This window comes from Mytilus edulis, chromosome 4, assembly GCF_963676685.1.
Source record: "Mytilus edulis chromosome 4, xbMytEdul2.2, whole genome shotgun sequence".
Lineage (NCBI taxonomy): Eukaryota > Metazoa > Mollusca > Bivalvia > Mytilida > Mytilidae > Mytilus > Mytilus edulis.
The window spans coordinates 16,497,515-16,635,060 of NC_092347.1; the positions used below are offsets into that span (position 1 = coordinate 16,497,515).

At 31.8% G+C, this 137,546-nt stretch overlaps 7 protein-coding genes across 9 annotated transcripts in view; 4 read left to right on the top strand and 3 right to left on the bottom strand.

Moving 5' to 3' along the window:
• Positions 1–25,191: 25,191 nt before the first annotated feature.
• Positions 25,192–41,291, bottom strand: LOC139521724 (sialin-like). Its single transcript, XM_071315286.1, has 10 exons — positions 41,108–41,291; positions 38,881–39,098; positions 38,450–38,689; positions 33,952–34,039; positions 33,204–33,299; positions 32,542–32,681; positions 31,270–31,419; positions 30,501–30,633; positions 29,455–29,696; positions 25,192–26,878 (listed from the first exon to the last, which is right to left on the bottom strand). Exons 1-10 carry the CDS (start codon positions 41,157–41,159, stop codon positions 26,675–26,677), a joined length of 1,563 nt encoding a protein of 520 aa, XP_071171387.1. The 5' UTR covers positions 41,160–41,291; the 3' UTR covers positions 25,192–26,674.
• A 3,629-nt stretch (positions 41,292–44,920) lies between these two features.
• On the top strand, positions 44,921–49,506 carry LOC139521729 (uncharacterized). Of its 2 annotated transcripts, none has more exons than XM_071315291.1 (3): positions 44,921–45,033; positions 45,275–46,497; positions 49,355–49,506. In XM_071315291.1, the coding sequence occupies exons 2-3, from the start codon at positions 45,294–45,296 to the stop codon at positions 49,375–49,377; spliced, it is 1,227 nt and encodes a 408-aa protein (XP_071171392.1). In that variant the 5' UTR covers positions 44,921–45,033; positions 45,275–45,293; the 3' UTR covers positions 49,378–49,506. The 2 variants fall into 2 exon arrangements, with proteins under 2 accessions (XP_071171392.1, XP_071171393.1); XM_071315292.1 differs by having other exon boundaries at positions 45,275–46,401.
• A 7,502-nt stretch (positions 49,507–57,008) lies between these two features.
• Positions 57,009–78,554, top strand: LOC139521722 (uncharacterized). Its single transcript, XM_071315284.1, has 6 exons — positions 57,009–57,151; positions 60,227–61,689; positions 62,345–62,459; positions 70,517–70,618; positions 71,713–71,869; positions 72,849–78,554. Exons 2-6 carry the CDS (start codon positions 60,235–60,237, stop codon positions 72,910–72,912), a joined length of 1,893 nt encoding a protein of 630 aa, XP_071171385.1. The 5' UTR covers positions 57,009–57,151; positions 60,227–60,234; the 3' UTR covers positions 72,913–78,554.
• Positions 78,555–82,111: 3,557 nt separating this feature from the next.
• On the bottom strand, positions 82,112–105,472 carry LOC139521721 (ATP-dependent RNA helicase SUV3 homolog, mitochondrial-like). The gene is made up of 15 exons (XM_071315283.1): positions 105,086–105,472; positions 100,522–100,599; positions 99,586–99,693; positions 98,833–98,947; positions 95,477–95,645; positions 93,208–93,319; positions 88,470–88,639; positions 87,437–87,488; positions 87,003–87,131; positions 86,595–86,688; positions 85,700–85,919; positions 85,211–85,291; positions 83,675–83,854; positions 82,931–83,076; positions 82,112–82,563 (listed from the first exon to the last, which is right to left on the bottom strand). Exons 1-15 carry the CDS (start codon positions 105,360–105,362, stop codon positions 82,140–82,142), a joined length of 2,355 nt encoding a protein of 784 aa, XP_071171384.1. The 5' UTR covers positions 105,363–105,472; the 3' UTR covers positions 82,112–82,139.
• On the top strand, positions 105,468–121,640 carry LOC139521726 (proprotein convertase subtilisin/kexin type 5-like). Its single transcript, XM_071315289.1, has 9 exons — positions 105,468–105,616; positions 111,149–111,268; positions 111,998–112,136; positions 113,328–113,837; positions 114,520–114,729; positions 115,831–115,919; positions 116,611–116,735; positions 117,234–117,393; positions 118,220–121,640. Exons 1-9 carry the CDS (start codon positions 105,586–105,588, stop codon positions 118,339–118,341), a joined length of 1,506 nt encoding a protein of 501 aa, XP_071171390.1. The 5' UTR covers positions 105,468–105,585; the 3' UTR covers positions 118,342–121,640.
• A 6,329-nt stretch (positions 121,641–127,969) lies between these two features.
• On the top strand, positions 127,970–130,595 carry LOC139518388 (uncharacterized). Its single transcript, XM_071309940.1, has 2 exons — positions 127,970–128,067; positions 128,835–130,595. The coding sequence occupies exons 1-2, from the start codon at positions 128,048–128,050 to the stop codon at positions 129,826–129,828; spliced, it is 1,014 nt and encodes a 337-aa protein (XP_071166041.1). The 5' UTR covers positions 127,970–128,047; the 3' UTR covers positions 129,829–130,595.
• A 1,797-nt stretch (positions 130,596–132,392) lies between these two features.
• The window catches only part of LOC139521725 (deoxyribonuclease TATDN1-like), an 8,191-nt gene continuing 3,037 nt past the window's right edge, over positions 132,393–137,546 (bottom strand). For both annotated transcript variants that reach the window (XM_071315287.1, XM_071315288.1), the window contains exons 3-7: positions 137,405–137,546; positions 136,812–136,913; positions 135,731–135,918; positions 134,054–134,237; positions 132,393–133,414 (exon numbers count right to left, since the gene is read on the bottom strand). The exon at positions 137,405–137,546 is cut by the window's right edge and continues 100 nt beyond it. In XM_071315287.1, the coding sequence (XP_071171388.1) occupies positions 133,047–133,414; positions 134,054–134,237; positions 135,731–135,918; positions 136,812–136,913; positions 137,405–137,546 (984 nt within the window). In that variant the 3' untranslated portion in view covers positions 132,393–133,046. The remainder of the gene's footprint in view (positions 133,415–134,053; positions 134,238–135,730; positions 135,919–136,811; positions 136,914–137,404) is intronic.

Genomic DNA, 137,546 nt, shown 5'->3' on the forward strand with positions numbered 1-137,546 from the left:
TGATACAGGTGCTTCCTTATGTAGAAAATGGTTAATAAAACCTGGTTTCATAGCTAGATAAACCTCTTACTAGTATGACAGTCGGATACATATTTTCTATTATATTGACAACAACGTATTAGCAAAACAAACAGAAATAAAGGTAAGATAAAAAAAAAAGTGGCATTTAGCAGTCAGCATTGTCTTATAATCTGAATCACTAGAAAACAGACAACTATGCATTACATCTAACAAACACACAGACTCAAAATGACATGGTACTTATACATTCAAACAAAAACAGAAGACAATAAATTCAGACCTGAAAGTAAAAGTAGTCGCAGTAACTAATAGCTAGCTAAAAGCAAATAACAACTAATTAAATATTATGCATGTAAGGCTAAAATATCAAAAAATCAATGGATTTAGTTTAAAGACGTCATCAACACTCAATGAAAAACATGATCGTGTGCAATTACGAGATACAGGTATGGATAGACTGTAGCGTTATGAATATGCATATACACAATAGAAATACAAAAAAATGAGCGATAGAAGAAATATTGCTTTAAATTTGTAATTATGTATTCCAAAATAGAAATGTATACTCACTTGAAGGTGGGTATAATATTTTCATTTGTGTCATATTCATAATTCTTTTGTTGAATAGCGAGTCAATGATAGTTCAATTTCGTCTGAGGGTCGATTCCAAAGAAGACGGATGAAAATGAGTATCAAAACATTTTCTAACTGCCTTTGGAGACATGCGGATTATCAAATGAGCCAAACGCAAGAAGTTACTCTCTTGTTTTGTCAATACAGATACGGTTGAAGTCATCCTGAAATACATAATCAGTCCTTGATCGAGTAAAATCTTATATAGTAATCAAAATGATTATTTTTGTCGGATATGTTAAATCAAAGGAACAGCAAACAGTACATGTATGACATTTTATGCTTTATTTCATGTTTACATATAAGAATTTCATTTTTACATTTCAATACAAAAAAATGCTTTGTCTGAAAGAAAAATGATATAATATTCACTAATTGAATCTGGAAGTAAAATTGATTGATATACTGAACATGCTGAAGTGTGAATGAACTTTGCTAATTGGTTGAAGTGATATGTATGGCACGCGAGAACCACACAAATGAGATAGTCACAGTTATCGGGGATCATGATGATAGATTATCAGTCGATCATGATAGATGTTTGCCGTAAATTAACCTTAGTTGTAGTTATCAGTCGTAAATGCATTCACGAAATTATTGTAGACAATCTATCATTATCAATCATGAATGCATTAATGGTCACAATATTTAACAAAGGAACGCGGGCACCACATTATTGATAAAAAAAAAAACAGTTTTACGGGCGATTCGAAAAATTCGTAAATGCATGTTACGCCTTGTTTTCACTAGCAATGCATGTGTACCCAATCACAATGGGTTATCGACCATGCAAAATAATTTTAAAAGTGGCATTTAGCAGTCAGCATTGTCTTATAATCTGAATCACTAGAAAACAAAGAACTATGTATAACATCTAACAAACACAAAGACTGGACGTAACATGGTACCTATACTTCCCAACACAAACAAAAGATAATAATTTCAGATCTGAAAGTACTTGCAGTTCCTGACAGCCAGTTCAAAGTCAATAACAACTAATACAAACATCATGCATCTATGATTAATGTATCAAACATTAAATGGATTTAGTGTAAGGACGTTCTTGCGATCTGTAGATCTGATTAAATTTGAAATCCTGTCCGATAATAATACTACCGTTTTGATATGATCTGTTTTACCGATACACAGGAGGCATTTTAAGAGACATATTATTTGTCGTGTGAGTTAGCCTTTTACTTATATAATTGTTTTTACATTACAGATTCTGTAAAATTTCAATACGTAATCTGTGGCATTATTCACTAAGAATCGGTTAACGAGGATCAAAAGGGAACCTTAAGTTCTGATTGAATATTGAGCCTTATTTGATTTAGTTTTTGGCAGAAACTTTCGCAACCATTCAATTTGCCAAATTGGCTGGATACTAGGAAGGCTTCACGCAGTTTTAGAATAAATATTTCCATCTTGCAAAATCCCTGATTAACTTTTGCTTGTTTTTCCGTTTCATTAAAGTGGCTGCAATGAAGTCGTGGTTTAGTTGAAGTGGATGATATGGTTCTTGGGTAAGTTGAAATGGATGCTATGAATTTGAAATATTTGTCAAAATTCAATATTTAATCTTCAAATAGATTAATATAGATTTTCGCTGGAACTTTCTTTCTTATCTTGTTATTTGGAATATCTAACTGTTGCCCTTTTTTGCAACAGGTACGATTGAACATTCAGGATTTATTTTTTTCATTAGGGCAATTTTGTTTAATTTGGTGATTATTCAGTTGTTCGAATTGTTATGTTCATGTAACTGTATATTTAACTGACACTATTTCTAGTTTCATGTATTGCACCCTCCAACAAAGACACATTCATGTTTGTCATTTTAACTGATAGAGTGAATAAACGATGCAAGATCATAAAAATATTACTACAAAGGTCTAATAATGTTACAGTAAAACCACCAGCCATTTATAATTAGAAGATAATAACCTAGTTCACGGTTGCCATTAGGTTTATCGAGAAATATGATCGTGAAAGAATGATCAAGCATTACGATAGGATCGTGAAAGATCTGGTATCGGATCTTTTATGTAATTCATTCTAATTCTATTTAAAATGTGTGAAAAATCTTCTGTGTTATCAAAACGTGGAATAAATATAAAAAAAAAGAAAAAAGGGGGAATACGCCTGTCTAAATAATTCAACTTTCTTGACTATACACTGCAATCGGATAAAGACAAAATGCAGTACTTTATGAGAAAACACAAAGGCGCAACACACGTTTAGGTGATTCATAAAAAAATATGCCTATAATCGCCACAATCCGATATTATATGTTATTCAGGTCTCACACAGGGAATATACTGTGACCTTCCCGGCTTAGAGTTTATATAGAGGGATATAAGCCCTAAGCCGGATATGTCACATTATATACCCTGTCTGAGACCTAAATTACACATATATTACGGGTTACCCGTGACTTAATGTTATTTTCCAGTGCAGGTATTTTTTGAACATTCACAATGCAGCATGTATATTCATTACATGTTTATCGTTTCTTTAATATTTTGAATAATCCATTTAAATGCACATTTTTTATCTTTACAATTTTTTTCCCGTTAAAAAACAGTTTCAATAAATTTTTTATATATCATATTTTGTGTTTGTATGGATGTGCATGTGGCTTTGGTTTTTTTACACATATACAGACCGCCAAAAGTTAAGCAACACCTATTTTTATTGCATCGATTTTTTATCATTCAAAAACATCAGTTTTAATATCCTCGGAAAATAGAAAATATTCATGTAGCAATATTTGTAACATATACCATAACAAACCATAAACTGTTTAGTCACTTATGCAGATTCTATGCATTCGAATTTTGCGTTCATAAAAATTGTGAAAATTACACAAATCAGAAACGCAATTTAAGTTTCACTGTTATTTATTTTTTTTACATTAATTAATCACCCAATATCATTAAAAGTCTCTACAATTAATCTTTGTTATGTTCGTCGTTACAGAAACCGATTCTCTTTTAACCAATGCCCTTGTTTAGCTAATCATGTTCCAGCGTCGATCATACGGTGCCTGGCTGTTAGGGCAGGTCCCTTTGTCAACACGACGGTCTCTTATGTCGATTCTATGAAGTCGTCAGAACCATGTTCGAACACTAACACGACCACCTTGAGATCTATGGTGTCTAAGCTGTGGAGCAGAAGTAAATGGGTTGGCCTTATCACGACCAATAAGCATTATGTCATCGCGATCGGTAATTAAACGGGGTCTTCTGGACCTTAGTCTATCATTTACAGTTCCTGTGTCAACATGACGTTGTAAAAATCTGACAATGACGGTGATGGTGTGATTAACATTTAAATGGTTACCTATGTTCCTAGTGCTCCTACCGACATTTGACATGTAATTGCTTGTCAACGTTCAGTCACAGGTAACTTACGCCTTACCATATAACACAATGACTTGGTGAGGATCAAATTTCACCTGTACGCGCGACAGTAGGAAGATGATTTAAAACGAAACAGTGTATTCGAATAAGTGCAGATGACCCTTAATAAAAAGTTGCTTTGCGTGTTTATCCTAGTTTAAAGTTTTTGGTCGTAATAAATTTTCTTAGTAAATTATAGGCAATTCTTAACACCAAACATATATATTTTTTTTGCAATAGTTTTGATGATCCGTTTTCAAATTTCATAAATTCAAATGTGACGTAATTTTCGTGCTTTTTCACCATCGTATGTGACGTCATTATTATGATTTATTGCGTTGAAACCTGGACTGAGTCGGGTGTGTCTATTGTGTTGGTCTTTGCATTATGTATTCGTGTTTGTTTTCTGTAATTAGTTAACACTTCAGTTTTATTATGTATATCTATTATATTCATTTAATAAAATTTACTGTTTGCAATAGCATTAATTGTTCTAAATGATAAGGATGTTCTTATCCCAAGCTTAAAAACATAGCCGTATTTGACACAACCTTTTTCAACTTTTGATCTTCAGTGCTGTACAACTTTGTACTTTTTTTCACTTTCGATCTTTTATATCTGGGCGTCACTAGTGAGTCTTGTGTGGACGAGGCGCGTTTTTGGCGTATTGAATTTTAAACCTGATGCTTTTTGTTATCCATTAATCATGTGTTTCTTTGTCTAACACGTTTTCCTATTTATTTGTATTGTAGTCCTGTAATATTATGTTGTCATTTCAATGTTATATTTAACATTGCCATTAAAGTGCGAGGTTTGGCATACCACAAAACCAGGTTCAACCCACCTTTTTTTCCTTTAAAATGTCCTGTACCAAGTCAGGAATATGGCCATTGTTATATAATAGTTCGTTTCTGTGTGTGTTACATTTTAACGTTGCGTCGTTTGTTTTCTCTTATTTTTGAGTGTAAATTCACATTGACGTGTTACGGTACTGGTCTATCCCATATTCATGTATTTGGTTTTGATGTTACATTTGTTATTCTCGTGGGATTTTATCTGATGCTTGGTCCGTTTCTGTGTGTGTGTTACATTGTAGTGTTGTGTCGTTGTTCACCTCTTATGTTTGGTGCGTTTCCCTCAGTTCTAGTTTGTTACCCCGATTTTGTTTTTTGTCCATGGATTTAGGAGTTTGAACAGCGGTATACTACTGTTGCCTTTATTTTGCAAATATTGCTATTTATATTTAGGTGGTGATTAACTTTTGGCGGACTGTATATATTGAAAAACCCAACCTGATATGTTCGGCATACGTGAAGGATTTTCTTATTTGCTGTGAACATAATTTTATCGTGTATGTAACAATTTGTAATAACACTTAAAACATCAAATTTAAGGTGGTACCTAACACTACATTGAGATAACTCTGTAAAGTCAGCTAAATGTTTTAATTACGAAATGTGATACAAAAGGTAACAAAGCTGTAAATAAAATTGCTATGGATGTATTATATGATCATTTCAAAAATCTTAATGCTCTTGATGAGCAGGATGATAACGATATTGTATTACCTAATAATATTACTGATTATAATATTGAATTAAATCGAGATATTACAGAAGACGAAGTATTATATGCTGTCAAATCATTGAAAAATAATAAAGCATGTGGCGGTGATCTTATATTGAATGAATTTTTGAAATATGGTACAGTAAAGTTGATGTCTGTTTTTGTAAGAATATTTAATATTGTATTTCATAGTGGTATTATACCTGATAGTTGGTCAGAAGGTTATATATGTCCAATATTTTTAGAATAAAGGTAATCCAAATGAAGTGGATAATTATCGTGGTATTACTATTTTAAGTTGTTATGGTAAATTATTTACTTGCATTTTGAATAATAGGCTTCATACATATTTGGAAAATTCTGGTTTATTGTGTGAAGAACAAGCAGGGTTCAGAAAAGGTTATAGTACGACAGATCATATTTTTAATTTGAAATGCTTGATTGATTTATACTTACATAGAGGTAGAAAATTGTATTGTGTATTTGTTGACTATCGAAAAGCTTTTGACTCTGTCAGAAGAGTATATTTATGGCAAAAATTGTTAAAATGTACCATTGATGGCAAAATGTTTAAGATTATAAACAGTATGTATAACAATGCAAAGTCTTGTGTGAGACAAGGCAACTCTTGTTCAAACTTTTTTAAATCCAATGTTGGTGTACGCCAAGGAGAAAATTTATCTCCTGTATTGTTTGCCATTTTCTTAAATGACTTGGTCGAATTTATGTCACATTCATATAATGGTTTAGTTGATATGAGTATTGTAGCACGTCTTCTTGATACTGATGAAGTCGCTGTATATTTTCGTTTATATTTGTTATTGTATGCAGATGATACTGTAATTTTAGCCGAATCGGCAGCAGAGTTACAAGCCTCATTAAATGCCATGTATTTATATTGTCAAACTTGGAAAATGCAAGTAAACATATCTAAGACAAAAGTTGTAATATTTTCAAGATCTAGACTTAACACAGATAATATTAACTTTAAATATAGTGGTGAAAGCCTTAATATTGTTACAAATTTTCAATACCTTGGTATTATATTTTCATGTAAGGGTAAATTTAATGACGCCAAAGCACATCTTGTACAGCAAGCAAGAAAAGCCATGTTTATAGTCATAAGAAAGGCTAGGAAGTTGAATTTACCAATTGATATGCAATTAGAGCTATTTGATACAATGGTTGTACCTATTTTGTTATATGGTGCAGAAGTATGGGGTTTTGAAAATTGTAATATTATAGAAAACTTGCATATGCAATTTTGTAAAATAATTTTGAAGGTAAAAAAAAGTACTGCTCATTGTATGATTTATGGAGAATTGGGTAGAATACCATTACATATTCTTATTAAAGCTAGAATGGTTGGTTTCTGGCAACGTATCATGTGTGGTAAAAGAGAAAAAAAATCATATACACTGTATTCTATATTGTATCAGCTTAGTAAAAGGGGTATCTACCACTCTAAATGGTTGTTAGAAATTAAAAATACTTTATATGAATGTGGATTTAATTTGATGTGGGATGATCAAATAACTGTTAAATCTGATAATATTAGTAAGAGCGCATTTGTTTCTAACCTAAACGATGTAAACGATTACGCGCGTAGTCGTTTAATCCATTTGTTTCTTACATTTTTTGGTCAACGTTGACATCGTTCATAAAAACGATGTACGCGCAAAATAATCGCGTAGTCGTTGATCGTGTATCGTTGAGACGTGTAAACGATAAAGGAGTAGGTCCGGTAAGGACCGATTTTGGCCTCAAATTTCAGGTTCATCTGTTGAAAGATTTTGACCACTTTTTAAACACTTAAGTGTCTATTTTATTTGAATTAATTAGTTTATGTGAAAGATTTTAACAGATTTAGTCATTAAAAACGATCCGATTCAAGCTCAAATATGAAAAATCTACCCAATATGCCGAAAAATGTCACTTTTCAGATGGTTTTTGGTAAAAATGAAAGTGGCCGCATCCGTGTTCATCCTCAACCTTTATATATGTTATGTATTATCATAAAATACAACTTACATTTCAATATTAAGGATGAACACGAATGCGGCCCCTTTCGTTTTACACGAAAACCGTCTAAAATCTAACTAAAATGCTAGAATTATGAGGATTTCAGTAATTTAGCATGACTTAATGGTGCTAGTACCGGATATATGTGCATTGTATTCAATTTGTCAAAAACAGGCCATATTTATGTAGCAGAAGCATTCTACTGTCCAATAAATAACTAAAGGTTTACATTTTAACAATTTTGTAAAACTGCTATATTTTTGGGCCAAAAAGGGGTCTTACTGAACCTACTCCTTTGTTTCTGCATCTGACGTTTAAATAATTACGAGCACGTGTTGTTTTCGCAAAGTCCTGGTTATTTATTTCCCGCACTTTTACCTGTTTGTTTACAGTGCGTGAGTGTAATCTATTTCTGTCTGACTACGCGGGGTCGATAAAGTTTATTAAACGATGTATTTGTTTCTAGCAGCTTAACGTTTACTAAACGATAGTCATCGATGACAAAATTTCGGGTTAGAAACAAATGCACTCTAAGAATGTCAAGAAATGTTTAAGTGATAAATTTATGTTGAACTGGAGTAATAATGTTATGAATTCTGCAAAATGTTTTAATTACAGAATATACATGTCTGATTTTTGTTTTTGAGAAATATTTATCGGTGTTACCATCTGAGCTAAGAATGTATTTATGTAAATATAACCGGGCGTTTTCCGTGTTATAGTGATTCAAAGACGGAATACCAATACTTTAAACTTTATTAGCAAGGTCCGGACAGTACCAGACCTAAGACCTACACTGACTACAAAATGACATACAAAAGCATATATAAAAACAGTTACTATAGAAAAGGATTAGTGTCCAACGGATTAACTTGTCATCGTCAGAGTGCTTTCCATCACGACAAACACATATCTAACAATAGAATTAATTAGACACAAAGAAATGTAAAAGGTTTGATAAACAGATTAACAAATTGTCACTTTAGCACTTAAAATTTATTGTCTGAACTTGATTTATATCTAATCGCAAATAGTCCAAATCTTCCTGGTTATATTCGCCACTACTCCACCTAAACTCGGTCTCCGAGTTGGCCGAATGAATTTTGTTATCGTCGTGGGTATCCTCCTCCACGCCGATGATGTTGCTGCGAATTGCCGCGCGAGCAAATTACAAGGGTCGAACGCACACCTCGGTTTGAATGTTTTATATCTAGATGTTGAATCTCGTGTCTACTGTTTACGTTCTCTTCCCTCAGTCTCTGAATTTCGCCTTCCATATCATTTAAGATGCGATTGTAGTGCATGTCAGTATTTTTAAACTCCATTGTTAAGCGTTGTCTGGCGTTGGTTAAATTTAGGTTTTCTTCTTTCAAACGCACTATTTCCTTCTCAAAATTTTCAGTTCTACTTGCATGTTCGGCTAACTCGTGTTCGATCTTTTGAATTATCCGGCCATGTTCTAAACGTTCCAAATTTACTTTGTCCAAATTGTTCCTTAATATCACATCATCTTTCACTACGGTATCCAATTTTGAATTTTCACACTTGAGTATACTGATTTCTTTTATGAAGTTTCGGTTAGACTCTTTCAACTTGTTTAGGTGTTGTTTCACGGATTCGTCCTGTACGGAGCACGTAAATGAAGAGATTTCCTTGTCCTCAAGTCCTTGAAACGGAAATTAAGACATTTGTTTCTTCTCAATAAACGTTCTCATTCGATCGCTGTCTCTTTGGATTTTGGATTTCGACTTTTTCTTCGGTTTTCGGATTTCACATGACTTAACGTGAAAATTGCACATACGGGCAAAATGTCCATGGTGTCTGCACTTGTAACAATAAGCGTTAACTGCATAACACCGATGGTAGGTGAAAACATTCAATGTCTTACCGCAATATTTGCACAGAAAGCCCAAACAGGTATCGGCTTTTCTCAACGGAAACGGATGTCCATTTCTGCAAGGCTGGTAATTCCAAGGTCCTTCCATATTTTTGCTTCTGAAGGGATTTATTTTCTAGTTTGGGGGAACTAGCTCGGATCGTGCCGCGGGTACCTCAACCAATATATAACCGGGCGTTTTCCGTGTTATTTTGATTCAAAGACGGAATACCAATACTTTAAACTTTATTAGCAAGGTCCGGACAGTACCAGACCTAAGACCTCTACTGACTACAAAATAACATGCAAAAGCATATATAAAAACAGTTACTATAGAAAAGGATTAGTGTCCAACGGATTAACTTGTCATCGTCAGAGTGCTTTCCATCACGACAAACATATATTTAACAATAGAATTAATTAGACACAAAGAAATGTAAAAAGTTTGATAAACAGATTAACAAATTGTCACTTTAGCACTTAAAATTTATTGTCTGAACTTGATTTATATCTAATCGCCAATAGTCCAAATCTTCCTGGTTATATAAATTCCGTTGCCTTAGTAATAAATTGCCCATTGAAACGGGCAGATTTTTTAATATTGATAGCTCTGAAAGACATTGTAATCTTTGTAATGCTAATGAACTTGGTGATGAGTTTCATTACTTATTCAAATGTACCTTTTTCAACAATGTAAGAGCTAAATTTTTACCTTTAAATATATGTAAAAACCCAAATGTTTTAAAATTTAAAGAATTGATGAATACATCAGATTTATTTACACTTACTGGAATAGCAAAATTTTGCAAAAGTGTTATTAAAACCTTTTAATACATGTGCTTAATCATGTTACTATAATTTGTACTTCCTGTCAAATATTTGTATTAATTATATATATACTATTATTGCACCTTTGTTAACCATGTTGTTCTAATGTAAATATGTTCACACTTTTATTGTTTGTTAAAAAATGTTGAACTAACATACCCCATGTGGGGGCTTTAGTGAAATAAAATGTCTTATGTCTTATGTCTTATGTTGTGTTGTAAAAGGAATATTAAGCTTATCAATGATCATAATTGGTGTTTGTCAATTTGCTATATAACCAGTGTAATTTTTCTGACAAAACGGTTGGTTAAAAAAAAAATTAATTTTTATATTTTTGTTAAAGTCTCAAAGTAAATACTTTGACAAAATTTTTATGAAATTTAAACGAGCCAAATTGATTTTAGTAAAAGTGTTGGGTACCACCTTAAGTATTGAAAGTATAATTGCGTGATCTTGTATTAAAAATGTATTATTGACTGACGCATGTCATTTTTCCTCCTCTGTGAGCCTCTGACATTCCTTAGTGTTCTGTATAGCGTTTGACTACGTCACATAGTAACAAGTGTTATGATGATGTTTTTGAGGTTCCAATTGGGGATTAAAATGTCGTATATACCCCGGCAGTTCCCTAAATATATAGAGAATAATACATGGCAAAATCCGTGTCATATGCCGTATCATCCCGAAATACCAATATCAGCTAGAGGGCCTTTAGTCGAGTGCCATGTTGTATACGCTTTATCATATATTTCAACAGGAGAGTATACATGGACTGCTTTCTGATCCCTAGCATCTGGGTTACCTTCAGTTCTACTTTTGTCTTGTTTTAGAAGCTTTTAAAGAACTGCCCAATTACTCATCCGAAGCATCTGGGTTATCTTAACATTTGCGTGCTGTTGTTTTAAAGATATTTGGTTTATTGTATTTTTGTGTGTGTTTTGTATGGTATTTCATTGAGTTTTTTTTATAACTGCATTTTGTTTGTCAGAAATATGAAAACTCGAAACAAAATTGGGGTGCGATAAAGGGCAAGGTGTGATAAAGAGAATGATAAAGAGTGCGCATAAAAAATGCGCGATATGGATTAAACAGCATGCTATTTATCAAATACTCAAATATACTACTAAAGTATGATAAATACTGATATCTCTGTGTTGTTATCCAATCACAAACCTCGACACATTTGTAATCCGTAATATTATATGTTATTCAGGTCTCAGACAGGGTATATACTGTGACATTCCCGGCTTAGAGTTTATATCCCCTGAGACCTGAATTACACATATATTACGGATTACCCCTGACTTAATGTTATTTTCCAGTGCAGGTATTTGTTGACAACACATATATATTGAAAAACCCAACCTGATATGTTCGGCATACGTGAAGGATTTTCTAATTTGCTGTGAACATAATTTTATCGTGTATGTAATAATTTATAATAACACTTTTAACATTAAATTTAAGTATTAAAAGTGTAAAATGCGTGATTTTGTATCAAAAATGTATTATTGACTGAAGCACGTCATTATTTTCCCTCTGTGAGCCTCTGACAGTCTGATAGCTTTTGACTACGTCACATAGTAACCGGTGTTATGATGACGTTTTTGAGGTTCCAATTGGGGATAAAAACGTCGTATATACCCCGGCAGTTTCCTGAATATATACTGACATCTATGTGTTGTTATCCAATCACAAACCTCGACACATTTGTAATCCGTAATATATAATGATATATATGTTGAAACTGTTGGTGTGTTAGATAGTACAGTAACCTAATTGATTCTTTTCTCTTGAACCCATTCAATTTGTTTTAAAAAATATTAAATTTTGTTGATTTTTCACCAAGATATGTTTTAGATCGAGAAACACATTATCGATCATTATTTTGATCGTATAAGACAAGGCGTGACCAGATTGATATAGGCCGATTGCTCTTTTTTACCTGAATAACTAAAGAACAACAGCGATTCAAACACTATGGACATTTGTGCTTTAAATTTTGATACTTCTGAACACAATTGACAATATTTATACCATTGAAAACAATACAAAGATAGGATAACATTGTTGAATTTGTAACCTTTCAAAATAGGTTTATTTAAAGAATTGTTAACATGATCGTATCTAAAGTTCGGGCTCGGTAATTAACAACATCGTAAAATTTAGTATGTGCAATTCCGTTTGAAATAAGTTTTCTACAGGTACAGCCAACCTTAAAAACCAAGTCTTTAAAACTATATAAAAAAAATTACTAAAGATTTGAAGTAATTTTGTGATAGCAAAATCCCTGACTTAACAATTTACCAGTAATACATAGATTACATAGATTAAGCTCATTGAAATCCAAAACGATACTACAGACACGGAAATAGAGAACAAGTTTGTATATATAAACACGGTGCATAAGGAACATCAGAGTCCAAAAAAGGAAAATAAACACTTGGAAAGAAAAACCGTTCTTTTGTATAAAGTTTCGTTGTAAAATTTAAATATCTAAATCTAGAAAGAACATTCATTGCTGGTATTTTTTGATTTATTCACCGAAAGTCGTTTAGTCGTATATTTAGAGAATTCTGTCGATAAGCTTTATTGTTGAAGCGTACAATAAATGTTGCCAAGGAGAAAAACTAACGGCTTTAATCATCTCATAACACCTCCAGGAACATGTTATATGACAAAAAATACCGAACTCTTTAAGTAACATTAAAAACAAAATGACCCTTATCAAATTGCAAAATCAAAAGCTTGTTTTATATATAAAATAGATGAACACTATTTAGTGCAGCCATGTTGTGGTTCGTGTTGCCTTATCTTTAGTTTTCTCTATATTGTTTATAGCTATGTTGTTTGTCTATATTAAACTCGCTTTGGCAAGGGAACGATCATTTAGCTTCCAAGGGGGATATGGGTTTTTTTCTAAAAAAGTATTCTGACTCCCGATTTGATGAAAAAAATATTCTGGCCAAGCAGGCGACCAAAACAATATTCTGAATGACAATTCCCCCCTTATCTTATAGTGTTAAATTTATAAAAAAAAATGATCAGATTGATTAATTCGAAAAACTAAATATTTTTGTTCTGACTGAGAAGAAAACCATAGAACTCCACCCACACCCCACCCCACCCCTTGAAGTGAATTGGTTGCATTCTTATTTGGTGATTTATTTTCGTTTTTAATATTTTGCCCCCTGTGGTATATTTGACATCTTTCAAATGGCAAATGTGTATCAGAGTAATTTCGATTTTTGCCTCAAGTTTAATCGAATCCCTATCTGTCAAATGTGTACATATATCATTCAGCAAATCTAATGAAAATCATACGTCTTTCATCTCATTTTTTTGTAAAATTGCGTCAAAAACTATGAAAATACGGATTATCAAACAGAAAACAGCCCATAAAACATGTAAAAATAATCTTGATGCTCATATAAACCATCTTTGAAGGCTAAATTAGCACTCAGCTGTCTAAAAATGAATTTTATTACACAAAAACTTTCCTATTTTTAAAATCCACAGGGGCCAAAATGCGAAACTAAACTCCTAACTGTGTATTGCTACCTAAGCCACACGACGGGTGCCACATGTGGAGCAGGTTCTGCTTACCCTTCCGGAGCACCTGAGATCACCCCTAGTTTTTGGTGAGGTTCGTGCTGTTTATTCTTTAGTTTTCTATGTTGTGTCATGTGTACTATTGTTTGTCTGTTTGTCTTTTTCATTTTTAGCCATGGCGTTGTCAGTTTATTTTAGATTTATGAGTTTGACTGTCCCTTTGGTATTTTTCGTCTCTCTTTTAGACATGTTCAACGTGAAGTGAACCTTTATTATACTACTTATAACCTTTTTAGGGAATTGTAAATCGAAACATACGTACGATGTAATAAACCTCTATTTAACGATTGATGGAAAGTTGTCTCATTAGCAATCATACCACATCCTATTAATACAAAATTTGCTATGATCAAATAATTACGAATCTTTAAATAGTTTTTTCCTTAAAACTACTGAAGTCGCGACCGGTTACTTTTTAGAGTAAACAAACCATTTCTCAATATTGAAATGGGTCCAAGAAAGTCTCATTGGCCCTAAAATTGAACTTTGAAATATCATTTGCAAAACCTATAATTGTAGATAAACTCGACCCAATTAGGCTCCGTTTAACAACTTCACGGGAATTATATTTCACAGGACTTTTACCAAATTCACGGTATAGCAGTGGATGGTTGTCGGCTCCCACCGAAGTTGAGTCTGAACTAAACATTTATTATTAACACCTTTATCATGTTTATTTATAATAGTATCCCACACACACAGTTTTTCCATTCACCTGATTCTATATATGTTTTTGTAACAAACAAACATTTAAATGTCCTTACCTTATAAGTTACCTTTATTCTTCTTCTGTGACGTTTTGTGTTCTATGTAGGACACTTGTGATTGATAACATTATCCAATACATTGTTTGCAAATAAGAACTTAGGCGTATTTCTGTTAATCGTTTATGTCGATATTTCGGTTATAAACAATTGAAACGGTTACTCTTTTGTGGCACTTTTATCAATATGGGACTTTTCTTATTATAGACATTACTCGTATTTGATCCATTTCAAGGAAATATCTGAATGTTCTTCCTATAGTTTTGAATACATGGCTTTTATCTTTTCCATGTCAACAAATTAAGCCTCTTTATATACATATATATATATATATACCTATGTCTTGTTGGCCATTGATCCTATATGTTACATATGAATGAATATTAGGTAACTTTTATTTTATTGTCTGTTTGTGGTTTAACGTTTTCAAATTTCTAAATACCACCTTATTATGCATATTTGAAAGTACAGAAAGTTGAAGTTAACAATTCAGGCGACAGTAGTTTGCCAATGTTCAAATCTCCAAAATCGAGTAGAGGCAAATCATGGTAGTAAAACAAATAAACAGCTGCGCCATGAGCGCATGATACGCCCTTTGTCTCGTGTGAGAAGTTTTATGCAATAATCATAAATAGTTTCTGAGATACGGCGCGACATGTGAAAAAAAACCTTTTTTTTTACAAAAAATTCAATAACTCCAAAATAAAATTTTGAATCATCACCAAAAGGTATACAGATCTTTAGATTAATATGGCTAAGAAGTGTGTAAAGTTTTAAGCAATATTCATTAATCGTTTACTGAAAAGTGTGTAAAGTTTTAAGCAATAATCATTAATGGTTTTTAAGATACGATGCCACATGTTAAAAAAAACCTCTTTTTTACAAAAAACTCAATAACTCCAAAAAATTTTAATCATCAGCAAAAAGTATACAGATCTTTAAATTAATATAACTAAGAAGTGTGAAAAGTTTTAAGCAATAATCATAAATCGTTTATGAGATATGGCGCGACATGTGAACCCCCCCCCCTTTTTTTACAAAAAAAACTCAATAACTCTAAAATAACATTTTGAATCATCACCAAAAAGTATACAGATCTAAAGATTAGTAGAATTAAGAAGTGTGTGAAGTTTAAAGCAATAATCAGAAATCGTTTTTGAGATACAGCGCGACATGTGAAAAATACACACCCCTGTTTTAGTTATAAAGTCCCTTAACTCAAAAAGTTTAAATCCTATTTTCATCAAAAAGTATACAGATCGTTTGACCATCATAAGAAGCAACTATTTCAAGTTTCATGAAATTTGTATAAGCGGTTCTCAAGTTACGGTGCGACGTGTGGACGCCGGACAGACAGACGGACAGACAGACGGACACCGGACATTTGTATACCATAATACCTCGCGTCAAAATCTTGACGGGCGTAAAAAAAACTGAGGTAACCTCACGAAGGAGCGAAATCGGGTTCTTCGACATGGTAGGCTACACATGTATCACCCGTCATGCGAATCCATACTCAGTCAAATTGTCACAATAATGAATATGACACACACATTTATTTGGAGCAATGTATTTGAGTTTTAGTAACATAAATCACATTTACTATATATTATTAAAACGCAATGTACAACAAAAAGTCGTTAGTTAAGGCATAAAAAGTGCATTCAATTTAGCTTTGTGGGACATATGAAACGAAGTTGTAGAATTTGAAGTACCACTCGCCATCTACATCTTACAAAATGCTCTATTGTAATTAAAAAGTTTTTTACGTGGAATTTATTTATATATATACATGATCGGCTATGCCATAATGGAATAAAAAAAACTTTGATGATTCTAAAGAAATGATTGTATAAAATTTAGAATGGAAAAATGGCGATTAAACACCATCTTCAGATATGTTGAGTTTTGATACATATCATTCCAAATAAAGTCCGCATAAAGATTTATTTTCATCTTATCATCTATAAACAAATGAAACAATAAATTGTGTGCGTACTAATTCATACTCACAACTTTACAAAAGTGTTTATGATGGTGTTACTTTTCGGGTTTTTATACACAGCCCACAGAAATTCAGCCTTAGTGCCCTTTCAGAATTTCTTAACATAATTGAAGGGTTTTGATTGGCAAAAAGATTTGTCTTAGTTGCATAATGATTTTATCTTTATCTTTTATAGTTGATGATCTCGTTTACCTTACTTAATTTACATATTTGATAAAAAAAATATTAAACAGCTAGCTTTCGATATGCCATTGCAGAATTTTAAAAAAAATCTTTTATGTAAATACATTCAAGCACATTCACACGGAGTACATGAAAAAGACACTTGATAAATTGTTTATGTTCGAAGCGCTCCTCTTGATTTACATTTACAAGAAACGCTCTCAAGTATATTCCAATAAAATAGAATTTCTCGACTTGCTTTAACAGACTATTAACAACTAGATTTGTAATTGCTAGCAATAACGGAAGGCACCCCTTCCCCCTATTACCAGGTGAGCGACAGCCATTTTGACAATTCCAAAGTCAAGGATATTAAAAATCAAATAAGTAACGAATAGGTAACGAATAGGGAACGAATAGGGAATAGGGAATAGGTAACGAATAGGGAATAGGGAATAGGTAACCAACTTGACGCCCATGGAATATGTAACGAATAGGTAACGAATAGGGAATAGGGAATAGGTAACGAATAGGGAATAGGGAATAGGTAACGAATAGGAGGAAAAATAATTAAAACGTGATTATTTTTCATCATTTTTATTTTATTTTTTACAATTGTCTGTAGTAACATCAGATTCGCCGCTTGAGAAAAGGAAAGTAAGAGCTTACATGAAAGCAAAATTCATCAACGACTCCAAGGACTGGACACGTTAAGAAAAAACAAAAAGCAGAAATACAGAGAGAAATTAGAACAGCACAGCGTGCATTTTTAAAAACATCAATAAACGACTACTTCAAAACCAACCAAAAACGCTTTTGGTCCTATGTAAAGAGTAAGAAACAAGAACCAGCTGGAATATCACCTCTTTGGAATAAAAATGGATTTTGACACAGCAACAGTCATACCAAAGCTGAAGTCCTGAACGAACAATTTCAGTCTGTGTACACAAAAGAAGACTTGACCACAATGCCAGATAAAGGACCAACCTCATTTGAAAGCACGAATGACATCCAGATAAACGAAATTACCTTCATCAAGCTATTGAATGGACTTAACCAATACAAAAAGTCTGATCCAGACCAAATACCAACCTGGTTCCTGAACATGTGCCGCTGAGATCTCACCAGCACTCACCCTACTATTCCAGTATTCCATCAACTCGGGGACTGTAGCACCAGACTGGAGAGAGGCTCTTATTACACCGCTTTTAAGAAAGGAGGGTGCAATGTTCCATCAAATTACCAGCCAGTGTCCTTCACATCAGTTGTCAGCAAAGATCTTGAACATGTCATCCATTCAACCATCATGAGACATCTAGATAGCTTCAAGATTCTGACACATTGCAAACATGGATTCTGCACCAAAAGATCATACGAATCACAGCTGATTTCAACAATTTAAGGAATAGTAGAAAAACAGAAGACACGAAGAGATCAGGTTGATATAATACTTTTGAATTTTGACAAAGCTTTCGACACAGTACCACCTACATGACAACCAACTCGAAGTTGTGGACAGCAGCAACTATCTTAATAGGCGTCACTCACAGCGAAGATCTTACTTGAAAAAGCACAAAGAGATAATTCCCGCAAAAGCCACAAAAACTCTAGGATTCTTGTGTCTTTATTTCAGCGATTGTAGCAGAACAGTCCGAGAAACAAAATACAGATCCTTGGTCCGACCAACATTGGATTACGCATCTGCTGTATGGGACCAATACAAAGTCAAAGACATAAACTGCCTCGACAAATTACACAGAAGGGGACTCTGTTATGTTCAGTTTGGGGAAATTTATTACAAAAAGATTCAGATAGAATCATAAAACTTCAAAAAAGAGTAGCAAGAATTATACTGGAATGCGATATTTCTATTCCATCTAATTTCATGTTTTCTTCTTTAAAATGGCTATCTTTTACCAAAAGAATAAAATACCAACAATCAATTCTAATGTATAAAATTGTAAATGGGCTAACATCTGATTACTTAGCAATACTAAATATTGATGATGTGCAACGCCACAACTTACGATCTGTCTCTAATAATGATCTTTTTGTTCCAAGACCAAATACAAATTTTTATAAAAAATCTTTTCATTATTCTGCAACCAAAGTATGGAATAATTTACCACTCGAAATAAAAAAATGTCCTAATGTGGAATTATTCAAGAAACATAGTTATAATCATTTTCTTGAAAATTATATGCAAGTCAACTAATTTGTTTTCCTCTAACAAAACTATATCAAATATTGTCATTTATTACCCTTTGTATATTTCAATGATTGAATTGTGTATATACTAGTAATATATATTGTAAATTAATGTATGAATGTATGAATGTTAACTGTATGCATGTATTTTGTTTGAGGGCCTCAATGAAAATTAGACTATTTCTAATTGAGTTACCCTCTTTAAATAAAGAATTTATTATTATTATTATTATTATTATTATTATTATTATTATTATTATTATGTCTTAAAAGGGCATACGATACAGTTACAGAGAAGGTAATGACGTTGCTAACGTAAAATGTTATTTTCGCGACGTCAAACTATGACATATCGGGGAAAGATGCATTTTTCGACTATTTTTTATCATTCAAACTGATTTAATTTGAAAACGAGTACATGGACCCCTATTTTTTAAAACGACATTTTGTTTCATTTTGCAGGGAGATTATGTGGACCATATTTTATTAAACTGTAAATAGAGGATTTTTTTTAATTTTGATAAATATACAGCAAAAAAATACGATTTTTTCTTAATTCATGACCATTTGATAAATATGAGCTATTTCTGAATAAAAAAATGCATAATTTTTTAGGATACTTATAAAATACAAAAATTACAAATTATCTAACAAAAAACAATTTGTGTTTATCTTTTAACACAAAAAAGTTATGGCTTTCTTTCGAAAGGGGAAATACGGCAACAAATCCGAATTTTGAGCAAATATACAAAATTTCGACCTCATTTAACTTAAAAAGTAGCACATGAAGGTATATTTTTTATTACATATTTGATTTAAGCAGGCAAAAACTAGCCTATATGGAAATTTTCATCAAACTGTAAATACAGGATCAAAACTGTATCGTATGCCCTTAAGTAACTAAATGACTACTAAGACCAGCCTCCATGCAGCTGCATAAACCACCATTTGTAAAAAAAAAAAAATGGTGGTAGGGGTAAGAAAGCTATCACATTAATAATGCATTATTACTTCTTTAGTTTTATTTACCACATTGTTGAATTGTAGCATTAGCAAAAAGACATTCTAATTCGTGTACATCCTTCCATTAAAATAAAGTGAATGTTGTTTTATTTGTCCAATGAACCGCATTTAAGGGGTATTGGCTGTAAAATTCATGCTCACCCATTTGACTCGAATCATCATATTTAATTTAGAACATACTGAAACTATGTACAACTAATAAAACGTAAAAAAAATAAACAATTGACAATGCATGGACTTGATAATTTACATCGGTAGTTGTGTGTATTTCAGTGTATACGTAATCTAATTAACCACCAATTGACACCTGAAGAATGCAGACTTTCATATAACCAGTTATAACCATAAACCGTGTATAAACAGATAGCCCCACTTGCATTCTGATTTTTCTAGGTCTGTTTGATTTCTTTCTATAGGTTAAAAAGATAAGTAAATCATCATTATAAGAATCATTTGATTGTGGATCGAATCAGTCAATGAAATAGTTCACCGATGATTCACCTTTATGTTAACATTCTTTTCCTCTTAATAGCTGAACACGCCTAGTACATGCGTTACACATATCCAGTAAAGGGGTTAAATTTAAGTTCAAATGAATACAGACTCCCACCAGGTCCTTTTGAGCACACTGTGACAAACATTAACCACATTGCAACAAACGTTTAACAAAATATTAGTATAATATTCTGTTTTTATCAATACTTGAAACAAAAAGATTGGTATTTTAAATTTTTGTCTAAATCGTAGCTAATACTCTTTCAAAATCTTTTGAAAAGTAGATAAATTTCTGGTATCACGACCTCTGACCGACTGAAATTTTTCCTTATCTGCATGTTTGTAACCAAGCGATATTTGGCCTTTTTGATCTTTTTTTTTCAATGACCTTCAATTTCGTTATTTTTTTATTTAAGTGTCATTGCGATTCCTTTTGGAAATAAAACGCATGTCTGGCCTAAACATTTCATCCCAGGTATCCCAGGTATCTTAATGAGTTTATTTGAACAGCGATATAATACTCTTTTCTTTATGTATTCCCTTCTGTAGTCATAGCATTTACTAAGAAATTCATTTCCTGGTATATGAACTCAACTGCCTGCAATATGATTTGTGAACCATGAACCATTTTAAATCAACACAGCTCTCAAACTCTTTAAAATTATAAAACAAACAATGTGTTGTCAATATTTATTCAGAGCATCAAATCCTGAACTAAATGAAATTATCACATGTATGATCTGTATAAAAATAAATTACTTGTAGATTATTTCAAGTTAGTGTTATTATCACAGACAATTCAAATGCAATCTGATTAAAATAAAGATTCTGTATCCTTGCTTTTACCTGTCTGAAAATAGTGGAAGATGTATATCATTACAACAAAACCAGAGGATCTTGAAAGGTCTTGAACAGATATAAAATGCTAAGATCCTTGTGAGTAAAGCATAGACACGGAATATGCTGTAATATCAGATTGATATGAATGTCTTGTCTGATGCAAAATCATCATCAAGTGTATTGTAATTAGTTATCAAAAGTACCAGGATAACAATTTAAAAATGCCAGTGTCTACATAAGACTAGTCAGTGACACACACTGGATCACTCAGATCAAAATAGTTATTGAGTTAAACAAATACGAAGTTGACGAGCATTGAGGACATAAAACTTCAAAATGTAGTACTAAATAAGGTAATCTATGCGTAGAATAAGAAAATCTTTAGTATTTTGAAAAAATCATACTTTTTATAACCTATAATCTATGCGTAGAATAAGAAAATCTTTAGTATTTTGAAAAAATCATACTTTTTGTAACACCTATTCTGTAATGCTTTATTGAAAGTGCAGAATATTATTAATAAATTTTCACCCTATAAATAAAAACAAAATGTTATACTATATACAAAACTACCATTTCTGATCTGAAAAATGTACCACTGGATTGACTACTCTAAGAAAATTTAGCATGCTATAAAAATAAATATATATATTTTTCTTGCTAGATTGATTACTTTGAGAAAATTATTGAATATTATTCCAAAATCTTAAATCTTATTTTCATTATAACAAAATTACAATTAAGATTTATTTTAAAGACATTAAGATCTGTCGACTCCCATAAATAAAAATATTAATATTATCAAAACATACACACTTGCTCATTTAAGGTTTCTTTAGCCAATAGAAGCTGTAGAAGCTGGAGGGCAAAGAGTCACATGATGATGGTTTAAACATTTTCTAATGTCATAATAAATAAAACGTAATCTATACAATTAAACTGCTTAAAATTTTACTGGTAAAAAAATACATGTAAATGTTAAATGGATTTTTGTCACTGTAAACAAATTTCAGAAATAACATGCAAGTTTCATAAACACTTTTCCAAGTAAATTTTAAATGAAAAAAATTACAAGATAACTATATTCACATCATTTGTTTTCCTACATCATAATGCTGGAACTCAAGAAAAACTGATTGACCACCTGACCATTTTATAGATTGTAATCATTTTAACACTTTCAATTCAAAACTTTTTAAATCTGTAATATGTTTTCACCAAACGTTAGAAAGCTGAGTTGTGTTGGTAATACATTAAATAACAACAAGAATGTGTCCATAGTACAAGGACGCCCAAATCACACTATCATTTTCTATGTTCAGAGGACCTTGAAATTGGGGTAAAAACTCTAATTTGGCATTCAAATTAGAAAAATCATGTCATAAGGAACATGTGTACTACGTTTCAAGTTGATAGGACTTCAACTTCATCAAAAAATACCTTGACCAAAAATTTTAACCTGAAGCAGGCCAGACAGATGGACGGAGAAAGAGACAAATAGACGCACAGACCAGAAACATGATGCCCATAAATGGGACATAATAAATGTTTCATTTTTTTCTACAACATTTTTACATATATGCCATAGAAGGGGCATGATGAGTCCCTTAAATCGGGAAAATTGAAAATTGTCAAAATAATATTAATCTTACATCTGAAAAAAAAGTATTGCATTTCATTAATTAATCATAAATTAAAACTAGTAAAACTAATTTCAATGATTAAATGTATAAAATGCTTCCTTCATTACAAGTTTAATTCATTTCATGTGTGAAGGATTTCTGGTATAGATACAAACTAACATGGTTCATCAGTTGCATAATTTCAAAATATGCATTCTACATCTTGATTTTTCAGAAAACTGTCATAAATTATGAAAAATTCTGAAACAAATCAAGATATTTTAGATGCAAAACTATTGGACATTTTAGCATATGTTTTCTTCAAATTTTGACCACATTTTGATAGAGAAAAAATTTCAGAATTTTTGGGCCAAAATTCTGAGTTAGTGAACCAACTCCTTCCAGCAGAGTATTCAACTTTTTCAAGTGAGTTTATTTAAGTTTATAATTTTTTTTCACATGGAATGAATTTTATGCATTATTTGTAGATACATTTATATCATGAATACATTTATCAACATAAAGGTCTGCGCTTCTTTTGCATGGACAAAGATTGACGGATCCATAGGAGATATGAAGTTCACAAAACCCATGGAAACATTACAGGTTAAGTCATCAACTATCATTTTATAATACTTGTTTTAAATTTTTCTCTCATTAAAGTCATTGGTTAACAGAATTGTATGCATCTTTTAACACTATGAAAACACAGAAATTTGTCATTTTTAGGTAGTCAAATAACTTGGATAACAAAAATCAAGGAAAAAAACTCATAAAAATAGTAGAAGTCCCCTTTGCATAGAACATTTAAGAATAACAAGAAAAATATTTACATCTGGCATTAAATTTACAGATGCCATAAATGAGTATATAACAATAAAACTACCAGGATAAGTAAAAAGCATGCCTGCAGCCCCAAATAATTAGCAAGGCTATAACAATTAAAATATTATCAAAAACATGTCAATAAACCGAAACAAAATCAAATCAAAGAATAAAACAGCAAACTTCTATAATTATCTAATCAAAATGTACAGAAAATATGATTAACAAAAATATGTGTCCCTTAGACACAGTATTAACCCTGCTCAAATTAATACATTTCTATGTTCATTGAACAGTAAAATCTAGGTAAACCTGAATTTTGCATATATATTTTTAAAAGTTTTCATCATAATGAACATATTTACTATTCCAAGTAACAGAACATAATTTTATGATTAGAATGGATGCAAAATAATATTTATTTACAAGTTTTGCAATAAAACAAGTCCTTTTACTAGCAAAAAAAAACACAGGCAAGAAAATGTTAATTATGTGATGGGTGACAAGTCTTGGCTATTTCTCAACAAAATCACAATAACTGTTATCCAGGTACAAACAGTTCTTATTATGCAAAGATAAATTGATATGTGCAAACTGAAACACCCACTATCCATTGATTTTGTAATACAATTTTCATACTCTGCAAACTAAGCATTTATACAAATATGTAAAAAGGAAACAAGAAGCAAATATTTTAATATTATCTATAAAACAAATTCACAAGTGTATTGTAAAGATGCATGAAGCATTTCCATTTTAATTAAAATATTATTGTTATAAAAATTATTTTCCATTCTACAAACACACACTTGTTTCAATGGTTATCCCTTTTGATCGAAAACATTACAACATTCTTGATATCTATTTAAAAGAAAATGCTTTAACTCATGGTAAAATAATATAAAATTACATAAATGGGTTAAAAAATATTTTCAAAATAACAATTCCTAATGTTTTTACATAAAACAGGCAAGACATTTTGTACTTTGTGTGATGAAATGACAAGAATAGGCTATATCTCAGCACAAGTAGCACATTTAAAATGTTGAAAAAATTTATCATTGGTCTCGTTATTTATAAATAAATGATTATACAATAAAATGTCAATATTAACAATTAAACAAAAGCTGAACATTTCAGGTTTATAAGTATTTTCAGATCTCACTCATGATAATAAAATAATGTATATTAACAATAACAATAAAAATAAATCTTCAAGATATATGTAATCAGATAAAAAAATGTTAACTGATGTAGGTTTTTGGTAAACAATGTCAACAAACAATAAAAAAAAAAAAGATTTTTTCCAAAAATAACAACTTTAAAAATGTGAACATTATAACAGCAATGATAATGATGATGTTGCATAATAATTATTTCAAACAAAATAAATCTGATATGAACAACTATAAATCAAGTGTATGATACATCACTATTCAAACAATCCTATTATCAAAATGTTTAACTTGGGAATAACAATTGTGAAAATTGTCAGAATAAATGTGGCTTATCCTAACTTACAACATTTACAATTATTGTGAGAGTTGGTTAAATAATGTGTGATCTACTCTGTGATGATTGATGTTGACGTGATTTATATGCATGATTTGGCAGTGATGAAAAAAAATCTATAAATTATAATTGTACTGTTCTTACTGAATTATGAGATACTTGACAGTTTTGTACATAATAAGTGAATATATACATAAGTATTTAAATAAAATATATTTTTTTATAAAAATGGCACGATTATATAATTGCACAAATAAATAACTTCATTTATCTAAAACTTTGTGAAATTAGCATATACATGATATACCTTCCTAAAAATTTTATCTTAGAAAACTTTTACTTATGATATTTTTGCAAACAGTAAGTCTCAATGATCTGGGTGTGGCATAAAACTAAAGTGAAACCAGTTTTAAGAGACCACCCAACTAAGAGTTAAAAAGTTGTCTCATAAGATAGGTGATCTCTTTTACAGGTCCAATTTATATGAAATGCACTACAGGAGGATCTAAAAGTAATGATCTTTTAACACAGGTTTTTGCTTAATACAGGTGTAGGTTTAACTGTATTTACATAGTAAACAAACAAAACTTTGAACAAAAAAATATACCATACATGTACCAATTATTAAATATAACAAGAAAGCAAGAAGCATACATGTATAACAACATAAAAACAATTTCAAAATAAATGAGACAAAGTATTTATTTGTTTACCCTAAGCTGACTGATTTCATGTATTTTTCACACACTACTTACTTCGACTGATATGACTTTTTTCTATACAAAGGTTAAGGTTAAGTTTTCTATTAATATATTTCTTATTTTTAATACCAATATGTTGCATAGCATATACACTAAATAGCATTTTCTAAATATACAAGATTGCTGTACATCAAAAAAAGTTAAACGACATGCAATCATGTCAAAATGTATTAAAGCATACTAACTACAGTTCATTTCAATATAGACAAGTGCAAAACTCGTAAATAATTTATGCAATTTGAACTTCCTACATATAATTGATATTGAAATCAGCTGATAATGTGTGCATTTCCCTCTGGGACCTTTACCCTTTAACCTTAAAACATGAAGATGATCGAGCATTTATTACTACTTCCTAGATCTAGCATGTAATACTATTTCTTAGAGCTAGAATTGAATAATTCTACAAACATTAAGTTTTTCAAATATCTAGCGTTTAATACTATTCCTTAGAGCATGTAGAGATAGATTTGAATAATTCTACAATCATTTAGTTTTTCAAATATTAACATTATTATCCACTGGTGGTTTTTCTTCATCCATTTTCAATGGTTCCATTTCCACATTTAATTCCAGGTCCCTCTTTTCTCTTGCCCAATCTTGTAGCTCCCCACTACCAAATATTAAGTAAAACACAGCTCCAAAGGCATAAATAGCTGCAGCTATATAAAACACTTTCTGCCATTCATCTTGTGTCTGTGCCTAAAATGAAAATAAGATAAAAGATAAAATCATAAAAATACTGAACTCAGAGGAAAATCAATTCGGAAAGTCTATAATCACATGGCATAATCAAATAACAAAACGCATCAAAAACAAATGAACAAGATCTGTCATATTCCTGACTTGGTACAGGCATTTTCAAATGTAGAAAATTGTGGATTGAACCTGGTTATATAGCTAGCTAAACCTCTCACTTGTATGACAGTTGCATCAAATTCCATTATATTGTCACGATGCGTGAACAAAACAAACAGACACAATAGGTAAAAAAATAGGGGTACAGCAGTCAACATTCTGCATCTAAATCACTATAAAAACAACAAATGTAAGGAAGAAGCACAAAAAGGCATACATCAAATTTAACATCCTCATTTTGTTTATAATATACAATTTAATTTATCTATGTAAAATGCACCAATAAAGGATGGAGGGTTTTAAGTACTGGTGTAAAATTGCGCGTTTGAAATTCGCACAGGTAGACATGAAATAATTTTGTCATTCAAAGTATGACGGGATACATAAATACAGTCACGTAAAATAGATATAACAAAAACAGACTTAACAGTAAAAGTAATTATAATAATAAAATAATAGGGTGGTTCAAAGTATGATGAGATACAAAAGTAAAGATCACGTCAAATGTGTATCACAGAAAACAGATATAATAGTAAAAGTAATATTAATAAATAAAATATTTTTGTCATTCAAAGTATGACAAGATACATAGGTACAAAATGAATTGACATGAAATCCAGAGGTCCCAAACTTAAAGAAATTTAAAATCCTGACATCCCAAAATGGTTCATTCCCTCTATTCCCACTTTTTATAAATCTGGTAAGAAAAGGTTAAATTTCATGTGGGAATAGAAGGAAAACTTGTGCAAACAAAGGATTATACTGTACAAACATTTTTTAATCAACTGTTAATTGACCAGTGTTTTTTAATTATAAGAACAGGTAATAAGTTATTTTTGCATCTGTATGAATTCTGGTTTTTTTTAAACAAAATAAATAATGAAGTAAAGTTAACAGTTTTCACCCATTATTTTATATCTTTGATTATTGGTCCAAGTAATCATATTTAAAAGTATACTTTTATTCCACATCTTAAGCCAACAGGAATCACCAAAAGCATTAAATTATCGTTTATTTAAAGTTACTTTGGAGTTTGAGAAATATTTATTTTGGATGACCGGCATATATCCTTATTTCTTAAATTTGGAACTTTGAACATGATATCTCCAATAGAAACTGGAAGATGACAAAACATAGAAAGAGAAAACAGAAAATGTGTATTGTGTAATTCAGATGCCATTGGTGATAAATACCATTTCATTTTTAATTGTTCAGCTTTCGATAATTGTAGAAAACAACGTATTGCATTTTACAATAGAAATAGAACAAACACATTGAAGTTTTATGACTTAATTAATTTCCCCAAATGTACAGAACTGAACGAACTTTGTAAACTTATTAAGGAGAACAATAACAAATTGAACTTTTCTGGGTGAACAAATGTGAATGCCTCTATCTACTTTCGTACATAATTTATTTATGTAAGTGTATTGAAATATGTATAATTATCTCTATACCTTTCTGTAATTTGGTTTGTGAGAATAAAGATATATATACTTGGTTATAATATTATTTATATAATGATTTATTAGTAAAGCAGACAATTTTTTAAAGTTACAAATTCAAAAATTTTAAAATAAATCTGACTCCAATCTATTTATCATATTTTTCATTATTTTTAAGTACAAATTCAAAAGTTTAAAAATAAATCTAACTCCAATCTATTTATCATAATTTTTCTCTATTTTTGAGTTTTTATTTGATGAAAAAAGAAACATATTACAAATAAACAAGATATTATACCTAAACAACCGCCAAATATGTTATGCTTTAAAAAAAATACAGGTAAATCTTAGGTAAAATTCTAATTAACCCTGATTGTTATAAAAACAAATTATTTATCAAAACATCTATTGTTATTTGCAAGTGGGAATAGAAGGAATAGTATTTTTAAAAAGTGGGAATAGGAGGAAGACACCCCCAAAATTTGAAAAAAGAATTCCCTGATCCCGAAAGGACCAATCCTGAAATCCTGAGCTTAAAAACACCCGATCCCGGAGTCCTGATAAGGGTCCTACCACCCCCTATTGTACTATCAATTATCAATAGTCTATTCAGTAATAATCCACTAATGAATCAGGGTGTAACTAATAATTGATAAAAGACAATTTTTTTCTTAAAATCAAAACTTAAACTTTCCTGTACATAATTTTTTTTATTTGTTATCGTTTAATTATGTAATGCAAATTCAATAAAATGCATAGATTAAAAAAACATATAAAAAGTGTAACAGATAAAGATACAAGGAGAGATAATAATTATTCAAATAATTATACACCTCAATCAAACAACTGAATGGCAAGTTCATTTACAAATTCACTTTTTGTAATTTTATGTACATCATACATTTTTTAAAACTGCATGATTCATATGAGCACTCAGCTTCATTAATTAATACATCTATATATTTATTTCCTTACCTTATTAGTGATAGCACCTACAACTGAAGGTGATATAAATCCAGTTACTGATGCTATAGAATTACTGATTCCAAACAATATACCAGCATATGGTGGGGCTATATCCACATGATTGATAAGGTAGCCACTGTACTGGAATCCTGTCAGACTGACAGCAAGGATGAGCAATACTATAGCAAGAGTGGGAGTGGTACAGTCTACATATCCTAAACAAATCAGCATTAGTGCTGGTACAATTTTACCTGAAATAAAAGCATGTAGTGTAAATGTAAAGAAACTGACAATTTTGAAACTATTTGCAACATAACAAAACAAAAACAAAACAAAACAAATGAACCCCCTCCCCACTGTTGGTTTACAGAAGATAAAATTAAGCATTAGGCCTTTGTTAGACTTTTTTGTTTTTTTAAGTTTAGTTCCATTCATACATTTTGGAGTTCAAGTGTGACATCCATTTTTTCTGAACTAGTACACATCTTTATCTCAAGTCCAGTTGATGCATCCCTCCGTATGTGGGATTTTCTCTTGGTGTTGAAGACCCATTGGTGGCCTTGGGTTGTTTTCTGCTCTTTTGTTAAGTTGTTGTCTCTTGACACATTCACTGTTTCAACTCTCAATTTTACTAAAACATAAATCCATAATAATTTTGGGTTCATTGTTACTGGTATATTTCGATCACTGAAAACTATTGTTTAGAAGCCAGCTGAAGCCGACCATGGGTGCGGGATATTCTTGCAGAATAGGGGACCCATTGATGAACTTGGGCTGTTTTCTGCTTTTTATTCGAGCTTTTGCTTCTTTGACACATTCCATGTTTCCATTCTCAATTCTAATTCTATCAACATTTTTAGCTAATCTATATATATCTTATCATAACCTTCATGTTCTCTTTCTTTCAAAATTATCAACACTTGTATTTAACCAGCTAGAACACAATATTGACAGTAGTAGGCAACATTTTCATTTTTTATCTAGTAGTTTTTTTTGTGTTTTTTTTTTCAATGAAACTACACCAAATATCATTATTGTTACGTTGATAAGCTTACCAAAAGAATCAAATATTTTTCTAGTCATAGTTGTATTCATAAAACGTCTTTCCCTGAAGAAATCTGCCATCCAACCAGCAATGTTAATCATTGCCCAGAAAGCTACATATGGTAAAGCTGAGTAAAGTCCATTCTAAAAAAGACAATCGTTCAAACATGTAAAATGTACAAGAAATAGCACATAACACAATATCCTTCAAGGAAATCAATTTTATCAAAAGAGAAAATGAACCCCCTTTTCCTATGACACACATTTGATCAGTTCTTTTTGTCTAATTGTTGTCTTTATGGCTTTTAAATTGTATCACAACTGACAGAGAACAATGTTTACCTTATATAATTAATGTTAGGAGTGTACACAAAGCATGTGATTCACTTTACATGTTCATGTTTTCAATGTGTTTTTTTTTGTATGCTGGTTAATGATAAATTTTGAATCTTGACATGCATGTAAGACGTTGTAGAATTGCAAAAGTTGGCCTTTATAAATACTTCACCATCAAGAATGGTATATTGGAAAATTATTTTTGGAATAATTCACTATTATGTATTTATAGAATAACTAATCGAAGAATTCAAATAGGGAAAAATACATTCATTGCAACCAATGTAATAAGTTAATATAATAAATGCTAACAGAATTAATATCCAGTTTCAAAACTTCAAACATTTCAAAAATTGATCAGATAATTTGGTGTAAACTTACAGAGGTATTATTGAATCATAAAATTCATGCATGTTAGCTGATCTAAACATTGGGTAAACTTACTGATGTTATATCCAGTTTTAAGACTTCACTCATGTATGTTGGTATATTTGTTAGTAATGTATACGCTCCCCAGTCTGATGTTATATTAGATACAACTATTGCTAGAACTGGTAGTGAAGTCAATATACTCTTCCATGGGACATCTAAGTCCTAAAAAGACATTTCCATCTTTTATAAAAATGTTAGCACATGAGTCATTGGAAAAACAGAAGTAAATTGAAAAGAAAAAGTGAACAAATAAAACTACCTATTGAAATAATTGCAACTCCTGTGAAGGTTTTAATATCTCTTCAAAATTTAGATTTGAGTTTCTGTTTTTTCTTTTATTTAACAAATAAATTACTACATACACTGCACAAGCGTTTGTTCTCTCATTATTCCAGGGCTTGTGTTTTCTAGAATGATTTCCTTGATGGACGGTAACTGCTTTCAAGGAAGTTACAGCATCGAAGTTTCCAAAAGGCACAGTTAAAGTCATTCCATCAGAAGGTTTATGCCATTATGATTTTGTTGACTGAATGAAATATCTGTATCACAGATGACCAGGGATATTTCTACTTGTTGTAACCATAATCATGTACTCTTTACTTTGAATTGTGACATCCCCTGGATGAAACCTATCACATATTTTACTTGCAATGAGTAACAATACAGGTGCTAAAATTGAACCAAGACCTGCTAACCCTTCCTGAGCACTTGAATATATCCCTGGATTTGGTGGGTTTTGTGTTGAATATATCCCTGGATTTGGTGGGTTTTGTATTGAATATATCCCTGGATTTTGGTGGGTTTTGTGTTGAATATATCCCTGGATTTGGTGGGTTTTGTGTTGAATATATCCCTGGATTTGGTGGGTTTTGTGTTGAATATATCCCTGGATTTGGTGGGTTTTGTGTTGATTATATCCCTGGATTTGGTGGGTTTTGTGTTGATTATATCCCTGGATTTGGTGGGTTTTGTGTTGATTATATCCCTGGATTTGGTGGGTTTTGTGTTGAATATATCCCTGGATTTGGTGGGTTTTGTGTTGAATATATCCCTGGATTTGGTGGGTTTTGTGTTGAATATATCCCTGGATATGGTGGGTTTTGTGTTGATTATATCCCTGGATTTGGTGGGTTTTGTGTTGATTATATCCCTGGATTTGGTGGGTTTTGTGTTGATTATATCCCTGGATTTGGTGGGTTTTGTGTTGCTTAATCTTTAGTTTTCTGTGTAGTATTTTAGTTATATATTGATTGCTGTAAATGCTAATGATTTTTTATATCTTACTTTGCCTGTTTCAGCATGACGACTTTCTGCCAAGGACATAACAATATATTCCTGCTCAATCTTAGAAATTCTTTTATGTTCCATTGGATTATCACTGACTAAAAGCATCCACAGCACAAACCAGACAAAATTAACTGTCCCTGAAATTACATACAAATATTTTGGAAACCAGGAATATATAACTGATGAACAATTCTGACTTCTTTTTACTGATTTTCCTCCCTTTAATTACATTAGTACATGGACATTCTAATGCCAATTATTAAATTCCGAACAACCTCATTAGAATAACATTTTTTCTTGATTGTTTAATGTACTACTATTGTTACCAGCAACCATTGAAGTGATAAAATTCAGAACATGATATATGTATATATGTATATGATTATAGATGTTAATGAAATAACAATAACTTACATTAATGTCAAGATTGTTAACCAATATTAAACAATAATATTAAGGGTTTGCAAAGATAAATTTATTTTCAACATTTCATGCACAAAAAAACAATCAAACAGTATTTTGTTATGAAAAATCTATATCTTATCATTTTATGAATGATATTTTCATCACTCTAAATACAAAACAAAAACTAATCTATCTTTTGTTTTAAAAGTAGAAACAAATTGACAGGTCACTTACATTGTAGAATTAAAACTCACCCAATACATAAAAGATGGATGGCCAGCCTCCTGCAAATCCATATTTACATAAAACAGCTGCTAATGGAAAGGTTATTACATTACCAACTTGTGCTCCTGCAAAATAATATACCAATCAAACCATTAATACAATTCTAAATGTATGTACCGGTATATAAATAAATAAACTCATCATATATAAATACCAGAATCAAACTTTTATATCTGGGCCAGACCTGTGTTTCATCTACAAAATTACTTGTACCTTTAATGACATACAAGTAAGGTAAAATTGTCATCTCTCTTTTTGGTGGTTAAGACATAAATAATAAATGAAGAATGTGTCTCAGAATGTTTCTAGACCTTTGGAACCTAAACTATATGTACAAATGATGAAATATTTTAGATTTACTAAAACTTGTAAAATTTTGATAAAAACTTTGTAACCTGATTTGATTGGCTGAATATTGTTGATTATGACTATATCCTATTTTGAATTGCTAGAAAATTTTAAGAAATGCACTATTTTTTCTGTCAATATATATATAACAAACTCATGTGATAATGGTAAAGTTTACATAAGACAAAAAAAATGTTTTTCGTGCTTCAATTGTGTACGAGTATTTATGCTTTTAGTTGATATATATATATATATATGATTTAAGTATTAAAAAATCTAATCATAAGACAAGAGAAATAAATATATATATATAATACTATACCTAGAACTTTAATATCCAATGAAGAGGGAGATTTTATAACATTATACCTGCATAAGTAAAAGCTGTAAGTTTACTTCTCTCCATAGGTGGTGCCCAGTTACCCCACAAAGCATGCATGGCTGGAAATACTGCACCCTACAATACAGACATCCAGTATAACAAAACTAGAGGCTTTTTACTGTGTTGCTCATCTTGGTCTATGTGCATATTAAACAAAGGACAGAGATGGATTCATGACAATATTGTGTTTTGGTGATGGTGATGTGTTTGTAGATATTACTTTACTGAACACTCTTGCTGTTAACAATATGTATATATCTATCTATAATGCACTTTGCCCAGTAGTTAGAGAGAAAAACATTTTGTAAAAATTTACCAAAATTTACAAAATTTATGAAAATTGACTATAAAGGGCAACAACTCATTAAGGGGGTTCACGGGTCTAAATCATTTATATAGGATTTCTCTATATTTTTTTATAAATGAACTTTATCTTATAGTTAATAGAAAAATAAAATAAAAAAGTGGGGTCACCATTCATTTGCGCTCACAATCTGCCTACATTTTTGTAAAGGTGTTTTTTTTCTGTTGAAGTAATAGGAGAAATAAAGGTAATATCGAAATAAAAAAAGAAATTTATTACAGAAATCACTCAAATTTTACAATAATTTAGTTTAAGTACAGCTTATATGGAAATTATGTTAAAAAAGATAGGTCACCGATGAGTTGAAAAAGATATTTCAATTTTAAAGCCAAAAAAATGGCATTTTTCCACCAAAGGGAGATAATTTAGAACTTTTTCAATGATGTATACATTTTAAAAGTAATCTGGGGCCAACACGAATTGATTGTTTTGAAAGATTTTTGTACCATATGATAAAGTAACAATTACAAAAGGAAATAAATAAAATTAAATCTGTAATGAAAAACAAATGTTTGATTTTTTTCTGAAATTTTTATACCCTCGAGCCTCCTTAAGGGGTCAATTGACCATTTTGCTCTTGTTGACTTATTTTTAGATCTTACTTTGCTGAACATTATTTCTGTTTTAAGTTTATCTATAATAATATTCAAGATAATAACCAAAAACGGCAAAATTTTCTTAAAATTACCAGTTCAAGGGCGGCAACACAACAACCGGTTGTCCTATTCATCTGAAAATTTCAGACCAGATAGAAATTGACTTGATAAACAATTTTACTCATTTAGATTTGCTCTAAATGCTTTGGTTTCAGAGTTATAAGCCAAAATCTACATTTTACCCCTATGTTCTATTTTAAGCCATGGCGGCCATCATGGTTGGCTGGCTGGGTCATTAGACACAATTTTTGAACTAGATACCCCTATGATGATTATGGTCAAGTTTTGTTAAATTTGGCCCAGTAGTTTTAGAGGAGAAGATTTTTGTAAAAGTGAACAGACGACGCCGGACGACGACAGATGACAGATGACAAGGGAGGAGAAAAGCTCACTTGGCCCTTGGGGCCAGGTGAGCTAAAAACCAGACTGCATATATTATGAGGGCAATTTTTCTAAATAATGTATTTCAATATCATAGGAAAGTTTAGACATGAGAGAATGGGCTACATGTATTTTACATATAACTGTCTAATAGTGATATTATTGCAAATCAGCAAACAAAAGTCTATTTAATTCTTTTACGGTAAAATAAATTGACATTGTATTTTTTGTCATCCTTACTGCATTAACAACCGAAAGAATAGGCTTATACTTTTATAAATGGACATACATACAAATCACCATATCAACCTTCTCTTTGTTCTTAACTTAAGACTCCAAAAACACTTGCTACAGTAATCTTATATGTACATGTATACAACTAATGTGTGTGTGTAAAGTAATATTGAAATTCAATGTAATAAAATTTGAAATCAAGTAATAGATCTCTCTAATGCAAAGCTCTGATTCCTTGTCTAGATTAGGCTTATTGAGAGGCACATCTAGTGAAGTAAAATTAGTACTGTTTATGCTATTGAAAATAAATAGGTAATGTGTCCATGGGACACAAATGATACCCCCGCCAACTCTAGAACGGTTCAAGTGACACCCCAAAAAACTTATCTGTGTTTTGTGGTAATAAGCCTTGTGTATAAGTTTCAAACGATTTGGTTGAGGCTAACTAGAATGGAAACAGAAAATTCAGCAATTTTACATTTGTAAACATAACTCTAGAATGGTTAAAGTGACACCAGCAAAATTAAAGTTTGATCTGTATTTTGTGGTAATAAGCATTATGTATTATGTTTAAGTTTCATAACATTTGGTTGAGTCAAACTAAAGTTAGAAAACGGACATGAAAAATTCAGCAATTTTTCTTTTATTAAAGGGGCATAACTCTAGAATGGTTCAGGAAAAGCCACCAGAACATAGACTGACACGGGTAAAACTTAATGCCCCCTCTGCTACGGCAGGGGCATAAACTAGAGGCTCTCAAGAGCCTGTATCGCTCACCTGACTCTACTTGGGTTTTTGAAATCATATAAAAAAAAGATAAAATTTGGCTACAAAGTTACAACACTTGGTCAGCACCTCATAAGGAACATTCATGCTATGTAGGGTTTCATTCCATTCAGTGGTTCTCTAAAAGAAGACTTTTGTATGCATTTCCCATAGGGTCCTATGTTAAACTAAGCCCCCGCTGGCGGCCATCTTGGATGATGGATCAGCTACAAAGTAACAACACTTGGTCAGCATCTCATAAGAAACATTAACGCTATGCTTGATTTCATTCCATTCAGTAGTTCTCTAAAAGAAGAAATTTGAATGTATTTCCCATAGGGTCCTATGTTAAACTAAGACCCCCCACTGGTGGCCATCTTGGATGTTTGATGGATGACAAAGTAACAACACTTGGTCAGCAACTCATTAGGAACATTCATGCTATGTTTTGTTTCATTCCATTTAATGGTTCTCTAAAAGAAGTCATTTGTATGCAATTCCCATAGGGTCCAACGTTAAACTAAGTTCCCCGCTGGCGGCCATCTTGGATGATGGATTGGCTACAAAGTAACAATACTTGGTCAGCACCTCATAAGGAACATTCGTGCCATGTTTGGTTTCATTCCATTCAGTGGTTCTCTAGAAGAAGTTCAAAATGTAAAATGTTATTGACGACGACAACAACGACCGAGGACGATGGACGCCAAGTGATGAGAAAAGCTCACTTGCTAAAAAATCAAAGAGCAGATTGCTCTGAGGGATACCATTGCCGTTGTTTCATTGACACATGTATACATGTAGCTGGATAATATTATTTTCAAAACTAATTTAACTGCACATTTAAGAAATCATTTAAAATAGTTACAAAATAGGCAATCACGGATAAAAGTGTATGAACAATGTAATCAGGCCTATGTTTTATTTTTGTACTATCAATTCCAAGTTTACTTTCCACAGCAGTCACTGAGACTCAGACTGAGAGAAGGTATTTCACTTCGTATCTTATCACCTATTTTCCTACGTTAATTCTAGGAGGAACCCCATTCCTAACTCTTTAAATATTTAATTTCCTTTGGGTCAGTGATCATGACTCCTTTCCGTACACATTTATTGGTTTAAAATGCGATCGTTTTTAATATAATACAACGTTCATTGACAGAACAACTAATACTTGACGTGTTGTTTTGATTCAGAATTCACGGAAGTTACTTCCGGAAGGGAGACAACTCGAAATGATAATATGGAAGACTCCATTTCGCCTGAAGGGGTGTTCTACGATGGGGACTACATTTATTTTAATTTAAATGATGCATATGATTTAAAATTATGCAACAACAATAACCTTCAATAGCAGACATACATAGAAAAGATCCCATGAGTTATAAATCAATTAATTGAGTGGAGAATCCAGAGCAACCATTCAATCTAAAACCCCTTGAGGTCAAGAAAACTATACGCATTCGCATAATTTCCAAAACAAACCCTGGAGCAAGAACGTATATTAAATGTTTATTAAACGACCTAGATGGTTTTCTATTTCTTTATGGAAGTACAATCTCAAATATCAGTTGCATAACAGTAACACATAAGACAAACTCCACTTCAGTTCTTAATTACTTAAATGACAGAAATAGATTTATCGGAATTCAGAGAACTCTCGCATTTTATCCAAACTGGGAATTCCCTCTGACGTGTTTCTAAATTTATAAAAATACTAAATATAAATACTGCTTAATTCTGATTTTCCGTGTTGTTTAAAACACGCATATAAGTCAAGGGAATTATCAAACATGAAGATTATGAAAAGAACATTATAGGAAAGTTGTTTAAGTTCAATCCCTTTGTTTGTTTTTACCTTTCAAAGCAAGACAATCATAAGAATCTGAGATGTTCCTAAATGTTTAGAATAAAATGATTGACGTGAGGGCAATGCTCTGAGCCACCGGTATAAGTCTACAGATTGCTTGAAAGCAATCATATCCCAAAAATGATACAGAAAACATTACAATTACAGTAAAAAAATCTTCTATTCATTGTAATCTACAATGCTTACTGCATCTCCTTAAACATAACATACATACTTACTGAAGAAAACCCAACAAGAATTCTAAGTACAATTAGTAATGTACCAGAACGATTAACATTTGCTGCTAATGGAGTGAATAATGTAGCTATTGTGGCCATACACATACTCCATCCAAATACTCTTTTGCCACCAAATTTTGTGGCCAGCCAGCCACCAGGTATCTGAGTAGCTAGGTATCCCCAGAAAAAAGCCCCAAGAATAAATCCTTGTTCTGTTTTATCCCATATATATTCACCATCCTGAAATGGAGAGAGAAACTTTTAATAAATTACCTATAACAGCTGTGCAAGGATCAGTGGGTCTCAATTTTTATTTCTATTATTCATGTTATTACTTTATTTTCTGTATTAAAAATGTTTAGTCTTTTTTTTATATTTTGTTTTCAACTTTTAATTCTTAAGAATTGTTCAATACATATAATTGTATTTACCTCAAAGTTACTAGTACCTGAAGTATTTAGACCAAAGCCACATCCAACCTCATTCTTTGTAACATTTCCATTTTGGTCTTGGGAGTTTGTCTGTATGGCTGTTCTGTTCACCATACACACAATGGCGACACTCATGTTCACACGTAAGGCATATACATTGATAAATCCAAAGAAGCCCAGAATAGCCAGACCAAGGCGACTGGATGTCCACCATGGAACTAAAATAGAACATATCTTTACATTAGCATGATTAGAAATTATAAAAGTATTAAAATAAATTAAATTCCACCAATAAAATACTGGAATACTACATGTACTATAAAATAACCAAAGGTTTTTCCAATGTCTGTTTTAATTTGTAATAAAATATACATTTTTTTAGTATATAAACACAACAAGTTAACATCAAAACACTTTATTCATAACTACCAACAGCCATAATGACACTACCAATGGTTCTTTCTCTTAAAATTCTGATGGAAGGTTCAAGGAACATGTCTTTCATGATTTTGGGCAAAAATATATTCTGAAAAAAATACTGACGGTCACAGACTGCATTTTGTTATAATAGCAGTATCAGTTTTGTGTTTAAGATTTGTCCGAACCCTTCGATATAGTTGAAAATATGCCAACATGATGTGGTTAACAGACTACCAGAGCCAATCACCCTCCTAGTAAACACCCCAAAACAGAATTGGAATGTTTCATCATATTTTGCGTTCATAGACCACAAGATACATGTAATGGAACTGGAGTCGTGTTATATCATCAGAAAATAGCTACTTTGCACAATATCTGCTTCCCTGTTAGTGTTGTAGGAAATATAACCAACAAACAAATCGCAACATTGTCTGAAACACAAGATTGACTTGGCATTTAATTTAGACGAATTTAATTGTGAGGTCGCTCAATGCTAACATACTGGTGTATAGCACATGGCGATCAGATGCCAACTTTGCTGTGTGAGACACTAGATGCTGTTAGCCTAGTGCTGTATCCTTTTGTGAATAATATTTTGAGGATTATTTACATGTAGACAATGCAGGTAACAAGTGCTACTGCAAAAAGATTGTTCAGTGGACTTCGTCAGTAGAAAACATATGTAAGATCAACCATGAATAACGACCGATAGGTGAGAATATTGACAAACCAATGGAGAAGTTCATTTTTGCTAAGACCCAAAGATAGATTTCAGTCATCACGATGAACTGTTAAATCTACAGGCCCAGAGCTAAATTTAAAAAAAAATTTAGTTAGATTCTGTTGGCCTGCATGGCCTGTAGATATGATTTTTACAGGCCGAGAGCAATTTCACAAGCCTGGCCAAGCGTGAAGACTGAGATTTTGGACAATTTTGAGTAAATTCCGTGTGTTCCATATGCATGATTTACATTATTCAAAAGAATTGTGAAATAGTTTTGCATTCATGAATTATCTAAGTCCTATCACATTAGCATCTCTGTTACTCCTGTAAACCAAGATGACTGAAAACTTAAAAACTATCAATTTCTGTATAAAATGGTCCTAAAAATGTGCAGATAAGCATGTACATTGTACATCATTTAAGTCTAGCTACTCCACTGTTTCCTGTAAACAAAATAATGGCAATTTATCTGCAAGACGTCTTTATTGTAAATTTTACTGGAAAATCAAAATGAGTGCTATTTGTGACAATATAACCATGATAATAAATTATTTAAAGCAAGTATGTAAACAAGAAAAGTCTTTTTCATTGCAATATTGGTAATTAATCCTAATTTAAAACTGTAGCTAAAAAAAAAAAGCCAAGAATTTTTAGGGTCTTTTCTTTTGGACCCTTTTTTTTAAAACAAATTATTCCTACATGTATTATGGTAAATACAGGCGCGGATCCAGAGGGGGGGTTCCGGGGGTTGGAACCCCCCTTTTTTTGGACGATCAATGCATTTGAATGGGGACATGTAATTGGAACCCCCCCCCTTTGTCCTGGGTTAGGAACCCCCCTTTTTAAAATGGCTGGATCCGCCCCTGAAATATAACATTTACCAATTAATTCATAATCATATATATAGTTCAAATACTCTTTTAATACTTTGTCTGAGCTAAAACTTTATAGACGGTATTAGTTGACTTTATACTGGCATTTGTTATAATGAACTTTTATTTGTTGACATGTTGTCACTTTAAATTTCGACTTTTGACAAGTTATTCAACTGTTCAACTTGTTGATTTATACAATATATCTTACCTGAAATGGGGTCAATTGTAGTTTCTGACAGGTTATATTGTGCTTTGGTCATCTTTTCCTATCACCCGATCGAACTTGTTTCAAAAAAACATTTGGGTACCAAAAAATAACTGCAACGTGGGTATGTTGATGATGCAACTACAACTAGCATTAGTGAAGGAAAAACCTCGAAACAATCCGAATAAAGCTAATTACCCTGGGAGCCTTGAACTATCTCACATACACAAAATAGGAATTATTCTGCGGTACCAGGTTAAAAATGTATGGCGTGCAGTTTTATCAAAATTATTTTCAATCATATATTACGGCAAAAGAGACTAGGACTTGGGACGGTCCAACGATTTACAGAGAAAAGAGCGACGATTTACAGAAAAGAACCGAAAAGGACCAAAAAGAAGAAAAAAGAACATACACATATATATAATATTTATTTTATAATCAATGAATATATACACGAAATTTTAATTTTGTTTAAAATTCCTCGTTATAAACGCATAAATCAAACTTATATTTTCTATTACAGGGATATGTGGACACATTAAAGAAGACAAAATGACTTCAGTGTTTTTTTCCCAAGGATTTGTATATCTTACTATACAAATCCTTGGTTTATAGTAATATATTTTTTTTTTAAATATATATATAATATATATATGATAAATTATCATTTATTTTTTTTATCAAGAATTTGGATTTTAATCTTATCATTAAAATATTAGTTATGAGCAAATTCTATATTTTAAATACTAATATGTTGATACACTTTGCGGTAAAGATAAATGAAAATCAAATACTATCGATCTCTTAGTAATGTTTATCCTAATATTAAAAAAATCGTTTGTTTATATGAAGATGTCAGTATATTTCCGGTGGCATTGGGTGTAATAATAATATAAATATACAAATCAGCATCACCATTTTCTCTCGGATGTCAAGTTTTAAGAAATAGTTCATTCATGCCATGCTCTATGCTCATTTTAATATGGGTAGGCATTATATTTGTTAATATCTTAATACCGACACGATTGCTAGGTTTTTTTAACTCGTGTCGGTCGTCTTTCAAATTCAATCGTATAGCCCGGCGTATATGTTGTTTACAACAAGAAATCTGTGAGGTTATGATAACTTAACTTACAACAACCCGGCGGGAATTTTCCATGTCTATTTTTTACTGACAAATCCCACATCAAATTTATCAGTAAATAGCTTTGGATCCATACTATTATTATGATAGACAATTAATGGGGAGAATACAGCATCGAAAATGTCCAACCCTTACACCTTAACAGCAACTACAAAATATGCATGCCCCACGCCAGGAACCTTTCAAAAAGTGCATGCATATTACAATTATTTTATGTTTTAGCCCCAAAAAGTGCTTGCTGGTTATTCGTGTGGTTCATATCTGGTTACCAATTATTCACTTTGGGGCCTTTTATAGTTTGCAGTTTGGTGTGAGCCAACGCTCCGTGATGAAGATCATACTATAACCTATAATTATTAACTTTTAATAAAAAGAGGGGCGAAAGATACCAGAGGCACTCAAACTCATAAAATTATGACTTGGATGGAGAGCTGTCTCATTGGCACCCAGTTTTATCTTTATTTAATACTTTATACTTCATGGTGAATTTCTTAAGATTCCTCACACCGTCACATTTCAATAACGGAACGTCAAAACCGTACTTAAGGGCATACGATACAGTTACAGGGAAGGTAATGACGTTGCTAACGTAAAATGTTATTTTCGCGACGTCAAACTATGACATATCGGGAAAAGATGCATTTTTCGACTGATTTTTATCATTCAAACTGATTTAATTTGAAAACGAGTGCATGGACCCCTATTTTTTAAAATAGCAATTTGTTTCATTTTGCAAGGAGATTATGTGACCCAAATTTTATAAAACTGTAAATAGCGCAATTTTTTTAATTTTAATAAACATGCAGCAAAAAATGACGTTTTTTCCTCTATTCATGAACATTTGATAAATATAGAGTTATTTCGGAATAAAAATTGCATAATTTTTAATGATACTTATAAAATACAGAAATTACCGATTATTTAACAAAAAATAATTTGTGTTTATCTTTTAAAGCAAAAAAGTTGCGTCGTGCTTTCGAAAAAGAAAATACGGACACAAATCTGAATTTTGAGCTAATATACAAAATTTCGACCTCATTTTACTTAAAAAGTAGCACATGAAGGTATATTTTTTATGACATATTTGATTTAATCAGGTAAAAAATAGCATATATGCAAATTTTCATCAACTTGTAAATACAGGTTCAAAACTGTATCGTATGCCCTTAATGATGATCCAAGATATCATCTTTAATAAAGATCTTGTACGTGTACTCAGTTTTCAGTGGATTTGACTTACTCTTTACTTTTACAAAAGTGTCTTTAGAGAAACCGCATAATTCATTTAAGTTGATGACACTAAAACTTCATCATAAAAACTATGACCAAAACATTTATCATAAACAGTGACGGACGGATGGACGGACGTAAAAACTTTTAGATATAATTATCATCATATCGTCGACGGGGCATTACAAAATCAAAGTCGTGAATTGAGCAACATGTCAGTCTTGTGTCGATCAACATAAACGAAATCTTAACATTTGCATACATGAAGCATAATTCATAAGTGCAAATAGCAGTTTTAAATTTGTTACAAAAAAACCCAGGTAAAACCATATTATCAAAGTCTGCATAAGTTCGATAGTGTCCTCGCTCTATTGCCAAGTTTGTTTCAAACCGTTACAGTAAACACTGATATAAAGTGGCAGCTTCCAACACATCTGTAAATAAACCAAATTTCAGACGAAATACACGTAACTTATTCATGCAGTATTCGTGTCAGGTGCCGATACAAATGTAGTGATGATTTTTGCCAAAAGTTCGAGTATTTCCATGTAATCTAGCCCTATTTCAAACGAAAATCTTATGCATGTCTCCATTCTACCACTTTAACAAGGAGACATCAAGGCCCAATTCCATGTGTACGGTCAAAGAATTTAACGCACAATATTTTATTTTGTGTGCACAATATATTTAAGTTGTGCGCACAGTACATTTAAATTGTGCGCACAATATATTTAAGTTGTGTGCACAATATATTTAAGTTGTGCGCAAAGTAAATTTTAATCGTGCGCACAATATATTTAAGTTGTGTGCACAATATATTATGTTATGCGCACAATATATTGTTTTGTGCGCACATTATATTATTTTGTGAGCACATTATATTATATTGTTTTTTCTTTGTATGTCCCTAGCGGGGCTCCGTAGACATGTGTATGCTTTGTAAAGAATATTATTTATATTAAACTTATTAATATGTTTCAGAATATTTATTTCCCAAATATCAGCCCTGATTTCAATGATCTTACTTGGAAAAGCATCTCCCTCTTGGAGTCCTGACTCTGACTTTAAAGAAAAAAATATCCTTCCCATATTCCTACTATTTCATTTTTTCGAAGACACTATTTCATTTTTTCGATGATATCATACTATTTCATACTGTTACCATGTCAGTGATGTAACAGTTGAACTAACGGGGTCATTTTGAGGACACAATTACAAGAGGTTAATTTCGGACAACCGAGCTGTTAACGGTAGTGTTAATTAAATGTGATATAAAAATGATTGAGCAAGATATCGGATTTTTCGACACATGAAAAAGGGTATTTTAGTTTGTACTTAAATAATGTTTCAGCAATTTTAGACGATAAAAGACTCACAAATGGTTGTATATTTGTGTTCCGGGTGTATTATAATTGAAACCTAAGGAATCAGTGTCCTCGTGACGAATGATCTCACTACTTCCTATACTCATAAGTAATCAATCATATAATGACATACATGGGTGATTAGAACATCAAAAATCTTCACAGACGAAACACCATTCAACTATAAGGTAAATATTTTAATGAATCTTTTGATACCTTCTCTATGTTGGCTTTAAATGAAACTTGCATAAAATTTGTATTAAATTTGTGGAAAATACCAAAATAGCGTTTTTATACTTTTGACATTAATTCGTTTAAAGAATAAATACTTCTAGTTAAAATAAATACCATTATTTGCATCGGATGTAAATGTTTAAAACTTAAGTCATTCTTTTTGCTTGGTTTTCTAGTATAATCTTTACCTTTCAGATTAAAATTTGAGACAAAGATGAAGATATGGATAACACCCGTTTTAATCTTGGCGTATGCTGCTTTGGTAACATGTCAAAATGCCGGTAATAATTTTGGAAATTTTGGAGGTACAGGAATGAATATGGGAACAAATTCAGGCCCGACATTTGGAAATACACAAACTTTTCCCACAGGTCAAAATACAATGGGAGCAAATCAAAACGCCATGGCCGGTATGAACCAAAATTCTTTTGGAATGACTCAGAATTCATTTGCTAATGCAGGTGCCAATTCTCTTGGAACAGCAACTTCCTTAACTTCAAATCCGGCATTAACCGTTGGCTCTGGAGGATCACTTACCCCTGATCAACGATTTCTAAGTGTTGCTAGACTTCAGCCAACCGGACCAGCTCGTCAACCCTCCGCCGCAGGCGGAGCACCTAATGCTGGTGGTGGATTTCAGTCATTTGATCCTTTCTCAAATCAAGCAGGACAGGGACCACCTGGTGCAGGAGGCTTCACAAACCAAGGACAAGGGTTCACAAACCAGGGACAAGGTTTTACAAATCAAGGACAAGGGTTTACAAATCAAGGACAAGGATTTCAAAATCAAGGACAAGGATTTACAAATCAAGGACAAGGATTTACAAATCAGGGACAAGGATTTACAAACCAGGGCCAAGATTTCTCAAATCAAGGACAAGGATTTGGAAATCAAGGGGGTAACCAAGGAAATGGATTCGGAAATCAAGGTGGTAACCAAGGAAATGGATTTGGAAACAATCAAAATAGCTTTGGACTCGGAGATGGAGCAGATTTTTTTAATGATAATAATGTACAAAATTTGCAACAGAACAACAATAACAACAATCAACCTTTTGGACAACAAGGTGGACAATTTGGTGCGATGGGTGGATTTGCAAGAGGACCAATGATGGGAGGTCCCCTGTTTGCGGGATCACCATTTCAGACAGTTGGTGGGTTTTCAGACTTTGGCGGAGGATCTGGGTTTGCATCGCCATTTAGCCCATTTGGAGGAAACATGGGAGCATCTTTTGACCAATTTAGTAGTCCTTTTGGCGGATCGTCTTTTTTTGCTGGTGCTCCATCATTTGGTGGAATGGGCGGCGGCTTACCTGGATTTGGTGGGTCCAGCTTTGGTGACGGATTTGGTGGGTCTGGCTTTGGTGGCGGATTTGGTGGGTCTGGCTTCGGTGGTGGTTCAATATTTTTGGATGGAGGTATGTCAATGTTGCTTTGCATGCGCATCTTGTTTTGGTGAAAGTGTAAATTTGAATTCGTTAAAATCCTTACACAGGCAATTATTGATAGCACGGTATTGTAAAAATCAGAATGGGCTTCCTGGGTCCATTTTTCAGTTAAAATAAATACTCAGGTGTTTAGATTTTCAATACTCCAAATTAATTATGACCAATTTCTTTGCATTTTTTCAACATCCTAAGTTGATGGAAATTTGTTTTATGAAAAATCTAACTTGTGATAAACTGTAAAGTTCAAGATCTGTCTGCAATTGTATATACTTTCTCCCATTTATAAAACATACTAGTAATGCTATTCATCGCTGTATACTAAAGTAAATGCTATTGAAGGCAGTATGATGCAAAACTGATTTTTTTCTCACTTTTTTGTAACATTTAATTACAAAAAGAATTTTGTATCTGAAAACAAAAAGCTTTACTTCCGATATAATTTTCATACTGTCAAACGACGTTTTCAATATGCCTCTAGTGAGAAAATTGACTATACCTCTGGAACATGATCAACAATAAAGTCACAGAGCTGATTAAGTTGTTTGAAATATTTAGCTAAATAAAAGAAAAAAAGGAGGAACCACTTTTTTCCTTGAAAAAAGTCCTTCAATATTTACTGAAATTCACAGTCCGATGTCAGTCAAAAATGCAATACTGGTAAATTCTGACAAAATGTTAATGTTAGTTTGATGAAGGAAAATTACCCCCAAACAAATTTCAATCCGCTACTTAAAAAAGTCATTATTATGTCTTTCAGATACTAATTTATTTTTTTGGTTAAAACAGTCTTATCAAAACTAAGGTATATTATTTCGTTATGTTCATACCACACTTGATAGAAAATGATAATGCTACATAGACATAAAATGTGACTAAAACCCTAATTTTGCTAACTCTAACTCAGTAATGTTTTTTGTTGTTGTTGTTTTTTTTTTTTTACTTTAATCCATTATCAAAGTTTGTATTTCTTTTCTGCTCTAAAATATAGTTGTATTTCCAGTGAAGGCACATTCTTGTCTTTTTGAAACCCAAAGACCTATAAGACGAATTGACTTAATAGTTTCATACACAGGTGTTTAATCAACATGCATTTTAGTTTTTTGCATATAGTGCATTTCGACTAAATATACATATTTTGCCGGGAGAAATTTGATTTACAAGGATCTAGGGGAAAATGAAAACATGTCATTTTGCAGGTTACATTACCGATGGTTATACATTGCTTATTCAAGGAATGATATTTTTTACTTTATGGATCAATGTAATATATGCAAAGCGTTCAGTTTACAATTAGGGTTTGGTGACGGCCAGTACGATCAAGGCTCCAGTGTTAGTTTAATTAAAGTTCGGATAAACATTCCATTTAGACTCATCTTATCTGTTTAGATTGCCGGTTAATTCCTTCAATCGATTACAATTTGTCTTTCCCTCGAAAAAAAAAATCCAGGAAAAAAAGTAAAGAAAGTTCAGTTATATAAAAGCATTAATTAATACCATAAGCAATCTCCTGTAACTAAGTCAGAGGCGGTTTATTGGAGGGGAACAAAGGGGTCCTTGACCCTCTTTTGCGGGGAAAATTTTGTTGATAATGCCCCATATATGCATGTTTCTAGTTCCGCCACTGTAAGTTTATGTTCCATATAAGTCGACGAAACTTGTGTTCACATTATTATTATTTTTGACACCCACATTCAATAAATAACCAGCTTTATATTTTACTCACACAACCTAACATTAACCACTGTTCTCTTTGGCATAAGGCTGATAATGATGTCACCAGATTTGGTAAGATAAGTGTCGCTTTTATCAGATTGTAAGTCCTCAAATATAGTGTTATACCTTACAATGACTTCACGGTTCAGCTAACAAGCAAACTAGCCAAAGATTTTACCGTTACCTACACACTAAATGCAATCGGCTGTAATCAGTTTGAAATATAAAACCATATTTATGTTTATAGCTTGTAGTCATGAAAATACATGTATGACTTTGATGACCAAATAAGAAGATATAAACCAATATATGTTTTCTGGATAATGTCAATATCCTATTTAACGTCAGATAAAGAATGCAAAAAAGTATTTAATGTCCCTTGTTTTTGGAGATTATAATGTATAAAAATTATAAAGGCATCTCATTTTATTTTGCCCACGCTTTGTGTACGTTGAGAACACTTGCATTAACTCTTTCGGCCTGTTGTTAGGCTTAGTTGTGGTCCATATCCAATATACCCTCATTTTACAGAGACGTGACAATTTCCCACCAATAGTCCCAGACGACCCCTAAATACAGAACCTACGTATTGTATTTCTCTCGTCATGAACATATATGAAAAAAATGGACATTCAGCAAACAAAACCCAAACAATCAATTTTTGTTTGTATCAATGACGCACCGGCCATTTACAATAACCCGTCAACAATGACGCACCGGCCATTTACAATAACCCGTCAACAATGACGCACCGGCCATTTACAATAACCCGTCAACAATGACGCACCGGCCATTTACAATAACTCGTCAACATATAATGTAACAAAAACTAACTGAGATTACAGCGTTCAAACTAGAAAAAATCAGTGAAGAGAAAGAGAAATTGTTCAATATCGGGTCATTTAAAATGTTTGAAAGAGGCAACTTTCACATATTTAACGATGCATACTTCATTCGTGACAACGCCGAAAGAGCTATATATATATAATTTGTTAAAGTATCATGTTTATTTTCGCAGGACACCATAAATACTGCCATTTTTTATTCTATGTATCATATACTATAAATCATAATTCTAACACTAATAATGTTTCATATTTCTTTTCTTTTGCAGGCGGTATGTTTGGGAAGAAGTAACTGTTACGCCAAAGATTTAGAAAAGATTAGAAATTATATTTCATTTATATTTTTAGTGTTGAAGTCGTTTTTAATTGCATACAACTATGTAGGATTGACTGTCAATCTAATTAAAATATTGATCTCTGATTACGTTATACTACATATAAATTGCCAACGAGACACTGTCCATGCACCAAAGACCAAATGGCATAGAAGTTATGTTCTAAAGATTCCCGTACGGGCTTCAACAATAAAAAACAGCCCGTGAAAATGATGCCATTGATTCCATAAAAGATTATATGCCATTTTTGCAAATTTGAAATACATGTATGTTGAATATTGAGATGAACGCGTATCATAAAACATAACTTACCGTACCCTTTCCTTTTTTAGATGATAAAGCTTAAAAATGATAATTTTGTAATTTAGTTGAAGTTTTCTGACAACTTTTATTCAAAGTTGTAAATTGACAATCAAACTATTTTTCAGTTAACAAACAAATGTAATAAAAAAAAAAGACCCGACGAGACGTCCTGTTTTATTTCAAATGCAGTTGAAAAAGGGTACAAAGCTGACAACTAAAACAACCCCCCCCCTTTTTCCAAAAAAATAAATAATGAACAAATAAAAAATAAAATAACAAAGGGGACAACAAACAACTATGGAGAACTGTACAAAGGCAGTGAAAATTGTAAATTATCCGAAGTATTGACACTTTTAAAACTCTGAATGAATCTTTAACAGATCTGATAATCAAATTTTGTAAATAAACAAAAGCGGGGTAAAACATGCAAGAACAAATACCCTTACCAGAAGTTTAGCCCATGAATTCAAATTTGCAGATACAACAAATGAACGTATTCAAATCAACAAAGAAAAAAGTAAAAACTAACATATATGGAAACTTCAACCACCAAAATATAAAATGATTGCAGCAATCATACATGTGGTTGAAAACGACAAAACGTGTATTTAAAGAGGGTTAACAAAGTTAAATGTGTTTGTTTGCAACTGTCATACGTAATGAACCTACTGTTCAGTGGTTGTATTTAACTTTGTTGATGTGGTTCATGAGTGTTTCTCGTTTCTCGTTTTTTTTTATAGATTAGACCGTTGCTTTTCCTGTTTAAATGGTTTTACATTAGTCATTTTTGTGGCCCTTTAAAGCTTGCTTTGTGGGACCAGGCTCCGTGTTGGAGGCCGTACTTTGACCTTTAATGATTTACTTTTACAAGTTGTGACTTGGATGCGGAGTTGTCTTATTCAACTCATTGGCACTCATATCACATCTTCTTATATTTATATAGACAAAGCAGATAAACAAAACCATCTTCCCTCAGGTCTTCACAAAAGTGAAATGTAGCAACTTTGTAATCAGCTTTGGCTCCATATTCACCAACACTGTAGCTCAAATTGAAATGATTTCATTGAGGAATTCCATGTTATCTATCGAGGATAAACCTCTTCTTGAATCTTTTATGCATGGAGTTCGCAAGCAAATGTCTATATAGAGAGTTATCTCATTGTAAATTTCACCATCCAAATCTTCTATTCTCACAATATAAATTTTACAAAATATATATAAAGTGCCTAGAAAATCAAACTAACGATGTATGACCCCGTTTACACTAACAAAAAAAATCGATATTTGGTCCAGTGTAAACGGGTAAGATCTATCTTCAATCGGACTTACAAAGTCTACCTCTAGAGGTGGTTTTGAAAAGATCGATCTTATTTGATTAGATCTGATTTTTGGTGTAAACGTTAAGGTCGATCGCGATCGATCTTTTTTCTGGTAAATGTTATATTAAGATACAAAAGTAAAGGTCAGACTGGTTCTTTTTTATATTATAGTGTAAACGCACTGGATTAAATAAGATCGATCGCGATCGATCTTGCGTGACCAATGTAAACGCAAACTGATCTTTTTAAGATCGATTCAAATAAAGATCGATTCAATTATTTGGTTGTGTAAACGGGATCTTTAGTACGGTGACCAGACCCAATATTTTTTTAGATTTAATCGTCAAACATACTATATGGCTATATTATATATCATTGGATTCGGAAAAATGAGTACTATTGAAATATCGATGTCGTCAAAAAGAAATGTGGTAACAGTTTTGCATAAAATGGGGTCAAAGATCAAATTCTGTTTTTATTTTTTTCTTCCATATTTTCACAATTTGAAGAAATATATAACAATTTAGGTTAAATTCTAGATACAGACATTTTCTTATATCAATGAATTATCTCGAAAATGTTAAAAAAAAAAAATGAATAAGAAATCGATTTTTTCTGGAAATTTGCGTTTTTCAAAAACTTGTTCTATTACACAAGATCAACACATATTCTGTTAAAATTACAATAGTTACCTTGCCGGCTGACATTCAACCTCATCAATAACTGATAAATATTATTTTTACCTGCATCCTACTGTCATGAAGGCATATTTTGCATAAGATCATACATGAAATTCATTAAAACTAAAAAGTACTCAATACTTCGAAAATAGTTACAATTCAAAATTCCAATCAAACAGATCCACACAACAGAACTATACCTTCTGGTTAATTGTCACGGAACATGATATGAAATGTTTTCATAATTCTGACCCTTTACAGGATAAAAGCCCAGGACATGTAAGGTTTTGTAGTGAACAAACACATGACTCTTTCACATGCAGATTTTCCTTTCCATGAAGACACACGACCCTGCAAGAATTCTGCTGAAATATGCCCTTTAAAATACACGGGGTGTAATGCATAATTTTACTCTCGCCAACCGTATTCTAAAGGTCACCGGATAGGGGTTTAGCCATGTGTAATGCGGTCTAATTTTTTAGTTTGAAACGAAGTACGTAAAACATACTGTTTCAGTGCCGTCTCGCAGGAAGGTAACCTGACTAAACTTACATCTTTACTGGTGATAAACTTGAACAATTATTATGATAGAGTGGTTTTAAAGAGATAGTTCTGATCATAAACCTTTGAAATTATCTTTCATGTCAAAACAAGGGCTACATCATTGTCAATATTACCGAAACTCTAAAAACAACTGAAATAACCGTGCGTGTCCTTCGAAGTCTTGTAGACAGTTATTTAATATACCTACTCCAAACAGTGACAAAGTTGCGTAGCATAGGGTTAGTACATGTGCAGCAGGCAACAGTTTACAAATTGTTGGGGAAAGACAGACACATAGTTATTGAATGGGTGGAAATCTCCGCCTATCATTTACACTACTAATGTCCAACATCTGAAATCACAACTCGCTTGTATGTGACCTTTTTTTTATTTTTATAGTAGCGAACAAACAGAACAATTACAATTGTATAAGAGGTCCGTATGATTGTTCTTCCACTCTTTCACATTTCCCTAAACTCCGTGTCAAAGTTTAAGGCATTGGGTATAGGCCTTCTCTTGAGTGCTGAACAAGCTACGACAGCCACGAAGAGTGTTGGTATAAATAATTTTGACAACTTCGGAATTAACAAACGTTCTGACTATGTAAAGCTCACATCAGGTGATTTGTCAAAGTTTTCCAGTCAGGAATACTTCTCCGCTCTATAATCTGATACACTTTGATGGAAGCTGCATGTAGTCTCTGTGCAGCGTTCCCTTTAGGCAGACTTGATAGGGTTTTTCGTGTCATAGCGGTCAAAAACATGTGCTACTATGTGCGCCATAGAAATTCATTGTGACATATATTTTTAATAGTAAGCTGCAAGATCGCCGTATGTTTTACATTTTTTAGCATTAATAAATTGAACCAATGCCATACTATCTCTTGTGTAAGTTGTGATCGAGTGATGGTATAAAGGAAGGTAGGAAAAGTTCGCAAGAGACTTAAGATTCGAATTGCTTCACAAAATCCGACTTGCATGATTTTCTCATAGTGCCGTCATTTTGAAAAGGGGTTCTATGATAACATCATCTCTACATTTTGCCGAAATCAGTGCACGTCTAATCACAAATTATGGATTTATGCGACCTGAAAGTATTTCAACCGATTTATATTTAAGGTTTTCTGTTTGACTTTGATATTGGACTATAAAAACTCCTTGTGATCTTAAGAAAGAGCACTAGTGATAAAATGTTTAGACATGTTCAAGCCTTCCTCGACAACTGTGAGCAAAGAACCTCGAATATGTCTTGAAGCATGCATTTAAAAAGAGATATTGATAAGACATTGAGGGTGGGATTCTACACCAAAGGGATAAGTCATTGATCATTTAGATGATTCACAATGACAATAACAAGTTCTTCATCTCTTTTCGTTGCTGTTAGCTTTGTTTTTTCTTGTGAATTGCATAATTTGCAGCAATTCCATCCCTTTTTAGCATTACACGACTAGTAGATTCTATGAAATGTCTAGTAAGGGTCCATCTAACAATCGCAGACTTTTGATTTGTTATGTCTACAGTGCCACCTAATCCCCTTGAGGCTTTTATAACGGTCTTTTCTGTTGTAGTGTCATAGTACTGTTAAAATGTCCAGGAATCTGTCTAAAAAGCAAAGTAGCCATCTATAAAAGGTGATCGAATGTTCTCAGAAAATTGAAGCATATCGAGTATCCACCTTCGTGCGGTACGGTTGGTTACAAAAATATAATGTTACATTTGAGATGACAATCTCAAGGACGAAACCAATTTCCCTCTTATTCTGCTCTAACATTTGACAGATAAATGTCTACTATTTCAAGGTACATATCCCAGTATGTAAATGTAAGTAATACATCACATCCCAATTGCGTATATGTATCTATAAGAGGCTGTATATGAGCTTCGAATAGCTCCGTCATATGAGCGTTATGAAATTTGTCTGGCTTGAATTGCTGAAATAATGCATCTGAGACAAATAAATACGATATCATTGATTAATAAAGGTACAAATGTATGAAATATCATATAAATTTTAATTATTTTACATTTTGCGTTAAAAAAAATATGAAATTAAATTGGAACGTACTATTAAATGCAAAGTATTCGTAGTGTTAAAATTTTACAAAAACTCTTTAATAACGAATTAGTTTTGCTAAACTTTATTTGAAATCGTTAAAATAACATGAATAAGGTGTAACAACAATGTATATAATAACAGAAATCATATCACGGCTGTTATTTTACAATGTTGACCTCAAAAGTTTTCTTTGTCGATTTTTCGTTCAAGTAAACTAACGGACTTCAAAGCCCATTTTACGAAAATTGCACCGTACGATTTTTTGACGACAAGTCAAAATGTTAAGTTTAACATTTGAACTACCAATACTGTGATTTACAGCCGTATAGTCCGAATGACAATTAAACTCCTTAAATAAGCGACTTTTCGTTACTCGGTCACCGTACTACTTAGAGTAGATTTGATTCGTAACTTCCTTCCCAGCGCCGGGGCTGGAATCTGTACGTATATACCGTTTCGATTCCTAACATTACTGAAGAGACATTAATTGTCGAAATCCGGATATGGAGTACCAATTTTTGCACCTCAGTTTGATTGCGGTTTAGCATCTTTTTCGCAAGATTATTGTTTTCTGTATGGTATTAGATTAATAATTAAGATCCATATTGTAACATATAGTGATCTGTTTATTTTACTATCGCGGCTGGCAGTTAGCAGGGTTTAAGAACATCCATTTTTCGACCTGCTAGCAAATGCGTTTTGTTAAATTATGATGTTCAGCAGTTGTCGTTTGTTGCCTGTGATTCATAAGTGTTTCTCGTTTTCTCGTTTTTTATATAGATTAGACTGTTGGGTTTCCCGTTTGAATGGTTTTACACTAGACATTTTTGAGAACATTTATAGCTTACTGTTCGGTGTAAGCGAAGGCTCCGTGTTGAAGACCGTACTTCGACCTATACTGGTTTTTCTATTTTTCAAATTGTGACTTGAACGGAGAGTTGTCTAATTGGCACTCATTTCACACCTTCTTATATCTATGCATCCATGAAACTTGCGCAAATAATAATCTCGGTTATAAATTGGAAAAAAGGTATCTAATGTTGAACAAAATTTTATGAAATAACATTATTGGTCATAATTTCAGTTTAAGGAACCCCAAGACGCTTCCACATAAACATATTACTCGATGAAATGACTGCTTTGTAGTTCTGTGAAGTTAAACATTCCCGTGTAATCAGTGAGGTTTACTAGATTACGCAGACATGTTTGAAGCTGAAACTATTGAAAGTCTACCACCGAATCACATTCCTCGTTACACAACAAGACTTGAAGTTGTCGTTGTATACTATGAAACTTTTTTCTTCTCTCCGCTATCTGTTTGTTTTAATTAAACGGGTGGATATCCGAAAAATGCTAACAAGAGCAAAATATTCATAACCAAAAACAGAACGATAAAAAGACAAATAACAATCTACAAATCACTTATCAGAAGACTAAAAAGTAAACAACTTTATCTCCAAACTATTATTATAAAGCTGGATGTTATTGTTGAAGGTTGGATAATGTTCGATAGCTGCTTACATTAACTTGACTTGTCTCTGGTGGAAACTAGTCTTAAATTGTTGGTAATCATACCACATCTCATTGTTTTCAAGTATATTTACTCAGGGTAAATGATAGTCCAGACTGTTGTCGAAATAGGGAACAACTGGAGACTCGGTATTTATTGAAAGGGGAGGTGTCAGTCCATAAAATAGAAGAATAATTTTGGATGATTTAATGCTAAATAAAATATGTATTTTCAAATCAAAGCGTTGTGATGTTCGCCCCCTACGCCCCCGAAACACAAGACCGAACAGTTAAAGTACACCGGCAATGCAACCTCGATGTCTTTGACTGATATTTTTTTTAAATGGTTGTATATGTGTCTCAATTTTTGTTAGCTGTTTTCTTATTTAACTAGATACTGGTATACATATATATCAGTAATCATATGATTTTTAATGTTGACAGTTTTCATTTTCATAGTACTTTTCAAAAGTATAAACATCAAGTTTCACTCTCAATTACAAAGAAGCGGCAAAATAACAAATTTATATTCATTACCTCGTCGCAATGTAGATATAAAAGTATGCATGAGTCTCTGTATTTTTGTTTTTTGTTTAATTTTGTCTATTTTGTAAATGTCAGCTGGTATCATTCCTGTATTCAGTAAATTACACCAATAAAATTATTTGATTTGGTTTGATTGATATTACTGGGGCCGGTTGAATAGCCATTTCTACTCGAAGAAAATGCTGGTTCGCTTGTCATGTTTTGGCATTTTTGTCAGATTTTCGGAATCCTCTGGTTTTATCTATTTAAATGCCTTAAAAAAAATTAAACATAGACCCCCATTTTGCTTCTTATAAATCTTTTACATATATAATTATAAGACTTCTGTAAAAGTTATTTTTTTTTATAGTTTTTGAGAACTTAAACTTGTCAATAATACAGATATGAAAAGTCAAGAGACAACATTTTCCCGCCAAAATTCATTGGCTTATACAAGGATTTGTATAGTACTATACAAATCCTTGGCTTATATCTCGAAAACAAGCATATATTATTTTGCTCTTCTGGTTCCTTTAATAATACCCTATCAATATATACTAGCGTGTTCTTTTGAAACTGGGTAGCGAACCTCCTTAATATTTTTGTTACAAATGACCCAAATGCACACCTTACAAATATAAAGGGAAATAATCCAACTACTTCCGGCACTGGGAAATAAAAAAAAAACAACATAGCGCACTGCACAATGCAGAAAGATCAGCAGATTGTGTTGCAAAAAAAACCCACACCATAAATTTTTTAATTAACAATATTTCAATCATAAAAAGGAACCCTAAGTAAGATTTATAGCTTATGCAATGAATACATTTATACAGGTTTTTGTTTACACGAACTTCTGAAAATGACCTCCCAAAGCAGGTATCTTGCTGTCACAAAAAAATTATGCTGTATGACATGGTTTCCACGTAATGACCCAAAGTTCAATAGGAGAGTAATGAATGTAGCAACGCCCTTTACTGTCAGGCGTCAAACAGTTATTCTAATGCAATTATTTTGTATCAATGATTCTGATTGGATGACAGTTAGCGTAAAATTCTCTATCTCCTTGTCTGTAACTAAGGAAGCCGACATTTTGAATTGCTGAATGTATTGACACGCCCGATGTTTATGTTTGACGCCGGAAGCATACCTATGACGTCACCTAGTGTAGGGACCAAAGAAGATAACATCTTTTCATGGAATTTTCTTTAATGAAGATTTTACATTGAAATAATGATTGAAATTTAATTATGAACTTGTTTTGCATTAGAATAGAGATAACTGTATTGTATTTGAAGCTTTTGCGGACGTCCATCGGTAGTTTTACTGTCGCAAATACCTGTTTACCTGTCTCCGCTCCGCGTCGCCAGGTAAACTAAATTTGCGACAGTAAAACTACCGATGGACGTCCTTAAAGCTTCAAATACAATACAGTTATCTCTTAATTATAAGCTACCTTTAGTGTCAAATGGTTAAAACTTTAACGTGATTTGTCAAATTATCCTTATTGGGATTTGTAAATTATAGGTCTCAAATTATTAATGTTACTGTAATTTTTGGAAAAAATTTAACTTGATTTGTCAAAATCTGTTGCCAGATTTTTTAATCCTCTAAAAGTAAGTGTACATTGATTGTTATGCACCAACAATTACTTTGAACATCATTTGGCTTAGTCCAAATAATCATGACGTCAATTTCTGGTTGCCATTGGCCACTGGGCGACCGTTAATTTTTTTCCCTGCTAGTTAAAATGTTTTCTGCTTGTAAAATTCTTTTCTACAAGCCAACAGAATGATCAATCAAGCTTAAAAAAACATATTGAGCTATGGGCTTGTGGAGTCAAAGTTTATAGTAAAGACTGTTCATAGATGGATAATTATGAAATTTTGTCTCATGAAAGGGTTTATAATATAATAAACTGGATAATGAGATGTACATTTATATCATTAATTTTTTTTTTTTATTGATAATAACAAACAAACCTGCATAATTAACTTATGGATATACACAAACTTTTTCAGGAACAATATATTAAAAAAATTCACGGAAGACATACTGTAAATTCAAAAATATGTGTTCTTTAAGAAAATACAAAAATGTGAGATAAATTATTTTCAGGAAAATCTCTACCATATTTGGTCATGTATAGTCCGCACTTTTTCCCTTAAATTTGTAGTTTGTACAAGGGGTCCGGACTATACACAACTATAGACAGTTTTTCGAATTTTTTTTTTATTATTTTTTTTTTTAATTTCTTTTTTTCTGCATTAATAATGTATATTGGAGATGTTTATTATATATTTAATTCATTTGATTCTTATTCTTTTATTCTTTTTTTCAACTTTTGTCTTCAAAATTGATTATTCAAAGTAAAGGTGTGACATCCTGCATAGGTAATCAAGAGGGGTAATTAAGGATTAAGTATTGGTGTGTAGGGTAGCAATTAAATAATGATGTTAAGTTTTGACAGGTGTTAAATATTATAATCCCAGGCAATAAAACCAGCGTTTTGCAGTTGCGCGGATTTGCATTTCATTTGCGTCAATTTTTCTTTTCATATGCCCCAATATTTTTACAGGTAAATTACAGGTAAATGGTTTTTTTTTCGTTATCCTTATTGACCTCTTCCGTTAGCCAGTTGTACAAATGATATAAATTGTCTCACCACGGAGAGGTGTAAGAGGGATCTCGAGCAGGATAAGTCAATTAAAACGCAATATGTTCATATACTATAAAAAGCACTCTGTTTATACTAAAATGACAGATTAAAAATCTATTTACAATAATAAAATCCATAAATACGGAATACATTGAAATCACAAATCTGTTCTTGCCGAGTATTTATAGGCAACCCGTCTGATAAATTCCTTTCTTGTGATTTCGTCTCTTCTATATTTGTCAATTTTAACAAAGTCCATCTTTTCTATCTCTCCGCTTTAACTACGTACTGATGCGGGCATTTCTAAGAGTTAGCATTTTAACATACGCAACGGCCTGGATTTTCTTAACTTAAATATAAGTGAACAATGTTTATAATCAAATTTTACTGATATACTTTCAAGGTATAGTACATGTACAAGTAGATACTCACCTGTGTTATGCTGAAAATGCAATTAGGAGCAAATATGAAATCGGCGCAAATGAAAAAAATGAAATCGGCGCAAATGAAAGAATGACAATTTTAAAAGTCGGCACAAATGTCATACGCCTAATAAAGCAACATGATCAATGAAAAGATTATATAAGATTAAATAGTTTTAAAATTTTGATTACTGCTAATTAATTTAGATAAATGTTTGATCTCTTTTTTCTTTTGTTCCATAATATTCAAAGTATTTCTGTTATATTATATATCACTCATAATCAGGTTGGACATACTTAGACAAATGTTGATTTTAATAGGGATCTTTTGATTAATAACTACTTTTATAAAATTATTAAATATTAATTACCTGATGAAAAGCTCTACCATTTCATTTTTTTCATGAAATAAATAAACATAATTTTTTTTTTTTATAAAATACATGGAGAATTGGTGTCAATGGATTTTTACGGTTAACTAGACTTTTACAAAACTTTTTTTCTCGATTTTAAGGGGATGAACAGGGGTGTGGACTACACATAAATGCGTACTATACACGACCAAATACAGTGTACAGATGATGTACATAGAATGTAGGTGTCAGATATCAGAATGCAAGTTCTTCTTATTGTGATCATTATCCATTGATAGTTACAGTTTAACACAATATAAAGGACAAGCCATTAGTATGCAAAGAATGCCAAAAAAACAAAAGAAGATACATAAGAAACAATTTTTTTTAAAGCTTTGAATACCATATTATAACCTTCTATTTCATTATTTTTTTCAGTTACAATCATGGACATAAGTTGTGAAATGGAGCTCCCTTTCACAGAATCCAGTTCATTGACAGGGACTTCATTTGAACATTCATCAGCTGATCTACCTGTAAAACTCCTGGGAAGTTCAGAGGATGTTGACCATCTTCTTCATGGAAACCCAGACAAGCATCTTAGTGCAGCAGACTTTAAGTTAGATCTTGGTGTTGCAAATGATTTAGTATCTGAATTTGGAATGTCAAACGAAAGTCTAATGATGCCAGAAGAACAAGCTGAAGAATATAGTATATCTGATGCTGCTTTAGAGGGAGGAATCAGGCCAGCTGTCACATCAAGTAATATTGTTGCTATGGACAATATTAATTATGTTCACTCCATCCCTCTTATTTCGACTTTATCAGGTATACAGACAGTTCAGGTTATTCCATTTGGATACCTAATTTCTGGTGCCAAACCAAATACTAATCAACAGACAAAAACAACACAAGTTAATATCAACAGTTTCAATCAGTCAACACCAACACATATTCAGACTGTACATAATGCTGTTGTTATTGGCAACCTCATGATGTTGAAGGATGTCAATCAAAGTCAAAATAATAATCAAGCAAAGCAAGTAGACACTGATGTCAGAGCAACTACAGAAAAATGTTTATCAAAAGTTAAGTTGCAGAATAATAAAACAACAAATGTTGAAATGTCAAGACGAGTAGCAAATAAAAAAAATATGGTGAACAACAGACTTCATATAAACCAAAGCACTAGTTTGCAAAATAAAGTTCAAAGTTCACAGAAAAATACAAAAATTAAAATTGATGGAAAAACTATTTCACTGACTTTTGAAGTAAAAGATGTTAGACAATGTGATCTGACAGAATGGCAAACTATTTCACAAGATACTTCAACTTCCAAAGAAACCAACTCAGTTACTACAAGTACAGTTAACAAGGAAGAGAAGCTTGTTCCTATGGTTACCAAATCTTCACCACAACTGCAAATTTTTACCAATGTCAAAGATGCTTCAGATAATACAAAATATGTTTCTCTTTTAAAAGGACAAAATAGTTGTCTGACATTAAGGAAAAATGAAAGCACATTGGAAAATAAAACTGGGAATACAAAAATGGACATTGATAAAGATTTTGTTGAAGAATCAGAAAGCAGTAAATGTACAGATACAGCTGCTAATTCCGAAAGTGCTACCAATGAAAGTAAAGACTCAAGTGATACTACTAAAGACAAAACAGAGGAGTTGGAGAATGAGGTTTTGACTTTACTGGCAAATGCAAGTAAGGAGAGAACGAGAGTTGAACAGGAACAATCCAAAGGAATTCCTGGGAGGAAGAAATCTGGAAAGCCGTGTGGTAACCTACCAACTAATGAAGAGTTGTTTAAATGTGATATATGTGGGTTGGAATTTAACAGGCATGGTAATTTTACCAGACATAAACTTATACATGATGTTAGATTTAAGGTAAGATTATGGATTTGTTCTCATGACATGAGATCTGAATTCTTCTGCTTTTAATAGAATTGAGAATGGAAATGGGAAATGTGTCAAAGAGACAACAACCCTAACAAAGAACAGAAAACAGCTTTGAATTGTTAATTTCTATTAGTAGAATATATAACTAAAATTACAGAGAAGAACATAAGAATAAAAGTTATGTCAGGAAAAGCATTTGACTCAATGAACATGATGAACATGATGAAACAAGTGAATCATATATGTACATATAAAAATCAAAATAAACAATGATAAATTTTATATTTCAAAAATAACTCAGTAAATAAAAGCATGCTCAAATAGTTTAACTGTTAAATGTAATCTGCTGATATGAAATTATGCAATCTTGCACTCTAATAATAATGAGTACTTTAGAGTAAAATTTCCTCCATAACATTATCAAATGTACAGTCTCAGAGAAAAAAATGTACATTGCAAAGAGAAAATTATTGTGCATAATCTTGATGCAAATAAATCAAGAAATAGTTAGTCTTGTTTCAAATTATAAAGAAGAAAATTGGTGTTTAATCGCCACCCAAAAACTATCATATGTAAATAAAGTGCATTCTAGAATCACATAAATTCTGTATGATAAATAAGTATACAAACCTCTCTATTGTAGGATCGATATAAATGTTCTGTATGTGAAAGAAAGTTTCTACAACGATGTGATTTAAAGAGACATTTACTGATACACTCAAACCAGGAACCATACAGGTGTCAAGAATGTGGTAAAGGTAAGGAGTTATCTCCCTTGTGGACTGGAATATTCAATTATATAAACCACTGTTTAACAAAGCACACATTAGGTATAATCATAATTACCTTTTTAATACAAAGAATATAAGTTTTTTTTTTTTAACTTTGTTAAATAAAATTGGGGAATGTGTCAAAGAGACAACAACCTGTTCATAAATCATAAACGGCCGAAAGGTTACTTCAACTTACTTGTACCTTATAAGAACAAAAAGGTAGGAAAATTTTTCCACCTTAGGTCATCAATTGGTATAAGGAGGTTTGAACAAAGAAGGATGTAAAAAGTTGTGATAAAAGATAAGGTTTGTCTCCCTTTATGAATTTGGAAAAACCAGGAAATGGCTGTCTATTGTACATGTAAGAGTTATCTACCTTTTTACTTGAATTAAAAATAACTTTTTTAATCACACAGATCTCATCAGCTTTAGACTATCCATTTGTTAAAGTAGCATTGACTGGAAATTTAGATAATATTGCATGCATTTATTATTACGATTTTGTCATTTTAGACTAAAATGCATTTTTAATTTTTCAAATTGAGACAAATCTTGTTTAATTCATATAAAAAATTTCAAAAGCGATTTTAAATTTTTGCGATTATAACCCTGCTGCATTTTTCTCAAAAATAAAAACATCGCAATAATTTCAGAATCTACAGTAGTTTGATCTAAATAAGCCATTTCATGATATTTTTTTGTGTTTGAACAAAGGTATCAACTGCAATGCTTACAAAACTAATTAGTACTGCCTGTACAAGGGCTTTATAGCCAGTTAAGGTTGTTAAACTAATTAGTACTAACTGTGCAAGGGCTTTATAGCCAGTTAAGGTTGTTCAACTAATTAGTACTGACTGTGCAAGGGCTTTATAGCCAGTTAAGGTTGTTAAACTAATTAGTACTGACTGTACAAGGGCTTTATAGCCAGTTAAGGTTGTTCAACTAATTAGTACTGACTGTGCAAGGGCTTTATAGCCAGTTAAGGTTGTTCAACTAATTAGTACTAACTGTGCAAGGGCTTTATAGCCAGTTAAGGTTGTTAAACTAATTAGTACTGTCTGTGCAAGGGCTTTATAGCCAGTTAAGGTTGTTCAACTAATTAGTACTAACTGTGCAAGGGCTTTATAGCCAGTTAAGGTTGTTAAACTAATTAGTACTGACTGTGCAAGGGCTTTATAGCCAGTTAAGGTTGTTCAACTAATTAGTACTGTCTGTGCAAGGGCTTTATAGCCAGTTCAGGTTGTTAAACTAATTAGTACTGACTGTGCAAGGGCTTTATAGCCAGTTAAGGTTGTTCAACTAATTAGTACTAACTGTGCAAGGGCTTTATAGCCAGTTAAGGTTGTTAAACTAATTAGTACTGTCTGTGCAAGGGCTTTATAGCCAGTTAAGGTTGTTCAACTAATTAGTACTGACTGTGCAAGGGCTTTATAGCCAGTTAAGGTTGTTAAACTAATTAGTACTGACTGTGCAAGGGCTTTATAGCCAGTTAAGGTTGTTAAACTAATTAGTACTGACTGTGCAAGGGCTTTATAGCCAGTTAAGGTTGTTAAACTAATTAGTACTGTCTGTGCAAGGGCTTTATAGCCAGTTAAGGTTGTTAAACTAATTAGTACTAACTGTGCAAGGGCTTTATAGCCAGTTAAGGTTGTTAAACTAATTAGTACTGTCTGTGCAAGGGCTTTATAGCCAGTTAAGGTTGTTCAACTAATTAGTACTGACTGTGCAAGGGCTTTATAGCCAGTTAAGGTTGTTCAACTAATTAGTACTGACTGTACAAGGGCTTTATAGCCAGTTAAGGTTGTTCAACTAATTAGTACTGACTGTGCAAGGGCTTTATAGCCAGTTAAGGTTGTTCAACTAATTAGTACTGACTGTGCAAGGGCTTTATAGCCAGTTAAGGTTGTTAAACTAATTAGTACTGACTGTGCAAGGGCTTTATAGCCAGTTAAGGTTGTTAAACTAATTAGTACTGTCTGTGCAAGGGCTTTACAGCCAGTTAAGGTTGTTCAACTAATTAGTACTAACTGTGCAAGGGCTTTATAGCCAGTTAAGGTTGTTCAACTAATTAGTACTAACTGTGCAAGGGCTTTATAGCCAGTTAAGGTTGTTCAACTAATTAGTACTGACTGTACAAGGGCTTTATAGCCAGTTAAGGTTGTTAAACTAATTAGTACTGACTGTACAAGGGCTTTATAGCCAGTTAAGGTTGTTAAACTAATTAGTACTGACTGTGCAAGGGCTTTATAGCCAGTTAAGGTTGTTCAACTAATTAGTACTAACTGTGCAAGGGCTTTATAGCCAGTTAAGGTTGTTAAACTAATTAGTACTGTCTGTGCAAGGGCTTTATAGCCAGTTAAGGTTGTTCAACTAATTAGTACTAACTGTGCAAGGGCTTTATAGCCAGTTAAGGTTGTTAAACTAATTAGTACTGACTGTGCAAGGGCTTTATAGCCAGTTAAGGTTGTTCAACTAATTAGTACTGACTGTGCAAGGGCTTTATAGCCAGTTAAGGTTGTTAAACTAATTAGTACTGTCTGTGCAAGGGCTTTATAGCCAGTTAAGGTTGTTCAACTAATTAGTACTAACTGTGCAAGGGCTTTATAGCCAGTTAAGGTTGTTCAACTAATTAGTACTGTCTGTGCAAGGGCTTTATAGCCAGTTAAGGTTGTTAAACTAATTAGTACTGACTGTACAAGGGCTTTATAGCCAGTTAAGGTTGTTAAACTAATTAGTACTGACTGTACAAGGGCTTTATAGCCAGTTCAGGTTGTTAAACTAATTAGTACTGACTGTACAAGGGCTTTATAGCCAGTTAAGGTTGTTCAACTAATTAGTACTGTCTGTGCAAGGGCTTTATAGCCAGTTAAGGTTGTTCAACTAATTAGTACTAACTGTACAAGGGCTTTATAGCCAGTTAAGGTTGTTAAACTAATTAGTACTAACTGTGCAAGGGCTTTATAGCCAGTTAAGGTTGTTCAACTAATTAGTACTAACTGTGCAAGGGCTTTATAGCCAGTTAAGGTTGTTAAACTAATTAGTACTGTCTGTGCAAGGGCTTTATAGCCAGTTAAGGTTGTTAAACTAATAAGTACTGTCTGTGCAAGGGCTTTATAGCCAGTTAAGGTTGTTCAACTAATTAGTACTGACTGTACAAGGGCTTTATAGCCAGTTAAGGTTGTTAAACTAATTAGTACTAACTGTGCAAGGGCTTTATAGCCAGTTAAGGTTGTTCAACTAATTAGTACTGACTGTGCAAGGGCTTTATAGCCAGTTCAGGTTGTTAAACTAATTAGTACTGTCTGTGCAAGGGCTTTATAGCCAGTTAAGGTTGTTAAACTAATTAGTACTGTCTGTGCAAGGGCTTTATAGCCAGTTAAGGTTGTTAAACTAATTAGTACTGTCTGTGCAAGGGCTTTATAGCCAGTTAAGGTTGTTAAACTAATTAGTACTGTCTGTGCAAGGGCTTTATAGCCAGTTAAGGTTGTTAAACTAATAAGTACTGTCTGTGCAAGGGCTTTATAGCCAGTTAAGGTTGTTAAACTAATTAGTACTGACTGTGCAAGGGCTTTATAGCCAGTTCAGGTTGTTAAACTAATTAGTACTGACTGTACAAGGGCTTTATAGCCAGTTAAGGTTGTTAAACTAATAAGTACTGTCTGTGCAAGGGCTTTATAGCCAGTTAAGGTTGTTCAACTAATTAGTACTGTCTGTACAAGGGCTTTATAGCCAGTTAAGGTTGTTAAACTAATTAGTACTGTCTGTGCAAGGGCTTTATAGCCAGTTAAGGTTGTTAAACTAATTAGTACTGACTGTGCAAGGGCTTTATAGCCAGTTAAGGTTGTTCAACTAATTAGTACTGTCTGTACAAGGGCTTTATAGCCAGTTAAGGTTGTTCAACTAATTAGTACTGACTGTGCAAGGGCTTTATAGCCAGTTAAGGTTGTTCAACTAATTAGTACTGTCTGTACAAGGGCTTTATAGCCAGTTAAGGTTGTTAAACTAATTAGTACTGACTGTGCAAGGGCTTTATAGCCAGTTAAGGTTGTTCAACTAATTAGTACTGTCTGTACAAGGGCTTTATAGCCAGTTAAGGTTGTTAAACTAATTAGTACTGACTGTGCAAGGGCTTTATAGCCAGTTAAGGTTGTTCAACTAATAAGTACTGTCTGTGCAAGGGCTTTATAGCCAGTTAAGGTTGTTAAACTAATTAGTACTGACTGTGCAAGGGCTTTATAGCCAGTTAAGGTTGTTAAACTAATTAGTACTGACTGTGCAAGGGCTTTATAGCCAGTTAAGGTTGTTAAACTAATTAGTACTGACTGTGCAAGGGCTTTATAGCCAGTTAAGGTTGTTCAACTAATTAGTACTGTCTGTACAAGGGCTTTATAGCCAGTTAAGGTTGTTCAACTAATTAGTACTGACTGTACAAGGGCTTTATAGCCAGTTAAGGTTGTTCAACTAATTAGTACTGTCTGTACAAGGGCTTTATAGCCAGTTAAGGTTGTTAAACTAATTAGTACTGACTGTGCAAGGGCTTTATAGCCAGTTAAGGTTGTTAAACTAATTAGTACTGACTGTGCAAGGGCTTTATAGCCAGTTAAGGTTGTTAAACTAATTAGTACTGACTGTGCAAGGGCTTTATAGCCAGTTAAGGTTGTTCAACTAATTAGTACTGTCTGTACAAGGGCTTTATAGCCAGTTAAGGTTGTTCAACTAATTAGTACTGACTGTGCAAGGGCTTTATAGCCAGTTAAGGTTGTTAAACTAATTAGTACTGACTGTGCAAGGGCTTTATAGCCAGTTAAGGTTGTTCAACTAATTAGTACTGTCTGTACAAGGGCTTTATAGCCAGTTAAGGTTGTTCAACTAATTAGTACTGACTGTGCAAGGGCTTTATAGCCAGTTAAGGTTGTTAAACTAATTAGTACTGACTGTGCAAGGGCTTTATAGCCAGTTAAGGTTGTTAAACTAATAAGTACTGTCTGTGCAAGGGCTTTATAGCCAGTTAAGGTTGTTAAACTAATTAGTACTGACTGTACAAGGGCTTTATAGCCAGTTAAGGTTGTTCAACTAATTAGTACTGTCTGTACAAGGGCTTTATAGCCAGTTAAGGTTGTTAAACTAATTAGTACTGACTGTGCAAGGGCTTTATAGCCAGTTAAGGTTGTTAAACTAATTAGTACTGACTGTGCAAGGGCTTTATAGCCAGTTAAGGTTGTTAAACTAATTAGTACTGACTGTGCAAGGGCTTTATAGCCAGTTAAGGTTGTTCAACTAATTAGTACTGTCTGTACAAGGGCTTTATAGCCAGTTAAGGTTGTTCAACTAATTAGTACTGACTGTGCAAGGGCTTTATAGCCAGTTAAGGTTGTTAAACTAATTAGTACTGACTGTACAAGGGCTTTATAGCCAGTTAAGGTTGTTAAACTAATTAGTACTGACTGTGCAAGGGCTTTATAGCCAGTTAAGGTTGTTCAACTAATTAGTACTAACTGTGCAAGGGCTTTATAGCCAGTTAAGGTTGTTAAACTAATTAGTACTGTCTGTGCAAGGGCTTTATAGCCAGTTCAGGTTGTTAAACTAATTAGTACTGACTGTGCAAGGGCTTTATAGCCAGTTAAGGTTGTTCAACTAATTAGTACTAACTGTACAAGGGCTTTATAGCCAGTTAAGGTTGTTCAACTAATTAGTACTGTCTGTGCAAGGGCTTTATAGCCAGTTAAGGTTGTTCAACTAATTAGTACTAACTGTGCAAGGGCTTTATAGCCAGTTAAGGTTGTTAAACTAATTAGTACTGTCTGTGCAAGGGCTTTATAGCCAGTTAAGGTTGTTCAACTAATTAGTACTAACTGTGCAAGGGCTTTATAGCCAGTTAAGGTTGTTAAACTAATTAGTACTGTCTGTGCAAGGGCTTTATAGCCAGTTAAGGTTGTTCAACTAATTAGTACTAACTGTGCAAGGGCTTTATAGCCAGTTAAGGTTGTTAAACTAATTAGTACTGTCTGTGCAAGGGCTTTATAGCCAGTTCAGGTTGTTAAACTAATTAGTACTGACTGTGCAAGGGCTTTATAGCCAGTTAAGGTTGTTCAACTAATTAGTACTAACTGTGCAAGGGCTTTATAGCCAGTTAAGGTTGTTAAACTAATTAGTACTGACTGTACAAGGGCTTTATACCAAGGTATCCACTTCAGGGACTCTAACGAAATGATTCACACAGGCGTTGGTTCACCCGAGACGATTTTAAATTTGAAATTAACAATTTCCCCCACCTTAGTAGTAATATGTGTACCAACTTCACCTGCATATGGAATATACATTTCCCAACTTATTAGGTTTTCAAGAGCTTGCAGCTCCTATTCAGACTTTGTAAAACGTCACCAGTGTCTGAGCAGAAAATTGATGAACCAGGGGTATGTCAAAGAACGTCTCGTCCTTTTTCTAAAAAAGTTCATCGGAAGATACCCAGAACTTGTTGATAAATATTCCGTATCAACTTCACAAATAATACAAGATGGTCTTGAAGTATAGATTTTGCGTACTGACGTTTGTTATCATCTTAATTACGTATTATAGTATTCTTTTATATGTCTTTTTTAGATATTCATTTGAAGTGACTCTGTGGTTACGTAAAACCACATACTTTGAACGGCAAAATTATTTCATTTATTGATATTACTTTTACTTAAGGATCTTGACATACTATGAATGACTAAACTATTTTATTCAATAAGACTACTTTTTCTGTTTAGTCTGTTTTTTATGATATACATTTGACGTGAAACTGTACTTATGTATCCCGTCATACTTTGAACCACACCATTATTTTATTTATTATTATTACTTTTACTGTTAAATCTGGTTTTTGTTATATCTACTTTACGTGAGTCTGCATTTATGTATGCCGTCATACGACAAAATTATTTTTATGTCTACCTGTGCGAATTTCAAACGCGCAATTTTACACCAGTAATGAAAACCTTCTATCATTTATGGGTAGACTTTACATAGATAAATTCAGCCGTATTTGACGTGAAACTGTACTTATGTGTCCCGTCATACTTTGAACCACACCATTATTTCATTTATTATTTTTACTGTAAGTCTGTTTTTTGTTATATCTACTTTACGTGAGTCTGCATTTATGTATGCCGTCATACGACAAAATTATTTTTATGTCTACCTGTGCGAATTTCAAACGCGCAATTTTACACCAGTAATGAAAACCTTCTGTCATTTATGGGTAGACTTTACATAGATAAATTCAGCCGTATAAGAAAAGCAAAATGAGAATGTTAAATTTGATGTATGCCTTTTTGTGCTACTTTGTTACATTTGTTGTTTATGTAGTGATATTAAGATGATAACACAATATTGACTGTTGTACCCCTATTTTTGACATTTTTACTCTTTGAGTATGTTTGTTTTGTTCATGCATCGTTGACAATGTAATGGAATTTGATGCGACTGTCATACAAGTGAGAGGTTTAACTAGCTATAAAACCAGGTTCAATCCACCATTTTCTACATTAGAAAATGCCTGTACCAAGTCAGGAATATGACAGTTGTTATCCATTCGTTTGATGTGTTTGGACTTTTGATTTTGCCTTTTGATTTTTGATTTTCCTTTTTGAATTTTCCTCGGAGTTCAGTATTTTTGTGTTTTTATTTTTTATAGGCAGTTAAGGTTGTTAAACTAATTAGTACTGACTGTACAAGGGCTTTATAGCCAGTTAAGGTTGTTAAAAGCTTCCATCATCATTCATCATAACTAATATTTACTTTAACATATATCATTTTTAACAAGCAATGGCTGGTCCAGTATTTAACACATAGGGGTGTAAGAGGCCCTTTTTTACCAAACAACACATAGAACAAAATTATATCTGTGTATTGAAGTGTCTCTGCTTTTGAAAGAAATGAAAGAAAAGAAACTAAGGATCATGATTTACTTATTAAAATACCACTAACCAGTACTTAAGTTTGCATTCCTCACTTATTTTGTTTCATTGATGTATCTGATTTTGTAACACTTTTTACAGGTTATATACGAAGGAGTGATTTAGTAGTTCACATGAGATTTCACAAGAAAGAGCGTGTTTTTGCCTGTCCTTATTGTTCCGATAAAAAGTTTTGTCAGTCAGGTATATACATGATATATGTTATCATTAAAACATCTTCAAACCAATGTTTAATTTGCATAACAAAAGTTTATAAAAATCTGTCAGTTTCCAAGAAGAAACTCAAATGTGTTATTGCTAAGTATTTAATTTTCGATAAGACTTTATTGACCAATATATAGCATGAATAGACCATAGATTTTTGCCTGCTCTTTTGAGATGGGATTTTTTTTTAAATCTAAAGGATATATACTACATGTACTATCAATATTTAACAAACAAAAACACCACAAAGACATCTTCTATACTGTAAACCAACTTATTTCCGCTGATACTTTATTTCGTATTTGGCTTATTTTAATATACTATGTGATGATTTAATTTCGAGAATTTTTAAACCATTGATGTAGGGTAGTTAAAAATAAAAGATCCTTTTTTATATATTCGCGCCAATTAATTTTTGTGTATTTATTCAGTCCCGAAAATTAGTTGGTTTACATGTACAGCATACACAAGATGACAATTCATTCCACTAAAAACTGAAAGTGCATTTACATCCTCCAGAAGAAAGAGTTTGCATATTGTTTATGCTGCCATAAGACATCAGTGTCATTTTCATGCGTGAAAAAAGTGGACTAATAACTTTTAAATACTTGAAAATAAGCAAGAAAAAATCATTGAAACTGAAAATTAAGATTTCACATTATAATGCATTTACCATATAAATTAAAAGATATAAACCGGTCCTATTTGATTCGAAGAAACATTAATGTCAAGACTGAAAATTAAAAGTTACTGACCTGTTATGATTTTATTCAAGTTTAAGGTCAGTTTATAAAAGGGGCTGTGCACTGTCAGTCTGTTCAGTAGAAAGTGCAGGTACATGTAAGCAATCATAAGTAAAGACTTGGGGTAACCAGTATAAAGTAGATAGTTTGGGTAACCAGTCATTAGAAGGTAGTTTGGATAATAAGTCTCAACAAATTGAAATAGTTACTTTGTTTAAATCATTCACTGTTAATCATTGAAAAACATATATATACTTCCACTTAAAACAAATGAAAAACTATTTGCTTTTCTTTATTTTCATACATTATTATAAAACTTTGTTTTGGTAGGTGATTTGAACAGACATGTACGTAATGTACATCTTCACAGCAGTACCCATAAGTGTGGACATTGTGATCGTCAATTCAGTAAAGAACCAGCTTTGATACAACACCAGTACACATGTCATGGAAATGTTCTATCTCAGAACTCAAAGAAAAGATCTAAGTGAGTTTTATGTAGATTGAATTTTGAATAATGGCTATCACTCTCGACTCAGGATGAAAACAAATGTTGTAAAGAAAAGGAAATGTATTGTCCAAAGTGGTCTTTCTTAAATCAGATTCAATTTTCTTTTCATTATTAAGACTTTGCCATAATTTTTAGCCATTAAGGCATTTATTTAGAATCATCATCACTCTTTGCCTAATCTAAAAATTTGTAAGCAGGCCCTTGCTAATGTGTCATTTTCCCATATCAAACTATTGTTTTCAAACATAGGACTTTTTTTCTATTTTTTTAAAATCTCCTTTCCTATTGTTACTATTGGCCTTCGAGCCAAGCAAGAAAACACTTCAGGAGATCTAAGGCAAGGAATTCAGCAACATTTTTTTAGGTAAAGATTGCATGAAATGCAATCAAAACCTTATGGGACCGACTTGATATCTAAATCTTCCAAGACTTATCACTACCTTTCGATACACAAAATATAGTGCATTAATCATAACATTCTATACATCATATCCATGAACATTTCCAAAAATTTATTGATGTAATATATGCTCAGATATTCAAGGCACAAAATGATGTAGCACTTGTCAAGAAAATTACATAACTTTTGCAAGGTGCAGGAATCTAATATCTGTTCTAGAAATATAAATGATGTCACTGTTAAAGCTATCTTTAAAAATGGGAGTTATCTTGCTTTGTCAAGAATTGCTGTTAAATCAAGTACAACCAATGCAATATTAATTTTATTTCTCACTGATAAATTGAAGCAATCTTTACCTTTCAGTGCTTACAAGCACTTTGATTATATTGTTCTTTTTGAAGATTGATTTGTACCATGATTGGGTTTCCATCAACTGATGGATAATCCTTTAATATGTGGATCACCAGCAGACCTGAGCCTGTTTTACATACCAGGAAATAAAACCAATATCTTGTTTATACCTATATATAATATTTTAACATATTTCTATTTTAGGGGTGGACTATCCAATAGTGCTGGAAATAAAGGGAAATCTGCAAACAAGAAGAAAACAGATTAAGCTTAATTTATTTAGTTTCTTGTTAAACTTTTGATGTTGTAACACACATTTTGTAAGATCTGTGAACATGTTGATCATGTAATTTCTTGCAGAATATTTGTAAATCATGTGATTTCTTAAATGGCTGACCATAATTATGTCTTTTTTTTTATATATCTCTCCTCTCATTGCATAAAACATTCTATCATCTTTTCATTATTTTCATTTTTGGGATACGATTGCTTTCAAGCAATCTGTAGACTTATACCAGTGGCTCAGGTCCATGCCCTCACATCAACTGTTTTATTCTAAACACTAAGGAACATCTCAGATTCGTATGATTGTCTTGCTTTAAAAGGTAGAAACAAACAAAGGGATTGAACTTAAACAACTTTCCTATAATGTTCTTTTCATAATCTTCATGTTTGATATTTTCCTTGACTTATATGCGTATTTTTAACAACACAGAAAATCAGATTTGAGCAGTATTTATATTTAGTGTTTTTATAAATTTAGAAACACGTCAGAGGGAATTCCCCAGTTTTTATCAATATGTGAGAGTTCTATGAATTCCGACAAATCTATTTCTCTCATATAAGAACTGAAGTGGAGTTTTTCTTATGTCACCGTTATGAAACTGATATTTGATATTGTACTTCAATAAAGAAATAGAGGACCATCTATACATTTAATACACGTTCTCGCTCCAGGGTTTGTTTAGGTAATTGTGCGTATGTGTATAGTTTTCCTGAGTTTAAGGGGTATTAGATTGAATGGTTGCTCTGGATTCCCCACTCAATTAATTAATTTCAAACTCACGGGATCTTTTCTATGTATGTCTGCTATTGAGGGTTATTGTTGTTGCATAATTTTAAATCATATGCATCATTTAAATTAAAATAAATGGTCCACATTGTAGAGCTTTCACTACAACACCCCTTTAGGCGAAATGGAGTCTTCCATGTGATCGTTTTGAGTTGTCTCCCTTCCAGAAGTAAATTCCTTCAATTCTGAGAGATCAAAATATACAATACAAATTAACTCGCTTCTATCGATAAACGTCGTATTATATTAAAAACAATTGCAATTTAAACTGATAAATGTGTACAGAAAGGAGTCATAAAACTAAATATTTTAAGAGTTAGGAATGGAGTTCCTCCTAGAATTAGCGTAGGAAAATAGGTGACAAGATATGAAGTACAATACCTTCTCTCGTGACTGCTGTTGAAAGTAAACTTGGAATTGATAGTACAAAAATAAAACACAATAAGCCTAAGTACATTGTTCATACACTTGTATCTGAGATTGGCTATTTTGTAACTATTCAGATTACGTAAATTACATTTTACATGTGCAGTTGAATTAGTTTTGAAAATAATATTATCGAACTACATGTATACATGTGTCAATGAAAACAATGGCAATTGTATCCCTCAGAGCAATCTGCTCTTTGATTAAGTGTTGCATTGTCTTCCAAAAAGTTGTCATTATAAAAAAAGGCTAGTGACAAAAGTTGTTGCCAATTCAAAAAAATTTTTAAGAGCCCAATTTTCAGACATGCCTATTTTTTGTGATACCTTTTAAGATCAATGATATGTAAACAGTTTGAACAAAGGTTTCCTAGTTCATCAGGATAACTGAACATCATCCATTATCCTGGGTTGTTGGTAATCCAAATTTAACATTTAAAATCCTGGAAGTTTTTGTTGTCTACTCCTTCACCCAAGCATTGACAATCTAGTGAATATTTAAAACAACTTTCAACAATTTTGTACTTGATAGTCTGGATGATTTGAAAAAAACAAACATTAAATCACTTAAAATGATTTTTTCATTATGACCTTGACCTATTGAAACAGTTTGTAGAAATGAGGATTTACATAGTTTCTAAAATTTGCGGTCGTATATTGGTATGACGTTGTCGTCATTATCTGAAGACACATTGGTTTTCGCACTATAACTTTAGTTTAAGTAAATAGAAATCTATGGAATTTAAACACAAGGTTTATGACCACAAAAGGACGGTTGGGAGTTTTGGTCCCAACAGTTTAGAAATTGGGGGCCAAAAAAGGGCCCAAATAAGCATTTTTCTTGGTTTTTGCACAATAACTTTAGTATAAGTAAATAGAAATCTATGAAATTTAAACACAAGGTTTATGAACACAAAAGGAAGGTTGGGATTGATTACGGGAGTTTTGGTCCCAACAGTTTAGGAATTAGGGGCCCAAAGGGTTCAAAATTAAATTTTGATTTCATCAAAAATTGAATAATTGGGGTTCTTTGATATGCCGAATCTAACTGTGTATTTAGATTCTTAATTTTTTGTCCCGTTTTCAAATTGGTCTACATTAAGGTCCAAAGGGTTCAAAATTAAACTTTGTTTGATTTCAACAAAAATTGAATCCTTGGGGTTCTTTGATATGCTGAATCTAAACTTGTATTAAGATTTTTTGCTTATGGGGCCAGTTTTCAAGTTGGTCCAAATCGTGGTCCAAAATTAAACTTTGTTTGATATCAACAAAAATTGAATCCTTAAGGTTCTTTGATATGCTGAATCTAAACATGTATTTAGATCTTTGATTATGGGCCCAGTTTTCAAGTTGGTCCAAATCGGGGAAAAATTGAAATTTGTTTGATTTCAACAAAAATTGAATATATGGGCTTCTTTGATATATGCTGAATCTAACCATGTAATTAGATTTTTGATATTTGGGCCTGGTTATCAAATTGGTCCACATTGAGGTCTAAAGGGTCCAAAATTGAACTTTATTTGATTTCATCAAAAATTGAATTTTTGGGGTTTTTTGATATGCTGAATCTAACCATGTATTTAGATTTTGGACCATAATAGGTAAATATCCAATTTAATAAACAAAAAAAAGTTTTTAAGTTTAAGTTCTTAGACCACATTCATTCTGTGTCAGAAACCTATGTTGTGTCAACTATTTAATCACAATCCAAATTCAGAGCTGTATCAAGCTTGAATGTTGTGTCCATACTTGCCCCAACTGTTCAGGGTTCGAACTCTGTGGTCGTATAAATTTGCGCCCTGCTGGGCATCTGGTTCTAATCTAACACTAAAGAGACGGCAAGCTAGCTACAATCAATCATTCTAATCTAGTCATATCAATGGTCACTATTAGAAGTCTTCTTTAAATAATTGATAATTTCTTAGTCTGCAGTTATGGTTTATCGTACTACAAGATGTTTTATTTTACTATGGTTTATGTAGGTCACACTTAGAGCTATGTTACATCAAAACTTGTCTTTTTGCATTTACCATACTAACACTTCTGTTTTATTTATGAATAATCTTCTGTATTAGAGATACAGGGAGATAACTCTGTAAAATTAGCTACACGTTTTAATCACGTATTGTTAAGCTTCTCAATGATCAAAATTAGTGTTTTATCAAACTGCTATACATTCAATGAAATTTTTCCGAGAAAGAATGTGGTTCAAATGTTTTGAAGTTTTTATATTTTTGTCAAAGAGTGACCCTTGTAAATATTTTGTCAAAATTTTATGAAAATTAAACGAGCCAAATTAATTTTAGTCAAGATGTTTGGTATCACCTTAAGATGAAAATTAAGTGCTTTTTATATATACTGCATAGGGCATGTGGTTTTCATGATCTCAGTTTTTGTTACATGTTTATTGTTTTCTACTTTCTCTTTTATTTAAAGTTCACTTTGTTGAGTAAAGTGTATTGTTTTTTTTTTCTTATTATCAAATTTATGATAATATTTTGTTCTTTTATTTTGTATATTTGCCTTCATTGCTAAACAAAGTGCTGGTCATATTGAAATTTCTGTTTTATTGGATATTAAACATAATTGTGCATAGATATTTACAGATAATACTATACAAACCTGTTATTTAGTTTGAAAATTTGTTTAAATGTTTGAAATAATAACTATCAAGTTTAAATTTTACAGAAACTGTGAAAATTTAACATTATTGCAAGGTTTTATGTTATAATTGTTGGGTAAGTGTTGAATTTTAATTTGGCCAAATGTATGTTCACATCTTGAAATGTTAAGTAGAATTGATGCAATACTAATCATGTAACATTTATCACAATAAGGATGACATGGAACATTGTGTGTGAATTTACAGTATTTGTGACTGGTTTTACAGCTGACAATGCGGTATGGGCCTTGTTCATTGTTGAAGGCCATATGATGACCTATAGTTGTCAATTTCTGTGTTATTTGATAACTTGTGGAAAGTTGTCTCATCTTCTTTTTTACATTTACAGTATCCATTGTAAAGTTAAATAAGGATGTTCTTTTTTTGCGTTTGTTGAGGTTTCTTTAGTACATTGGGCCTAAGAAATAAGTTTTATTATTTGTCCTTAAAAGTATTACACTTTACACTTTATATACATTTGTTGTGTTTCCACTTTTTGTATTAACCAGCTATTTTTATTATTTTAGAAATAACATATTTAATGGTTTTTTCTTCTTCTCTTGTTTTTAGTAATTATTTATGTTTTACCTGTTATATGACCAAATAAAAAAATGTAAATGTGGTTCTGGTTATATATGTGTGACTCAACATTGATTTTTATAACAAATAATACATACTGTAAAGTACCTAAAATTAAATACACCAAGAAAAGGAACATATGTACTAATCAAAACCACACTATTGTTTAATTTGGAAAAGATGTTATTGTTATTTGCCTTGTTTTGTTTTATCCTAGAAGTACTGTATTACATTGTATCAGTAGTATAGTATATATCTATAGTATGAATTAGAGCAAACATCTCAAAGACTCAAATGTTTATCAATTTTCACTTTGATCTTTTTCTGATTAATATTTGTTCTACAGTGGTTGTTAATTATTATATTTGATCATATCACTACACAGTTAAATATGAAATAATCATAAACCCTATCTTGTCATCATCATGCTTAAAAAAACATATGTCATATATGTAAATTTTCAGAGTTTGTCAAGTATATGTATGTGTGCCATGATAACTGGTACGCTAATTTCATATTAATAATTAACTTAAACATAATACCATGATAAATTTTGTTGTCTCTACAAGCTGCTTTATGCATATGTAAAGTAACATTTTAAGAATAGCTTGATTCCCAACTTTTACACATCTATCTGAGACATAGTAGTTTTCTGGCTTCCACTTGTTGTCAATCTGGGATCTTAGATAAATCTTTCCATTATATTAACATATTTTCTTATTCGTTACATTATCATAAAATTAATGAAATAATGTGTATTATTTTTTTCTCAAAGCAATTTTTTTCCATGAAAAATTTGATATTTAAAAAGTCAACATACCTTATCCCCAATCTTTCAATTGTATCTTTTTTCAAGTTTTTGTTAAGTCTTTTTATGAGGCGGAAAAATGAAAATCATGTTCAAAGCTTTCACAAATATTTTTTTTTGACTGGAAAATATAACAGAAAGTCAGAAGTTTGCATATCATGCTCTAGTAATTGTTAGAAGCCATGGTTGTGTTTAAATGTGCAGTTATACTGAGATAGTGACATGTGCACTTGAAACAAGATATTGAATTTAGATGTGCATTGTTTGCCTAATAAGTATTTGAAGGTATAAATTGTGCAATATATATGTAGTTTACCCTAGTTGTTATATTCGGTGTTGTGGATTAAAATGTTGTTAACTCTTACTTTTGTTTATTATTTTTCCAAGTTGGAAAGCTATAAAGATCGTGGTTAAACGGATATCTTCAAATTTATGAACTTTTCTTTTGTGTGACTGCTAATACAATAATCTCTTCCACATAAACAATTGTTTATATTTTCAAGTTGTAGTTTGAATTCATCTCCAGTGTTTTCCATTCGGCATTTAAGCCGGGTGTGCCGACCGGTTCATTCAACCTATGCCAACATTTTGAAATTTAGGTATAGAATTGTATGAAAAAATGTTGGCATAGGTTGAATAATTTGTAATAGATTAAGTGTTATAAAAACATAAATTTATTTGGGGCTAATCAATTTACAACCGGTTTAAACCTACCATTAAAGTGTACTCAATATACAAAATCTTATACAAGTACAAGTGAAAATGTAGGTATAATGTATGTTGAGGATCTCTATTTCATATAGGAATAAGTTTAAAATTAATATAATGAAATAATGAGGGAAAAAGAATTTTATGGATTTTTATTAAAGGAACAATCATCTAGTCATATTAAATATCTATCTGTGTTATACTGAGGATAATATAAAATATATGATCAAATAAATATTAAATTTTATATAAAATAGTTTCTTCAAATACAATGACATAATACACTATTGAAACGTGTGTATTTTATAAACCCTGACTCGTGTAAAATATCTATTATAAATGGTAACTATTACAAATGTAATTCCAACACATATATAGAAGTAGACAAAATTTACTAATATGATTGTCTCAAAAGTCAATGATTGTCTCACAAGTCATACTATATAATATATTAATATGATGCTGCATCTCCACAATCAACTGGTGTCATGTTATCATTTGGTCTCATTAGGAGTAAGACATGTCTTGGATGATGAAGTTCAAAATAAGAAACACAAAATGTAACCATAAATCACACAACACAATATAATAAACAAAACAAACACAGAGTACTTTAATGTTTAATGTTTAAACTAAAAAAAAAGGTAAATTAAGGGTGTACTGTCCAACTGGAAAGTTGCTGCCTTTAAATAAACCAAAAAATCATTCTATTTAATATTTATTTTAAATTTTATATTGCAAAATTAATTTGATTATTAAAAATAATCTGTTGAAATGGTATATTTGTATATTTTGTTGCTTGTTGAAGAATGTCACATATTGAATACAACAAAATAATGAACAAAAACTATCATAAAAATTTGCACCAATGCAATAGCTTTTTAACTCTTGTTTTTTAAGTATTGTTATATTTTAAAAGTGTTTAATTTCAGAAATTTAGTCTATTTTTTTATTATGAATTTTATATTTTTACAACAAAATTTTGCTAGTATCAAGGGTTCAATTGAACCGTTTTTGTCCTTTTAGAAATTTTTTAATTATTCATTTTATACTACAACACAATTTTGAAAAAACATTATTTTAGTTTCTGAATTTTCAAAGAGTAAAATTTTAATGCTTAAATATTACTGACTGTGTTTTACCTTTTAATAATTAATAATTGCTATAACAACACCTATTGTGTTTTGTTTGTAGGCATAGGTTGAATATATTTTTATCAAATGTTGGCATAGGTTGAAGACACCGTGCCGACCACCTTCTTTTGAAAGCCGACCACCTTTCGATTTTAGGAGGTGGTCGGCTTTTTTTTTCAAATTTCGGATTTTTTTCGGTTCCGTACCGTTAAAATCTGAATACTAATCGCGCCTCGCTGATTTGTTTTCATTGACAAAGATGGCGTCCAATCGTCAAATTTCAATGTTTTCATTTATCAATCGGGGTACAAGAAAGGCAGATGACGATGATGATAAAGAAAATACTAGACCAAATAAGTTAAATAAAATTGATCGTAATGTTGAAGTTGTGGAAATTGAACAAAAATCAACCAAACAACGGAAAAGACACGCAAGTGAAGACAAATATGAACAAGACTTCAAATGGCTTATAGTCACAGAGGAAGGATACTACTGTTCTATGGGCCTAAAATACGGCACAAAAGCAAGAAACAGGACATAAAATTGTAAATGAAAGAAGAGAGAAAAGAGATAAATTGTTGAAAAAAATCAGATCAAAGAATATTTGACAATTAATATGACTACGTCTATTTATGTTTGTTCAACTCCATTAAATGTGAATATTATACTAATCTTTATTTTTGTGACCCCCACGTGCACCCACAGTTAATTTAAAAAAAAACGGGTGGACATTTAAAAAAAACCCACCCGGTTGCAAGTGATTTTTTTAAAACACCCACCTTCCCTTAGTGAAAAAAGGAAAACACTGATCTCTTTAAACTTTTAATATTTAGGAGAACAACTGAACACCCATGTTATAAAGAATCATGCTTTTGACTTGGAAATGATAACTTTTATCATAATGACTGTTCTTCTGAAGCTGAAGTTTACATATGAAAGGGAGATAATTTTGGTAATGTTGATTTTTGCTGCAAAATTATCTCCCTTTGACACCAGTGAATATTGGAAATAATAGAAAACATCAATGTGAAAAGCAAAATTAAAAACTTCACATTTTATCAAATCATCTTCATAATCCTATTCACAGATTTGTTTCACATTATGTTGTGTCAGGGCCTATCAAACCACGTTTCATAAAATATTTGAGGTTACGATTGTACAACTCTTGATTAAAACTTAACAAGATTAGCCTCACAGAAAATTGGATTATAACCAAGTGCTTTCAGATTTGTATGAAAATGTACCACAAGGTTCCATGCCTCAAAAGAAATATTTGGATTAAATTTGGGGGTTATCACACAAACTGTTAAGGAATTAGGGTAAATAAATGGAGAATGTGTCCCCATGGATAGATGTTTTGTGGTAATAAGTATTGTGTACAGTATAGGTCTCATAATGTTTGGATGGGACAAACTTAAGATACAGAACGGAAACTTTTTCCATTTATAAAGGGGCATAACTCGTGAACGGTTAAAAGTTACCCCACCAGAATTCAAACTTGATCTGTAGTTTATGGTAATAAGCATTGTGTACAAGTTTCATAACATTTGGTTGAGGCACACTCAAGTTAGAGAACGGAAACTAAATCTTTTGCAATTTTTCCATTTATAAAGGGGCATAACTCTAGAACATTTAAAGTGACACCACCAAATGGGGTATGGGTTTTGCTCATTGTTGAAGGTTACAATGACCTATTTTTGTTATTTTCTAAGTCATTTGCTCTCTGCTCAAAAGTTGTTTCGTTGGCAACCATATCATATATTCTTATTTATATTTATATATAAATATATTAGAAAAACAAAGCAACAGTATGTGGAGAAAAGTCATTCCTCTTTTATTTTTTCCTCAGTTCATTCATTTAATCAACTTGGAAAACACAGATGTAAAAATTAAACTTTTTTTTAATATTTTTTATTAAAAATAAAGTTCATGGTATTTTCAGATAAATTTCTAATTGCTATAAAATATTTTTAAAAAGGGAATGACTTGTCCACAAGATGGCAGTTGTTGTAACTAATTTCAGACACAATAAATGTCATATATATAAAAGGGAGCCTCAACTGAAATTATTACAGGCATGAAAGAAATAAACAACTTTAATAAAATTATCATATTTTCTTAATTGGTTTCCTAGAAGTTCTAACATGTCTGTTTCGTTTTAAATGTTGTTCAGACCATTCTGCTTTTAATTTTTCTAAAATTTCAGGTGTTAGAATATTTGATTTCAGTAAATTCTGAGTTAATTTTCCTTCCACATTTGAAGGGGCTTTAGGTGATTCGGTCTGGTCTTTTTCAACATTATTTTTACGATTTGGTTTAAATAATTTGCCAACTTCGTTGAGTAGTCCACCGAGAATTGAATCTGACTCATCACTAAGGTCTGGAGTGGCTTCCTTCGAAGCTTGTATGGACGATTCAGTCGTTTTTAATAATACGGTAATTCTCTGAACTGCTTCCTGAATTATAATATCTAATTCTTTTTGAGTTTGTTGCACTGCTTCAAAATCTGGGAACATTTCTGGAAACCGGAACCTATCAAAAAATAATATTTACTGTTCTTATAAATTCAGCTATATCTAATAGAAAAACAAAGGATATTGGGTATCCATCAATTACACAAAATGTTTGATAAAGTTGAATTTGTATCACAAGACATTCCATTTTAATTTAATAATTTTTTTTTTTCACTCTTTGAAGCACAGATAACTTTTGGTTCCTTATTTAAACTTTATTCAGGGCTTCTTTTTTTTTTATAGCTGACTTTATGGTATGGGTTTTACTCATTGTTGAAGGCCATACAGTTACAAATAGTTGTAAACTTTAAGTCATCTGGTCTCTGAAGAGTTGTCTCATTGGCAATCATACGACATCTTCTTATTTCGTAAATACATCTATTTACCGAAGCCAAAGGTACAGATCAAACACATCAAAAATATCCTCTAGATGGACAAGATCAGTTATGGTCTTTGGTTCACTTATAGTTCCTATCTGTCCACACAACCAATCAAATGTCAATGGCTCTCCAACATGAAGCTGTCTTGCAAACTAAAGTGAAAATTAAAAGAATGATATCAAGCACACCCTGAGACCATTCTAACTTTCAGATGATGTACACATAACAATTATACCATGTTCTGCTTATTCAGTAATTTTTTCATGCATTCTTTATTTAGAAATTTTATCATGCATTGTTAGTCCACTCAAAATGAGTTTTAACCTCAAAACTAATTGCAACAGAAAATGTTTTAGTTCTAATCTAAAACATTAAGCCCTTAATATACACAGAAAAAAAATACATAAAATCTAACATGAGGAAAACTCAAAATCAGCATTTTTTTTTTGGCATAGTCTTTTTTTGTAAATTTTTGGTTGAATTTCTTAAAATTTATGTTAAGTATGATACTTTGACAGGGTTATAAGTTCGTATTTGAATATATTATATAATCTTCTGCACATGAAATGTACAAAACCGAAGTGTTATTTTTTGTGTGTGCATTTTTCATTAAAGAAATTACAAATTTAAGGCCATTATCTCATTGTATTTTGACACAAGTCACTGGGAAATATTAGTATTTTGTTAAATGCTGAAATATATGATTCAAACTTTGCAATAAAACCAGATTCATTTTAATGCTATAATTACCTTTTGAAACATGGAGCACACAAATGCTTTATTTCGTGATATTGGAGAACAGCATAAAACATATCTAACTCTCAATGTTAATGGTATATGCTCTATCATTTCAGCAAGGATTTTAAAATCATCCAAGTTACACATGAAAAAGTTATCGTTATCTAACTCCGACAAAACTATAAAAATATCCTGGAAAAAAAGAAATATGCATCAGATTTACTATAAGTTTTTAGCATCACAAGAAACTTAAACAAGATTAACCAATACAAAACAAAAGAAAAATAAATAATAATGTATTGCAGTCTAATGATAGATGGATGTTTAATATAGTGACAAATGTAATGCATTTACAGGACAAAAACATGTTAGTGAGATTTAAATATGAATCATGCTTTGTACTAGACCGACACACTGAGCCAAATTATTAAGGTGCTTTTTTTACACGGTAGCAGTCAGCAGGCAGACATGTCACCCTACCCAGACACATTATTTTGACTTCCAGCCTACCTGTCTTTGCTCTTTATCCTTTAATGATGCATAAAAAAAAAAAAAAAAAAAAAAAAAAAAAAAAAAAAAAAAAAAAAAAAACGGGTTATGTTCTTCTCGTATATTTTATGATAGTATGATACTAAACCCCTAACGGGAGGGATTGTACCTGATATTCATATGATGAAGACATAATCTTTCAATCAGTTTAATTGAGGTCTGGAGCTGGCATGTCAGTTAACTGCTAGTAGTCTGTTGTCATTTATGTATTATTGTCATTTTATTTATTTTCTTTTGTTACATCTTTTGACATCAGACTCGGACTTCTCTTGAACTGAATTTTAATGTACGTATTGTTATTCTTTTACTCTTCTACATTGGCTAGAGGTATAGGGGGAGGGTTGAGATCTCATAAACATGTTTAACCCCGCCGCAATTGTGCGCCTGTCCCAAGTCAGGAGCCTCTGGCCTTTGTTAGTCTTGTATGATTTTAATTTTTAGTTTCTTGTGTATAATTCGGAGTTTAGTATGACGTCCATTATCACTGTACTATTATGCATATTTTAGGGGCCAGCTGAAGGACACCTACGGGTACGGGAATTCTCGCTACATTGAAGACCCATTGGTTGCCTTCGGCTGTTGTTTGCTCTATGGTCGGGTGGTTGTCGCTTTGACATATTCCCCATTTCCTTTCTCAATTTTATGCTTAGCAAAGAAGCAACAAATTTCAAATTTAAAAAAAATATCAAATACCCAAACAGGTTCATACCCAAAATATGTGGCACTCAAATCAAACAGCCCACCATAAGGCAACAGAGGCTGTTGCAGTCTTACAAAGTCAAGTGTTCAAAGGTGACTTTCAAAAAGTTAAATTTAATGGTCTTAAATAATGCAACAGGAACAATGCAGCACCAAAAATTCCCATCAATTAAAAGATTTTAATTTCACTTTCAATAAATCAGTAAACAAGCATTAAAATGTTATCTAAATCTATTAAACCTAATAAATTTTTTTATTCTTCTATCAAATATAATATTTAATTTTTTAAAATCTACTTACTATAAGATTACATAATGTGGCACTAGGGAGATGATATGCAAATAATTCTATCTGATCTGCAGTAGGATGTAAGCCAGCTTGCTGAAAAAGACATTAAATTTTTCAAAGCAAACATGTCTAGAACTGATCTGATGGCCATTGGAACACCAGTCTGATTTAAAAAGGGTTTAATAATAATGATGAAGTAATTTTGAGATAACATTCTTCACAACAAATTTACTACGAGCCTGAAACTTGTTCATGTAACAATAATGCTAGACAAGTACATAGGGGTAAATCAATTTAGCTTAAACTCATGATCAGTGAAAGTGCTGAACTAGATATACTTCGATCTTTTGTTTTAAAGAACTCAGCTTGGAAAAATGCCCTAGAGCTAGCACTCAGATATTCAGTGATTTTTTGGGCATTGCTCTTAAGAATATCATATTCTGCATACAAATAAGAAGACACAACAAAATGTGGCATTTAACCAAACAAACAAATCTATACCTTTATACTATCTACAGATCTAGTTATTATATCTGTTAATAATTGTAAATCTTTCCTCCTAAATGTTGTCACTTCTCCATGTTCAAATTGTGTTCCAAATCTGCCTGCCCTGCCCCCTATCTGAAGAGCTGTGGATGTATCGACAACATCAATCTCAACTTGACCATTGTCCATAATGGTAGGTTTTGTTAGAGAGTAAAATATAACTCTTTTAATCGCTCTATTTAAAAGAAGATATTAAAATGTTGATATATTATCTTGTTCAATGCATTTGCAATAAAGTAAATATACCATAAAAACTGTATCACTGACATCAGAAGTAACAACTAGTTTCTTCGAGTAATAATAATCTTATTAAATCAAATACAAAGTCCTGAATTAAAAATTAAATAAAGGTTTTATTTTACAAATCCAGAAACATTTTTGAACAAATTTCTTCAAGCTCTTTTCATACAATATCTTATGACTAAAACTGACCACAGTTATACTGATTATTTCAATACTTTTATTGTAAAAGTTCTAATGAAAATGGCAACTGACTTCATTTCCAAAATCTTGAATTAAGAAAAACATTGACATAATAACCTCCCCCCCAATCCCTTAATTTTTAACATCGAACTGTAGTTAACATCTATCTTTACTTCTCTTGTATTAATTTGAAGAAAAAAAATATGTATACTAGTTCAGTGATAATGGATGTCATATCAACTCCGAATTATACACAAGAAACTCCTGACTTCAGACAGGTGCAAAATTGCGGCGGGGTTTAACATGTTTATGAGATCTCAACCCTCCCCCTATACCTCTAGACAATGTAGAAAGGTATAAATGCATAACAATACGCACATTAAAATTAAGTTTTTCCTACTTTGTCCATCCTAAGTAAAATACTCACAAATTAAGTCCCATTCCAATAGCATCTGTAGCAACCATTACTTTACAGGGATCATTGGGATCATTAAATCTGGCAGCCTGGGCTAATTTAGCTCCTACACATTGAAAGTAGTACATGTTGTAAAACAGTATAATTTTCTTATATTATATTTACAATATCTATGAGCTACTTATATATATATATATTCAATTTTATTCTGTACTTCTGTATTTTCCTAAGAACAATGTGTTAGCATTTTGCCAGACTTTTCAATATTACTGTTATACAATATCAATATTTTCAGTCAAAGGTGATTAATTAAGATAAAGCCTCGACAGAAAGTCCTTTGCAAACAAAACAAGTGAAAGAGAACACACTAGTTTGATACCTACAGGTAATAAAAGCACCAATTTATGTAGATTTTCTTACCTGGAGGTAGTCCACCATATATAACAGCACATTGTATTCCCTTTTTTTCCAATTGTTGGCTCACAAAGTATATATCATTTTTACTGAAGCATACTATACAATCACCAGGCTTTATATTGTCAAAACTTTCTGAAAAAAAAAAAATGCAAATGTTAAAAACTTTATTACTTTACCAGCCACGTAAAGTTTTGTATGAAACATTTATAAGTAGATCATTATTTTTTCTACATTTAAGTGCAGTTCAAAGAGTTCTTAAGGCATTAAAAATTTCATGAAAATAAAAAATACTGCCAAATTACATATAATTTCAATTAATTCTAGAAGAAAACAAAAATCAAACCAGTCAAATACCTTAAGAATTTTACAATGCTATGATCTAACATCCTTTTCTTTCCGGTAAAATTTTGTTAAATATATATTATAAATAATCTTACCAACAGCTTTATCAAGATAAGCTAAATCTGTTAATCTTTTGTAATATTTCACCTTCAAAATATAACATGAACACTATCAAACATGTCAAATGAAAAAATCAAAAACTTTGATTCATCTTTCATAATAAAGAATTGATGCATATAACATTAGTGATATGCAAATGGAACATAAAAAATCTCATGACTGTATATAAAGACTAGTGTGAATTCATTATTATTTGTTGGATACTGATTTTTTCGTGAATTTGGTGGATACCAGGAAACCATCTGACAACTCCCTATGTCGAAGGAATGACCATATTTATGCAAACTTTGGCAAAATCATGAAATCAAATGACCACAAAAATGCAAATTTTCCTCAATTAACAAAAATTGATATCCACGAAAAATTTAAAAAAAACTCAGTATCTTTATTTGTTTCAATGAATAAGATTTCTCTTGACAAATTGCTTTGGTATTGAACTTTCCAATAAAACTGTTTCTTAAATTACATCATAAATGCAGAGAATTACTGACAACCAGCAACACAAAAGCAACATCTAAGTAGACCTTTCCCAGCATGAAATTGCTTTAAAAAGGCAGTGCCCAGCTTATAAAAGGGACATCTGTTACCACCCAGACTAATCAAACCAATCCTTAAAACAGGATCTTTGTACGATAGGTCGGGTCTAAGAGACAAAGAGAAACAACTGCCAGGAAAAATCTACACCTTGGGCTTCCCCATTATCTAGATCAATTCTATACAGCTCAGCTGTCAATTAGTTTGTGAGAATTCCATAGGTGATCCAACACCTTTCAAGTTGTCAGTATTTAACAAGATGCCTTTTATCTGATCCAAATTTTAAATGGAATAGCTTATATTTTCAAATTTGTACAATCACCTGTGAAGACTCCTATTAATAAGATTATTCCATTAAGACAAAATGAACATAAAACTACTGTGATTTTTTATGTTAGCACCTTGCATATTTCTTTGCAACAATTATTATTATGAAAAAGTTTATAATTTGATCCACAAGTTGAATATACCCACCTCTACATCATCACCAGTGTGTAACATAAGTTCTCGGACCAAATCAATACCACCAGCCTCCCCACATAGATGTATTTCCTTGGCACAAAGTCCCAGTAAAGCTCTAGTCCAGGCCCATCCACGACCTTTGTCCCTAACCATCTGTATTTCATCTATCACAGCTACTTCATCTGTAGTAGGATTTGTATAAGAATATTTAAAGATAGATAGAATAAGTATCATCTACTTGTCATGCTAGTAGAAGGAATAAATAGTTTTTTTTTTATAATTTAACTAGAGGCTCTTAAGAGCCTGTGTCGCTCATCTGTAATTACTGATGCTTTGAAATCATGTAAAATAAGGTTAATCATCAATCATAATTAATGATATTACATTGTGTAGATATTAGATATTATAATGATGTATAAAATAATTAAAAAAAACGGCAAAATTTCCGTAAAATTACTAACTCAGGGACAGAAACCCAATAATGGGTTGTCGGATTCGTTTGAAAATTTCAGGGCAGATAAATCTAAATCTGATGACCATTTTTGACACCTGTCAGAATTGCTTTGAGATATAAGCCAAAAACTGCATTTTCCCTCCTATGTTCTATTTTAAACCATGTAGGCCATGATGTTTGGAAGGTGAGGTCAATGTACACATTTTTTAAAGTAGATACCCTAATGATGATTGTGGACAGGTTTGCTGTTACAAAATGTTAGAAATTATTATAAATTGCGGAAAGTATCTCCCTCATGTAAAGCTCTGATTCCTTTCACGGATTTGGTTATACTTTTTGGACCTTTTGAATTATAGCTCTTCATCTTTTATATAAGCTTTGGATTTCAAATATTTTGGCCACAAGCATCACTGAAGTGACATGTATTGTTGAAATGCGCATCTGATGCAGGAAAATTGGTACCATTAATGTTATTGGTTAAATTTGTTTATGTAGTTTCTGAGGAGAAGATTTTTGTAAAAGATTACAAAAATTTCGAAAAATTGTTAAAATTGACAATAAAGGGCAATAACTCCTAAAGGGGTCAATTGACAGTTTTGGTCATGCTGACTTATTTGTAGATATTACTTCGCTGAACACTAAAGCTGCTTACAGTTTATCTCTATCTATAATAATATTAATGATAATAATCAATCAAAGAGCTGATAGCTCTGAAGTGGAAGAAGGTGAATAAAAGGTAACTTGAATTACCATAAAAGCAGCCCCACTTACCCAGGCTGCTTTGTTCCATTATCATTAAAATGTATTTTTTTTCTTCAAACAAGAAAAGGTCATAAGTACATGGATTTCCCATCCGTACAATCATTTTCTATGTTCAGTTGACTATGAAAATTAGGTAAAATCTTTAATTTGGCAGTAAAATTAAGAAGATCATATCAAGAGGAACACTGTGTACTAAGTTTCAAGTTGATTGGATTTCAACTTCATCAAAAACTACCTCGACCATAAACTTTATAAACAGAAGCAGGACGGACGGACAGACTAGAAAACATATTGCCCATAAATGGAGCATAAAATAGTAAGACTTGTTACATACCCGCCAACTTTTGAAAGTTCCCATATGGGTTTTTACTGCACAGCAACAATTTTAAAGGTTACAATTTTTAGCGACGTATTTTGCAAGATCTGGATTGTCTAGAAAAAGTGTCATATTTGTATGATGAACTTACATGCCTTTTCCTTAAGTCTCTTTGCATGATTCTAGTTATATATTAAATCGGTAGAAAAAATATACATGAAGCTAGCAGACCAGGGTTTATTTTCCAGATTAAGAATATTAGATGCTTGTTGAAATTTCCAATTTTGAATTATGCACAAAGATGGACCTTTAACAGGTTGGGAACAACACTCCAAATGAGGGTAACCTAACTGGAAGATCATCACAACCCACTGTAAAAAATGAGCACAAAAAAGGTCATTTATATTCATATTATTTGATGAAACTTTTCCCCAAGAACTATGCATCTATTAAGTACTGAATGGTCAAAACACCATGTTTTTTTATCGACATAAATTTTGTTTCATTTTTATAGTTCCCTTATTGCCTCTCTATTTGAATAAAATAAAATAATAAGAAGAATCTGTTTCTTGTTTTGTTTTGTTTTTGACAAATGATTGTTCACTACTTGCAAATGAATCATTATATTTATATATCTTATCTGTATATATTTTTGTTCATGTCTCCATCTCCTTATCATTTGTAAATGTATAGACAAATAAGAAAGAAATAAGCTCCACATGTATATTTGCAACATCGTAAATTAATTTAAAAAAATAACATACACTAACACTAGTACTGCATGGCTTTTAAGCATTATGAAAGTCATATTTGTAGAAATCTTAAAGACTTAAAAACAGTGTAAAGTGTCTTGCTATTTCTTAGCTTACACAATAAAATGTAATAATATATACTAACATTTACAAATTTAAATTTGAAGATTTTACTAGGAATTAATTTAACTACTAAACCTTTTATTAGACTAGTTGCACATATTGTGTGTTGGCTTGTAATCAGTAATAAACAAATTTATAATATAAACTTCAATTTAATCCTTGAAAGGAGGTCTAGATTGCTAAAATAGTTTATAAATTTTAATTTTTTTATTTGTCCAAAATCATTTAAATTCATTTAATCAACATCCTTTTATGATTATTTGATTAAAATATTAATCATTTATAGTCTTTTTACAATTTACATTTTTAAAAGCAAAATAACTGAAAACAGGATAAAACAAAGGGAAGTAACAAAAAAGTATTTCAATATTCCCAATACACATCGTTTTGATAACACAACGGCAGTTAGCCAGAGGTAAACATCGTTGATTACCAGTATGTTTGACACCCAAGCTGTCAAGTGAAGCCATATAATTATACATCTTTTTTGATGTTCAGGTAAAATTTAACACAGGTGTCAATTACACCGTACAGTAGTAAGAAATGATCAAATATGGCGTCTGAAAATTTTTATTCATGAAATATTTCATACACGGGAGTTTTTTCTCCTAAACAGGAGGACGGGAGGAGACCCCTGAAAACGGGAGTTTTGTACACGTAATACGAAAGGCATCTAATTCACATGACAAAGGAAAACCATGAATAAAGACAACACTTTATATATCCTTTTTATTTATATAAAAACAAAATCTTCTTGTCTGCAGGATTGCAAATACGTATAAACTTCAAGGGCGAACTTGTTAAAAGGGCGAGTTGTCCCGATACCAAATTCACGCATGCGTAATACAAATATCTACAGTTAAAACATCCTGTTACAAGTAAACAAATAACTTTAATGTGGATGGGATGAAATCTAATAATTTACATAAATAAAAGGGTTATATTTACGATAGTGATTGTTTTACAATCATAATTTACAAATTAAATGATTCAGATGCCTAATCATGTGTAAAAATCGGTGTCAGGAATCTAGTGTTTAAGTTGTTTTGAAATTGTAATACACGAAATGAATGCGGCATACGGAGACTCAATGCCAATGGTCAGCCCCTTAAGTCTTCAGAAGACTTGACGTCTTCTTCCACTAAAAACTGCAAAATTTCCTGAAAAATTACCAATTTATGGGGCAGCAACCCAACAACAGGTTGTCTGATTTGTCTGAAAATTTTAGATACATCTTGTCCTGATAAGCAATTTTACACCATGTCAGATTTGCTCTAAATGCTTTGGTTTCAGAGATACAAGCCGAAATATACATTTTACCCCTATGTTCTATTTTTAGCCAAGGCGGCCATCTTGGTAGGCCAGCGGGATCATTGGACACATTTTTTAAACTAGATACCTTAATAATTATTGTGGCCAAGTTTGATTAAATTAGGCCCAGTGGTTTCAGAGGACCAGATTTTGTAAAAGCTAACGACAGACGACGCTGACAATGAACACCAAGTGATGAGAAAAGCTCACTTGGCCCTTCGGGCCAGGTTAGCTAAAAACCAGTTACTACTTGGTTGAAATGTGTTTTCTAATAAATTGAAAGGCAATAGATTGTAGTATATAAAATTTGTAAGTGATTTAAATCCACTCACTATTAGGTTGTTCCTTTATTAGTTGATTTGGAATTGTTCTAGTTAGACATAAAATTTTGAGGAATGTGTCCATGGGACGCCACGTTTTAATATACAGCATTATTATAGTTTTTTAATTAACAAAGGGTCCTTCCTCAAGAATGGCTATAGTGATGCCACATAATTTCCACCTTGATCTGTGTTCAGTGTTAATAAGCATTGTGCATTATTCATCAATGTTTCCATTTATAAGGGGACATAACTCAAGAAGGGTGAAAGCAATGTAAGTAAAGTTACTAACAATGTGTATGATGATTTCTACAAGCTACATGATTTGAAATTCATCAAGTTACTTACAATGTTTATTTACTGATGTCATTTCTACAGTACAAGCTACATGATTTGAAGGTTCATCAAGTTACTTACAATGTAAACTTACTGATGTCAGCCAAATGGTTTGAAGGTTCATCAAGCTACTTACAATGTGTATTTACTGATATATTTACTGATGTCATTTCTACAGTTATCAAGTTACTTACAATGTGTATTTACTGATGACATTTCTACAGTACAAGCTACATGATTTGAAGGTTCATCAAGTTACTTACAATGTATACTTACTGATGTCAGCCAAATGGTTTGAAGGTTCATCAAGCTACTTACAATGTGTATTTACTGATATATTTACTGATGTCATTTCTACAGTTATCAAGTTACTTACAATGTGTATTTACTGATGTCATTTCTACAGTACAAGCCACATGATTTGAAGGTTCTCCATCTTCACTGGAGTATCTCCTTTCTTCTCCAGTAACAAGGTCACAAGGAGTTCCCTAAAATTAAATCAATGGTTTTTAAATCATCTTATGATATTAAAAAGTTATGCAATATGAAAATGAGAGGATGATGTATGATATCCTAACAGACAATTAACCACCACAGTAAAGAGAACAAGGAAGTAAATAACCACATACCACCTTTAATGATAAGTAGAAACTCAAATCATATATTACATATAAACTATATATTCAGAATGTTTGTTGTCTCTTCTTTTTAGATTGTTTTCATAATTTGTCATTTTTGTTTTCTTAAAATCTGTATGATTGTGACAAACATGTTGAATCTCACACACCAATTGGCCGTTTCAGAATCTAAAGGACTATGGGTAATTTCATTGTTCGTACCCCAAAATGAAAATAACGTTATGTCATTGGATGAATTTCCATTGTTTAGGACATTATTAACCAATCACGACATTTTGGTGTTCACTTTTGAAAATATTACCCAGAATGCATTAGATTCTGAAAAGGCGAATTTTGTTTATATATGTTCATTACTTCTGTTTAAAGAATGTGTAAATTGAACAAATCTAAGTATCTTAAATGAAACAAGGAATGAGCTGTCAAATTGACAGCAAACTGTGTTTTCTATATATATTTTGAAAGTCACTTTCAGAGTGAGACTTAGAGACTTTTTTGACATTCCACATTCTTAGCCTATTTTCCAATCTATCAAGGACTATTACACCTGAACAGCAAAAATGAAAATCAACAATATTCAGCCGCCTGCCATATTATATTTATAAATATTTTTTTCTTTGGAAAATCCAGTTAATAATTAAATTAATGTGCTTGCATTGATTTATATCATGAATGTAAGGATGCTAACAAAAGGTCTATGTATGTGTTGATTTAGATTTAATTCATGGCAGCCATAGATTTGTTTTTCTTTAACCATGGGTTGGGCATTTATATTCGATTATTTAACCCTGAGCATTAATGTTAGCAAGGGGTAAAATACGAATATTTATGCCCAACCCATGGTTAAATGGAAACAAATCTACGGCTGCCATGAATTATTTCAATTCTAATAGGACAAATTCAGTAATTTAGTTATCTGTGAAAGCCCTATACATAGAATAGTGTTTTGGCTGTTCTGTTTTACTCAATTTTGATAATATTAGTAATATTATATAATTCAATGATTATTTTTTTTTTAATCACATTTTTCACTTATGTATTTTCTTCCAATGTAATTTTATTTGTTCTTAGGCGTACAAGAAGCTTTGAAACGCCCAGTATTTATATTTGATTATTTGTTTACAGAAACATATTTGTGATGGCACCTTGTTTCGTTGCCATGCCAAGACAATAACATCATTTCGCGGAATTTTTCATTTTATGAAATTTTACCATGAAAAATAAATTGAAATGAACTGATTTGTTTATTTCTAATAGAGATAAATAAAGATTCTACCACTGCATCGAGTGTGATATGATATTTATCCATTCCAGACATCTAAATTTTCAAATTTAAAATGTGAGGCTCCTGAGCATTTAAAATATTTAAAATTTAGTTGTTGACAGTGGATAAATATCGTATTACACAAGATTTGTTGGTGGAATCTGTTTCTCTAACAATACACACACAAATTCAATACTTCTTTTCAAATGATCTGCAAAAAGATGTGATGTCATCAGACATGGTTGCCTTTTTTGTGCCGTCACAATAGAAATTGAGAGGAAAGCAAGAAAATTCAACTCCATAATTGAAATTTTAACAAATGAGAAACTGAGATCAAACGATCCACACGTTAATTAAATAAAAATAATCAACATGTCAGGAAATGGATAAATCGTGTAAGAATTAGTGAAATATATTGTATCTGAATCTTAGCCTGGGGATATCTGGCAGTATAAATAAGTTGTTCGTAATGCAGAACAGCCATTTTTTAGTATTACTGTATTTGGGCTAAAGGTAAATATATTGTGATTAGAAAAGCATACTTTTCACTCCAGGATCATTATTCTTCTGCCAGCTGAGCCTTGCATGCATCTAAAGTATTATTGCATCACATGGGAAAATTACATATACTTATAACTATGACCCAGAAAAATATTTCATAAAGGGTAGTTTCATTGTCTATTTATTAAAATTAACAAAGTTTTGATGCTGGATGAAATCTTAAAGAAAAGAGCCTTAAACCATACCTTATCGTTACATTTATTGTAGACCTCTGCAGCCAGTAGTCTAAGGGGACCACAATAGACCCCAGATTTGGCTGCTGTTAATCTCTGTAAAGCATGATAAGTTTTACCACTGTTAGTAGGACCTGCATGATATATTATCTTCCTATCGATGGTTCTGGCCTCCTGGTACCTGAAATAGGGTGTTTTTTTGTTAATTGAAGTTGACAAATATTATATCATTTAATCAGTCTTAAACTCTTGTTTTCCCAAACAACAAGATCTACATATGAACCAATAACAATATCTACATCTACATTCTATGCTGATCTGTTAAACTTGACCAATACTCAACGCTTCCAGTAGGCGCTAGAAAAAGAATAATTTTGTAAGATAACCAAAGAATATACATGCAAGTATAAAGTATGACAGCAAAAAAATAAAATAATAATAAAGCAATGTATAAAAAAAGGGGGGATCCCATTTGCTTTTCGTTCATCTGGCCTGAACCAATCCTGCTTCTGTGGCGGTACCAGGAAAATAATCCCCGCCTGCTCAGCTCCAGTCCATCATTTGACTTACTTGGCAAATGGGAGACTATACAGATTAGAAAGTGTTGAAAGCTGCCTCTTGAAGGATACCAAGGAGGGACCCTCAGCTGTTGTTGCTAGTAGTGAGTTATAAACGGTCACAATTCTTGGGGAAAAAACTGTATTTGTAGTCATTAGTCATTTGTTGAATATTGCCGGAACTTCTTGGTATGTGATGATCTTGTTCTCGATGACATTGCTGTTAAGTATGTGTCACATGGTATATCCACAAGACCATTAACCACTTTGTAGAGTAATGTTAGCTGTAATTTAACTCTTCTGTTTTCCAATGATTCCCAGTCTAGTTCTTCTAACATGCTACCCACACTACTGGTGTTCCTATAGCGGTTAGTGGCATAACGGGCTGCACCAACCTGGACCATTTCAACTTTTTTCACTTGCTCTTTTTGGTATGGATTTTTTGGATTGTCCAAGTTTGATCTGATCGTTGCAACTTGATATGCGTTTGTCTTGGTTTCACTGTTTGATGTTCTTAGGTTGCGTTTTAGTAATCCTAGCATGCTGTTTGCATTTTTAGTTACTTTATTGATGTGTTGTTTCCAGGACAGGTCTGATTCAATGTCAACTCCAAGGTATTTGGTACTTTTTGATATTTCTAGCACTTGTCCTGTAAGCGTGTATAAGTGTGTTATTGGTAATCGTGATCTGGTGGTAAATTGTACACTGCACTTCTGTGGCCGAGAGTCCATGCCCCAGGTTTTTCCCCATTCTGCAAGTTTGTAGAGATCGTCTTGTAGTATATCAGTATCAACAGTAGTAATTATTGTTCTGTATGCTATACAATCGTCTGTAATTAGTCATGTGTTGGATGTTATGTTGTCAGGTAAGTTATTGATAAATAGGAGGATTAGTAAGGGTCAAAGTACAGCCCTTTAGGGGACTCAACTAACCACATGTACAGGAACTTACTCTGAAGATTCTCCCTCAATGATGACTTGTGGGGTACGTTCAGCTAGGAACGATTGAATCCACTTGCGTGTTTGTCCTGCAACTCCATAATGCTGTAGTTTGTTTAGCAGCCGTTTATGTGGGACACGATCAAAGGCCTTAGAAAAGTCAAGGATAACCATATCAATCTGCTCTCCTCTGTCTAGAGCTGATGCAAGCTCATGACAAAGCGTGATGAGTTGAATTTCACAGCTTCCTCTTGCTCTAAAACCATGCTGACAGTTGGTGAGTATTTTGCGATTGTCTAGATGTTTCAAGGTGTTACTGACAATGATGTGTTCCAGGAATTTACAGCATAGACAGGTGAGTGAAATGGGTCTATAGTTGATAGAATCATATCTGTTTCCTTTCTTAAATATTGCTGTTATGTTTGCTTGTTTCACATCTTCTGGCACTGTACCAGATCCAATACTGGCATTACATACAATGCATAAAAGGGTTGCTATGTTGTCAGCACATTCCCTTAGGATTCTGGTGGTATTTTATCAGGGCCGCATGCTTTACTTGGGTTGTATCTGTTCAATAGCTTTCTTACGCCTTCTGTTGTGACTGTCATCTCTGGCATTTGTGGATATTGTTTACCTGATAGCTTTGGTATGTCTTCATTATTTTCCTTAGTAAAGACTGATTGGTATTGTCTGTTCAAGATATTAGCTTTGTCTATTGCGGTATAAAATAATCGCCCATTGTCTTTAAGAGGGTCAATCCCTGTGTTGTCCTTTTTCAGTGTTTTAATATAACTTCAAAAGCGTTTCTGTTTGTTGGGTTGGTCCTGGTGTTCATCTCCCACTTCTAGGATGTTATTTATGTAATTCCAGTAGGAGTTAGTACCCTGTTTTTTTTGTACCATTTTTTTGCCCTCTTTGTACTTCCTTATATCATATGCTTGTTTCATTTTCTTCATTCGATTATATAGTTTGTTTCTCCTTCTTATTCCGGATTGAACTTTTTTTTTATCTATCCATGGTTTTTTGGTCTTGTTACCTCTGATTGTCTGTTTTGGTAAATGCTTCTCCATTAGATTTATAAGTTTTGTTTTGAATTTTGTCCAAATTATTTCCACAGCTAAACAAATATCATAACCTTATTAGTAGAATGGAAAACTTGCATATATGATAAACATATATCAAGGTCAAATTTTATTATCATATGAATAGACTGTTTTCTAACAGACTGACAAACAAGTCAATTTTTAAATGTGCTAGTTAACAGTCAAAAGAAAGAAACATGTGATCTTTTAAAAGAACCTACCCCAGTACAGATATGGATTCTGCTAATTTATAAAGTTTTATACAAATAGTTTTTATCAATTGCTCTAAGCAGATAAGCATCACAGCCTTAAATTCTGTAAGAAAAAGCCAGAAGTACAATATAAATATCCCTACACCATGTATTGGTGAGTTCAGATATACCTACACCATGTACTGGTGAGTTCAGATATACCTACCAATATAAATATTCCTACACCATGTATTGGTGAGTTCAGATATACCTACACCATGTACTGGTGAGTTCAGATATACCTACCAATATAAATATCCCTACACCATGTATTGGTGAGTTCAGATATACCTACCAATATAAATATCCCTACACCATGTATTGGTGAGTTCAGATATACCTACCAATATAAATATCCCTACACCATGTATTGGTGAGTTCAGATATACCTACCAATATAAATATCCCTACACCATGTATTGGTGAGTTCAGATATACCTACCAATATAAATATCCCTACACCATGTATTGGTGAGTTCAGATATACCTACCAATATAAATATTCCTACACCATGTATTGGTGAGTTCAGATATACCTACCAATTAGCTGGATTTCTAAGATCACTTATTTTCTTTAAATCTTCCAAACACTCTAAGTGTGGGAAAATCTTTTTAGTGTGTTGTAAGAAATATGGTAGAAGGTCATCAACATGTCCTGCAATTATAATTATTATATATATATGTAAACAAGCATTACAAATACCATCATGTAAATTATTATTGTTACACAGTAAAATGACAAATCTCACAATAAGAAATTTGTTAAAGAACTTACACAAAACAGTGGATATCATATGGTTCAATAACTAAACATATATACCGGGTATTCCTTTTTTTTATTATGAGATAATATTAGAAGAGGAACGTTTTGGGATATATTTTCTAAATGAAAAATGTTTTATATAAAACATATTGTGGAGTGTTTTATCATTGGAAATCTTACCGCATCTTCTCCTTTTCTATACTATTTTTTTTAAGACAGCAAAGGCCTGATTTGATGTGTTTAAAGTTACTATTTCCTTTTCAATTACAAGGAGAGGGATGCTTCCAATATACATGCAATGCAAAGTTGTGTTCTGTTCAAATTAAAATAGCCAGAATACATTTTTTTTGTCTTCATTCATACAAAGTGTGATAAATAAAATCTACATTTCTAACAAAACTGGCTTGTGAATTCCAGTAAATGAATTCTTTTTCTCTCATTTTTATTGTAAACCATGTGTCTGTCTACAGAAATTTCATATTGACATTAAAGTAAAGTTCCAATTAACCTTACTATACTGATCACCATACCTGCACCAGCAGCTATATCACTTAGTATGAGATGTAACTCAACTGGTAGATTTTCTTCATCACAACAAAACTTTCTAAAACTCTGGAATGACTTGTGGAAGAATTTCGCTAAAAAATAGAATATGGCTATTTAACATATACACTCATTTTAAAATTTTATAGTAGTTATTCAATTAAATAAAGCAGTTTTGATAAAAAGATCTTCAGTTATTTCTTAGAAATCTATTCAAAAATTCAATATCTACATGTACACATATATGACCATATCTGAAGAATAACGTATTGTTGATGCTGTTTAAGGTCTTTTTTGCATTGCTGAGTTGTATTATTAATGTCTGACGTACAATTTTATACCATAAATCTCATTTGTTTCACTGAAGAAGGAATGTAACATGGTTTCAAAGGGACAGTGAACTTAAAAAAAATAATTAACAGTTGACACTGAGATATGTCTCTCCTGTATGTAGATCTTCAAGCATATTGCAAAGCTTGATATTAGGACCGTTATTATTGACAACTGCAACACTTATATGCAAACATGGCATTATCACTGGCCAGACATGCCAGACAAAAATGAATATTAACAAGAACCTTATAGGAACATCATGTTTTTCTTTCATAGGATAAAGCTGAAGTGTTTCATGTACACCTATGTTTCTACATCTACAGAAGAAGAACTTAATTCAAACACCAGATCTTAATCACAATTACTGTAAATTTAGAAATTATTGCATGCATTTATTATTGCGATTCTGTCATTTTAGATTTAAATGTGATTTTAATTTTTTTTCGATATTGAGAAAAATCTTATTTAAGTCATATAAAAAATTTCAAAATGGAAGTTTAAATTATTGCGATTATAACCCTGTCGCAATTTTCAGCTCGCAATAATAAAAACATCCAATAATTTCTGTATTTCAAGTATTGATAACTCACATTCAATGCCATTCTCTTCTGCAAATTTTCTAACTTCTTTCCTTACATAAAATTGAGTCAAAATTCCCAGTATCTTTTCTGAAAAGTAAAATACATGTGCATGTAGTAAATCTCAAATCAATAACCCTCTTGTCCATGTCTGGACAATAAAAAACCCAAACAAATTTGTTTTAATCTGTGTATCTACCTGATATCATATTCTCCTTTCTAACCAAAAACTTCAATAGCTTTGACTAGAAATATCAAATAATACTGATAATTGATATAAATGTATGTTAGACTGCTATCTGTAAGTTGAAGAAAACATGCAATGTATTTAAAATATGAAATTTTATTCTGCTTGTGTCAGGTCATTGCATCCATGTGAAAACATCCCATAAGGACAAAATGAATGATAGGTATAACAATTGCATGAGAACTCACAAAAACTCAATATGCACCCAAGAACCAAAAGATGTTATGTGAAAATTCTGTTATATTGTGTAATACAGCAGGTTTTATTGAGAATAAAGACTACAAATTTGAGATTCATGTAAATGATGTACAGTATGTAATTTTTAAAGGGATAATTCGCAATTTTTCACTTTTCATCTTATAATGTTCATAATACCATATATCATAAAAAAAATATTCACCAAGTTTTATTTTGATTTGAAAACTAATAAAGAAGAAAAGTGGGAATTATTAATTTTCTTTCATCAAACTTACTGACTTATGTGATGTAGTTTAAGTCTTTTTGCATTTTGCATGCCGGGGGTGAAATTAATCTCATTTAAATTTTGTTCGTTAACCAACTAATAACGCGATTTAAAGCACATCAACTACTTTTGGTGTAGCTATTAACCAACGAAAAATAAGTGATAGCCATGCAACTTTTAAATTAGATTGTAGGATTTATATGTGATTTTTTTATACGAATTTTGGTAATAAAAGTAAATCATACAATAGAACATTTTTATGATTTTTTTCTACAAATACTTTAAACAAACATATGAAACTGACATGATCGATAGCGTATTAAAAATACATGTTTGTATTCTGACCTTTTTGCTTCATTCCAGCAAACATTTTCACTTGCTTTTACCATTTACTGTGGAAATAAAATGAGTATAGTTTTGTGACACTTAGTGGATGTTGAATGTGTAGTTAAACTCAAGGTAATTAAAAAATTAGCATTATGTAATTCTAATTTTTTGATCTTCATTCAGTGAAATCACGGTTCACCATTTCAGGTGTGAACAACATTTCATATGAATGATAAACGGTAGTCAACTTGATAGTTTAAGACACAGAAATGTAAAAAAAATGAATTAAAATTAATTTATGGGAGTAATAAAGTCGCACAATAACTGGATAGCTGTTGCATATTTTTATATTTTGCATAAGCTCACTTTTAAATGAATTATCACTTCTGATTACTTTTGTAACGATAAAATACTGAATCATTTTAATTGAATAAATTTAATTTATAAAATAAAAATATAACCTTCTTAACACGAGTATATGAACTAAAAATTGTACTATTTTAAATTAGAATCGGCAACCTTTAATATTTCAAACAGATCATTAACAATTGCAATTATATAATTTAGTCCATCCAAAGCGATCTTTATTTACCTATTTAGGAATTGATGTTCTCATCAAAATATCTTAAATCTCACAACGCATGAAAAAACAATGTCTTAAAAAATTGACAGAAAATTTAAGGAACTTCCTGAAACGGAATCGACAAATTACAAACAGATATTCTTTTCAAGTGTGAAAAACATCAACAAAATTTATACATAATCGGGAATGTCCTTATTAAAATAGTCTTTGTCTCACAACATATAATACTTTAGCTATTTGACCAATAATGTTTAAAAAAAAGACAGAACGAATTTAATGTCATCTTTCCCTATTTTTGAACGTAATTATAAGTCTGTTTTAACTGCAAGAATACCCGAAAGGCTGACAAGCAGTTTATTCTTTAATTGCTGTCATTGAATATCAGAAAGAAAATAAATCCTGAAATTGATTTGAAACTTTGATACTCAATAGTTTTCCTGGAAAATATTCACATCCCTTGGGGATTATTAGTGTACGTTCAGTTGCATATATATATTACATGCATGTCAGAACAATTGTGATGATGACTAATTTCTTCCATCTAATTGATATATAAATCTGTCATTTTACTATGTCCATAACTTCGATGAACCAAAGCAAGTAATATATCTACCTGTATTTAAATCAAAATGGTTCTCTTCTTCTTCTTTTGGTATACAATAGTCTATCAATTCAATGATTACATACTGTTGGCATATGTGGACTAGTCTATTTACAAAACTTTTACCCGAAATTAAACAAAATGTATGTTTCTTTCTTATGTTCAATGTATACATGTATATATTTTAAATTGTGATTATCTATAGTTCCGTAACTTTCTATCCAGGCGTATGTAAACGAATGGTCGACAAGTGCGTACAATTTTGTTAAATTCAATGTTTCTGGTATGTTCCAATCCATCCTTCACTATTGACAACAAGTATATATTACAGTGTTCTCCCCAGAAATTTTGGATAGCTTCACATTTGGCGTAAAAAAAATAAATTGTATTTTTTTCAATGTAATTTTTAATGCATTAAATGGATGAAACATAACCTAGAGCTAATTATGATCAATTTCTAAAGAAAGTACAAAACTTATTTAGCTCAATATTAAAATTTTCACTCTCAATTTACATGGGAAGAGAAAGAAAGTAATAATATGGGGACAAAGTCCCCAATTACGGTAGAAAAATCAATAAAAAAAAAAATCAGGAAAATTTTCCCGAATTTTTCATTCTACTAAATGAACTCAAAATCGTTAACTTTTTTTTCAGATCTACTTCCTCTTCCGGTCTTGTTTGCATGAGACTTTAAATAAAATGTATAATTTTTCAACATATCAAAAAATATAGGAAGGAGTTCAACACCCAATCATTTTTAATAATTGTTTGATATGAAAAAAACGTTACCTGATAACAGCGTTTCTTTGTTTACATTGAATATGACTTCATAACTTAAATAACGTCACAACTGAATCCCTAACAACAGAACCAATATCGGAAACATTACAGTATTTCCATGTTTGAATAGAAAACAAATTAATACAAACTTCGTCCCCATTCACAGGTAATGCCTGCCTCATATTAATTTGAAAGTCATAAAAAGATACGACTCAACCTCTTTTTAAAAAGAGAAAAATTGTTTGTTTCCTGAACTTTCATATTGCAAACATTTTGAATTTTTTGTTTATGATTTTCTGATTACATTCTCCTTGGCGAAATTTCCGATAGCAGACCACATGGTATCAATCATGTCACAAGTGACAGCTTGGGGTATTCGTATCCAAACAGTTATCACCCAAAGGGCAATTAACACCTATTTAATATATATTTAATATGAAATTATTATAGCGTCACGGAAAGAAAATATAGCGTCCCGATACCGCGACGCTAAAACAGCCTGAGGAGAACACTGTATTACATTTTCCCAAATTTACCCTTGGAAAAAATATGTAAATATATAGTTATTTCATCAAATCTTTTTTTTTTGGTACATGTATTATTTATATTTTTATAAATAATATTCTTTACACCAGAAATGTTATTTATAAACAAGCGTATGAGTTAAGTAATGACTAGTATATTATATCAGTTTTGGACACGCAAGACAGAGATGTATATTATACACCTGATACATGTAGTTCAAAATGGAAAGTTATAAGTTATGGGCCGTGTACACTGATCAATACCATCAGAAGTGAAACGATGCATGCACTTGCAAGCGCGACAGGAAATTGCTTGAATACCTGGACGTGTCACCTCACACCCCTCACAATAATTTTAGGAGTAATACCTTGAGCCATGCTGGTGATCAGATGAGGGAAGATCCAAATTTATTTGAATAAAGTTAATTACATAAAAGAATTATGAGCAAATTAGATTAAAGAAAACAATTTTCACTGAACACTTATTCATGATTTGAACTTGCCTTTTTAACTAATTCCAATATTAACAGTTAAAAAATAACAGACTATGGTGTGTAGTTATTTGTGATCATAAAATTGTTAAATCTTAATTAAGACACAAAACAATCATGTTACAAGTGTTAGTAACATCGTTTAAATCCAATCAACAAGGTAAACCTCATGAGTGATGGTATATTTTCCGTTGCTGATTAACGAAAGAAGAAGTACAGTAAATTGATCACGTGGTGTAAACAATCTGGGTTTGAACTGGTCAAATTTCACCTGAATATTTTAGCACCACGGATAAGAATTCTACATCGCGGCAGAACCAATAGAACCACGGTAAAAAATTATACATTGCAGGCCCGTGGTCCTTTAAGAGCCTGGGGAGAACACTGAACATGCAGGGTCACGCAGACACTGCCTTATAGGAAGGTCTTAATTCATTCTGTGACAAATGTTTGAGCTTTTGTTTATGCAATTTGCTAAGGGACTTCCCGATTAAAATTTTCCATGGGATTTGGAATTATTTTTTGTTAAATTTGACTTTTTTTTTCAAACATGTCTTTACCTTTGGCCAGGGTTCCACCAAGTTCTTCACCAATTCCATGTGGCTGTGTATGTGTTGATGTGTATGGAACTGGTTCAACAAGCGATTCTAAAGTTTTTACAGGTGTGTTTTGGCTCTTTTTATTCTTTTTAGATTTTGAATGTCGACTATAGAGCTCTTGTCCTTGCAATGACTTAAATCCAAGCACATGTTTCGTCAGATTTGTAACATCTACTTGCTTGATTAATTTATGGACTTTTGGTTGTTTTCTGCAAACAGTTGTGCAAATATTGAACATAATTTCATCAAAGAACTGTCTAAATCCAAGCTATGTGATCTACTGCAAAATTTCTCGTGTTTTCTTACTGGAGGCTGACATCTTGAAATAAACCGGAAGTAGAATAAGGCGAATGACTAAATCACATGATTGTCAAAATGGTAGATGTCGTCGTAGATCTGAGTACTTTAAATTGTTATTTATTCAATAACTGTTGACATGAATAAGTTCACAGCAAAAGAAAATGGTTAACTTTTCATTACAAAGTGTTTATGGTATGATTTATTTTGAATATTTTACATAGCATGATCTTCTTCTTCTGATCATGAGGACCATCAGTTTTATTCTCAATATCTTATCGTCTATGCTAGTCTCTCTGCTACATCCTAGGCATCAAAAATGAAAGCCAGAGATTCTACACACTCAACTGTCCATATCCTGTACATCCCAATGCCATACCTGAGGGTAGTAATTAGAGTACCTTCATGACAAAAACCGTAAAAATTCTTGCCAAATGACATTAACAGTAATTTTTGGTGCATGACGTTTGGGTCCTACTAAAATGCGCCTGGAGAAAATAAAAAGCACCCGGAGAAAATAAAAAGCGCCCGGAGAAAATAAAAAGAAAAAAAAGCGCCAGGAGAAAATAAAAAGCGCCTGGAGAAGAAAACATAGCGCCCAGGGAACAGAAAAAGCGCCCGGGAAAAATATATAGATATTTTATTGGCATGAGACAACTTTGTTAAGTTACGGACATTTTTTATTTTTTTATTTTAGACAAGTAATTTGCAAATTCAGATAATAGACATTTGTAATAAAACACAAAAACAAGTATGAATATTTCAATTTTAACAATAATATATGAATTCTTTTTCGAAAGACTGATAATAATGGCAGGATATCACAGTTTATGCGGAAGATTTATAACATGTAATTAAGACATCAAAAGACATGTTTTTGAAAAACGATATCAAAATGAAAATGTATAAGACAACTCAAATTTCACAGATAAATATTAACTTAAGCAAAATAAAAAAGGTACACATAATAAATCAGCAAAAAAGCAGTACTATACATGTACCTAGTTAAAACAAGGTGATAAAAAGCAGATGTTAATTTACTTATGTTTAAATTTAAGTCTTAGCATTAAAACCCTGATAACCATAGCCATTGAAACAGTTTTAGTTTTATAAAAAGATATAATAAATCTATCTCAGCATCTGTATAAAAAAGTGTTCACCATGCAGTTGCGAAAATATTAGACCTCAGGCACCGATTATTTTTAGTAACAAAACATACATTTTGATCGAGGACAATGTCTTTCATGATTCTTCTATTTACTATTATTGAGGGGGAGGACAGGGGTAAGGGAGACTGGGAGAAAGGAGAGGAAGGCTGGGAGAAAGGAGAAAAAATAAAATATCTCTCCTTTTAAAAAACGATCTAATATTTCAAGAAAAAATATCTCAAAGGGAGATGTTTTATTCTAATGGAAGAAAGGAGAACGGGGGTAGGAAAAAGGAGAAGGGGGTAGGAGAAAGGAGAAGAGGGGGTGGGAGAAGGGAGAATGGTACCCCCTGTCCTCCCCCTCATTATTTATATTTATTTACATACTTATATACAATTTTGAAATCTAAAATGTAAAAGTACAACAATACTTTAGATATAGCATCATACATTTCACCATTTATATTAAGGACAAAACAAGCAATGATTAGTTATTTTTTAAAGAAAAAAATATTGTTATAAAATATTATTATTTTCTTCTCCACGGCGCTAATTTTCTTCTCAGGGTGCTAATTTTCCTTCTCCGGGCGCTTTTTCTTTTCCCCGGGCGTTTTTTCTTTTCCCGGGCACTTTTCAGTAGGACCGTGACGTTTAAAATGGATACTTTCTTTTAGACAATAAACTAGAGGCTCTAAAGAGCCTGTGTCGCTCACCTTGGTTTATGTGCATATTAAACGAAGGACACAGATGGATTCATGACAAAATTGTGTTTTGGTGTTGGTGATGTGTTTGAAGATCTTACTTTACTGAACAATCTTGCAGCTTACAATTATCTCTATCTATAATGAAATTGGCCCAGAATGTGACAGTGGAAAATATTTTGTAAAAATTTACAAAAATTACAAAATTTATGAAAATTGTTAAAATTGACTATAAACAGTCAGAGCTCAGACATAAATAAGTCTGAATCTGCTTTTGACTCATAGAGGTCTAAATTTGTAAGTTTTAGTATTTGTCTCCCTTTAATGCAAGACATAAGAAATATAAATATTGTTAAGCAAGAAATAATTGACCAGAATCAAAAAGTTGCAAATAACGCTTTCTACAAGTCGAAAAGTGATCAAAATTGGTAAACTTCAAGACCCACGCATATTTATAAGGAGGTCATGCATCTAAATCAAATAATGACAACATTGAAAGACAATGCTTTGTCTTCTAAAGAAAAATATGAAATGAGAGTCTAAAAAATCGGAGATAATGTTAATTAACCTTACAATGCAACCACCTGGAACCCCACTTAATGAGGTAAAACATCTGTGTTTAGTGAGGATGTTCAATTAGACAATTAAATATAGATAGCTCAAGTCCTTGTGAACTCTCAGACAGGTTTTTGCTGTCATAGGTGGTGTAGTTTGGCCACCAAGTGAAATTAAGTTTTTTCATCAACATAAATAGACCTAAACAAGTCTGTCATTTTCTGACTTAGATAAGTCTAAAATTGAAAACACATTTTTATGATAAATAACTGTTTTGACTTAGAACTGTAAGTTGAAAACAAAAATCGACTTGTTTATGTCTGAGCTCTGACTGATAAAGGGCAATAACTCCTTAAGATGTCAATTGACCACTTTGGTCATATTGACTTATTTGTAGCTCTTACCGGTACTTTGCTGTACATTATTGCTGTTTACAGTTTATCTCTATCTATAATAATATTCAAGATAATAACCAAAAGCTGCAAAATTTTCTTAAAATTACCAATTTAGGGGCAGCAATCCAACAACAAGCTTCCCGATTGGTCTGAAATTTCAGGGCAGATAGATCTTAACCTAATGAACAATTTTATCCACAGCAGATTTGCTCTAAATGCTTTGGTTTCAGAGATATGAGCAAAAAACATTTTACCCTATGAACTATTTTTACCCATGTCAGCCATCTAGGTATGGGGATGGGGTCATCAGACACATTTTTAAAACTAGATACCCTACTGATAATTGTGAACAAGTTTGGACGAATTGGTCCTAGTAGTTTTGGAGGAGAAGATTTTTTTAGAAGATTACAAAAATTTACCAAAAATTGTTAAAAATTAACTATAAAAGGCAATAAATCCTTAAGCATGTTAAGGGGTCAACTGACTGTTGACTTATTTGTAGATCTTACTTTGCTGTACATTTACAGTTTATCTCTATCTATAATAATATTCAAGATTATAAACAAAAATGTCAAAATTTCCTTAAAATTACCAATTTAGGGGCAGCAATCAAGCAACTAGTTCTCCGATTCATCTGAAAATTTCAGGGCAGATAGATCTTGACCTGATTAACAATTTTACCCCATGTCAGATTTAATTTGCTCCAAATGCTTTGGTTTCAGAGATATTTATAAGCCAAAATCTACATTTTACCACTATGTTCTATTTTTAGCCATAACAGTCATCTTGGTTGGTTAGCCGGGTCACAGGACACATTTATTAAACTAGATACCCCAATGATGATTGTATCCAAGTTTGGTTTAATTTGGCCCAGTAGTTTCAGAGGAGAAGATTTTTGTAGAAGTTAACGACAACGGACGCCAAGTGATGAGAAAAGCTCACTTTGCTCTTTGGGCTGGGTGAGCTAAAACATCTACTGATTTGGACGCATAATGTTAATTTTTTTCCAAAAATGATGTTAACGGTAATTATTTGAGACCAATAACAAACCACAATATTTTAATGTCTGTCGGTAAATGGCATTAATACCCTCATACCTGTATCGTCCTGAGGTCCTGAAATTCATGAAATTATTGTAATGTTTTCCAACAAATATTTGGTGCTTTTAAATTCAACATTTCAATTTTGTTCAAATCATTGGAAAAATGTGGTGAAATACTTAAGATTTTTATTGACTTTTTGATAGATAATTGTTTATGGTTTCAGAAAAGGTATCACCCTAGTAGATAATGGGGTAAAATATTGGGAATTATAAAGTCCTGTTCTTACATTATTTGAAATCTTAACCCTTACCATGCAGTGACCATCATATGACAGGCGTACTCAGACCATCATTGTTTGGCTCCAATGGTGTTCCATACTTTTAGAAGTCCACTTTATGATACTTAATTTAAAAGTTGTGCATGTTCTGTCAACCTGAGGCTATCCATATTCATGTTTCTCATGAATAAATTGCATTTTGAGCACAAATACAGACTTGGAAAATTGAAATCGGCTGAAACTCGGTTTTCTGGAGGGGTGGACTTCACATCTGTGTCTTTTTTCGGGCCCCTTTATAGCTTGTTGTTCGGTGTGAGTCAAGGCTTCATGTTGAAGGCTAAACATTGACCTATAATGGTTTACTTTTATAAATTGTTATTTGGATGGAGAGTTGTCTCATTGGCACTCACACCACATCTTCCTATATCTACTTACACAGGAAGTTCAGAGGCATAAAACTTGCAAAAATAGTGCTAACCCATGAACATAAAACTACTGATCGTTATCATTATTAAAATGCACAGCGGAAACGTCTACTTCCTGTTTTGTGTCCATTTGAAGTCAAAAATTGGAAAAAATCGTGAAATTCCGTATTTTTGGTCCAAATGGCCTGCTGTAGACTGCTGAACCAAGATCAGATTCACTCCCACCTAACAATTGTTGGGGTCAATTTGTTCACTAGGGTCAACTCTACATGCAGGCTACAGCTGGATACCTTTACCAGCATCCCTGGGTCTTTGGGGTCAAGAGAAAGGACGAAAAATCGCTTTTTGCACCTGATGCCCAACTTTGGGGCAAATTACCGCACGCTCACCCATCCCCGTCTCCTCACCACCATATACTCACCCTGACCACCCTGCCCCGTGATCACCTACATTAGATTTAAAGTAATCATTTTGCTACAGCAACAGGGCTAAGCTCATTTGCATATAATTTGCATATTTTTGCAAATAAACGAAAATTATACATTTTCTGAAAATAATTCAGCATGGTAAGGGTAAAACATGCTTAAAGTTTCCTAGCTTTTTCCATTAGTATATTAAAAGATACAGCTAAATTAAAGTTGCCATTACACTTTAACATTTAATACTTGGAACTAATGTTGAAGTGAAATGGCAAATTAAAGGTAAATAAGTAAGTGCACACAATCTAGCTATTGAAAAAGGGCAACAACAAGGTTTACCCACAGATGAACGATTTTGTAATATATATAAATCGGGTGAAGTAGAAAATCACTTTTTACTGAAATGTGAAAAATTTTCTAACTACAGAATAAACTTTAAAACTATTATCATGATTTATATTTAGTGTACTTCCTTCATATTGTAGTGAAAATCAGCCAAATATTAAAAGTTGCATTACCTGTAAATAGTAATTCTTTAAAAGTCTTGAAAGTGACAAGTTCTTATATATACATAAATGTCTGGTATATAGAAATGATATTTTAGCTTCTATTTAACTATGCTGTATTCATTGTTATAATGTACTAAACTATGGGCATTTGCCACTTATTGTAATTGTGTTTGTGTCAATAAAATAATTGTATTTGTATTTGGAAAATAAAAAGTATTATTTATTTTATTTTAGAGTTATTTTTTATGTTTTATAGGTATTGCCTTGTTATTGATATATTTAAAGATAAATTTGTCAGTAACAGGATACCCAAGTTGTGACAGCGGAATAATTGAGAATTGTACAAGTTGTGATCCTGGAACTTATGCAAATGAAAGTAAGTTTTATAAGTATAGGTAATTTAACCATTCAAATATTTTGATAGAATCAATTGTTTTCTTTGTTTCACCAGCAAGCCAGATCTTTAAACAAAGTGGGTTCATATAAAAGACATCAGTGACATGTCCTAATCAAAGTTATTAAGGCTTGGTCAGCGTATTTTACATCACAAAGCCATTAAATGCAATTTTTTTAAGAGCTAAGAAGATTGATACATTTAGTGGTACAACCAATAAAACAAAAGATTTGACAAATATCATCATTTGTCATCAGACTATTGTTTATTTACATATGTGAAAAATAAGTAAAATCTAATTAGTTTCAGAAACTTTTGATGTAATCAGCAACCTTCTGATATACATGTATATATTTCATCTTAAAATTGCACAAAATAGTTGTAGTAGAAATTATTCTCACAAATAATTTGCATAGGAATTTACTGAAGTGGGTCTCATGGGGTGTAAATCAATGTTAAGCGGGATTGGCTGATTTGTGTGACACTTGAAAGTCAAATTATTTAGTGTGAAAACAGGAAACAAAGTCTGGCGGGACACAATTAAATACAAGTGCTATTATTTAAATGATAAGTGGGATACAGGATTCTGAAAAAACAATAAGCAGGATCTGGGATCAAACCCTCTAATGGGACCCCCTCTGAAGGATGAATTTTTAATCTAGTGGTTTAAATACGATTTTTAAATAGATATTTGTTTCCTCATATTTGCAGGTGGTGTTGATTGTTATTGTTGCCAGGTGTTTGGTCAGTGTAAAATAGACAGTTTATGTGTCCCTTGTGCTAGAGGATATTACAATCCAGCATCACAAAAAACATCTTGTGTAGCATGTGAAAAGGGACATTATGCTAAGTATGTGCAATTTAATATATGGTTTGATTATGTAAATGACAAAAATATGTGGTAGTACTACAGGAGGTTTGACAAAAATATGTGGTAGTACTACAGGAGGTTTGACAAAAATATGTGGTAGTACTACAGGAGGTCAGACAAAAATATGTGGTAGTACTACAGGAGGTTTGACAAAAATATGTGGTAGTACTACAGGAGGTTTGACAAAAATATGTGGTAGTACTACAGGAGGTTTGACAAAAATATGTGGTAGTACTACAGGAGGTTTGACAAAAATATGTGGTAGTACTACAGGAGGTCAGACAAAAATATGTGGTAGTACTACAGGAGGTCAGACAAAAATATGTGGTAGTACTACAGGAGGTTTGACAAAAATATGTGGTAGTACTACAGGAGGTTTGACAAAAATATGTGGTAGTACTACAGGAGGTTTGACAAAAATATGTGGTAGTACTACAGGAGGTCAGACAAAAATATGTGGTAGTACTACAGGAGGTTTGACAAAAATATGTGGTAGTACATGTACTACAGGAGGTTTACAGACATTTGAAGTTTATAAAATTTTGACAAAAGATAGACCATGTGGAAATGCATCGTATAAACATTGAAAAAATCTACTTTTATATTTCTTGACATATAGTTGTTTTATAAATTGTGAAAAGGACAAAAAATGCATAAATTGTATGTAGAAATAGATGTAAACATTCAATTAATGTTAGTTTAATTGTGTGATTTCTCAAAAACAAATGTCCTTCAAAGTTTAAAGTTTCAGTAAAGATGCTATATAGCTACAAAAATGTATTATTAAGAGTCACCTTCTTGGCTACTTTGTTACTTTACTTGTTTTGATACTATTGTTTGTTTGTTTTTTTTTTCCATTAGATTAATTGTTTTATTTTTGTTCGTGAAAAATGAAAAGCCTGAATAATTTTACATTTTGATAATTATCCCAAATTATTTCTGAGTATAAGTCAGAGAATTTGACTTAAGTATATTCAAGTATGATAGAGGGCAGTTTTACAATTCAGAATAGTTCATGTTTACATGAAGTGTATTTAAAATAGATCTGTTCTATCTGTATTGCACTATCATACTGCTTAATTGTTTGTTAAAAAAAATCTGAAAAAATTCTCTTCTTATTTGCCTAAATATATATTTTCATTTGACCTGATTGGATATATTTATTTGTAGCGTAACTGGAAAACAAGAATGTGATGGTTGTGAGGCTGGTTACATTACCAATAAGACTGGGTCATTTGAATGTCAACCATGTGCAGAGGGAGAATTTCAAAATAAAACAAAACAATCCTCATGTAATAAATGTGATCCAGGCGGGTACCAGAACAGAACTGGCCAGGAAGAATGCCTGAGATGTGATACAGGTCATTTTAGTAATCATCCAGCTAGTACAGGATGCACTGCTTGTACTGAGGGAGAATATCAAAATATAACTGGTCAGACAAATTGTTTGAAATGTTCCCCAGGATATTTTCAGGATCAAAAAGCACAGGCAGAATGTTCAATGTGTAAAATTGGAACTTTTAGTAAAGATGAAGGAAGTCCAAAATGTGAGGATTGTCCAAAGGGAGAATTTCAAAATGTTACAGGACAATCTTCATGTGATAAATGTCATCCTGGAAGTTATCAGAATGCCACAGGAAAATCATTATGTGAGCCTTGTCAAATTACTCACTATTGCAAGTATGTTTAAAATTAAAGATGTAATAAAGGGGGTCCAGAAGGTTACCTAGCCTCTAAGTGCAACTGAGGTCACATCTTGAGTTTGCCTCAGGTCACTAGGTCTTTTTTAAGAAATTAAAATTAAGAATTTTGAACATAATAAAGATCTAAGGTTCTTTTCAATGAGATGTCAGATTGCAAGATCATCCACTCCTCCCCAAGGTTATGGGTAAGATTTGACCATGTAGGGAGCCCAAATAGAGTTATTGTTTTAATCTGGCTGATGTGTGATAAAGGTATTTCTTTTTTTGGCATTTTAATTTGATGAAAAGGGCTGAACATTATCAATCTACTGTAATGAAGAAAAAGTTGAAAACTGAAATCCCTATAAAACACTGCAAAACAAAGGCAACAAAATTTACTGCAAAGATAAAGAAAGATAGGTTTTATATCAAAAATATAAATGATTTGAATATTGATATCAGTTTTCACAATTGGAAAAAAGTGATTGATTTTATATAAAGAAAATATGTTCATATAAATAGCTTATCCTATGATTATTAAAAAATAATTATCAAGTCATATAAGAAATATGTTTGCTTTTGTAATAAACAGAATTTATATAGAGGTCACTGATGCCTTGCATACTATTTCGCTTTCATAACAAATATTAAACTTCATATTTTACATATATTTATTTTAGAATTTTTGGTTGCCATGACTGTAAACCATGCCCTGCAGGAACATATGGGAACCAAACAGGATTAGTAGACTGTTTAGCTTGTCCAGCAGGATCTTATTCCCCATCTACGCCATCAGGAGTTACACAATGTACAGAGTGCCCAAATGGACACCATAATGATAAGAAAAATCAGAGTTCTTGTGTAACATGTGATTCAGGAACAGTATGCAAGTAAGTTTATATTTCTCAATTTTCAGGAATAGATTACCTTAGCTGTAATTGGCAAAACTTTTAGAAATTTTTGTCCTCAATGCTCTTCAACTTTGTACTTTATTTGGCCTTTTTAACTTTTTTTTTAATCAAGCGTCACTGATGAGTCTTTTGTAGATGAAATGCGCATCTGACATTAATACAAAATTTCAACCCAAGTATCTATGATGAGTTTATTATCTTGTGATTGTATCTATGACAATCTATAGCCTGTTTTGACATCATATATTACAGTTTAGTATCACTATAAAATAAGAAAACATTAAGACTGCAAACAAACACAAAATGACTGGAAATTGTTCAAAATGCAGTGGCTGATCTAGAGGGAGTGGTTCCAAGGGTTGGAACCCCTCCTCTCCCCTTATTTTTGGTTAATCAACATTTTTGAATGAGGACACATGGTTGAAACCCCCCTTTGGAAAATAACTGGATCTGCCCCTGAAATGTCACTGTAATTCTTCAATTATTGATTGTTAAACCACGAATTAGGTTTTATTTCAGAGGTCAGAACATATAGTTTTTACTCCTTTGATGTTTATATGTATCCATAGGAACAGCTTAAGCTTAAGCTAAATCGTTTTCCCCTTAGTTTAATTTAGACATTTTTCATCATTTTATAGAAAAACACATATATATATATACATACAGATTTAGAAACAAGAGTATCTTAAATTAACCAGTCTCCTTTAGTAGGTTACTATGGCAAATATTAAACAATCAAGGCAATTAAACATTTTCCCATTTATGTACAACTATACCATATAAGTTTAGATGTAGTTTTGTCTGTCCAATTTGTAAAACTACTAAACATGACATATACCAATTTATTATTGAAACAATATACAAGTTGTTGCTAATTTAGAAAACCATTAGAACATTTTTAATCAAAGCTTCAGGACTCATAAAGCTTCTCTGAAAATGAGTGCAGTTTATTCATGTTTTAAGCCAGTGATAATAATACTTTTATTTAGCCTTTTTTCAAACTCATCTTCTAATTAATAAATGGTATAATTTCTAAGGTAAAACAGGTTGTATTAACTGTTATCATCATCTTCTTTTCAGTAAAACAGGTTGTATTAACTGTGATCCTTGTCCAGAAGGAGAAGAAGCTGATGGAAGAGGATTATCAGAATGTGCAAAATGTCAGCCAGGTTTGTAAATAGATAGATACATGTAGATGATATATATATTTGTGCAAACACATCTACATTAAATGGCTATAGAAAGAAATACAAACAAGAAAAATGACAATAATATAATTATATGGGATTAACAGTGGCTTTCAACTAGACAATAAATACTATAAATATTTGTGAATTCTTGTATAATAATAAATGGTCATGTTCTTAGAATTTAGACATTTTCATAAATCACTTTCAGTAATCATTGTATAGTTGTTCCAAGAATATAGCTTCTCTAGATAGGATCTCATTTGAAACACAACTGCTATGTAATACTGTTAGAAAGTTATGCATGATTAGGATCAACAACAAATTGTCAGCATGCAGTATCAATGTTTTGATTTTGTCACCTGACCATAGGTTTACAATTGGGTGGAGAGGTCAAAATAGAAAAATTGAAATCTGTTAAAATTATGCTATTGACTTTATTCCAATGTGAGAAAGAATAGGAAGTCATGCCTTAAAAAAAATCTCTAAATATGAATTTCTCAATCTCCACATTGAAACAGCTAATATCTCTGATTAACCTTATCATAAGTCTTCCCTAGACAAGATTATAACATCATTTATTTGCAAATAAATGCAACAATATTTTGTAAACACAGTAACAGATTATTTAAAATTTCCAAATACATTATAATTGAACTTGCTTTGTTTACAGGGACATACAAGACTGCTGCTGGTCCATCATTATGTCAGGAATGTCCTGATGGTACTTACAATACAAACAGTGGATCTCAAACCAAACAGGACTGCTTGTTATGTCCAGAGGATAAATTCTGTCCTGTAAGTCAATACAAATAATTACATTTACATAAAACCATCATTGTTTAGAAAAGATAATTATCCTTGTCAAAGTCCTTTTCTTTTTTAATTATTTATATATTCTTATGATTTAGAACTCTCAACTAGAAATCAAACATTTTCTGAAAACATTGGTTTTCCCTTATGCCTTTATCATTCTTCAGAAATCTTTCAAAATTCTCTTCTGTGTTTTTAAAACAATATTTAAAAGATTGAACTCCTCAATAACAAACATTGACTTAAGAGTTATTGTTGCATTACTTAGGTCATTCATAGTTTTAATGTGAATTTTGTAAATCAGTTTGAAAGGAGAAATAGATTCTTAAGCATTCCAAAAAGAAAAGGATGAGATATTTTCCTTTTATGTGAAGGGGGACTGCAGGAGGACTCTCTACTTTAAATTTAATATAACATTTTATCTTTCGTATTGAGTCATATACTCTCCTTTAAATCTTTAAATGTTTCTTTTTTCTAATGCAGTCGTCTGGTGATAACCCACAACCTTGTCCAGCAAGTGCCTATTGTCCAGCAGGGTCTAGTGATCCAGAGTTTTGTAATACTTTACTAAAACCAAATAAAATAAAGATGAATTGTGAAGTGACATCATCATTTATTGTTGTTATGTCTGTGATTGGGATAGGTAAGTTCTTGTAATTGATTACTGTCTGTGATTGGGATAGGTAAGTTCTTGTAATTGATTACTGTAAACCGACTTATTTTCATGAGTAATTTATATTTCGCGACATTCGCGAGTAGAAAAATAACGCAAATAAAAATCGTCACGTAATGTAAAACTTCTATCAATCCTTATCAAACTACGTCAAGTAAATTAGAAAATCCTGGAATTAAATAGCCGTGAAGTGGACAAATGAGTAAACGTGAAATAAAGTATCCATAAAATAAGTTGATTTACATAATACCATATTCACCTATATATAGGGTGAAATCTAGTGACAAAATATTACCTCCCCTGTAAACCCTGAAAATGTATATTTTGCAAAATTTGTTAGGTTTTAGCAAGGATGATATCAATTATGAATTCACAAGAAACCTTTCTGGTTAAGAGTATCAGTGAATTGACATAAAAACAAAATTACCATAAAAGTGCCTTGACCAAGAGGAGATAACTCTGTGGAAAACTCTTGTTTAGTTCACAATAAAATGTTCCTACAGAGTAGGTTCCAAAAAATATGTCAGTGGATGAAGGTGCATGCAGTTTTAGTGATATTTCAAGTAAAACAGATTTCTTTATAAAGATTTAAAAGGAAATACTCCTCTTTACTACCATTTTATATATTTATGACTTATTCAAATTCAGCAGAGTTTTTTTTAACTGAAAATACAAGATTTATTGCAGAACCTTAGTATTGCAAATTTTGAGATATTATGGGTTTACATATTTTTATATATGTAAATTTTTTATAAATATTTAAGCTATACATATTGATTGTGGATATATTTTTCAGTTGTATTAGTAATTGGCGTATTTGTAACATATAGAGTCAGACGTTATTACAGACTTCGAGCAGGTCAACCAGACAGGGAACCACTCACTAAATCAGGAACACATGTATACACTGGCTTGTGATATTTGAAGAGAACCAGTTATTGTGAATCAACCATTTATTATATAAATTGATTTGAAGAATATTTTGTGTTTATTTAAATGCATTCTGATGTCAATCTTATGTAATTAAAACATGTATTACTCATATACCATATTCTGAAATAAGCATATATAATTAATATGAAAACTAATAATAAGTAGTTTTATTTGAAACATTTATTATCTTTTTTTTTTATAGAAAACTTATTTGTGATACTCCTCCTCCTTATAAATCAAAATATCACAAATTTGTAGAGTGAATTTCACCTATTAAAAAAATGGAATGACTGGTCAGTACTTTTCAGGATTATTAAAAAATACTCAGTAATGTATAGTACAGACTTAGTTAGTACTCATTTGTGTATCCTCTTAAAGTTTGCTTGCAAATAATTTTTAATAACTTAAGATAAAAGGTTTTATCAGATAATTCAATGTGTTAATTGGTATAAAAATCATGGTGTTTTATTATTTTGTTGACATAATGAATTCCTTGTTTCATGAAACATTTTTCTGTTTGAATATTGACTAAAATCAACCAAAAGAACATTCCAATATATTTAATGATCATGAAAGTTATATATATATATATATATATTTATAATGAAAAGCAAAACTGTTTTTATAATTATCACCCAGTAAACAGTATGATTACATATAACATGTCTGACATTATCATTGTTCAATTAAAAGTGTATACTAAAACAATGGATTGCAACCTAAATCACTTTCATTTAAAAATGTCTTTGACATAATCATACATTCATTTTTGAAATACTATTTGATTTTTTGAGGAAAGTATAAAAATTAAGCAAGTATTTATTTTAAAACCAATTTTGTTTTGGGAAGACTATATCTAGTTGTTAGGTGGTATAAAACCTATCTGCAAACATTTTGTTGTTTTCCAATTATGTGGCCAGTATTCCAACAACAAACAAATGGTAAAGACAAGAACAATAGTTTATAGGGTAATTACTATTCAATAGAGATTTATCTCACAAGTGCTCATACCAATCCATTATAACTTGCCTTTAATTTATAATAATTATGATGTTTAGATATATAAAATGTTCAGAATTATTTATTTTTCCAATGTAGAAAATGTTCAGATTTACGTTCCTATGTTGAATAATTATTTTACCATAAAGTTCTTGTGGTATTACACAAAATGTATTCAGTTTTGTACAAATTTTGTTTGATTTTACATGTCATTTTCATTTTATTGTTTACTGATGCAAATGAGATTATAATATATACATAAAAGTCCTAAGATTTGCATACCAATACTTTTATTAGTTAATATTTGTCACCATGATTTTATATGAGGAAATCTTAAGACTTTTATACTGTTTTTCCTCATCTGTGTAGTATTAAATATCTAGACGATCTGGTACATGTCAAATTTGCTAGATTTTTTATAGTCTTATATTTAAAAATAAGTCTGAAAATTAAAATTATTTTTTTCCTTTTTGTAACAGACTAATGGACTCTTTTGACAGATGAATTTGAATGTCGGTACTAAATAAGTTGGCAATCTATAAAGAGTACAATTGAAATACTTATATAAGGAAATTTGCTGTATGTTTGCAGTGGACTTTTTCTTGTGATATTTAAACCTTTACAAGCATCGCATTCACTGTCCATTCAAAAACATTGCACATTGCAATAACATGTGAATAATGAACACAATCCACAAATAAAACCTGACCCAAAAATAACCTGATAAATGATAGAACTTATAAAATCACCAATGCAGGCATGTAATGAATCCTTTAAACTTAAGGATGATCTGTTTGAAATTTTACATTTATGATAATGCAGCTAGTTAGAGTCTATTTAAAAAAAAATGTTGTAGTAAAACTAATTGTTGATTAAAATGCATCTATTTAATGTTTGAAATAACTTTTGTCCACGTGGTATGTATATAGAATATTGGTAAATATGTATATTATTGGTATTGTTATTTATGCATTGAAATACATGTACATAATTATTTTAATATATTTGTGCAATAATTTATTTTTTTATTGATTTGATTCTTGTCTTTTGTATCCTTTATACTTTTAAAATGAAAACTACAATGGAAAAATTATAAATTTACAGAAATTTTGTTTTATTCTGAATATTCAATCATAAGTAATGGGTTAAACAACTAAATCAAACAAGGAAACAAATTGGTGATCAAATTAAAATTTTCTTAAACTTTAGAAAAAAATGCGTATATTTTTGTTTCGCCTGTAACAAAGTCAAGACATAATGATCTTACATTTTGTCATTATGTAAGTAAGCATTGTAAAAGAAACATAATTAACAAAATTATAAAGTGCAATATAAAAATGTTGAACAAGTTTTGATGAGGTGGAGTTAAATGAGTGTTAAGAGTTAATAATAAATAGACCAATACACAGACTTATTGGGGCTCCACTTAAATTTCAGTTGCAAAAAAGATAAACGAAACTTTAAATTATCAACTAATAACAGAAGAATTCAAACAACAGTTATAATTTAACTAATGTTTATCAAGTACATGTATATACTGGCTTTATTCTAACATGATGCCGTCTGTAAAACTAATTAATGAACATACTAAATCCAAGGATTTGTATAGTATATATATTACTATGCAAATTGTTGCCAAAACCAATTCATATAATGATACATTTATGCTTAATATAACAGAAGTATTTTTAAACATATATCATTCTGTTCAGTGAGAAGTTAACTATACAAGTTATACATGAATATTCCAATTTTTGAGTAATTAGCATTGAAGAAATTCAAGCTTGGAGTTGTCTTTTAACTATTGATGTTTATTTGTTATACTGTGAATTCATTATTATTTGTTGGATACCAATTTTTCGTTGATTTCTTAGTTAGAGGTTAAACACGAAATAAAATGTTCTACAAATGACAAATTTTCTATAGGCTTTTATGAAGGCTTTGACAAAACCACAAAATTAAATGTCAATGAACATGAAAGTTTTCTTCAATGAACGAAAATTGGTACCAACAAAAATAAAAGAATCCATAGTAAGTCACACAATTATATGTTAATGTTTAAATGTGTAGAATTAATGTTTCAATAGAATGTTGAGGTGTTACTTCTAAAATATTACGCAAAAATACCAAAATACAATACAAATTCATAAAATTTCTTTGAATGAATTTTCTAAATAGGATTCTTTTCAAATGTGGCTCAGTTATGTTTGAAAAAACTTTTATTTGTAATTGAGTTTAGAGTGAATTAACTTCGATTATCTAATAATAAACATTTCAATACATTGTGAACTTCATTTTAGCTATAATGGCCATTGTGTAGTATTTCTTTCTAATATACTGGATGTTACATTATATTTAGACATCAGTTTGCCTTATCTTACATTATCTATTTATCCTGTATCCTCCATTAGTAGAACCTCAAAATGAGTTTTAATTGAATTATAAAATTTAATTCCTCTGGTTTTTTTCTGAACCTATATATGTCATTGGTTATCATTTGTTGTTGTGGTTCATAAATAAAGGCAACAGTAGTATACGGCTGTTCGAAACTCATAAATCGATAGAAAAAAACAAATCCGGGTTTCAAACCAGAACTGAGGGAAACACATCAAATATAAGAGGATAACAACGACACAACAGAAAAACAACGTTATTGTTTCTTGTTTTTTGTTTTTTAAATAGATTAACCTGTTGGTTCTCTTGTTTGATTGGTTTTACACTAGTCATTTTTGGGGCCCTTTATTTTTTGTTGTTCGATGTGAGCCAAGGCTCCATGCTCAAGTCCATACTTTGACCTACAATGGTTTACTTTTACAAGTTATAAGTTGGATTGAGAGTTGTCTCATTAGCACTCACACCACATTTTCTAATATCTATATACAGTGTAACCTGCCTGATCCAACACCTGAGTATTCCAACATCCTGCCTTAACCGACACAGCTTCACAGTCCTAAAATATGCCTATCCATGCATAAAAAAACTTAGTATTCCGACATCCTGCTTTATCCAACATTTTTTTCTGGTCCCTCATTGTGTTGGATTTTACAATTTATAATAGATAGGTTACTGTTATTGAGATTGAGTTATTTCCCTTGGCTGCCTGTTTTCTGAATTAACCTACCAAATAAATACATGGTGTACAGAATGTTTGTTTAGAGATCCTTTATAGTTTGAGGCAATGGTTAATGAAATTAAAATTGTTCAAAAACCAAATTTTCTGAAATCTAGTAGTCAGTATAACAAGTTTAATTTGGCTGATGAATGATGAAATTAGTGAGTTTAGACCTCCAACATGGCAACAAAAGGGAACTCCTATTCAACATACAATGTGTTGAACTTTTCAGAATTGTTTAGTTCACCCCAAAATAAGTCAGAGGTATTCAAGCAGTCTTTTCCTCATTTATAATTGGGAAAATACATAATTGTCTGTAGATATTTGCTATCTAATATGAAATTCTGGAGTAAAGTCTATTCTGATATTTCTATATGTAGAACTGTTCAAAGCTGTAATAGTCTGAATCTATTTTTTACTACACAGGTTGTAAATGGGTGAGGCAGAGCATTTAAGGTTAAATTTTACATGTTACTTTTGTAGAGTGTATATAATGGTCAAATGAAATGATATAACCCTTCTGAGGTGTGTATTCAAGTTTTAATGTTATTATAAGATGACCCATATAGATTGCTAGCACTTGATCTTTATTGTACAATATTCAATAGAATTCAGCACACCTGTCCTTTGCTATTTCTTAACTTTCCCTCAAAAGCCCATCATCGATTTGCCAGGTTTTATACTGATTTTTAAAAATCTTTTCCTCTGATACCACAATAATCCTTTGATATCTGGTTGCAAAATTATAATAATCGAAACAAAAAGTAACAACCATGTAAACTATTTGTTGTAAAGGTAGAAAAATTTATTTTTCATACCTTTTATGAAGATTCCTTAGGTTACAAAGTTTTTTCTTGACAACATTTTCAAGGTTAAAAGTAAAATCACGAAAATACTGAACTCAGAGGAAAATCAAATTGGAAAGTCCATAATCACATGGCAAAATCAAATGACAAAACACATAAAAAACGAATGGACAAGAACTGTCATATTCCTGACCCGCCACAGGCATCCCCAAATGTAGAAAACGGCGGATCAAACCCGGCTTTATAGCGCTAAACCTCTCGCTTTGTAGACAGTCCCATCAAACCCCGCCACACCCACAACGATGCGTGAACCAAACAGACATAACAAATAAAACAGTCAACCATTGTATGACAACAAACAATTTAGAAACACAATAACAGAGAAACAGCAATCATTATATAACAACAAACAAGTTAGAAACGCAACAACAGAGCAATGGAAACCATTGTAAAACAACAAACAACGACAGAGAATCATTAAAGCACCTGCCATCACAAGCACTTAATTGTTTTTGTTCATTTGAAGGTCTGCTGTCCTTCTACCTGATAATCCATGTCACGCTGTCAACAATTAACTATCAATCTACCGACAAAAATAGTTACTGATAGTTGTCATTAATCCGTTATTGTGTTTCTAAATAATTTGTTGTTATTCAATGACTGCCGTTGCTCTATCATTGTGTTTCTATCTTGTTTGTTGTTATACAATGGTTGTCGTTGCTCTATCATTGTGTTTATATCGTGTTTGTTGTTATACAATGATTGTTTTTTCTCTGTCATTGTGTTTCTATCTTGTTTGTTGATATACAATGGTTGTCGTTGCTCTATCATTGTGTTTCTATCCTGTTTGTTGATATACAATGGTTGTCTTTGCTCTATCATTGTGTTTATATCGTGTTTGTTGTTATACAATGGTTGTTTTTTCTCTGTTATTGTGTTTCTATCTTGTTTGTTGATATACAATGCTTGTCGTTGCTTTGTCATTGTGTTTCTAACTTGTTTGTTGTTATACAAGGGTTGTTGTTGTTCTGTCATTGTGTTTCTAAATTATTTGTTGTTATACAAGGGTTTCCGTTGCTCTGTTATTGTGTTTCTATCTTGTTTGTTGTTATACAATGCCAACGGTTGTCGTTGTTGTGACATTGTGTTTCTAAATTGTCTGTTGTTTTACATTGGTTGCCGTTGCTCTGTTATTGTTTTTCTTAATTGTCTGTTGGTATACAATGGTTGCCGTTGGTTTGTCATTGTGAGTTGGTTTTATTTCAAAATTGTCTGTTGGTATACAATGGTTGCCGTTGGTTTGTCATTGTGGGTTTGTTTTTTTTCAAAATTGTCTATTTTTTTATAATGGTTGACGTTGGTTTGTCATTCTAATTCTATTTTTTGTTTGTTATGTAATGGTTGTTAGTGCTCTGTCATTGTTTTTTTCTAAATTGTCTGTTGTTATACACTGTCTATTCATGATGCAATACATGTTGTTAATTTTGCCATATCATGTCTATGCTTTTTCATTCATTCATTCATTCATTCATTCATTTATTCATTCATTCATTCATTCATTCATTCATTCATTCATTCATTCATTCATTCATTCATTCATTCATTTTTTCATTCATTCATTCATTCATTCATTCATTCATTCATTCATTCATTCATTCATTCATTCATTCATTCATTCATTCATTCATTCATTCATTCATTCATTCATTCATTCATTCATTCATTCATTCATTCATTCATTCATTCATTTATTCATTCATTCATTCATTGGTTGCCGTTGATCTGTCATTGTTTTTCTATATTATGAGATGCATGTGTGTTCTAGCATGTGTGATGAGCTATATGTCTGAAAAAGCCGGCTTAAACTGATGTAGTGTCAAAAGAAGAGGGGCGATAGATACCAGAGGAACAGTCAAACTCATAAATCGAAAATAAACTGACAATGTCATGGCTAAAAATGAAAACAGAAAAAATAATAGTAAACAACAAACAACACAGAAAACTAAAGACTGAGCAATACGAACCCCATCAAAACTGGGGGTGATCTCAGGTGCAGCGTGCTCTGGAAAGGTAAGTAGATCCTTCATGTTGCTCATGTTATTACAAATCTTAAATATTCTAATTCAGCAGGTCACATTGATAAAAAGATTGTACTTAAGACGTAAGAAACATATCCGATATCATTTGTGAAACGGGTTTTTCATAACGGTCAATCAACTCGTGATGGCATCTGTAAAATTTACAAAGGAATGATTTCAACATCACCATTTGGAACTCTTGGTTTAATAGCCTCCTTGTGAGCAGCAACCCTCTATCAAGGATATCACGATAGGAAATACAGGCGCGGGAATATAGTATCAATTGGGAGATATATACTCCGTATACAGGCGCTGCTGGAATGTTGCTACATAGAAATTGAAAGTTCACAATTTGGAACTGAAATCATCTCGTTTGTTGTAAAGTTTTGTTTTCAACCGACCCTCATTGTCAATTTCTAGATGTAAGTCAAGACATGAGGCAAACTAAACTGTATCTATTGTATCCTTTTGCGCTCAACATAGTCACCAAATTTTGAATTATTTAGTGAGAGAATATATCGTCCTTAAAGCGGAAAGTAAAGTTAAAGAATATTGCTTACTTCTTATTTTTTATCGTAAGAAGTTCCTGTATGAAGTCAGCCTCATTATAATAAAGAAACTAGTCAACAAGAAGAGAAGCCCAATTTGTTCCCATTGGAATTCCGACGGTCTGTTGAAAAACATTCCAAACGTACCAGATATGTTGTCAATCGTGAAATCAAGCATCTACACAATGTCCGTTTCAGAGAATTTTTTGTTTGAATCAGTGTGATCCTTTATAAAGAAGGATTTATCCCTCCCTAAGACAAGATACTTGTATCTACGTTGGCCTTTTCTTTTACGAAATAAAGCAATACCAACTATTTGAATTTGTCTTTTACTTTGGAATGGGAAATACTTGTGTAAAGTGTAGAAAAGCCAAATGTTTGAATACTATTGCAAGATGAATGAGTCTTATATTGTGTGTACTCTAAAAGATCTTTGGATTTTTTAAGTATCCAGATCTGATTCACTACCCCTTTAGAATATGTAGTTTCACAATAACTTTGAAGCCCGGCTTTGATCGCTAATAGAATGGGTGTTAATTATTTAGAAAGAGTTTCCGTGAAGCACTAGGAAGACCAAGCAATACCTGTTGTTTGTAAGTCCACTTTAGGTATCCAATACAGTGATGGAAGATCCAGCTCTTCATCTTTGGTTGAAATTCAAAAGGAACGTAGAACAGACCTATGATTTCATGATTTCCTCTTTGGTAAGTGTCGTGAGAGTATGTGTGGAGTTCCCAAATGAATTGTTAATAACTTATTAATTTATCAAGCAGTTTATGTAATGAGTTTTAAATACAAAAACGATGTTAATTGGGGCTATATCTGCAGTAACAACAACATATTTGTCATGGAGGTAGGACAAGTGTTTGCAACATTTAGGTCTTTAAGGATTGACGTAGCATGGGTATTGATAGATCCATTCAGTTTTCTGATTTGCATCAACGAACTCACAGCTTTAATCCATTCGGAAAGAGTATCTATGTCTTCCTTCTCGCGCTTAGCCCATTGCCTGGCATAATCCTCGACTGAATCCTTTTGTATTTTGAAGTTATTTTTTCAATTGATGGATTTAGACTCACGATATCTCGGACCTTTGGATAACACATTTCGCAAAACGTATGTGTTATCGAAATTTCAGTCGCAAATAGTTTGGTATAGGTATAAGAAATGATTGGTCTTTGAAATAACTTAAGGAGGTATTTTCGACTGAACTAGTTTATGATAAAAGATATTGCCTAAGTTGGTGACATCGATACCTTTGTTGGCAAAGGAAAGTTAGAGAAAAGATCTTTTTTTCTTTTTCATCTTTTCCAATGCGAACTTGTCTGAAAAGTCTGTGACTTGCGATATCCGAAATGATAGCTGTAGGTTTGTATTGGTTGGAGTGAGGGTTTGTAACAGTGGTTTCCAAACATAAATTGAACAGAGAATGAAGATTTATAGTGGTAATGAATAAAGTTTCGTGCGAATGTGATGAATTACTTACGGCTTTTGTAGAAATGGTAGCAAGTCATTATTAGAGACATCATGCAGAGTAGGAGATGTATAATGACGATGACCATGATTGCGTCTACGTCGAGGAGTAGTTCATCGCATTCACCGAGCTACACGAAGGACTAGATAGAATACCTATATTATCAATTGTGTCATTGCAACCTTATGGTGTCGCAGTTCCCAATGTTCGATTGCAGTAATCCTCTTTTTGTCTACGGAGAGGCTTTGCAAGACGAGAGGATTTTTTAAATTCCTAATTTACTTTAAAAGTAAAAAGTAGCAAACATACAAATACCTAATCAAAAATGAATATTGCTTGAAAATTGATACCATTCAAACGTCCAAATCTTTGTTAGCTCTCTAAAAATCAGACAAAAAATATTCAAATAAGTGTATTTTTCGGTGACATACTACCCCTTATCCAGGTTCAAGAACAACGCAATATATATATATATTATATACCGAAGATCTATAGTAAAAATAGTAGTTAATATAACTATAAACTTTAACAAAAACAGGTTTAATAAAAGATTTTATTTCACTCGATTCAGTAGATTTTTTTGAAAACAATACTATCTTGATCAAGGTGTAACCCTATCGACCATGATAGGCAGGCGTTAGACAATACAAATGTTTAACTTTATATAATTAAATATGGAAAGTGACGAAAACAAGTAAGTTTTTGGTTATTTTTTTCTGAAAGTTTTATTATTTCTAATAAGAATAAAATTTCTTTATTTACCATCAACTGATTAAAAAATGAAATGAGGATTTAAAGGTATTTGCTTATGAGACAACTTTTAACCATTGAGGGAATTGACGTGGGTTAAAGCAACTTTGGACCATAGGTAAGACAGCTTCCTCGTTGGTAGGATACAGTTATTTACCGGGGAGCTGAGAGCAGTAGAAAGGTGTCGGCAAAACGGAATGTCTACAGATAAGAAATACTTACCTTTTGGAAACATTGTTGTAAAATGGTTCTTGTAGATATTATCATTTTTAAAAGTCTAAATTATTCTGCAATATCTACAAAATTCCTCGAAACGGTAATATCTGACAAATAACATGATTTTTCCAGAAAAATATCTACACGAAACATTTTGCAACAATGTTTCCAAAAGGGTTTTCTGACTGCGATGCCAAAATAAAAAAAGATATTAACACCAAATGTCAGGATGCAGCTAGGCATAATTCACTTCCCCAGAAACTTAATCAATAGTTTAAAGCAGATTTGTCTATATTTATGATATTGAAAGGGAAATCCATCTTACATAATATGATAAGTCTTTTTTCAATTTATCTTTTTACCTTCATGCTTAGTTATTGCACTTGGAAGGTAGAAAAATGTTGCAATAAGTTTCGATCAAATACCCGTAGCATTATAGATTGTACGTACATCTTCAATGACTTTTATAGTATAATAATTGTTTTTCTTCTTCAGAATAACAGAAATAGGAGATGAACCAGACTATGAATCAATTGATAAAACAAATGATAAAATTTTAGAAGATTGTCAATCTGACGAGGATACAGAAGATAATGCGGGAACTAATGAGTATTCTATTGCAGATACTAGAAATCAGGATCACGTGTTTAACACTGAGGCATTTAATGATGCCCAGTTTAAGCTAATCCATGTTTTCAAAGTCGAGTCAGAAGATAGGGATCCATGGATAAGACACATAGAAGTTTTGTCTGATGGTAATATTTTACTTGCTGACCGTTACAACAAACAGCTATTGCTGTATGACTGTAATGGCATTCGTTTAAAACAGGTCAAGATGACCAGTGGACCTTGGAGTATGACAATTACTAACAATAATTTGGCAGCAATCACACTTCCCGACGACAAAACTGTGGCTTTTGTTTTTACCGAAACCCTACGAGGCAGTCATAAATTTCTAGTAAGGGATGACTGCCGGGGAATTGCTTGTATTGGTAAGAAACTATTTGTAAATTGCGTAACAAATGGTCTAAAGCTTTTGACAATGAATGGCAGAACACTGAAGGTTTTCCCTCAATACGTAGGCTATATGAGTTTAGCTAAGGGTCCAAATGAAAGGTTGTTGGCTACGCTGTTCGCCGAGGATCGGGTGATTTGTTTGGACCTCAAAGGTAAACTAAGATACGAATTTACGGACAAATCACTCAGTGGTCCTTCTAGTTTTGCCACTGATTTGGTTAACGAGTATTTATATATCGTTGGTCATCATGATAACAAAATTCATATGATCGGAGACAAAGGAAAGAAGAGTAAAATCCTGCTCTCCAAGAAAGATGGCATTGACCGACCTTGGGCTGTGAGTTATGACTCGTGTGTCAAGAAATTATTCATTTCTACGTTCGGGGGAAAGAACATAATGGTTCTACAAAAAGTGGAAGCAAAGCCAGACTTTCAATTTAAAAGTTTATCACAAAAGAAAGAAGAAAGATGAAAATAAAAGTACTATGGAAATTTCGTTTGTCTCTGTTTTTTTTCAAGTTTTCTTTTCTTTTTCACTTCGTATTGTTTGATAAGTTTACCATCATCGTTAAGTTTTGTTATTTACATTACTTGTGATAATGACAATGAAAAAAATCACCAGGAAATAGACATCTTGCAAAATCGCAAGAAACAATTTCTTCATAAGATAAATTTGTTGGTTAAAAACGTTTTCTATCCCACTGAAGTCTATTTACTAATTGTCATTCAGTTATCATGGTTATGTTCCATTCGTTTGTCGTTGATGTGATTGGACTTTTGATTTTGCCATTTGATTAAGGACTTTCCGTTTAGAATTTTCCTCGGAGATCAGTGTTTTTTGTTATTTAACTTTATACAGGACTTACCCTGGAATATTAAGGGACAGCCGTAATTCGAATTCAGAATATCCACAAATCATTGAATTCTAAAACCTCAACAACTCGATGTCAGACAATAGAATATTACAGGACCTTCAAAATCCGATTGAAGGACATTAATGCTGGCATTTTTAAGGATGTTATATAAGCTTTCATTGATGTGTTTTTTTATACTCTTATCTTGTTTAAACTTCTGTTGCTAAAAGGATAGGTTTATTGGTTGTTCACTTTTCAGCAAAACAGATGGACATAAAGTAATAATTACAAGAAGCCTGTATTTCTATCGCTCACCTAAAATGTTTGCATAAAATTGAAGCATTGCTACCAGAACACTTCTGTTAAATAGTAACTGTGTTGGCAAAGATATTGATGTGTTTGCTGATATTTTTGGCTGTTCAAAGTTTCATTGTACCTTTTACACTTTTCAAGATATAAGATTAAAACACTTTATTTTGTCAAATATCTTAATTTAAAGCCAAAGACTATCAGAAATCCCCTTTGAGTATCAACCATTTGAATTATTTGTTAATCCTTATGCTGAATCTCAAACAAGTGGGATACAAATTACCGATTAAAGGAAATAACTCACTTGAAATGTCAACTACAATTTCGATCATATTGTATAATTTATTTGTAAATCAACTTTTTCTGTTGCAATATCTCGGACAAGAATCATAATCATAATTGCATGTATTATTATTGTCTCTGGTCAAACTATCATAGCTTCTGCTTAAAAAAATCATTAAAGCTGTCATGAAAGGGCAATATATATTATACTATAAGTATATATTTGATTGTTGACCAATCCCATTTGACTTATTTGATTAATCGATCGAAGTTTTCTGAATGTAGTGGTAAATATGGCATGAAAGGTTCAGGACGAGAACACACTAAATAAAGGCCCTGTAATAGGGAACGACTGGGATGAAGCGCATGACATTTATACTGGCCATGGAAATGAGAGCCAATTGGCCAACAACATACCCCTAAATAGTTGTTGCATGTGTTCATAACCTGCAGAGAGAATTACTCTCATTACAAGAGGCATCGGAATCAACGTCCTCATTATGAATGGTCATGCATGGCTACGAAATTTAAACAGATAGACCAACCAAACGGACACCCCGCTTTAGCAAGGGTTTTACTATCTAGCAAAATAAGATCAAGAGTTACAATATTCCTATGTCCAAGCAACCCTTAGGGATATTGACAGGTTTTGTCTTGCTGATCCTTTTACTCAGCCTTAAAGATAAATGGATAAAAATTATCATTGAACGGAAATCACTGCTTTAAGCAGTCAGCTGAGGGCATTGTACTGGTGATTTACATTTCATTATTCATTTATTTACTGGTTTTAAAGGAAGTATAAACTGTGATATGGAAATATTATAGTCTTGGATGGAGGGTGAGAGCATTCTTCTACCAAAGAATGGGAAACTGACCATAGGAAAACCGAAAATACAGTCCTGTGTATTTGTCATAGATCCTTGTTTTTGTTACAGGCTTTGACAGACATAGAGATTTATCTCACTACAAAAGAATGGGAAGTTGACAATAGGAAAACTGAAAACACAGTTATGTGTATTTGTCATAGTTCCTTGTTTTTGTTACAGGCTTGGACAGATGTAGAGATTTATACCACTATAAAAAGAATGGGATGCTGGCAATAGGAAAACCAAAAACACAGTCCTATGTATTTGTCATAGATCCTTCTTTTGAGTTTTCAATTGATGAAAATTTCTTGCACCTGTCCCAAGTCAGGAGCCTCTGGCCTCTGTTAGTCTTGTATGTTTTCTATTTTTTTTATTTATATGTTTTTGGAGTTAAGCGTTACATCCATTTTCACTGAACTAGTACACAGTTTTGTTTGGGGGCTAGTTTAACTCTGCCTCTGGATGCAAGATTTTCCCATTGGGTGGAAGACCAATTGGTGGCCTTTCGGCAATTTTCTGCTATTTGATCGGGTTGTTGTCTCTTTGACACATTCACTGTTTTCATTCTCAATTTATGTCCTTATCAGCTTTTTCTAGGTCTGTTACAGAGTACATGTACGACCTTAACAGATATTTTTGTAAGTTCTTAAGGATGATATATTCTTATCATGAAAGGACATGTAACCTTGAGAGCTGATTTTGATTCTATGTATGATGAATGCTGATTTCAAATCTTTAAATTTATTATTCAAACTTCACACATAAATATTATAAATAAACATATTTAAAAAATACATGTAATTATAACATGAGTATAATAACAAATAAAGTCAAATTTAGAAACCAATAATTACATTTATAATGTCAAATTTCTGACAACTGACACAAGTGTATATAATTGTGTGTACTCAAACATAGTGATTGATCATGATACCATAAAAAAGAAATAAAACAACTTTTATATATATACACTATGATCCAAGTATTTTAACTTTTAGGATATTATACAATGTAATTGGTAAAAATATCCTGTGTTTAGTGATCATAAGCATTGTGTATAAGTTTCATAACATTTGGTTATGGCAAAAGTTAAAATTAGAGAACAGAAACCAACTTTGAGGACATACAACTGGGACGGACAATGGTAATACTTTTAAATGCCCCCTCAGCTTTGGAGTGGGATATAAAAATGTTAAAAAGAAAAATGCAGCACAAATAATAAATTAATGGTTTGGACAAGAAAGGGAATAATTTTATCAGAATTCACCTAGCTTATAATTTGTATCCTTATTTAACAAAATTGTCAATATGACCCAACAAAAATAAATATTAACTTCTTCTTTCAATTATTTCACTTATGAACTTGATTTCTTACCAATTCATTCTTTCATACATAAGGAATCAAACTTATAGAATTTTTCAGCATTAGCATTCAGAACCTGTGAAAGGCCAATGGGAGATTTATTTAAACATGAGGCTAAAAGTTCTAATACTATAGAAAGTGTTGCAGGTTGAACTGAATCTGTCTTAACATCTTCTTCATCTTTATCAATTATTTTTAAACACTCTTTATTTACTTTTTTAAAATCATCACATTTTTGAATTTCCAATAAGAAATCTACTTCTTCATCTTTTTTCCAGTATGATAAATATGGTGCATTACTGCAAAGAATTAGTCTATCAATTGGAACTGTTTTTAATAATTCTGGAATCCAGAAATTCCTTTCGTTAAAAGCCCACACACTACCTGAAAAAAAAACCAGGGTTATTAAAATACAACCAACTTTAACATTATCTAACTAAAAGGTTATATCTTTTATAACCGAACATTTTGTTTCTGGTATTTAATGGTGGAGAATGACTTTCAATGTCATCAATATTATTTGTTAGTAGAATTTAATGTCTTCCAGTTATTTTTTAATCAAGCATCAAAATAACAATAACAGTTTGTGTATTTTTAAATATTCAAAGTCGTTTCGTGTCTGTGCATATAATGTCATAATATCTCTGTTGAAGTAACAGACTGTACTGATGCTGAGGTTGTGCATATAATGTCATAATATCTCTGTTGAAGTAACAGACTGTACTGATGCTGAGGTTGTGCATATAATGTCATAATATCTCTGTTGAAGTAACAGACTGTACTGATGCTGACGTTGAAGTCATAAAACTTTGATGAGTGCTTGGAGCACAAAAATCATGCTCAAAACATGAAATCAAGCATTTTGATTGGTTGATTTTGGAGTATGAGTACAAAAACTGACTCGAAAGTTTTATGACTTCAAGGCCTGATAGCTTACAGAATAGTGGATGTTACTTATGAATTTTTAAATGGAAATGTTCACACTAAAGTAATCAGCATGAAATTAAAGATTTATCTCTTTACCAGTCACTCCTAAATGATATCCTTTTTTGATCCATTTTGTAATAGCTGTATCATCTGGTGTTTCATAGCCAATAGTTAGACAAGCTGTTACATCTGGGAAATCTTTTAAAATATCTAACATTTCTTCAACACCTCTCCTCGACTTTACCAGCAAAGGTTTTTTAAAATGATTTGCAAGCTTTACCTACAAAGAGAGAAAAAAATTAAATTATAATATCTATTTCCTCTGTTCTTGTTTATATAAAGTTAAAATAATTAATTGTATCAATAGCTTTATTTGAAAAAATTTGTTTCTCTTGTGAAGCCAAGCAAATTTCTTTACAGAGACTGTGTCCTTAAATGGTTTTTTTCTGCAGTTTAATGTTTAGCTCTATAACCCCCTGTGGAATTAGTTGTGTTTTTCTTATTGGTTGATAATCAACCAGGACTATAAAGAGGAAACCTTTATGAATAATCACCTAAATTGTAATTTGAATATTACTGATCACTTTAATAGAAGCAAATCACTGCTATTTTTGTTTGCATATTTAAACAACTATTCCATAAGTATATATTTGTATACTTTTCCCGGGGGAGGGGAGGGTTTACTGAATTTCCTTTAGGGTATAACTGTGCCGACAGCACTTGCCAAATCATACCCTGTTCTAAACATGCTCAGAAATCTTATACCCTGACTGTATAAAATAGATGCTGTTCTAGACCTGGATTCTAGACTGTTTCTTAAACAATTGAATAAGCGATCCTGTTCTAGATAAATACTTTGTTTTAAAAAAAAAATAGTCTCACCAGCAGGGTGTGAAAAAGGGACCCTGATCTAAACAGTAGGACATGTAAAAGGGACCCTGTTCTAACCAACAGGGCATGAAAAAGCAACCCTGTTTTGCAGCACACTCATACCACTAAAAATATAGGAAGTAACCCCCCCCCCCCCCCCCACCCCCTCGGGATACTTTTATTTGTCTCACTATAAAGCAGGTTGCTGGATAAAGTAAAATTATATTGTTGCAGCAACAATAAACCTTAAGATTAACCTGGCAATGTGATTGCCATAATGAACAGACAATGACAACCAGACTTTAAATTTCCGTCATAACTATGGCAAGCCGTTTTACTATTTATTCGAATTTCAAGATATCTTAGATAATTTCATTTTTATAAGATATCTCATATATTATATAAGATATCTTTAATGTTATATGAGATATCTCATATAGTTTATAAGATATCTTATATAGTTTATGAGATATCTTATAAAGACAATTATATAAGATATCTGATAAATTATATGAGATATCTTATAAACTATATAAGATATCTTATAAAGTTTATGAGATATCTTGAAGTAAGAATAAATAACAAAAAGGCTTGCCATACATAACAGTCTATCAGTGTCTTGTAAGTCTTTATAGGCTGGGCATTGATCCTTTTTTTATGATGTTGTTTTGTAATTTTATTGTAGATCAATATGTGACACTTTAATAAACTATTATTTATCTTTATCTTCTATCGAGATAAACAATTATACAGAAACTGTCGCTTTTGAAAACTGTTCCAATATGCTTGATTGTAAAGACGTTTTCAATCTCTGTAAATTTTGATTGATAAGAAAATGTTGTTTTAATGTATTTGTAATCTAAGTGATTATCCCTTGTATATAACGGATAACAAAATAATTACCATATCTTTAAAAAGACTGATTTGTTTTTCAAGTGGTGGTACAAACACTCGGGATAGATATTCAGGCTTGGAAATACCACATTCACCAATAGCTACTATATATTTACTGTTCTGTTGGTGTTCTAGCTGATTGAACAAAGCTGTGTATGTATTAGGCTTATAAGATTCTGCCATCAGATAAGAGGCACCTAAAATGAAATTAAAACATTTTACATTGATATCTTGGTTCCAGTTTAATTGGGTATTCATTTCACTTTATGATAAACCAATTGAAACAGATCTCTATTCCATTAAATTTCGAATTTTGGACTGACTTTAATTTCAACTTAGGATTTTCATTTACAGCAAAATGCCTTGAGTGTGTAACGGTAATATGTTTTGTTAGCTTGCTTTCTAGCTGAATTGTGAAGTCATTATTATAATTATGTTAGGTAAACTATCATCCTTTAAGAGTAGTCTAGTTTGACAAGTAACAAATCTATCTGTCTGTAGGACTACACTACTCTGAAAGGAGGGTATAATACCTAACCTAATAATGATTTCACAGTTCAGCTAGCTAGCTCATCAAACATATTACTTTTACCTACATACTCTATATATTTTGGTGTTTTCAACAACAAGTTTTAAATATTGTTTAGACAACTCTGGAAATCTTGATTCAAATTAAACCCTGTTCAATGTCCAAATTCTCCAAAGACTTTTTCAAGGAAAACATAAGTTTTGAATAAAAAAATAAAGCTTTGATTATATATATATATATAACAAAATATAGATGAGTAGGTATGCATACTTTTATATACATAGATTTGGAGAAGAATAAAACATAGTGCCTTATACTTTTTGCAGGGGCATGAATGGAAGGTTAAAATATCTCACTAACCTAGAGTGGTATAGAAATAGCCTGGGTAGGTCTTACACCATTCTATTTCTGATGTTAACATACTAACCTAGAGTGATATACAAATAGCCTGGGTAGGTTTTACACCATTCTATTTCTGATGTTAACATACTAACCTAAAGTGATATACAAATAGCCTCAGTTGGTCTTACACCATTCTATTTCTGATGTTAACATACTAACCTAGAGTGGTATACAAATAGCCTGGGTAGGTCTTACACCATTCTATTTCTGATGTTAACATATTTTCTGGATTTCTCATCTTAATTACAATTCTATCAACACCTGAAAGTTATTCAAGATCAACATTAGTTTACCATTAATCAAACAAACATATAAACAAGTAGCACGCCCAGTTTCCTGAAATTTCCATAAAAATGTAAACAAATATGCTGCCATAAATTTATTTTGTATCTTTTAGTTGATAACTCTCTACAAGAGAACAATTAACTTAATTAACAACTATCATGACTATAGGTCACAAAACAGCCTTCAACAAAACTCATATCACATAGCTGGCTATAAATGTAAAAATAATAATCATTATTAACCATACTTATACGAGGGTGATAAAGGGTTATTCGTGCAACCTGTTTTGCTATTTTATTACACATGCAGCCTTGAAAAAGGTTTGTTATTCACCATGTTTCCTGAAATAGGTAAAAAGATCAATGTGCAGGAAATTTTGAATTGTTCGTTCAGGGTGAAATGACAATTTGATTTCGCGTTTTCAGTGCAGATACCCTCCCTTTAAGCCCCTATTATACTAGTATTACCTGCTACAGAAGCTGCTTCAACAACATCCTCAATGTCACAAAATTGTATGTAAGAGCCTCCATCTATCAGATAATAGCCATACTGTGTTGTAACATCCTGGAGAAGGTTATTGTATACTTGGAAACGTCCACAGAAACCAAC

Bases quoted from the DNA above. Each gene is read 5' to 3' on its own strand.
- LOC139521729 (XM_071315291.1), top strand. From the start codon at position 45,294: ATGAAGATATGGATAACACCCGTTTTAATCTTGGCGTATGCTGCTTTG. The intron at 46,498-49,354 runs GTATGTCAATGT...TTTCTTTTGCAG, and splicing joins TTCAATATTTTTGGATGGAG to GCGGTATGTTTGGGAAGAAG.
- LOC139521726 (XM_071315289.1), top strand. From the start codon at position 105,586: ATGGTTAACTTTTCATTACAAAGTGTTTATG. The intron at 111,269-111,997 runs GTAAGTTTTATA...TCATATTTGCAG, and splicing joins TGGAACTTATGCAAATGAAA to GTGGTGTTGATTGTTATTGT. The intron at 114,730-115,830 runs GTAAGTTTATAT...TCTTCTTTTCAG, and splicing joins GATTCAGGAACAGTATGCAA to TAAAACAGGTTGTATTAACT.
- LOC139521721 (XM_071315283.1), bottom strand. From the start codon at position 105,362: ATGTTCAATATTTGCACAACTGTTTGCAGAAAACAACCAAAAGTCCAT. The intron at 87,489-88,469 runs GTGGGTATATTC...TATATTTTGAAG, and splicing joins ACACTGGTGATGATGTAGAG to GTGAAATATTACAAAAGATT. The intron at 82,564-82,930 runs GTAAATAGATGT...ATTTTTTGATAG, and splicing joins GATCTGTACCTTTGGCTTCG to GTTCCGGTTTCCAGAAATGT.
- LOC139521722 (XM_071315284.1), top strand. From the start codon at position 60,235: ATGGACATAAGTTGTGAAATGGAGCTCCCTTTCACAGAATCCAGTTCA. The intron at 62,460-70,516 runs GTAAGGAGTTAT...CACTTTTTACAG, and splicing joins GTGTCAAGAATGTGGTAAAG to GTTATATACGAAGGAGTGAT. The intron at 71,870-72,848 runs GTGAGTTTTATG...TTTCTATTTTAG, and splicing joins AACTCAAAGAAAAGATCTAA to GGGTGGACTATCCAATAGTG.
- LOC139518388 (XM_071309940.1), top strand. From the start codon at position 128,048: ATGGAAAGTGACGAAAACAA. The intron at 128,068-128,834 runs GTAAGTTTTTGG...TTTCTTCTTCAG, and splicing joins ATGGAAAGTGACGAAAACAA to AATAACAGAAATAGGAGATG.
- LOC139521724 (XM_071315286.1), bottom strand. From the start codon at position 41,159: ATGACCAAAGCACAATATAACCTGTCAGAAACTACAATTGACCCCATT. The intron at 39,099-41,107 runs GTAAGATATATT...GTTCTATTTTAG, and splicing joins TACAATTGACCCCATTTCAG to TTCCATGGTGGACATCCAGT. The intron at 30,634-31,269 runs GTAAGTTTACCC...TGTCTTTTTTAG, and splicing joins TAAAACTGGATATAACATCA to AATGGACTTTACTCAGCTTT.